This window comes from Arachis ipaensis, chromosome B2, assembly GCF_059453495.1.
Source record: "Arachis ipaensis isolate K30076 ecotype BB chromosome B2, ASM5945349v1, whole genome shotgun sequence".
NCBI classification, from domain to species: Eukaryota; Viridiplantae; Streptophyta; class Magnoliopsida; order Fabales; family Fabaceae; genus Arachis; species Arachis ipaensis.
The window spans coordinates 6,548,581-6,692,759 of NC_142437.1; the positions used below are offsets into that span (position 1 = coordinate 6,548,581).

The window sequence follows — 144,179 nt, forward strand, 5'->3', positions numbered from 1 at the left end:
AGAAGTTCTTCTCCTTCAACGTGTTTCATTTTGTATTTTCTTTAAGTTTCGTCTGTCTGAGTCTCATGGTGAAAAAGGCAAACTGTGTGAGGTTTGTAAGAAAAAGCCAGTGAGTGAAAAAAGGCAGAGGGTACAAAATTAAAGAAAAAGCCATAGATTTTTTAGAGGTCCTTTGTACATCTGTGTTGTGTATCATGATTCTGTGGGAATCCCCTTACAAGTTGGATTAGCACTTAGCAGTTGAAAGCTTGGTAGGTGACCAAGTCAAGTTCAGGATTGGGGATAGATTCTAGACTTGTCCCAGATAGGAAGGGTAGTTCCTAAGGAGAATTGGTGTTTGTAATCAAAGATGATTATAGTGAAATTCCATCATTGTTGTGATGGAGACTGGATGTAGGCTGCATTGCACTTAGCAGCTGAACCAAGATACTTCTTGGTGTGATTCTCTCTCACTCTTCTACTTCATTTCTATTTTTGTTGCGTAGGAGACAAAATTGAAAAATATCTCCTAACTGGTTACGAGACAAAAAGAAAATGTCTCTTGACTAGTTACGAGACAAAAATAAGAAAAATCTCCTGAAGCTATTTCAAAAGGCAGAAAGTAATACTCAGCAAAAAGGGGCTAAGATTCAACTCTTCCTTTTCTTAGCCACTGATTACCATCAGAATAGATTCATTACAATAATAATTCAGATTCAGAACCCCTATAACGAAATTTTGCTACAAATGCACAAAAATGTTTCTCTTAATGAATTTTTTCCTTCTTCTTTTTTTCTTTATTTCTTTCTTTCTTTTAGTTGAATGAATGTAAGTTTATACGGCCTCTTCTAAGTAATTTTGCAGTGTTATGTGTTTCTTCTTCTTCTTTGTTTTATTTTTTTTGTTTTTATTCTTATTAAAAGAGTAAAACAAGAAAAAATTGAGAAGGTAAAATAAGAAGGAAAAGATAAATAAGAAAAAAAAGAAGATGATAATGATGATGATAATGAAAAAGAAGAATTGAAGAAGTAGCGGTAAAAGATAAGGAGGAGAAAGAGGAAGAGTTTTGAATTATGCAGAATTTATCGAAATAAAAATACACTGAAATTTCTTAACAATAACATATAAATTTCTTAGTTTTTATACCGAAATTTTGCTACAAATATACAGAAATATTTTTTTTGAATGATCACGACATACAAACTGAGTTTGAAAACAACACACAAAAATGATTGAATTATCAACAAAAACACATTCAAATTAATTTTGGATCAGGCATCGTCATCAATATGGTAAAAATTCTACGATAACGATAACAATAATAACGATAACAATAACGACGATACGTATAAGAAAAAGATGATGATGACTATAACGATGATGATCATGATGAAGAAGATGATGGAGGAGAATGAAGAAAAGGAAGGAGAAAAAAAATTCTAATGAAAAAAGAAAGAAGAAGAAGATAAGAAAGAGGAGGTGGTATTGGTAAAGATGATAACGAAAGAGAAAATAATAAAAAAGAAAGTAAAGAAGAAGAAGACACGAAATATCAGAGATAAGAACGACGACAATTAAAAAAAAAAGAAAAAAATAAAAAAAAAAAGCTTACAGTAAAAAAAGGAAGAACGTGTACAATAGAGGCGCGAAAAAAAAAACATGGGCACATAACTGTAAGTGACCTGTTTGATTGATTAACTTGTATATAGAGATTTATTTTTAAAATATTAGGCTCTTATATGTATTATTGTATTACCAACACATATTGCACGGTTGATTGGCCTTGTCCAATAGCTATATCATTTGCATTTGCATGTCAGTCCAACATAATTGTACTTGTGAGTTGTGATGCCAATCATATCATATTCATACTTAAATACAGTAAAAAAAATTCCAGGATTCATAAGTAAAATAAATTAGTTTGACTTAATTAATATGGAACTCACACCAACACCTCAATAGCAGGAATTATAATATTTTCAGAGTCTTTTTTCTTAATAATATAATGTTCTTTCATTCCAGAATTCAAAATTTAATCTAATTTCAATTTTAAAATTAGCCAATTCTATTAATTGTGAATTTGTCTTTAGTGATATTTGTTGTAAGATTTAAGATTGCTCTTTTCAAAAGATGATTGGTCAAGCTGAATAAAAAAGAGGAGAATCTAATCCCAATTGACTACACTAGCAAGGTACCAGTAATAACACAAATCACACACAACGGCAACTCACAAAATGCTTCTACACTAATCCAACCGTTTCTCACTTTGCTGCATGTTTTAAATAGTATAAAAATTTGTTAGTTTGTTAAAATTAGTTATGTTATCATATTTATGATTAGCTAGTTAATTACTCTTTGAAGCTATGTATAAATAGACTAACTTGTATCAGAAAAAGTTAGTTCAATCACATTTTATTTCTGTATTTTTTTCTCATATTAAGAATTAACAAAAAATTTTCTCTCTAAATCCAAATTCTTGAGTCTCTTCCTGCAATTCGAACCTCACCTTTCACAATTTCTAATATAGATATATAGATATATATAGAATATGATTAAATTAATTAACATATTTGAATAAACAATAAGAGTATAATCAATAAACCAATGTATACATATATAGGCTGTTAAATTTTGTCGTTTTCTCTGAAGTCTAGAGCACACATTGCTGTCAATGGTGTTTTGTGGTGGAGACGGGTGACAGATACATCTAATGGAGACAAATAATAAATTAAATGATAATAGACTTTGGAAATTTAATCTTGTATCTTCTTCTTCCCTATGAAAACTAAGTTTCTTGCTACTGGTTCATTATCAAAAGAAGAAAGTTACACATTTTGTACGTAAAATTAAAGAATAGTAGTGCTATAACATGGTAAAATATATTTTCTTCTTTTCAACAAATTTGAGTCTATTTCTGATTTGGAAGATTTTTGTTTTGGAGAACAGGAGAAAGACAACACACTAAGAATAAAATACAAAAAAATTTACAAATTATAAAAATTTAATTTATTCTCATTTTTTTCCATTCAAAAATTTTGACAAAAAAATATAATAATAAAAATGTAATTATGAAAAATTAACAAGAATAATAAAAAAAAAATAAAAAATAAGTTGTGTCTCTTGTTAATGTCGCTGTGTTATTTCTGTCAAGATAGATACAAAATACACTAATTAAATGTCTTTGAACATAATATGCTTGTCTATATGACCATTTTATATGTGTTCTTATCTCAATACCTTGTCACTATAAACAAATTTTAGCCTATAAATGATTACCATCCTTTAATGTATTTTTCAAAATCTTCAAAATCCAACATATTACAAGATAGGCAAACCATCTTAAAATAAAATAAAAAATCACAAAAAAAATCTATAACACCATAAAAGAATTGAAACTTAAAAAATGAAAAGAATAGAAGGGTGACAAAAAAAAAAGAGAGAGACCGCTATTTTAAGAAATTAAAAATGAGATTACAAAGAAAATAAGAAAAGGTCACTGCTGTCTTCAGAAAATGGAAACAACAGTGACACTCTAAGAAGAGAAATAAAAAATCCATGGTCATCATGGAATTTCTTTTTCTCTAAAAAGAAACATGCAAATGTTCCGAGCAATATGAAGAATTATATTTTATTATTTATATAAATTAAATAATCATTGAGTAAGAATTGGTTTATAGGAACAAAGAAATTTAAACCCAACCCCCCCCCCCCCTTCCAATTTCATCCAGTACCAAAGGAATATTATTTAATTCTCTTGAAAAAAAAAAGGTTGATTTTACCAAAAGAAAACCTCTTAAAAATACTTTAATTCTTACCGAGTGGATTAATTTTCGTTTTGAGGAAGAAGATTTCCCTAGTTCTATTTTCCTTTCATATATCGGCGTTTATAATATTCAGAGTAACAGTAAAAAATTAATTAGTTCTTAATTTAGTTTCATAAAGTCCCTAAATACCTTTCATAGTAATAGACCATGCCATTAACCACTTCTGTTCCAATAGAGGCATGGCATGGTAATCAGATTTTAGAAAGCTGCTATGCTACAATTTTTTTAAGGGGAGTTTTGTTTTTGTTTTTTTTTTTTTTTTTTTTGTCTAAATTGTCTAAAAATAAAAATAGAAAAAGATGGAATCCACTCTTTTATTTTTGAATTTTATATCTAAAATTTAGGTACTATAGAAAGTACATTTTTTAAATTTTTCTGTTGTTGAGCTAAGTTTGATTTTGGACTCATATATGATGACAAACATTATTTGGGATAAAAGTCCAAGTTAGTTTAATGTGTGTGCTAAGTGATGCAAGTCCATTTATATGTTACTTCAGCCCAAGTTAATACTGCTTTAACAACTTAAAGTATTACAACTCCAACACTTTAAGCCCATTACTTGCAAATAAGCAACAGATCAGCACATAAGCCAAGATAGAGATCCGAAAGTTCTTAGATTGAACACATGTAAAAAAGGTAACATCTGTCAATACTGGGACACCTGTAACACCAAGACAAAATCAAGGATAGTTGGGGACACTTTCACTACAAGGACGTCAGTAAAGCAACATTTAGAATATGGGAGAGCAAAACACAAACTTGCACAAGAGTAGAAGCAGTAGAGCTGCTCCTCGGATAGCAGAGATAACAGAGTAGAGGGAGAAAGAAATGTATGCCAAGGAAGAAAGCAAATTCAAGGACAGCAGAGGTGGTAGAATGGCTCCTCAACTAGCAGAGTTAGTGGAGCAAGATGGAAAAAAGACTGCATGTCCTCAGAGACAGTTCCAACGGGTTGATGGTACGAGGAATTAGAAGAGGCATTGAAGAACAATTTGGAAGAGCAAGATGATATAAAACAGGCCTCACTTCACCATTGGAAGACAAGAAAAAGAGAGCACATTCAAGAGTATCATCTCAACACTTGAGCTGATTTTTTTTTTCTTCTATTAGAGCTTCATTTCTGATTTTATTTGTTATGGCGATCTTATGTCATTTTTTGTATTGAGAAAATGCTGATTATGTGAGTGAAAAAGTTATGAGAGAAAAGGCAAGAAAGATGCATGAAAGAGCCACTGAAAATCTGTGTAATTGAGTTGTTGAACTAGGACTAGTTCTCCTTGTCATGTTGGGATAGCACTTGGTGAATTTGAATCTGTTTAGGCTTCCTTTCCAAGTTGGGACAACACTTGGAAAGCTGAGCTTTGGTGAAGAAAGCTTAGTGGTAGATACTAGTTGAATTAAGTTGTGATTCAATAGTATTGGTGAATGTAATCAGTTGATTATAGTGAAAATTCTACCATGGTTGTGGTAGAGACTGGATGTAAGTTTCATGGCACCTAGAAATCGAACCAAGATACATGCTGGCCTCTTTCTCTTCTTTCCTTCTCTGTTTCTTTTCTACATATGAGACAAAACAAAAAAATCTCCTGCATATTTAGCTTCCTCTAAAACAGAGAAAAAGAAGCTCAATTTTGAGATAACTTGATTCAACCCCTTCCCCTTCTCAAGTTCTAACAGTTCCTTCAATTGGTATCATAAGCAAGGTCTTAAGGAGTCAAGCTTCACAACTTAGAGCAAAGATCCATGGCCAACAATATGGGTCCTAACATCATGGCCTACACACTCACTGAAGGGCAGTCAAATAATAGTCAATGGCAGCAACAACTCTTACTGGAAAGAAAGAATGAGAATTTTCGTGCAATCAATTGACTACAACATTTGAAAGATTATTCTCAATGGACTAAACGTTCCAACCAAGCAAAATTCTGATGGAGAAGTTGTGACAAAAGAAGACAATGAGTGGATAGAGGAAGAAAAGAAGAAGGTTGAACTCAATGCAAAGTCAATCAATCTAATGCACTGCACAATCAGTTTTGAAGAATACAGAAAAGTTTCAAGGTGCAAGACGGCTAAAGAAATCTCGGACAAGCTCAGAGTCACCCATGAAGATACTAAACAAGTGAGGGAGACCAGAATTGATACGCTGATGAAGGAGTATGAAATGTTCAGTATGAAGGAGAACGAGAGCATCGATCAAATATTTGAAAGGTTCTCAATAATCATCAACAATCTGAATGCCATGAGAAAGAGCTATTCGGAAAAAACCTTGGTTAGGAAGATCTTGAGGAGTCTTACTAAGAAGTGAGAAGTAAAAGGCACAGCCATCTCTGAAAGAAATGATTTGATAAAGATCACCTATGATGAGTTAAGAAGCAAGCTGCTGGCCTATGAAACTACTCACATGTCTCAAGACAAAGATGACAAAAAGAAAAGTATAACACTAAAATCAAGAATGACAGTCAAAGAAGAGGAATCTGATGACAGTTTCTCAGATGAAGAAATGGTACTCTTTGCAAGACAAATGAAGAGATTACTGAGATTCAAAAACAAAGGTAAAGGAAGTTCTTCATCTAAAGAATTCAAAAAGGATCAAACCAAGTTCACCTGTCACTACTGCAAGAAACCGGGTCACTTCAAGTCAGATTATCCTCAACTAAGGAAAGGCAAAAAATCAAAGAAGGACAAAAAGAAAGTGATAATGGCAAGATGGGAAGACTTGGAAAATGACACTAGTTCTGAAGATTCAGATCAAGAGGCTCAACTATGCTTGATGGCCAATCACGCTAATGAAGATGAGGTAGATCTTTTTGACCTATCTATTGATGAATTGCACTTCATTATCAAAGACTTTATTGTGAACTCTAAGAAACTCTTAGATAAATATGTTAAATGTAAAAAAGATAATGAAGCATTGAGAGCTGAAAATAAAATTTTATTAGAAAAAGTAAAGGCAACCGAAGCTTGTGATGAAATTTCTTTAAAAGAAGAAAACAATGCTTTAAGAGATGAATTAAACAAATTCAAACTCAAGCATTCAGGTCTCCACTGATTTAATTGCTGAAAATGAAAGGGTGAATAAAAAAAATTAAAAGCCTTAATGAAGACTTAGCAAAATTTGTTCAAGGTTCACAAAATCTTGACAAATTACTTGCTGGTCAAAGATTTGGTTGTGAAAAATCTGGACTTGGATTCAAAGAGAAAAGCAAGGCTGTTTTCAAACAAATTGTTAAAAAATTTGAAGCTTCCTCTTCTAAGATTGTCAAACCAAAAACTTTCAGTAAACCATAAAAATCAGTGAGCAAGAACCATTACTATAAGTGTAATAGAAAAGGTCATGATTCTGAACAATGCTTCATCTTTCTAAGGTCTTTTGGTAATGATAGTAAACTATATAAAATTGTTCATGATTATAATGCTCTTGGGCAACCAAGAAGATTTCACATAAGAGGATCCAAATGAATTTGGATACCTAAGGTCAGTTGAAGAACATGCAGGTTTGCCTTACATCCAAGAAGAAATTGGACATGTAGTATCTTGATAGTGGATGTTCAAGGCATATGATCAGAAATGATACTTTCTTCATCAAACTCAACAAGTATGATGGAGGATTTGTCACTTTCGGAGATAATGATAAAGGTAAAATAATTGCCATTAATTGTGTGACCTTGGATATGCTGTAACTTTTAGGAAATTAGATTGTAGGGTCATTAATGAGAAAACAGGAGCTGTTTTATTTGTTGCAAAAAGAAGTGATAATGTTTATGGTCTCACACTAGATGATCTTAAAGTTCAACATGTGACTTGTTTCTCTTCAATAGAATCTGAAAAATAGATGTGGCATAAGAGATTAAGACATGCTAGCATGTTCTAAATCTCTAAGCTTGTTAAAAAAGGTTTAGTAAAAGGTCTTCCTAACATTAAATTTGATAAAGATATCACTTGTGATGCTTGTCAAATGGGTAAACAAACAAAAACCTCTTTTAAACCTAAGGAAGATGTCTCAACTAAGAAATTATTGGAGCTGTTGCATCTAGATCTATTCGGACCAACTAGGACTCAAAGTCTTAGAGGAAAAAAGTTATGGAATGGTTATTGTGGATGACTACACTAGGTTTGGTTGGGTGTTCTTTCTAGCTCATAAACATGAATCATTTTCTGTTTTCGAAAAATTCAACAAGAAGATCCAAAATGAAAAGAGTTTAAAAATTATTTCAATTAGAAGTGATCATGGCAAAGAATTTGAAAATCAACACTTTGAATTTTTTTGTGATGAACTAGGCATATCACACAATTTTTCATGTCCTAGAACACCATAACAAAATGGTATTGTGGAAAGAAGAAATAGAAGTTTACAAGAAATGGCTAGAGTTATGTTGTGTGAATATGAAGTTCCAAAATTCTTATGGGCTAAAGCTGTGAATACAGCTTGTTATGTTTTAAATCGAACCCTCATAAGAAAATTTTTGAAAAAAACTCTATATGAACTTTGGAAAGGACATCCACCTAATCTTAACTACTTTCGTGTGTTTGGTTGCAAGTGTTTTATACTGAATATCAAAGAAAATTTAGAAAAATTTGATCCTAAAATACATGAAGGTATCTTTCTTGGTTATTCCACAAATAGCAAAGCTTATAGAGTATATAACAAGAACTCTAAAACTATTGAGGAGACCATGCATGTCACATTCTGTGAGTCTAACTTTATTCCTAGTGTTTGTATTGATGATAGTCCAGGTTTTGAGTTGAATTGACCAAGAATATTGAGACAGTTCAACAAAATTCAAGTCCTCAAGAAACTGTATCTGCAAGCAATGAAAACACTAATTCTACAGGAAACAATTTGGAATTATCTCTTGTCGCAGCAGAAAATCCTGATGCTGAGGCAATTGTTGATCAAGAGGAACTTAAATCTTCAACCCAAACCAGAAGGCCTAGAGAATGAAAATTTCTGAGAAATTATCCTGAAGAATTCATAATAGGTGATCCCTCCAAAGGAACGACTACTAGATCATCTTTGAAAAGAGCCGAATCCAACAAAATAGCTCTTATATTAAAGATTGAACCTCAAAATATCCAAGAAGCACTTGCTGATCCATATTGGGTATTAGCCATGGAGGAGGAATTGCAGCAGTTTGAGAAGAATCAAGTCTAAACCTTAGTGCCTCACTCAAATGGAAAGAAAGTCATTGGCACAAAATGAATTTTCAAAAATAAATTGGGTGAAGATGGAACCATTGTCCAAAACAAATCAAGATTAGTGGCTCAAGGCTATGATCAAGAGGAAGGGATTGATTTTGATGAATCATTCGTACCTGTAGCACGAATGAAAGCCATCAGATTGCTCTCAGCCTATGCGGCTCATTTTGGCTTCAAGCTATTCCAAATAGACGTAAAGTGTGCATTTCTAAATGGTATAATAGATAGAGAGGTCTATGTGGCTCAACCTCTTGGATTTGAAAACAAAGTCTTTCCTAACTATGTTTTCAAACTAGCTAAAGCCTTATATGGTTTAAGACAAGATCCCAGAGCTTGGTATGAAAGGCTTAGCTCATTTTTAATGAAAAATAATTTTCAAAGAGGAGCCACTGACACCACTCTATTTATTAAAAATTACAATGATCATTTTATTCTGTGCAAGTTTATGTTGATGATATCATTTTTGGTTCTGCTGATGAAGCTTTGTGTGCAGATTTTGCTAAGCTCATGACAAGTAAATTTGATATGAGCATGATGGGAGAACTAACTTTCTTCCTAGGCTTACAAATCAAGCAAACTGCAGAAGACATTTTTTGTTCATCAAGAAAAATATGCCAAGGAACTTGTCAAAAAATTTGGGCTGGAATGTGCTAAGCCAATGGGAATCCCATGCATCTAAATATCAAGCTTGATAAAGATGAACATGCTAGAGATGTTGATGAGACTCGATACAGAGGGATGATTAGTTCTTTAATGTATCTAACCTCCTCAAGGCCTGATGTCATACAAAGTGTTGGTGTGTGCTTAAGATTCCAATTAAAACTAAAGGAATCTCATCTCTCAGCTGTTAAGAGGATCATTCAATATGTGTTTGGTATCACTAATTATGGTATCCCAAAACTGATTTCTTACAATTAGTGGATTATTGTGATGCAGATTTTACTGGGAACAGAACTGATAGAAGAAGCACAAGTGGCATGTGTTGCTTCTTTGGAAAATCACTCAATGTATGGTCAAGTAAGAAACAAGCCACAATGGCACTCTCCACTGCCAAAGCTAAGTATATTGCAGCCTCTTCTTGTTGCTCTCAATTACTATGGTTGAAAACTCATTTAACTGATTATAAACTGAAAATATCTAATATTGTATTATTTTGTGACAATATGAGTACTATAAATGTTTCAAAGAACTGTGTGTTGCACTCAAGAACAAAGCACATTGAAGTTAGATTTCATTCTATAAAAGAACATGTACAAAATAGAAATTTAGATATTTAGTTTATTAAATTTGAAGATCAATTAGCTTATATTTTCACCAAACCATTAATTGAAGAGAGATTCTACAAATTGCGCACTACATTGGGCATTCTTGATTCATCTAATTTTTCTAATATTTTGGTTTAAGCGTTTTGTCTCATAGTTCGATGTGAGATTATTTTGGACAGATGATGAGTAGGCTTCACTAACTCATTGTGAAGCTACATGAACTTGTTGATGGCATGTTAGACTTACTGGATCTGGTGTGTTTGCTCATTTATTATCAAATGGGCAGCCTATGTTGAAGCACCTTGGGCCCAATCTGGACTTGGACCTCATAATTCGTTTTTGGTCCCAAAACTTAACATTATTTTTTAAGTTGAGATTTCTTTCAAATTGCTTTTCATTTACACTCCAATCATTTTAAATTAAATTTTCAAATTACAATGGTTACAGCGGTGAAATTCAAAGGTATTTAAAGTTTTTATTTTTATCCTTTTTTCAAGATGAAACCTTTGCACTATCCAAGGCCTATATTAATGTTCCACTACATGCACTCTTTCACACTCAATTCCTCCACTGCTTCACTCCACTCTTCATATCCTGAGTCTAACCAGTGTTCTATAAGTATGGCTCGCAAGAAAAGAGCAGTTCGCAGAGGCTCTCATAGTGGTGCTCATTCCTCCTGTTCTCAACCCTCCACTCCTGTGTCACTAAACTCTCAATCATCTCCTTCTCCATCTCCTACCAACTCTCCTTCTACCTCTCCTCCAAATACCGCTCCTGAAATGGCACGCACCAAGACCACTGCTTGCTGCCCTGGCATTGCTCCTCGACCAACCTCCACTCCGTCTAATGTTTCACAGCCCAGTTCATCTCAACCCAGTTCTTCCCGGGGTAAGAGACCAATTTGCGAAGAAGACGAAGAGCTTCTATCATCCTCTGCTCGCCATAATTGCGATACAGTCATCGACTTTCATTTTTGCTCTATTTATGAACCAAAACTTTCCAATTTCATTACCTACAAATCCTTCTATGCTGACTTCCCAACAGAGTCATTTGATCGTCGTCGTTATAATTCCTTCATGAACTACATATTTTTCTGCAAGGACATTTACAAGCGTACTCTCTATCCTTCTAAGCTTGTCAATCTAGACAAACTTCGTAGAAAAGGTTTAAACTTTGCACCCCTATTTGCATGTCAAGGATGGATTCCCATCCTATCCATTCGTGAAAATGTTTATCCTGATCTAGTGAAGCAGTTCTATAGCAACATGTCCTACAAGGAAGGGAGAATCACTTCCTTTGTTAAAGGTCACATAATCATTCTCGACAAGTACCACATCAGCAAAGCCCTAGATTACCAGGACAGGGGACTTGATGTGTTCACCTCTAGCAAGTGGGATGAATCTCTCAATGTGTCATATTTTGAAGCCCTAAGTACTGTGTGTGTCAAAATTTCTCTCCTTGAAGGTACCACTCTCACTCATAAATCTCTTGGTCCAGTCCGTGCCCAGTTGCACAGGATTGTGAACCATATCATTTTGCCTCAGAGGGGCTCTTTTCAGCGAGTCTCCTGTGACATACTAGTTATGTTCGCTCTTCTCTCTAAAATTTCAATTTCTTTTGCTTACTTGTTAGTGAGACACATGCATGCTTGTGTTAGTTCTAAAAATACTTTACCTTATGCAATGCTGCTCACTAAAATTTTTCAATATTATAATGTTAATTTTAGGATTGAGATTTCTAGAGACTGTAACTCTTACATCAAAGGGGGTGGTGCAGTAAAAAGAACAGCAACCAAGCGCCACAACACTGATGAAGGCACTAAAGTTCCATCCATGATGAGAATCCACTAATTCCCACGTCCAATTCCTCTAATATCTGAGTCTTGACAGGTATCATGAAAAATGTGCTCCAAGAGTTCATCAATCTGATCGATCTTCTCATCAACTATGGAGCCGAGCGCAAGAGGAATGAAGTTATGGAAGAAAATGCGCTCAAGAAAGCTAAAGGGAGGATTCAGATTCTCTGGGATTATGTGGAGGACATTGAGGCTAGCCTTACAACCACTGATAATGAGGATGATGATGAAGCCTCCGATGATTCGAACTCTGATGCCTAGATTCTTTCATCTCTTCTGTGATTTGGATTGTTTTACCAGGACTCTTTTTCTTTTATTTGGATGGTTGTAACCCGTAACTACTTTACTGCTTGATAACTCTTTTATTTGGTCACTAATAGTTTTTGCAGGGTCTTTTTCTTCCTTGATAACAAAAGGGGGAGAAAGAAAAAAGAAAATTTAGCATGTTACCATTGGCTGCTTAGGTTATGGACAATGATGCTTAATATTTATTACTGTTCTTAACTTTAGTTACTCTATGTTTGGTGTTAATTGCTCTATGCTTTGTGTTATTGTTATGTAAATTGCTTTGTGCTTGTTGTTATTGTTACGGTGATATATTGCTTTGAAAATTGTTCTTGGCTGTTCTAAGTTTTATCCGGTTGAAGAGAAAAGCCATGATTAAGGGGGAGAAATGATAACTGTGAGGGGGAGTACTACACACTTCGGATGGTCATCAAAGGGAAGTGCTCTCAACTCATTTAAATTAATATTTCAAATTTAATTATCCACTTTTATCATGTTTATCATCAAGGAAGAGATTGTTGAGCTAAGTTTGATTTTGGACTCATATATGATGACAAATATTATTTGGGATAAAAGCCTAAGTTGGTTTAATGTGTGTGCTAAGTGATACAGACCCATTTATATATTGCTTCATCCCAAGTTAGTATTGCTTCAACAACTTAAAGTGTTACAGCTCCAACACTTTAAGCCTATTACTTGCAAATGAACAATAAATCAGTACATGAGCCAAGAGAGAGATCCGAAAGTTCTTGGATTGAACACATGTAGAAAAAGGTAACATCCGTTAATACTGGAACAGTTGGGGGCACTCTCACTCAGGGACGTCAGTAAAGCAACATTCAGAATATGGAAGATCAAAACACAAACTTGCACAAAAGCAAAAGTAGTAGAGCAGCTCCTCGGATAACAGAGGTAATGGAGCAGAGGGAGAAAGAAATGCATGCCAAGAAAAAAAAAAAGCAAATCCAAGGACAGCAGAGGTGGTGGAATAGCTCTTCAACCAACAGAGTTAGTGGACAAGATGAAAAAAGGACTTCATGCCCTCAGAGACAACTCCAACGGGTTGATGGTACGAGAAATTAGAAGAGGCATTGAAAAATAATTTGGAAGAACAAGATGATATAAAACAGGCCTCGCTTCACCATTAGAAGACAAGAAAAAGAGAGCACATTCAAGAGTATCATCTCAACACTTGAGCTGAATTATTTTCTTTTAGTAAGGCTTCATTTGTATTTGTTATGGCTATCTTATGTCATCTTTTGTATTGAGAAAAGACTGATTATGTGAGTGAAAAAGTCATAAGAGAAAAGGCAAGAAAGATATATGAAAGAGTCACTGAAAATCTGTGTAACTGAGTTGTTGAACTAGGACTAGTTTTTCTTGTCAAGTTGGGATAGCACTTAGTGAATTTGAATCTGTTTAGGTTCCCCTCCCAAGTTGGGACAACACTTGGGAAGCTGAGTTTTGGTGAAGAAAGCTTAGTGGTAGATACTAGTTGAATTAAGTTGTGATTTAATAGTATTAGTGAATGTAATCAGTTGATTATAGTAAAAATTTCACCATAGTTGTGGTGGAGACTGGATATAGATTTCATGACACTTAGAAACCGAATTAGGATACATGCTAGCCTTTTTCTCTTCTTTCATTTTTTGTTTCTTTTCTGCGTATGAGATAAAATGAAAAAATCTCCTGCATATTTAACTTCTGTTAAAACAAAACAAAAGAAGCTTAATTTTGAGCTAATTTGATTTGACCCACCTTCTCTAGTTCTAGCGGTTTCTAATTATTTGTTGAGATTTTATTGAAATAAAGATTAAAGTCTTAGAGACAAAATCAATCTATTTGTTTTATTGTCTACCTTTATTTTTAGTATTGTCAATTTTTTATGACTAAGATACTCTAAATAATTCCCTCCTACTTTAATTATTGATATTGTATTCTCTCAAAAAATGCAGTTTGCTTTTTATATATATATATATATATATATATATATATAATTAAATATTATAAATAATATAGTCAAACTAGAATTATGTTTATTGTCAAAATACGAATAAAAATACAAAAATATCGTGGTACTTAATTTTTGATGTTCCGATTATTTTGTTACAAAAAATTTAATTATTTTATTGGTTGATTATTCTGTTGGAATAATATACAAAACACTTATAAATATACTAATATATTAAAAATATGTGTAATGGTTAATTTAATTGGTGGATAATATTTTATTTTTATAAGATATTTTTAAAAAATTAACTTTAATTTATTGATAATGTAAAAAACTTTATATAATGGTTTAATCACATTTAATTTTTTTATGATTATTTTTATTGAAATAGTGATATGTAATTAGATGCAATTAAATTTATTTTTTACTAATAACATATTAAAATTAAAACTAATTAATATTTCATTCACATAATACTAAAAAAAGTTATCTATCTGGAAATTAATTTTGACATTTAAAAATTATTCAAGTTGAGATAATGATTTATGGCATTGGGGACAAAAATGTTCAGATAACCTTATTACGAAGTTCAAAAGTTTAATACAAGTATGTTTTTATTTTTTTGGTATGTATTATATATGTAATATATGTATATTTTAAAAATAGACAAGTTACCTAAATAAATTGAAATACAACTAAAATGATTCAATTATAACTTTTTGCAATTCATTATCTAAATAAATTTTCTTACAATTATATGTAAATAAGCATAAACAGCCTAGAGGCTTGTAAAATCTGTGGGAGGGAACCGCGCTGATTATACATAGCTAAACTTTTTATATATTAAGACAAATGTAAAGTAGTTGAGTGTCATTTTTTACAATAAAAAATGAGGAGAGTTACTGTAGTTACATATTTAAGTATTTAACTTTATCTTAAATAAGTTTTAAATTAAAGAATTAACATATTTTATTTTATTAAGTATTATATTTTTTTATATCTTAATAAAAAATAAAAAATAAAAAAACATTAATTTGATTGCTATATCAAAATAAAATTATTTAAAAATTTTATACGATTTGTTTATTAAAATAAAACTATTTATAATAATTTTTTTTTATATTTTATCACGTTATTTTTATTATTAAATTTATATTTAACATTATGTGTGGTATAAAATGTCAGTTATAATTTTTTTTTTCACATATGGTTTTTTTTGTGAACTTTCACATATGATTTTGTTTTTATATAGTTTGTTTTTTATAGTACAGTAAGTTCTAGATTCTAATAAAATATACATTACACATATTTTGTGTTTATTTTTTATTTTCACCTACCATATCATACACAATAAAACACTAAATATTAAACAATAACTATACAATAATTTTTTTACCTATTATATTCTACACAACAAAATATTTTTATTTTATATTAATTTTTACGCTACTAATCTATGTGAAATGAATCCTTAATCATCATTTAAATAAGATAATTGAGTTTAAAATATAATTTTATTGTTCTCTCCCTCTGATACAGTATAATAATTACTTTATATTTGAAGTGTAATTATTGTACTGTATCAAAGAGAGAACAAAAAAATTGTATTTTAAACTTAATTATCTTATTTAAATGATGATTAAGGATTCGTTTTACATATATTGGTAGTGTAAAAGATTAATATAAAGTAAAAATATTTTGTTGTGTATGATATGGTAGGTGAAAAAAATTATTGTATAGTAAGTGTTTAGTATTTTATTATGTATGATATGATAGATGAAAATAGAAAATAAATGTGAAATGTGTGTCATGTATATTTTATTGGGGTCTAGAACTTCCTATACTATAAAAAAAATAGCAAACTATATCAAAACAAAATCATATGTGAAAAAAATAGAATTAAAAATGAGATTTTATACCACACACAATGTTAAATACAAATTTAATAATAGAAATAGAGTGGTAAAATATAAAAAAAATTTTTTATTATAAATGATTTTATTTTAATTAAAAAAATGGTATAAACTCTTTAAATGGTTTTATTTTGATATAGCAATCAAATTAATTTTTTTTTTGTATAAGATATAAAAAAATATAATACTTCACAAAATAAAATAAGTTAATTCTTTAATTTAGAGTTTATTTAGGATAAAGTTAAATATGTAACTACTTTAAAAATAAAAAATTCTCTCCACTTCTTGTTATGAAAAATGACACTCAACTATTTTATATTTGTTCTCCATTATTATATGTATAATTGATAATTTTTTTCTTACAAATTCTATAAATTTTCGTTTTTCTCCAACAATTTATATATGATTATTTTTTTTAGAGATTGATATCAGATATTTAATATATTTAAATTTTAAATTTTATTTTAAAAACACTTACAAATTTTTTCTTTGCAAAACAATTTTTGACTGCTAAACCTAAATGGTTGATCTAGCAATCCCATTAAGAGAAACTTGCTAATTAGTAATCTATATATATGGCGATATTTTATTAGAATATACCATAGAGCACAGATCATAGACCATGGACTATTGCTCAAAGCCATAATATTTATTGATTTATTTATTATTATTATTTTCCAAAACACACGTATCTTAGTACGAGAGATATTGAAAGGATGGGTTTATACCACACTAATCAGATTATGTAGAAGTTTTGGAACAATGATTTTTTTTTTTTTGAATTTAAAGTAAGCATTTGTTATTTTAAGGTATTGAAATCGAAATTGGAGAACTGAAATTTAATATTATATTTATTGATGCAAAAATTAATATTAAAATTTTTATTTTTATTTTAAAATATCAATGTTTCAGTATCTCTAAAAAATAGAAGACACGTAAGATTAAAATTTTTATGAATAAAAATTAGAATTTTAATAATTTTTTTTTCTCAAATGTCCTCGTTCAAAATTTTATATTTTAAATTTATTTTTCACTTCTAACTTCACCACTCAATTTAACAATAACAAAATAATTTTATAAATCAGATTCTTCAGTAACAATAATATAAAAAACAAGAGCAGTTTCATAAAAAATAATAATCTCAGAATAAAATAAAAAAAAAGAATGATAAGACAAAGAAGTGACACCGTAACGTAAAATTAGAACAGAGACAACACAGCAAGCACAAAAGACAAAGATGGCACAGAGATAGAGAACAGAAGTGCAATAGATTTGACCCTAAGTGCAAGATCGGTTATAGTAGGTTTGACTCTATCTACTTCGCAGACAGTGAAGATGACCATGACAAGAGAAAGAAAAAGAGAAAGAAAAACGGAAATAGATAGATCAATTTAGAGTTTTTTTTTTTTAATTAATAAGATTATTTTAATAATTTCAAATATTTTGATATCTATTTTTATCTAAAATCAAATAAGATGTATATTTTGTTGGGGTTTAGAACTTGCTATACTATAAAAAAAAATAGCAAATTATATCAAAATAAAATCATATGTGAAAAAAATAGAATTAAAAATGAGATTTTATACCACATATAAGATTAAATATAAATTTAATAATAAAAATAGAATGATAAAATATAAAAAAATTTTCTATTATAAATGATTTTATTTTAATTAAAAAAATGGTATAAACTCTTTAAATGGTTTTATTTTGATATAACAATCAAATTAATTTTTTTATTTTTTATTTTTTTGTATAAAATATAAAAAAATATAATACTTGACAAAATAAAATAGGTTAATTCTTTAATTTGGAGTTTATTTAGGATGAAGTTAAATATGTAACTACTTTAAAAATATAAAATTTTCTCCACTTTTTGTTATGAGGAATGACACTCAACTATTTTACATTTGTCCTCCACTATTATATATAAGAAGTTTAGCTATGTATAATTGATGGTTTGTTTCTTACAAATTCTATAAATTTTCGTTTTTCTCCAACAATTTATATATGATTATTCTCTTTTAGAGATTGATATCAGATATTTAATATATTTAATTATTAATCTATATATGGCGATATTTTATGAGAATATACCATAGAGCACAGATCATAGACCATGGACTATTGCTCAAAGCCATAATATTTCTTTATTTATTTATTATTATTATTTTCCAAAACACACGTATCTTAGTATGAGAGATATTGAAAGGATGGGTTTATACCACACTAATCAAATTATGTAGAAGTTTTGGAACAATGATTTTTTTTTTTTTGAATTTAAAGTAAGCATTTGTTATTTTAAGGTATTGAAATTTCTATTATGTAGAAGTTTTGGAACAATGATTTTTTTTTTTTTTGAATTTAGAGTAAGCATTTGTTATTTTAAGGTATTGAAATCGAAATTAAAGAACTGAAATTTAATATTATATTTATTGATGCAGAAATTAATACTAAAATTTTAATCTTTATTTTAAAATATCAATGTTTCAGTATCTCTAAAAAATAGAAGACGCATAAGATTAAAAATTTTGAGAATAAAAATTGGAATCTTAATAATTTTTTTTTCTCAAATGTCCTCGTTCAAAATTTTATATTTTAAATTTATTTTTCACCTCTAACTTCACCACTCAATCTAACAATAACAAAATAATTTTATAAATCAGATTCTTCAATAACAATAATATAAAAAACAAGAGCAGTTTCATAAAAAAATAATAATCTCAGAATAGAATAAAAAAAAGAATGGTAAGACAAAGAAGTGACAACGTAACGTAAAATTAGAACAGAGACAACACAGCAAGCACAAAGAACAAAGATGACACGGTAGACTATCGGCAAAAACAAAGATAGAGAAGAGAAGTGCAATAGATTTGACCCTAAATACAAGATCGGTTATAGCAAGTTTGGCTCTATCTACTTCGCAGACGGTGAAAATGACCATGATAAGAGAGAGAAAAAGAGAAAGAAAAACGGAAATAGATAGATGGATTTAGAGTTTTTGGTTTTTTAATTAATAAGATTATTTTAATAATTTCAAATATTTTGATATCTATTTTTATCTAAAATCAAATAAGATGTATATTTTGTTGGAGTTTAGAACTTGCTATACTATAAAAAAAATTAGCAAATTATATCAAAACAAAATCATATGCGAAAAAAATAAAATTAAAAATGAGATTTTATACCACACACAAAGTTAAATATAAATTTAATAATAAAAATAGAATGGTAAAATATAAAAAAAAATTTTATTTTAATTAAAAAAATGGTATAAACTCTTTAAATGGTTTTATTTTGATATAGCAATCAAATTACTTTTTTATTTTTTATTTTTTTGTATAAAATATAAAAAAAATATAATACTTGACAAAATAAAATAGATTAATTCTTTAATTTGGAGTTTATTTAGGATGAAGTTAAATATGTAACTACTTTAAAAATAAAAAAATTCTCTCCACTTTTTGTTATGAAGAGTGATACTCAACTATTCTACATTTGTCCTCTACTATTATATATAAGAAGTTTAACTATATATAATTATTGATGGTTTCTTTCTTATAAATTCCATAAATTTTCGTTTTTCTCCAACAATTTATATATGATTATTCTCTTTCAGAAATTGATATCAGATATTTAATATATTTAAATTTTAATTTTTAAATTTTATTTTAGAAACACTTGAAGGTTATATTTACATTTTAAATTTTATTTTAGAAACACTTGAAAGTTACCGTAACAACTTTTTCTTTTTTAAACAATTTTTGACTGCTAAACCTAAATGGCTGATCTAGCAATCCCATAAAAAAAAAACATGCTAATTATTAATCTATATGACGATATTTTATGAGAATATACCATAGACCGTGGACCATGGACTATTGCTGAAAGCCATAATATTTCTTTCTTTATTTATTTACTATTATTATTTTCCAAAACACACGTATCTTAGTATGGATTAAAAGGGTGGGATAAATTCATTTATTATTATTATTTTCCAAAACACACGTATCTTGAAGTTTTGGAACAATGATTTTTTTTTTTTTAAATTTAAAGTAAGTATTTGTTTTAAGGTATTGAAATCGAAATTGAAAAATTGGAATTTAATATTATATTTATTGATGCAGAAATTGATACTAAAATTTTTATTTTTATTTTAAAATATCAATATTTTAATACCTCTAAAAAATAAAAGACACATGAAATTAAAAATTTTGGAAATAAAAATTAGAATTTTAATAAATTTTTTTTTCAAATGCTCTCGTTTAAAATTTCATATTTTAAATTTATCTTTCACCTCTAACTTCACCACTCAATTTAACAGCAACAAAATATTTTATAAATCAGATTCTACAGTAACAATAATATCAAAAACAAGAACAGTTTCATAAAAAAACAACAATTTTAGAATAGAATAAAAAAAATAGTAAGACATAAAAGTGACACCGCAACGTAGTTAGAACAGAGACAACACAGCAAATACAAAAGATAAAGATGACACGATAGACTATCGACGAGCATAGAGATAGAGAACAGAGCTGCAATAGATTTGACCCTAACTGCAAGATCGGCTATAGTAGGTTTGGCTCTATCTATCTCGCAGACGGTGAATATAACAATGACAGAAAAGAGAAAGAAAAAGAAAAATAGAAATCGGTGGATGGATTTAGAGTTTGTTTTTTTAATTAATAAGATTATTTTAGTAATTTCAAATATTTTGATATTTATTTTTATTTAAAATCAAATAAAATATTGAGATGTAATTTAATTTTGTATATTTTATATTAAATATAATATTAAAATTATTTTAATTTTAATTTTTTAATTTTTGTCTTTTAATTTCAGTCTTAATATCTCTTTCAAACGTTATATATTAAAGTTTAAAAAAAAATAAAATAAAATAATAAAAAAATATCTTACATGTCTTCTAGAGTTTGGATGAATCAATAATGTATGTGTTGGGCTGAGTCAGTTTTTTTTTGGTGACTTGATGGAATTGTTTTTGGGCTGAGTCAGTTTAAAACAATTATGGTGCCTTTATACGATAGTCATATTATATAATGCCATGTTATAACCATATGAGGACCTTATCTCTTTACTGTTAAGAATTTGATTTTAGTTTTGGGTATGAAAAACACTTAAAATTTTACACTAATTATTTTATTATTTATTGAAGTGTTTATAAATTAATTAAAAAATTAGTTATTAATTTATTGTATACGATAAAAATAAAAAATAAAAAAATTAGTTCACACTAAAAATTAATAATTAAATTAATTATGTATTTATATATAAATATATATATTATTTAATTTATTTTTAATATATATTTTATATTTTAATATATACTTTATAATTATAATTGATTTTTAGTATTCAGGTAATATAATTAAAAAAATATGACAATTTTATAGAATTTTATTAATTTGTATCTTAAGCATATAAGTTAAATATAGTATAAAAAATATTATAAAAATTAATTTTTTTATTTTTTTATTTTTTTGTATAAGATATAAAAAAATATAATACTTGACAAAATAAAATATGTTAATTCTTTAATTTGGAGTTTATTTAGGATGAAGTTAAATATGTAACTATTTTAAAAATAGAAAATTTTTTCCACTTTTCATTATGAAGAATGCCACTCAACTATTTTATATTTGTCTTCCACTACTATGTATAAAGAATTTAGCTATGTATAATTAATGGTTTCTTTCCTACAAATTCCATAATTTTTTATTTTTCTCCAACAATTTATATATGATTATTCTCTTTGAAATTGACATCAGATATTTAATATATTTAAATTTTAAATTTTATTTTAGAAACACTTGAAGGTTACCATAACAATTTTTTCTTTGTAAAACAATTTTTGACTGCTAAACCTAAATGGTTGATCTAGGGTTCAAAATTTCATATTTTAAATTTATTTTTCACTTCTAATTTCACCACTCAATTTAACAACAACAAAATAATTTTATAAATCAGATTCTACAGTAACAATAATATAAAAAACAAGAGACAACACAGTAACGTAAAATAATAATCTCAGAATAGAATAAAGAAAAGAATGGTAAGAGATAGAGGTGACACCACAAAGGACAAAGATGGCACGGTGGACTATCGACGAGCACAGAGATAGAGAACGAGAACAGAAGTGCAATAGATTTGACTCTAAGTGCAAGATCGGCTAGAACAGGTTTGGCTCTATCTATCTTGTAAACGGTGAAAATGACCATGACATGAGAGAGAAAAAGAAAAAAAAAAACGGAAATTGGTAGACGGTGAAGATGACCACGACAGGAAAGAGATAGATCGATTTAGAGTTTTTGTTTTTGAATTAATAAGATTATTTTAATAATTTCAAATATTTTGATATTTATTTTTATCTAAAATCAAATAAGATATTGAGATGTAATTTAATTTTATATATTTTATATTAAATATAATATTAACATTATTTTAATTTCAATTTTTTAATTTTTGTCTCTCAATTTTAGTGTTAATATCTCTTTCAAACGTTATATATTAAAGTTTAAAAAAAATAAAATAAAATAATAATAAAATACCTTACATATTTTCTAGAGTTTGGATGAATCAATAATTTATGTGTTCGGCTGAGTCAGTTTAAAACAATTATGGTGCCTTTATTCGATAGTCATATTATATAATGTCATGTTATAACCATATGAGGACCTTATCTCTTTACTGTTAAGAATTTGATTTTAGTTTTGGGTATGAAAAACACTTAAAATTTTACACTAATTATTTTATTATTTATTGAAGTGTTTATAAATTAATAAAAGTTTAATTATTAATTTATTGTATACGATAAAAATAAAAAATAAAAAATTAGTTCACACTAAAAACTAATAGTTAAATTAATTATTTATTTATATATAAATATATATTATTTAATTTATTTTTAATATATATTTTATATTTTAATATATATTTTATTATTATAATTGATTTTTAGTATTCAGGTAATATAATTAAAAAAATATGACACAATTTTATAGAATTTTATTAATTTGTATCTTAAGCATATAAGTTAAATATAGCATAAAAAAATAAAAATATTATAAAAATTAATTTTTTTTATATTTTTAATATATAAAAAAAATTAAATGACAAAATAATTTTATAAATCAGATTCTACAGTAACAATAATATAAAAAAGAAGAGGAATTTCATAAAAAATAATAATCTCAGAATAAAATAAAAAAAAAAATAATAAGACATAAAAGTGACACCGCAACATAAAATTAGAATAGAGACAATACAGTAAGCACAAAGAACAAAGATAGCACGGTGGACTATCGGCAGCACAGAGATAGAGAACAGGTGGACTATCGGCGGCACAAAGATAGAGAACAGGTGGACTATCGGCGAGCACAGAAATAGAGAACAGAAGTGCAATAGATTTAACCCTAAGTGCAAGATCGGCTATAGTAGGTTTGGTTCTATCTACCTCGTAGACGGTGAAGATGACCATGACAAGAGAGAGATAAAGAAAAAGAAAAACGGAAACTCGGGTAGATCAATTTAGAGTTTTTGCTTTTTTAATTAATAAGATTATTTTAATAATTTCAAATATTTTGATATCTATTTTTATCTAAAATCAAATAAAATATCGAGACAGTCACAAAAACATAAGATATTGAGACGTAATTTAATTTTATATACTTTATATTAAATGTAATATTAATATTATTTTAATTTCAATTTTTTAATTTTTGTTTCTCAATTTTAGTTTTAATATCTCTTTCAAATGTTATATATTAAAGTTTAAAAAAAATAAAATAAAATAATAATAAAATATCTTACATGTCTTCTAGAATTTGGATGAATCAATAATGTATGTGTTGGGCTGAGTCCGTTTAAAACAATTATGGTGCCTTTATACGATAGTCATATTATATAATGTCATGTTATAACCATATGAGGACCTTATCTCTTTACTATTAAGAATTTGATTTTAGTTTTGGGTATGAAAAACACTTAAAATTTTACACTAATTATTTTATTATTTATTGAAGTGTTTATAAATTAAGAAAAAAATTAGTTATTAATTTATTGTATACGATAAAAATAAAAAATAAAAAAATTAATTCACACTAAAAATTAATAATTAAATTAATTATGTATTTATATATAAATATATATTATTTAATTTATTTTTAATATATATTTTATATTTTAATATATACTTTATAATTATAATTGATTTTTAGTATTCAGGTAATATAATTAAAAAAATATGACACAATTTTATAGAATTTTATTAATTTGTATCTTAAGCATATAAGTTAAATATAGTATAAAAAAATAAAAAATATTATAAAAATTAATTTTTTTATATTTTTAATATATTAAAAAAAATTAAATAACAAAATAATTTTATAAATCAAATTCTACAGTACAGTTTCATAAAAAATAATAATTTCAGAATAGAATAAAAAAAAGAATGATAAGACATAGAAGTGACACCGCAACGTAAAATTACAATAGAAATAACACAGCAAGCACAAAGGATAAAGATGGCACGGTGGACTATCGGCTAGCACAGAGATAGAAAACAGGTGGACTATCGGCGAGCACAAAGATAGAGAACAAAAGTGCAATAGATTTAACCCTAAGTGCAAGATCGACTATAACAGGTTTGGCTCTATCTATCTCGCAAACGGTGAAGATGACCATGACAAGAGAGAGAAAAAGAAAAAGAAAAACGGAAACGGTAGATCAATTTGAGTTTTTGTTTTTTTAATTAATAAAATTATTTTAATAATTTCAAATATTTTGATATCTATTTTTATCTAAAATCAAATAAGATATCGAGATAGTCACAGAAAAATAAGATATTGAGACGTAATTTAATTTTATATACTTTATATTAAATGTAATATTAACATTATTTCAATTTCAATTTTTTAATTTTTGTTTCTCAATTTTAGTCTTAATATTTCTTTCAAATGTTATATATTAAAGTTAAAAAAAATAAAATAAAATAATAATAAAATATCTTACATGTCTTCTAAAATTTGGATGAATCAATAATGTATGTGTTGGGCTGAGTCCGTTTAAAACAATTATGGTGCCTTTATACGATAGTCATATTATATAATGTCATGTTATAACCATATGAGGACCTTATCTCTTTACTGTCAAGAATTTGATTTTAGTTTTGGGTATGAAAAACACTTAAAATTTTATACTAATTATTTTATTATTTATTGAAGTGTTTATAAATTAATAAAAAATTAGTTATTAATTTATTGTATACAATAAAAATAAAAAATAAAAAAATTAGTTCACACTAAAAATTAATAATTAAATTAATTATGTATTTATATATTAATATATATATGATTTAATTTATTTTTAATATATATTGTATATTTTAGTATATACTTTATAATTATAATTGATTTTTAGTATTCAGGTAATATAATTAAAAAAATATGACACAATTTTATAGAATTTTATTAATTTGTATCTTAAGCATATAAGTTAAATATAGTATAAAAAAATAAAAAATATTATAAAAATTAATTTTTTATATTTTTAATATATTAAAAAAAATTAAATAACAAAATAATTTTATAAATCAGATTCTACAGTAACAATAATATAAAAAACAAGAGCAATTTTATAAAAAATAATAATCTCAGAATAGAATAAAAAAAAAATGGTAAGACATAGAAGTGACACCGCAACGTAAAATTAGAACAGAGATAACACAGCAAACACAAAAAACAAAGATGACACAGTAGATTATCGGCAAGCACAGAGATAGAGAACAGGTGGACTATCGACGAGCACAGAGATAGAGAACAAAAGTGCAAGATCGGCTATAGCAAATTTGGCTTTATCTACCTCAGATGGTGAAGATGACCATGACAAGAGAGAGAAAAAGAAAAAGAAAAACGGAAACGAATAGATCAATTTAGAGTTTTTGTTTTTTTAATTAATAAAATTATTTTAATAATTTCAAATATTTTGATATCTATTTTTATCTAAAATTAAATAAGATATCGAAACAGTCACAAAAAAAAATAAGATAGTGAGACGTAATTTAATTTTGTATACTTTATATTAAATGTAATATTAACATTATTTCAATTTCAATTTTTTAATTTTTGTTTCTCAATTTTAGTCTTAATATTTCTTTCAAACCTTATATATTAAAGTAAAAAAAAAAATAAAATAAAATAATAATAAAATATCTTACATGTCTTCTAGATTTTTTTTTTTTTTGGTCAGGATGTCTTCTAGAGTTTGGATGAATCCATAATGTATGTGTTGGGCTGAGTCGGTTTAAAACAATTATGGTGCCTTTATACGATAGTCATATTATATAATGTCATGTTATAACCATATAAGTTAAATATAGTATAAAAAATATTATAAAAATTAATTTTTTTTTATATTTTTAATATATTAAAAAAATTATTATTATATTTTTAAAATGTGTCTTTAGTCTTTACAACAAAAATTACGTAAATCCGTAGTATTATTATAAATTCAAAGATAACTAAGACTACATACACCACAAAGAAATCTCAGAACCTCCACACTCAAATCCTGGTGAGTACTAATTATTCTATTTCCATCTCAATTTTTTAACCCTTTCCTTTCCTTTTTTTTTTTTAATTTTCAATAAAGATTCTGTCTTTAATTTCTTTTAAAAATTGCCTTTAATCTTTCTTTCCCCCAGTGATGTTGGTTTGGTTTGGGTATCGTGTATATATATAGTATATACGATATACACAGTATATTCTTCAATCTCGCGAAGGAGATAACACTCATAAACGAAATCTTTGTTTTTTTTTCCTTCCAAAAAAGGGTTTTTCTCTTACTTTGCATGGAAGAGAGGTGGATTGCCAAAGCCTGAGCTAGAAAGAAGAAAGAAAAGTCGCTTTTTGAATCCAAGGTGAGTAGTACTACTATTAGAATCTTTCTTTTGTCTTTTCAATGCGATTTGTGATTGAATATCAATGTTCATATCTTGTTTCATCAATTGCGTTTGTGCTGTTTGTGTTAATGCTTCTGATGAATTGGTTTTGGTTCTGCTTGGTTTTTTTGGAATTCATGTTTATGCAGCTCTTGATTTTGAACTTTTGATGCTCCTTTTGCATAATTTACGTCTGTTAATGTGAATTGTGTAATTGTTTTGTAAATGTATGTTTGTTGTAGCTATAACCAGCTCATTCACAGTGATTTCAATGTGAATTTTGTTAATTGATTAACGACACCCACCACCTGTTTGTTCTTGGTCTCAGCTCGGTTATGTCTTTTTCTTATTTTATCTTTTGCGGAAGTGAAATTAATTAGTGAATCAATTATTATCTTGCTCTTAACAACCACATGACTGATTAAACTGTTCAATGGTTGGTAGATTTTGGGTTAACTATTTTATTTGATAATTCATATCCTTGCTCTTATATTTGGATTCAAGATTAGGGGGTTGTTAGATCATAAAGCAGTTACTTGTATATGATGTTCTTGAGCTAAGGTTGCAATTGGAGGCTTTGCAAGGCCTTTTAGTTTGATGAGTTTAGTCACAATAACGATACATGCTCCTGAACAATTCTGAAAATGTATCGTGATCTTCCTTTAGTAGGAATTTAAATTCATATTGGTACTCATTTGATCACTTGTAATTCCACGATTCAAAGGGATTTTTATCAGGCGCAGAGCTAGGTTAGTTTTGTAAGGGGGGCCAAAATTAAAAAATCATGGGGAACTAAACTGAAAAATACAGATAATCTGCATGAGACATTTGAAGGTTGGGGGTCATCATCCCCCTTTGCTTATATGAGGCTCTGACTCTGATTTTTATGTCTCTAATGATGGCATTGGTGTTTTATTGTTTAATATCTGTCATTTATGTTCCCTTTCTTTGTCTATTCAACTGCTCAGCACAGTCTTAAATAAATAGTAGTGGTAGTTGAAAATGAAATATCAAACGGTAGCCTATGGATTGTAGTAATTGTTTAATGAAGTCTGAAAATCACTTTTTTGTGCCGGTAGTGACTTGTTATGTACATCAAAGGGTAGTATCAAATTCAGTCATTAATTGAATTGTGTCATTTAATTGAACCACAAGAGTGGAAATTCTATTGAAATTTCATCTACATTCAATTTGTTTGAGGATTGGTTTAGAAAACTTTATTAGCCAAATATATAATACAAATTCTCTTAAGGGTATCTGATGCCTTTTAATATGATGTATATAATGGCTATGACTAATAGTGGATTATCGATGAAACAGCAGCTACTCATAGTGGTTTCATCAAGCCTTTTCATCATATTGTCCATACTCCCTAAATTGTTGATGCCTGCTGTTATTGGTGTTGCTTCTTTAATGATAGGAGGAGTGTATGCTTTTGTTATATTTTCTTTCCAACTCTAAAGATTGTATTTTCGGTAATATATTGTAGATGGAAGCACATAGCTCTAAGGATGCACAAGTCATTCAAATAAGTGAAGATCATGATGAAACAAGGAATCCAGGAGGGAGTAAGATCTGTAGTGAAGCGCCATGTGGTTTTGCAGATGCAGGATCCATCTCTAAAGATTCTGAGGAACGATCAACTTCCATGCGAAAGCTTTTGATAGCAGTGGGCCTTTGTTTTGTTTTCATGACTGTTGAAGTAATTGGAGGGATCAAAGCCAACAGTCTTGCAATATTAACTGATGCGGCACATTTGCTTTCAGATGTTGCAGCCTTTGCCATCTCCTTATTTTCGTTATGGGCTGCTGGATGGGAAGCTACCCCCCGCCAATCGTATGGATTTTTTAGAATAGAGATTCTTGGAGCTTTGGTTTCCATCCAAATGATATGGTTGCTTGCTGGAATTCTGGTATACGAAGCAATCGACAGAATGGTAGCTGGTCCTCGTGAGGTGGATGGCTTTCTAATGTTTTTAGTTTCTGCATTTGGTCTAGTGGTCAACATCATCATGGCTGTGCTATTGGGCCACGATCATGGACATGGACATGGGCATGGGCATGGGCATGGCCACGGCCACGAACACGGACACGGGCATGAACACGGGCAAGAGCATGGCCATGATGATCATGGCCATGGCCATGGATTCACCTTGTCTACACATGATCATCATCCTCATCATCATCATCATACAAGTGACGTGCACCATCTTGCTCATGATGATCACACACACCATGGTGATGAAAACTCTCCAAAAGAGGGACATCATGGGCATAATCATGCTCACCAGGATGTTACTAAACCACTTCTTGGTGAACCTGAACCAGAGAAGAAGAAGCGATTTAACATAAATGTACAGGGTGCTTATCTCCATGTCCTCGGGGACTCTATCCAAAGTGTTGGTGTAATGATCGGTGGAGCAATCATATGGTATAAGCCTGAGTGGCAGATAGTTGATTTGATCTGTACTCTAATCTTTTCGGTAATTGTTCTGGGGACGACTATCAATATGCTTCGAAACATATTGGAGGTACTGATGGAGAGCACACCGCGAGAGATCGATGCTACTAAGCTGGAAAGTGGGCTGCTGGAGATGGAAGAAGTAGTGGCTGTTCATGAGCTGCATATATGGGCCATAACCGTCGGTAAAATCTTGCTAGCTTGCCATGTTAAAATCAGACCCGACGCCGATGCAGACATGGTCCTAGACAAGGTTATTGACTACATCAAAAGGGTCCATAACATCAGCCATGTTACAATACAGATAGAGCGTTAGTTCTTTTTTCCGTCAGGTGTTGAGATTATGAGGGAAGGATTTAGTTTAGACTTGGGGCATTATCATGTTTCTAGAACTCAAATTTCTCTATGACAATAATGCTAGCAGATTTTCTTTAGCAGTAGCAGTTTTTAAGATTGTTGATATTGAGAATTAGATATTTTGCATGCCAAATTTTCAAGCTACTAGACATTGTAAGCCAAATTTTCGCCATATTCCATAGTTCTTAGCATTGTATTGGATATTTTGAGTTGAATTGTTACCTGGTAGTTGAATCTAAACCATTGAAATGATCCTAAATGGTTAAGATCCAAGAATTTCTGTACTCACAAAATTACAAGGTTCACTGAAGAATTGGCCAGTTTGAAAGTTTGAATCTTTGTTTGTTGCATCACAAGAGTGCCTTGGTCATATAAAAAATCCATTGTTACTTCTAAGAATCAAAAGGGTCCCCATCACACAGATTGGCACCTGCAAACTGTGTTTTAGAGTGTGTATTTTACTGACAAATTCAATGTCACAAGCACGTGAGACTGTAACTGTTTCTCAGAAATTTGTTTTGGTGATGGTGGCTATGACAAAATTTTACACCTCACTCTACCTAATGTAACTTTTTAGTGTCTATATGGATGGATAGTCACATCACCTGAATATATATATCTCTTAAGGTAGATTCCGTTTGAAATTTTCTCTCTTTGTTGTAAAGGGGTGTTTGTATTTAGGTATTTGAGTGGGATATGATTAAATTTAATTAGTACACGTTCATTTTCTGGGTGTTTGTTTCATTTTTGCTTTTACAAATGAGTATTCGTGGGGATATAAAATTTTACCTATTCGGTGGTATGGTAAGAGAGAAACTCAGAAAATTCAAATAAACAATAAAAATTTATTTAAAATGTAAACAGATCAAATAGTAGATAATCGACTTTATTTTGTGAAATAAGGCTAAATTGTTATTAATGGATATGAAGTTAAGGATGATAATACTACTTGAATCTGCGAGTATTCACCTACAGGACGAATTGTCTCTGTTTTCGTGGCAAATTTTGTCATGGGACGAGTGAGTCGGAGTTAGTATGTACCTACTCAGATAAATATATAATTATTATAATATATAAAAAATAATGAAAAAAATAAATTTATAAAGTTATAAAGTAGGATTTTAGTTAAGCATATAATATATATATTGTCGTTCATTTATATATATATTTTAATGTTAGAACCTAAATTTTATCAATTTAAATAAAAACAATGACTAAAAAAAATTTAAAATGGACATAACAAATAGACAAGAGTGGAACGAGTTCTAAATAAAATATGATATAGAAACTGGTTGGATAGCGCTAAAATCTACTCCTATCCGTCCCATTGTCATCCCTATGTATGGTTGGAGTTTGTGTGTTTAATAATTTTTATCAAAAAATGAGTTCTTGCTAATGCTACTTATGTTTGAAATTTATGTTATATGACTGAGTCAGTTGCTTTCACCGGGACAAAGATTTCTAACATAGTAAGGTGTGTGCTTGGTTTATAGTTGTTCAACCACAACTTAACTAATTAACTACAAAGCAATGCAACCTTCTTTTTTTTGTAAATTCTGTTCAAACAATGATATATCAAATTAAAATTTACTTTGTTTACTTCAAACAATGATTTGGAATAATCATCCATTGTTAAAACAAACAAACACACTAGTTTCGGTGAATCAACAAAGTTAGAACCTGCTCCTTTTCTCTCCTACACATGAAGTCCTTTGTAAAATTCGAGAAGATTCTTTGGTCAATGTCTGATGAGCAAAGAGTTGAGTAACAGAGATTTTTGTATATTATGTAAATATTTATTTCAAAATTTTTCTATAGTTTTAGAAAACCTTTTTAATAATTTTGTCCAACTAACGTAACTTTGATGGATATATAATTAATTTCTATATTTTATTATTAGAATTGTCAATACTTGAATATTTTACAGTATAGTTAAAAAAAAGTAAATACTAAATACTAACATATTCTGAAAAAAAAATAAGAAATGCAATATTTTTCTAAAAATCAATTTGTTATTAAACGTAAAAAATATAAAATATAAAATATAAAATAAAATATTTTAAATTTTAAATCTTAAATTTGAATAAAGAATTAAGATTTATCTAATTAATAAAAAAAAGTACTCTTCACTTATTAGAAAACGTTTAAAAATAAACCTTAAAAGTAATATTTATTGATAAATAGTGCTATTTTGTTACGGGACAAAAATTAGTGTTGCCTAGAATTCACAAATATAATATATATTGTGTGTGTGTGTGTTTTAAAGGGTATAGACAAATCCAAGTTTTGCAGTGTCCTAAGATAGAGAGAAAGCTAAGAATGCTTCCTATTATTGTGATTGATGTCGTACAAATGATCATATAGGAGTTCCGATACTGCATTGCTTATGAATCCACAGTAACAAGGCAACAATGTAGCACCAAGATAGTATTCAAGTGATTTTTTGGTGGTGTTTCCAAGTTTTTTTGTTTATTTAATTTGTCCAAGGTAAAGTGTTTTCAATTTTTCATAGCAATCATGAAAATTGGTGACATGACATTTGCAGACAAAGGAAAAACATCCTAAAATTGCTCCTACCCCAATATAGACGGCATCTACAGTTATACATTATTATTATTATTATTATTATTATTATTATTATTATTATTATTATTATTTGTGTATTGTATAAGAAGAATATTGAATTTATTTATCACTTGTTTTTTGTGAGTTTATTTGACAGATTTAATGTGCATAAATGACATTATTCGATAAAAGCATGGATCATTCTAGAGATGTTCATGGATCAGATTCGATCAGCATATCCGCAGTGTTTATCTGAATTCAATCCGAAAGTTGCGGATATAGATCCGATTTGCAAAGTTATCAGATCGGATCGGATTTGATTCGCATACTAATAGGATTGGATTGCGAATTTTGTATAGATATTCGTATATCCAATCCGCATATCTGCGTATCCACAAAAATAAAGAAATAAATAATTAAGTAAATATTTTTTTATGTTTTATTTTAACTAATAATTATCATATGTATTATATTATTTTAATTTATTATTTAAAAAAAGTATGTTTAATACTTTTTAAGAGTAAACATATTTAAAAGAATAGAAAAAATAAATTTTATTGCTATTTTTTAATAAAAATAAGCTTTTTAAAAATATTTTTGTATTTTGTGGATATATCCGATATCCGATCCAATCTGATCCGCAACTGTGCGGATCGGATCTAAGTTTAAAAACTGCGAATATTGGATCTGATCTGATTCGATGATTTTAGTGCAGATCGGATCGAAATTTTGGCCATATACGATCCAATCTGATCTGCATTCACCCCTATATCATTTTAGAGAGCATTAGACAACACTTTAAGAGTTGGATAGAGAAGATTAATAGAAAAGAAGAGCGAAAAAAGTAGTTGACTAGGTTCTTGGCGGTAACTTAGAATATTTAAAAAGAAAGAAATGAAAGAATTTTTAAGAATAAAGAGATAAGTGTGTCCTTGTCAACAGACTCTTCTTGAGCTATAAAGAGTGATATGGTACTAACTTATTTGGTTATTGATGACAATATCAAAAATGATAATAAATTGTTTGTAAGCTGATTTTGTTATAGTCATTTTTTTTGGGTATTTTTTTTTGGTGTCTAAAGAACAAAAAAAAACACAAAACAATAAGACATAATGATTTGCTAAAAAGTTTCATAAGATTCAGACCAGATAATATGATTAGGATTACTTCTAAATTTATATCTAGCTATCCAATCTGCAACTTTATTTGTTTTCCTATATATCCAATCAAATTGCACGTACTAGGATTTTGATAATAACTCCTGAATTTCATTAATTAAATCAACAATTTCATATTTACACCCACCAGGAGAGTCATGCAAAAGATGAAAACTGTCCAGACAATCTGTTTCACACACTATGTCTCTCAATCTGCAATCCCAAGTTAAAACAAGGCCTCTCTAAACTGCAAAAAATTCACATCGGATGATCAACATGAAGAAGAGCTACCAGAACAACCCACAGTCCAACCCTCATTAGAATTTTTAATAAGACAACCAAATCCAGCCAAGCTCAAATCACTAAATAAACTAGCATTACAATTAACTTTAAAGCTATTACCTATAGGAAGTTTTCAAGACAAACGGTTCCTGAAGGTACTAAAAGAAGTACCCCTGTTCATATATAACTTTAGATCCATGACTGTGCTTCTGATGAGAGCAACCACCTTGTGATATGTCCAATCATTTTCAACATTCAAAATGTCATTACACCTATGCCTCCACAATCACCACACTCTGGCCCTTAAAAGAGTCTCCTTACCAGACAAGACCTTCCGAAACCAGGCTTCTATAAAGAAGCCTTCAACCGAATCAATAACCCGAGGATCTAGAATGTAGCATGTGCCAAATAACTCTGCAATATACACAACTTCTAAGGCATTGTTCCATTGCCTCCGCAGGCACATTACATCTCTGGCACATAACCAAACTAGCTAGATGTCACCTGAAACGAAAGACTTCCATTGGGAGAGCGTTATGAACCCCAAACCACACAGTCAATTTGATCTTTTTCAAAAGTTTCAAGTGCCAAAACTAATTTCAATTGCTATTTTTATTCCAATTCAATTTATTTTTTAACAACCAACGATAACCCTCTCTTGCACTATAAGCTTTTGTCTCTGCAGGTCACCAACTCCGCCCTGATTCTATGTCAAACAAAGTCAAATAGTGCAGGCAGTGAATGAAATGCTTGACCTTAAGAGGAATTGTCGATGTAAGTCTCACCACCTTCCAAGATCCATCATGCCACAAATCCGTCACTATAAAATCAGACTCAGGTATATGAACATAGAGAACAAGATCACAAAATCTTCTAAAAGGAGTCTACTCATTATATCACACAAATTGTTGCACATCCTCAACATTTCATCTAAATCAATCCTTGAGAGCATCAAATGCTTTGAGAATGTTCTTTCAAATGGCTGAAGCATTTTGACTGTTGTTGTTACCAAAAGAAAGTTGATTTCCAAAAATATTTATGCATCATAATCTGAATCCACAACTTGTCTCTATCATTGAAGCAATCCCAAACCAATTTGCCAAGAAGCGCTATATTAGCTGAATAGGTATCCCTAACACCCAAAGCCACCTGTCTTTTTAGGAGTTATAGCAACATCTCACTTAACTAACGGCAACCCCCTCCCATTAGTTTGGCATCTCCATAAAAATTGTTTCATAAAAAAATCTATCTTTTCACAAGCATACTTTAGAAGAAGAGTAATCTGCATATTGTAAACCGGAATAGAAGTCAATACCGATTTAACCAAACAAAGTCTTTTTGCCTTTTTCAATAAACACCCCTTCCAACTAGTAAACTTCTTCTGAATCCTTTCAATAACATCCTGAGCCATCTTTTTGGAAGACTTTTCATGTCCAATATTCACTCCTAGATATTTTCCTAAAATGCTGACAAAGTAGATAGTAGAAACTCCTCTTTTCTTCTCTCAAAAATATTCTTTGAGCATTGAACCTTAGATTTATTAAAGTTCACCTTCAATCCTGATGCTTTGAAAAATAACTTCATAGTCCGCATAATCTCCCCTACCTGAGCTTTCGAAGCTTTACAGGAAAACAGGAGATTATTAGCAAACATCAAATAGAAGATTTTAGGGCCATGCTTGGAGACCGACACAGGTATCTACAATCTTTGAGAAATTCGATGAGTAATAAAACAAGCAAGAGCCTCCATACGAAGCACAAAAAGATATGGAGACATGGGATTCTCTTGCCTTAAATCCCTCTTTGGGTTGAAATTCTGAAGTCTCTCACCATTTCACAAAATAACCAAGGAAGATGACATCATATAGGTCATAATAATATTAATAGTAGCACTCGAAAAACCAAATCTGACTAACAAAATTTCAAGAAATCTCCAATTCACCCTGTCATAAGTTTTCTCTAAATCAATCTTAAAAGCCATAGTCCCCTTTCTAGACTTAGTGTTCCTCATAAAATGCATAATTTTTTGTGCAATAATGATGTTCTCCGTAGTTTCTCTTTCTGGGATACCATCCTGGAGCACGTCAATGATCTCCGAAAAAAATGGTCTGATCCTGTTCACCAGCACTTTTGTAATAATTTTGTAAAGAACATTATATAAACTAATGGGACATAAATCTCTTAATAAATAAGGAGCTTTCACTTTAGAAATCAGAACAATGAAGGTCTCAAAAATAGCGAGATTTAAAATCTCGCCCTCAAAGGCTCTCTTGACTAACTCCCACACATCATAACTAAGAGAGTCCAAAAATTCTTTATAAACAGAGCTTGAAAACCATCCAGCTTCGAAACTTTGGAAGAATTCATGGTCATTACAGCTCTTTTCACCTCTTCTAACGCCATCGGTTTAACAAATTTTTGACAGGCCTCATTGCTAAGAGAGGGGTAGAAAAAATCTCCCATAACATTCAGATCAATATTCTTCTTTGTAAAAAATAGTTTTTGAAAGAAAGAATTTTTTCCTGCTCAGGTACCTACGTCTGAGTGGTCTAAATTCCATCATCTAATAACAATCCATAGATTTTATTCCTCTTTTGTCTAATAACTATTTGCAAGTAAAAAAATTTAGTATTTCAGTCACCACGTCGAACTCATTGTTCTCTAGATTTTTAATATTACAGAAATTCTTCTTGAAGAAGGATAGAATTTAGCTCCTCATAAATATCTTGCTCTTTCACCTTCAACTCTGAGTCTTTTTTATTTTTGAAAAAAATCTGAACATCATTTAGCTACCTCTCCAATTTTCTTTTTTTAACAAAAAGATTTTTAAAAATTTTTTTTATTAAAAGTAAGTGTATCCTTCTAAATTTCTAGTAAACTCCTGATAACATCAATAACTTTTTTATTTTTCAGAAAAAAGATACCACCAAGACCTTAATAATTTATTTGGTATTATAAAAACAATAATGCTAATATATTTATAGAAGATGAACATAATTTTAGATTAAAATAACATTATTGGTATTGTTAAAAGTTCAAAATGATATATATATATATATATTTTGTGCTACCAAGTTGTTAAATAATAAATACAGTGGCCTGAGTGTTAACCTAGTAGTACAGACATAAAGTACATCACTTACCCTTGGAGGCAAGAAAGGCATCTATGCACAGTGTCTAGTTTATACATGTTATTCAGTAATTGACCTACTAAGCGTCTTTTCAACTTTGAGTGTTTTTAAAGATATAAATATTTATATTTTTTATTAATTAAATTTTTTAGATAAATAATTTTATATTATATATAATATTAAAATTTTTATAAATTAAATATTTAAAACCAATTTTTATTATCTGAAAAAAATCAACATAAAAAAAAGTTATACATAATTATTACGCTTCAAATTTAAAAGAAGTTTTTGAATAAAAAAATATATTAAAAATATAACATTTTATATATTTTTCTCTGTTAATTTGATTTTTTTTTTGGCATAAATTACTTTTAAGACATGTATCATGTATGTACAAAAATTGAGTTATTTATTTATTGATGACTTTGTAATCTGTAATCAACTAATCATTTAAATCTCTTCCTTCAACCTACTTGCGTAGCTTATGAGTTGAATAATCAAAGCAAAGCTAATGAAAAATGTCTTTTAATTTTCTGTTAATTCCTCTGTTAGACCATTTTGGCACGGAAAAGAATACAAGGTAAATTTGATTTTAAATTCAAAACATACGAACATTATTTTTAAAACATCATATGTGAGGAATAATCATTATTCCAAAACCGGAAAATAGGAAATTACACTCCCAAAATTATTTATTTGTTGTGATAAATATAAATGTCCATTCTTTTAATCAAATCATTTTGGGCGGTTCAAAAATTTAATAGTGAAAGGTGTAAATTTTTTAAGACTAGACTGTATATTTATGAAACCATAAAAATATAATGTTTGTACATGTATAAATAAGAAAAGTGTTACTCGAGAATAATACACACAACAATAACAATAATCTTTTTTTTTATATACTGCTAATATTCTTTTTTTTTTCTCTCTTTACGTTATTATATATATTAAATAAATATATGAATCATCTCTATTATATTGAATTAATTATATTGATGAATATTAACATTAGAGTCTTCTATTTATACGTCTTTATTTTATATTTAGTACATCTTCCTTATTTATTTATTTTACAACATGTTATTAGCACGAGACTCTGGTCAAATTTTAGGAAGACTTAGATAATAAAATTTCATTATGTCGAAGCTCTCTCATCTTGAATTTAATTATCTTGATATATCTGGAAACAACTACTTATCATGGATACTAGATGTCGAAATCCATCTTGATTCAATGGATCTAGGAGATACCATTAGGGCTAAAAATAATGCATCCCAAAAGGATAAAGTCAAAGTCATGATCTTCCTCCGTCGTCATCTTAACAAAAGATTGAAAAATGAATATCTCACACTAAAAGATTCAGCAGATGTGTGAAAAAATCTTGAAGAAAGGTATAATCATCAAAAGACAGTGATACTTTCTCAAACCCGATATGAGTGGACGCACTTACGTCTACAGGATTTTAAATCCATAAATGAATACAATTCAGCAATCTTGCGAATTACCTCACAAATAAAATTATGTGGGAAAAAGATAACTGATAATGACATGTTAGAGAAAACTTTCTCGACCTTCCATGTCTTGAATGTGCTCCTACAGCAGCAATATCGAGAAAAAGAATTTAAAAAATATTTTGAGTTAATTTCTTGCCTTCTTGTTGATGAGCGTAACAATGAATTGCTTTTAAGAAATCATGAAGCGCACCCAGCTGACGCCCCCCTATTTCTTGAAGTAAATGCGACAAATCATAACCCCAAAAGAGGTAAATGACAAGGTTTTGGTGACAATAAAATTTATGAAAGGAATAAAAATTATATTCACATATGGTGATATAGCTATACCATAGAGGTCTGCAAAACAGATGATTACAGCAACATCCTCTAATCACGCTAAAATACTAGCGATACATGAAGCAAGTCGTGAGTGTTTTTGGTTCAGGAGTTTGATCCAATATATTCTGTCATCATGTGGACTGATTGATCATAAGATAGCTCCAATTATTCTGTTTGAAGATAATACAGCATGCATTGCATAACTTAAAGGGGGATACATCAAAGGTGATAGAACAAAGCATATTTCTCTCAAATTTTTCTTCACTCATAATCTCCAAAATCAAGGAAAAATTGATGTCCAATAGATCCGTTCAAGCGATAATCTGGCATATTTATTTACAAAGTCACATCTAAAATCCTCCTTTGAAAGATTGAGACATCAAATTGAGATGCGCCGATTTCGAGATATTAAATAATGGTGACAAGAGGGGGAGATTGTACTCTTTTTTTCTTAGTCAGACTTTTTTCTATTATGTTTTTCTAGACAAGGTTTTTAATGAGACATTCCCCATCACGAAAGATATTGTATTCTTTTTCTTTCACTATTTTTTTTTCAATTGGGTTTTGTAACACCCTAACTTTTAGCACCTCATGATCGCACTAAAAGTCCAGGAGTCACCTACCTCTACTCCTTTAATTTCATACTATATTTATTTAATATTGAGCCTTCGCGAATACGAACCGAAATCTTTAATTAAGAAAACGGAAAATTTTTACTTTTAAATCACTTAACCATAAAAGTATATATTCACATAGCTTTATATACATAGACTTATGTCAAAAAACCTCAATTACAAATCCTACCCCTCTAAAACTAAAAACAATAAACGACGAGAGGGAAGAATAAGACTAAACCAAATACAGAAAATATGGATACATATATACATGATGTTCAATCGCAGCTCCGCGCCAAGGATTCCTGAACCTGTTACTGAAAGAAAAATCTATAGGGGATTTTATTTTTAAATTAACCGTTTTCAATTTAAGAATGCCCAAAAGTATAGTAAATAATTACAAATATATTAGTAATTATAACGTTATTGAGTTTTGATTTTTTTGCTCTGGATGATTGGCTGTGATTGTGATTGAGTTTCTGGTTGAGAAAGTGAATGGTAATTGATTTTGATGTTACTAAATAAATGATTTTACTAGGATTGGAATCATATGTCGATTATTGAGAACCTTGTGTTTGAAAAGCGCTGATGGAATGTTGGTAAACTGTCGAGAAGTTATGAAAGTGAGGGAGCCCATAAGGGTGGTGAAGTAGAGTTTTGAGGAGGGGTTCCGCCTGTTTTCTTGTAAAAACAAACAAAAAAGTGATTTTATTTTGAAAACTTAATTTTTACATATATTTATATTAAGAAATGCTCTTTTTATTGTAAATCCAATTTATAAACCTATTTTAAGAAAATGATCTTATGTTGAAAAAGATCTGGTTGCATATTTACTCATATTGAGGAAAGGATTTTGTATTCAAAGTCTGAGTTATAAAATTTATACTAAGGAGTGACTTGGATTTGAAACCGTTGAAAAGAGTTTGGAAAAATATTGGTTTGATTCATTAGTAATTATTGGTTTCATTCAAGAGCAAAGGATTTGAAAGAAAGCTAAATTTTATTGAAATAGAACGTGGCTTAGTTTTAAAGGAAACAATTTGATTATTGAGAATTATTTGATATTTGAAAATGGTTTGATTATTGAAAAGGATTTGATATTCGAAATGATTGAGAGATTGTTTAGTTGAGACTTTGAAAGGGTGGCATAGCCCGAATTTTAGAGAAAATGCTGCCAAATTTTTATAAAACTCTGAGACTTTATTTAAAATGTTATTTAAAAGCAAATCTTATTTAAGAATATTATTTGATCTCGATTTATTACCAAAAGAATTTTGTTTTCAATTCGATTTATTAAGAAAATGTAACACTATCTGGGTAAGAGGCAGGGTGAAGATGTCCCCTACTCCGGGTACGCGGGTAAGATGCAAGGGTTGAGGCGAGGTCCCACTTGCTCTGTGTTTGATGTTTTGTCCAATGGTTAGCTACCAGGATATGTTGGGTTGGCTGTATAACCGACAGATGAGCTCATTAGCCATAGGGCAGACATGCATCATATGCATTTGCATGCTTTATTTGGGTTTGAATTTATTTTGGTTTGCCTAACTGCTTAACTGTCTCTAACTGCTATATGAGCTACTTGCTGTAACTGCTACCTATACCTATATTTTTCTTGTCTGTTTTGCCTGTATTTGTTCTGGTGTGGTACTTTTGAGATTGAATTTTGGTGCTGAATTGATGATAGTGTTGGTTGATTGCGTAATTGGTTTCTGATTAAGGTTTAGTAAAGTATGAAATATCAAACTGGTTTAGCATAGGTTTAATGAACCTCTGTTTGGAACAAGTTGGTCATTCATACAGTTAGGAAACTTTTAAGATTCTTTTATAAGAAAAGTGAGTTTTGGATTTCTGGATACTTAACTTATTTCTCTTTAAATATCTTCTTATGACTATTCTGAAACTCAGTGGTGAGACCGTGTGTTTAGGTTCTCACTCCCCTACAGTTTTTATATTTTCAGGACGGACGAAGAAGTTTGCAGAATTTTTGTTAAGTTTTTAATTATATATGTTGTTTTTGTTTGTATACATATGTTATAAATTTTCCCTCGCCTTTATTATTATATTTTTGTAAGAGGGATAGGAGTTGTGACTGTAATAATATGTAGGTATATAATGCTTGTAAGTTGTCTAAGTAAGAAGTTTTGCATATATGTATAAGCTTGTTTATTTTCAGTTAAAAAGTATTTCTGTTTTTATTAAAAAGAAAACAACGATACGATTTCGAGTCAAAGGCTCCTATTTTATTATTAAGTATATGAAGTTGTCATAATACTTCTTGCTATTAGAATGGTGCAGCGGGAAGCGTAACATTCTAATAGTGAGGGTGTTACAGGTTTTTCTTTAGTAAGGTTTTAACGAGACATAATATTAAATGGACATCCAATGAAAGTGTTGTGATAAATATGAATGTCCATTCGTCCAATTAAATCATTTTCGAGGTCCAAAAACTTAATAGTGGACGGTGCAAAAGTTTCAAGGTTGGACTCCACATTTATGAAACCATGAAAAGAGAATCTTCTATATGTATAAATAGAAAAAGTGTGGCCCGAGAATAACACACAAAGCAATAACAATAATCCTTTTTTCTTTATATACTGCTAATATTCTTCTTTCTCTCTTTACGTTACTATATATATTAAATAAATATATGAATCATCTATATTATATTGAGTTAATTATATTGGTGGATATTAATACTAGAGTCTAGGGGTGAACGCAGATAGGATCGGATCAGATCGAATATGGCCAAAATTTCGAATCGATCCGTACTAAAATCATCGGATCATATCTCATATCCGCAGTTTTTAAGCTTAGATCCTATTCGTGTGAATTTGATCGGATCGGATATTGGATATATCCGTAAAACACAAAAATATTTTGAAAAGCTTATTTTTATTAAAAAATATCAATAAAATTTATTTTTTCTATTCTTTTAAATATGTTTACTGTTAAAATAATATCAAACATATTTTTCTTAAATAATAAATTAAAATAATACAACATATATGATAATTATTAGTTGAAATAAAATATAAAAAGAATATTTACTTATTTATTTCTTTATTTTTGTGGATACGCGGATATGCGGATACCTACACAAAATCCACAATCCGATCCGATAGTCTTGCAGATCGGATCCATATCCGCAATTTTTGGATCGAATTCGGATAAACACCGTTGATATGCGGATCGGATCCGATCCATAAACACTCCTACTAGAGTCTTCTATTTACACATCTTTATTTTATATTTAATACATCTTATTTATTTATTTATTTTACAATATTATTATTATTATTTTAGTTTTTCACGGTATCTCTTACCCCAACAAGTTAAAAACTAATCCGTTGCGGATTAAAGCTCTATTTAAGAGTTTGTCGTTGGCCAATGGGTTACTGCATGCACAAGACAGAATTCAAAACCTCAACATTTGTTTAAATGATCTGATGAGTTAACTATTAGACTAATCCAACTTTTTTAAAATTATTTATTATTAAGAGATAAATATTCACTTTAAGATTTTGGTTCTTAAATGGGGTAAGTATAATTTTAGTTCTTATGATTTTGACCAAAAATTAAAATCATTCCCAAAAAATTTTTTACGTAATTATCCTAATATTAAATTTAATTTTAAAATCATTCTTCCCACAAAAAATATCCTTATGTTCCTTATTCTCTTTCCTTCGTATTCACTCTGCTCCAAAAAGCTTTCTTTTTCCCTCTCCATCACCTCCTCCATCACCCTTAATTAAATATAACATCAAGTTTATATATCTCGTATAACTAATTAAAGTCCCTAAAGAAATCCACCGATAAAATACAAACATATATATGAAGCATTTTACAAATTTAGTTAACATGTAATTATTTAAAGGCTATCAAAATGCCTCTCGATTTTTGAATTTGCCGATAAAATATTCTTTATTTTTAAGATATTAAATATATATTTTTAAAAAATATTTTAGATATTAAATTTTAATGTGATTTTTAATAAATATAAATTTAAAAATGAGACATTTTTATTTTTAGAAATTTATAATTTTATGTTAAGTATATTCTTTTATTTTTCCAACAAAAATGTTATTTGTACACTAAAATTAACCACTAAAATCAGCCACTAATATATTTGTGTATAAATATATGTGTGGTTTAATTTATTTTCAATATATATTTACATTTTAGCATGTATTTTATACTAATAGTTGATTTTAGTAACTAATTTTAGTGTACACGTAAAATAACTCTTTTTTCAATCATCAAAAATACTTTTAAAAAATAAAAAATTTTAAAGATTAAATATTGATTTAATTTTTTATATATATTTTTAAATAATTATCCAAATATTACTACAGAATTTTGAATCAAATGCATAAATATTTTGCTGAATACAAAAGTCGAAGATATTTTTGTTTGCATTTTCAAAAATTACAGGTTATTTTGGTAGTTTATTCTTGTTTAAAATTAGGTGGATATAACTTAATTGATGCTACTTTTATTATGTACGTGAGTGAGATAATAAAATGTCGTCCTTCATATAGGGTTTTAAAAAAGTGATGTTGAAATAGCATCATTGAGAATATTACCGTGGGAAAGGGAAATATTATGACACTAAAATTCGCCTTATACGACAGAATATTTGCTGTGGTATGATAACTATCAAAGTAAAAAACAATATTTATATATCACATTGGTCCAGCATGCATAAGAAATTGTCCGTATTAGGCCTTAACGAAATTTGAATGTGTAAATTGTATATCTCATAGGGGATTATCATTGTACCAATTGACTCGGCAGAAAAATATAAATAGTGGATAATGTTTGTAGAATTTTGAGACCAACCATTGGTTCGTGACATTTTCTTGATATATATATATATATAATATAAAAAAATTATATAATTATTTAATTAAATTTATATATTTAAATAATTGTTTAGTATAATAAATTTTAAATTTAATTATTTGTATTTGATATAATAATATACAATTAGTTATATATGTAAATAAAATTCTTTTATATTAATATATATATATATATATATATATATATATATATATATATATATATATATATTATATCTGTGTGTGTGTGATTTATGATATTATTTTTTTAAAGTTTAAATTAATAGTAAAATACACGTGACTAATTGTATTTTTAATACGTTTTTTTATGCAAGAATTTTTTTTGAATTTTTATATAATTTTTTTTATTTGTCTTATGATAAAATTTTTTATTTTTTATTAGAATCACTAAAAATCAAATTTTTTACTTTTAGGCTATAAAAAATTTGATATTATGTTATAATATTATTTTTTTTAATTTTAAACTAATAAAAAGAGGTATATATATGTTACTTTTATAATATCTATTATTTGGTATTTAATTTTTTTTAATTTATTTTTTATAATAAATTTTAAAAATTATTTATTTTTATACTTTTAAATTGAATATTAATTTATAATTTTTATTTTGGCAAGTTACACTTTATCGTTAAGACATATAGCAAAATTTTATATATACGAGCTATGAAGCACAGACATTTTACTGAGTTGTCGTGTCTGCCTGTCGGACACATTTTAGACACGACACTCAACGACACTCGTCCGACATGCGTGTCAGTTGTGTCCAACCGTGTCTTAATAAAAACTAAAAAAAATTTTCGGATACGCCTAGACACATCTAAATACCATCATGTGCAGTATGTCCAGTTTTATTCTTAACATATATTCTTAAAATAAGTTTAGATATAGTATATATTATTATTTATTAAAACAAAAAATATTTTAAATACTTGATATAATTAAAATAAGACATTAAAAATAATTAAAAAAATTTAATTTATATTTTAATATCAATAAAATATCAAAATATCATTACGATTTATCTAAAAAATACTTTATATTTCATATGCATGCGTGTTCCCGTATCATGTAAGATTTTAAAATTTACGTGTCACGTGTTTCATATGGTGTCGTGTCTCGTGTCCGTACCAGTGTTCGTGCATGATAGTATATGAGATACGTGGTTAAGATACTAGGTTATTCATTGCCTACTAAGCTATCCAGATTAAATTATAGTAGCCACCGTCCACACTTTCTCTTTTTAACTTACAAGAGTGTCAAGTCTAAAGCTACTTAAACATTTGAGAACCAAATTTGTGATTCATCAGTTAGTGTGGATTTTCAAGATATAAATGATGATAAGCGACGACCAAACACTAAAATTGGAGGTATCTGAACGTGACCTTGTTTTGGTTTAACTAATATTCAAGTTGCCCGACATATAACATGTTTCAAAATATAATATTCAATTTGCATAATTTAAGCCACATATATATAGTTATTTTTAAATGATAATGTAAATTGAGTTTCAGTTTATTATACATAATTTACACGTTTAAACATTCATGAATAACAAAGCTAGCAACTGTTAAAAACTAAGATTAAGAGCACTTTATAGTACTATAAGTTTAAAGTACCATGTATTGCATTATATTATACATAATTTTTTAATTTAAATTTAAAAAAATTTGAAACATTTTGGGATTAAGTGAACTAAAATTAATTTTAAAACCTAAAAATCCACCTATTTAGCTCCAAGATGGGACAAATTGGCGCTTTAATCAAATTGATTGACATTCTAAGAACTTCTTTTCTATTTAAACCAATAAACAATTACAATATATATATTGGATAATGCTTCTAGAATTTTGAGGCCAACCATTGGTTCATGACATTTCCTAGACATATATATATATAATTATTTAATTAAATTTATATATTTAAATACTTGTTTAGTAGTAGATTTTAAAATTAATTATTTTTATTTGATATAATAATATACAATAATTAGTTATATATATAAAACCCTTTTATAGTAATAGTATATATATATATATATATATATATATATATATATATATGCGTTATGATATATTTTTTTAAAAGTTAAAATTGATAGTAGAATGTACATGAACAATTATATTTTTAATACGTCTCTTCATGCAAGGATTTTCTTTTTAATTTTTGTATAATTTTTTTTCATTTTTATTTGTCTTATGATAATTTTTTTTATTAAAATCATAAAAATTTGAATTCTAAATTTTAGAAATCTTTTACAGTACTAGATTAAGAGCACTTATAGTACTGTAAGTTTAAAGTATCATATATTGCATTACATTATACATAATTTTTTAATTTAAATTGGAAAAAAATTGAAACATTTTGGGACTAAGTGGACTAAAATTAATTTTAAAATCTAAAAATCCATCTATTTTGCTCCAAGATGGAACAAATTAGGGCTTTAATCAAATTGATTGACATTTTAGGAACTTCTTTTCTAATTAAACCAATAAACAATTACAAAAAATATTTATACAAAATTACTACATGTGTATACATGTGTATGTATAAAAAATCAGTTATCAAATTAATCACAATATAATTATATATTATTTAATTTATTTTTAATATATATTCTTTATATGTGACTAATTTAATAGCTATTTTTTAATGTAAATATAATGTGGTTGATACTATATAAATTATCAGATAATATTAGAAAAATAAAAAATAATTAGTTCAAATAATTTAAATTTGTCTTATTTAATATTTATTTGTGGTAAAAATATTAAATAAAACCAAAATAATAAGTTTTAACCATTTTTTACTAATATTTTTGATAAATTATATATAAAAAAAAGGGAAACATGGAATAAAACCAATCTATCCTTCGCTCACTAATTGGCATCACGCTTAGAATAATAATTTATGTCAATAAATTTTTTTTGGTGATATTAAATACTATAGATATAAAAATAATAAATAAGTCTAAAAGACTCCTTTAAATGTGGCCAAGGTATAGGACAATAGGATTATATTAAAACAAAAAAGATATAATCGGAGACACAATTAATACGAAAAATAGAACCTTAGCTAATGTCATGAGGCCAAAGTCCAAAATTTAATCAATTTCTTAGCAACAAATTCCACAGCTAGCTACATACATATGTTCCTGACAACATATAAACGAGACAAACAAGGACGAAAGGTGGATTTTAACTAACAGTTTTTGAACTTCTTTTCATGCAACAAAATCCCGAAATTCTTGATAGAATTGTGAATCTGAAATTTGTTAGAGTTCAACGGAAAAAGTAAAAGTTTAGGCACAATCATAGCTAATGTTTATGTTTACGTGTCATGTTCATGTTTCACATACATGATGAATTTTTAGATTTTTTTTTATATTAATTTGTTTGTTGTTACTGTCATTTAACTGAATTAATATAAATATCTAATGAAAATGAAGGATGAATTTTTGGTTAGAAAGATAATACAATTGAATATTCTTAAAAATTTTAAAGTTGTGAGTAAATAAGTGATATAATAGAAAAATACTTTTGAATATATATTTTTTTTATATTAATATATACGCATGCATGTCATCTCATTTTTACGTAAATAAAAAACAACGTTTACTCATTAAATTTGTTAGCTGCTCAACCGATTTATCTTATTTACCATGATTCATGAATAATCATAAAAGATTTTTCCCTTATTTTTAGTAAAGAAATTTATGATAAAATAAAATAAAATAAAGTCAGTATTTATTTGTTACATCACTCAATTTTTATTAAGTGTAATAGTAAACAATAAAAATCAATAAATAATTACTTGTTAGATCACTCAATTTTTGCTTAAGCAGGTTTGGAGGCTTAGTGTATATAACTATTCTTGCTAAACGACTTATTCATCACATTCAGATGTGTACTTAAGGTGGAGTTTGGATTTTTTTTTTTTTTTTGGTGACTAAGATCGAGTTTGGATTAATAGGGGATAAAATGACAGATACTAAGTAAGTAACAAAAAAATTAATAAAATCCAAAAAAGACGATGTTAAAATGCAGTCGTGGAGCAATCTGTTAAATTTGCCAAAAAAATAGATCGATCTAAAATTTTGAACTGGTCAAACCACAAATTTTAGTGAGCCGGCCGGTCAACTCAAAATTTTCTTTTTTTTTTTTTTTTAAGAAAAAAGAGAAGTGGTGATTACTGTAAGAATATATGTACAAAAATTTAAAATTATAATTTTCAAACACATTTCGTTTACTTTCTATTCTCTTTTTTTTTCTTTATTTATTTTATTTTGTCCTCTCATATATCTCATATATATATATATATATGTACGAAGGTAAATAACTTGTTTCTATCACAAATTTATGTTTTTATAATTGATTTTATTTAAAAATTAAATTAAAAATATTATTTTTTAATTTTTATAGTAATTTAAAAATAGATATTATTATAGACAATTATTGGCATTGAGAACTTAAAAATAAAAGATTTATAAAAAAAAAATATGTTATAATTTAATTAATTTTTTATTTGAATATGAATTATAATTAAATTTTTATTAAATTATTTTTTTTAAATAAAGTGGGCTGACCAACCGCTCGATCAGTCTATCATAAAATGGGAGCAAATTAGCATTTTATGATTGTTTTATTTTTATGGGCTGACAGGTCTCGCCTTGGTTTTTAGCGAGTTTTGGATTTGGATACATAAATATAAGTTAAAAAATTTCGAACACATTCAGCGTATATAATTTTATTCTTAATATATATTTTTAAAATAAATTTAAAAATAATATACGTTATTATTTATTAAGACAAAAAATATTTTAAATATTTTATATAATTAAAAAAATTATTAAAAATAATTAAAAAATTATTTTATATTTTAATATTAATAAAATATCAAATTATTATTATAATTTATTTAAAAATATTTTATATGTTATATATACTATATTTCTGTATTTTATAAGATTTTAAATTTTATGTATCTACATATTTTTATCATGTCATATTTCGTATCTGTATCAATATTTATGCATTATAGCAGGATAACCCGCTTACACTTATATACAAATGATATAACATTGAACAATGAACACTATACTATATATCGTCATGTATAACATTTTGTTACGTTGTACATTATTGCATTTAGACAAACATTAAACCCGAAGTAAGGCATACTTTTTTCGTTTTACCGCAAGAAATTAAATAACCCGTAAAAATAAATTTGAGGGGTAGAAACTAAATTTACACTATTTATAAAATAGCGAAGTTTATAACTTAAAGCCAAAATAAATAGAAAAAAGACAAAAATTTAAAAGGGTCAAAATATTAGATATATAATTATTCTTGTTCCTTTCTCTATATCAGCTTAGGTTTAAAAAAATAATTTTATAATAGAAAAGAAAAAAAAAAAAAAAGAAAAGATATAAAATGAATAAACTTACTAAATTTATTTATAGTTGCGGTGACAGAGGCCATGAATATGATAGCAGTAGTGGTGACCACAACATTAGTATTGGAGTTTTAACGATGGTAAAAAACTGATTTATTGATACTGAGGTTAAGACTTAAAGAGAGAAGAATAATTTTAGAAAAAAAAAATGCTATTAAAAGGTTTTAAAATATTAAAAATGACTTTAATATTAGTAAGCAAAGCAATTCTTTATACTCAATTTAATGTTTGTATCTGTTAAAAAATTTCTTAAAGTTTGCGTAAATTTTTATATGATTTTTTTATGTTATTTTTTTTTTGAAATTTTTAAATAGTAAATTTATAAAATTTTTAATCCAATAAAAAAAGAGATATAAATGATTATGTGTTTGCAAATGCAATTTCAAGTGTTATTTATTTTATTTGAAGAATTATATTAAAAAGCTGCTATATAGTTTTTTGAAGGCGTACGTGGCATGGTCCCATACCATGTGCTGTATAAATTGACAATTAGTGGCACTTTAGCCTGGATAAAATTGAACGTTCAGTTTTGACTCTTTAGAGCAGAGACAATGTTAGAAAAAAACAATTTTGTAAAATTCTAGTTTGACAACTACTAGTCAAGTAATATTAAATGTAGTTTTCAACAAAAAATATTAAAATTAAAAATATTATATTTTAAAATGTTGCTAAGATTTATTCTAATTTCCTTCATCTTATAATTAATTTATAATTATATTATATACATACTAAAAATTCACTATTGTGTATTTGTATATAAATACATATATAATTTAACTTATTTTTAACTTTATTTTTTGTATATATATATCTTATGAAATGCGGACACTTTGCTGAGTTGTCGTATCCACGTGTTAAACACATTTTAAACACGATATTTATCAATATTCGTCCGACACACGTGTTTATTATGTTTAACCATATCTTAATAAAAGATAAAAAATTCTTTTCGAAACACACTTAGACATACTTAAATACCGTCGATTATCAGCGTATTTAGCGTTATTCTTCCCAATATGCTTAAAATAAATATGTTAACCTAATGAAACGTATGGTTTAAATAAATATTTTAAAATAGAAAAATTAAAATAATACTTAAAATTTCTTACAATACAATCAAGTACAAATAAGTAAGGCACTATAAATGAATATGTTAACCTAATGAAACGTCAATGCTATAGACATAGATAATAAGAAAGTAAGAGGATAAGCTCTAAACATGGACACTAACAAATTTAGTGTATTGTCTAACAAAATGCCAATGCTAGAAGAGAGCATCCAATGTGAAAAATGACAACCAACAATTAGAATTTCATAAATAAAATTGCTAAAACATAAGGCACTAACTGTAATTCTGAACCTTGGTAGTAAATGATTTTGATACAAAATTATATTATTAAGTTATAATATTTACAGGGTGAATTTGTTGAAGATTTAAATGAATCCATCCGGGATATATGTCAGGATTTACAAGATACCATCCGAATATTTTTCTTTTACAGGCTAGAGTTCTTTCAAGTGGGGCGTTTCTGGGCTAGTCTCACCACCAAGTCTAATTATAATTGTTCCAAGAACTGGACCCAATTAATTGTTAGTATTGTAAGTGTGAGGAGTGTATGAAATTAGTCCCACATTAAAAAATAATAAAAAATTTATAAGATGAAAGACCCATTATTTTAATACTTTAAGATTTTGAGTTAGATGTGATGTCTTCTCATCTTTTCAATGGTTGAGAATTCTCCACAATTGACCCAACAAAAATGTAATGTATTAAATAAGTTCAATTTAAAATAATAAAATATAAAAAATTATTTTTTTAAATATATATTTTATATATAAATATATTATTTTATTATATTCAATTCAATTTCAGTAAAATTTCGATTAAGTTTTTTAATTTTTAGAATCTTAATAATTACATGGTTGGACCATACAGAGTTTACAGGGCAAGTTACTTAAATAAATAGATTTGAGAAAACCTTTACTCAAATGTGCAAAACTGGATCTGGTTACCCGTATGTGCAAAAACTCATTTCTATATAAACCGTGGCAACCCACCACGGTTTCAAAGTGTGCATAAACCGTGGTGAGTCAGGGCGGATTATGAGTGAGAAAGTTTGAGTGTAAACCGTGGTAGGTCACCACGGTTTACTAAGGAGGGCTGGCATGCATAAACCGTGGTGAGTCACCACAGTTTATGAAGAAATGGCATTACACATAAAACCCTTAGTATATATAATATTAATTATCTAAAATATAGTTGGTACGAGTATATATATTATCAAAAAATTAATTTTAAGATGAAATTATTTGGTAGTATAATGTATAATGAGACTCGGAAGTGATTTAACTATTTAAGCAAGTATAAATCAGCTACTTCTTAGTTCTCACCATAGCTACTTTTGGCAGGGTGTTTATTTTTTCAATTTTTTAACATACTAATAAAAGACAACTTCTCACAAATTATAAAATACCATAAAAACTTTTTGCAGATTAACAAAAAAGAAAAAATTAAAATATAAATAAATTTTTTTCATAAATTGCAAAAAGCCTAAATTTCATATTTTATCTAATTTTAAAATATTATACCAAATTTAAATTCATATCTATAAATTTGTAGTCTCATATTTTATCCTATAAATATAATATTATTTTTTGAAAGTTATTTATATGTACTATTTGTATTTCTTTGTTTCATTTATCAAACTTTAGGGCACAATAAAATTTAAAGATATAAAATATCCTATTTGTTAGATTTTATTGTGTACTCCTTTTACAGACACAATTTTTTTATGTATTATTATTCATTAGATTCTGTTTACCATAAATCCACACTGAATTCTTATAAAAAATTTATTGCTAAAAAATACCTTCTTATCATCAATTGGCAAATCCAATTGGTAAGTTATTCTTTGCAGCATAACAGTACTATAACAGTACTGTACTCACTACATAACATATAAAAGGTATATTTTTTCCGTTATCACCTTTTAATAAATATGCTAATAAGAGGTTCATTCAATTTAAACTAATATTATTTAAATTAGCTAAATGGTATAAATTGGTGACCTTTATATACAAAATAATACTATAACGCAAAGATATATTCTATCTATTATTTCCTAATACTAGTAATACAGTGAGCGGATTACATCACAAAAGAAAAGAGTTAATGCATTTAATGTGTAATGCCATTTCTTCATAAACCGTGGTGATTCACCACGGTTTATGCACGCCAGCCCTCCTTAGTAAACCGTGGTGACCTACCACAGTTTACACTCAAACTTTCTCACTCATAATCCGTCCTGACTCACCACGGTTTATGCACATTTTGAAACCGTGGTGGGTTGCCACGGTTTACATAGAAATGAGATTTTGCACATACAGGTAACAAAACCCAGTTTTGCACATTTGAATAAAGGTTTTCTCAAATCTATTTATTTAAGTAACTTACCCGAGTTTACATGTCTCTTATATTATATATCCTTCATTTTTTTTCTATTTTTTTTATAGGACTAATTTCTTTTCTTCCCTGTACTTACGGATAAATACATTCGACACGTATCTTCCGTCTGTCAATTTTTTATATTATCAATTATAAACTTATAGATCTAATTTCTTAAAGGCTTATATATATATATATATTAAAAAACGTATATATATTTATCACAAAATTTTATCAAAATATTATTATTCAATACTTATTTTGTTAAAAAACCTACAAATAAATTGATCGCAAAATTTCTGAAGAATGTATTATCTTAATACTCATATTTTATATGGTTGACAAATTGGAAAATTAGTATACAGTTTAAAGACCAAAATACTATGCATGGCGGAATAAAGTCAAACCCAAAACAATAAATGAAAATATACAAAATCCATAAGAAGTAATAAAGTTTTTTTTGAAGGTGTTTCTGGCATGAAAACAGCTAGCTAAACGTTATTTTGAGTATTTTTGTGATAGATAAATGATCCATCCATCATATCTATCCGACCACACAATCCATGGAAGCCCTTTCCAAAGCTCTGCTTAGCCTGCCTTGCCGTACACTCTCTCCTTCTCACTAGTCAATATACATGAGAGAGAGAGAGAAATCAACAATAATACAATTTTCTTTTATTCTTTCTTGTTTATGGATATATAGATTTTTTTTTGTTGCTTATTAAATCTCTTATCATCTCACTTTAATAAGTCAATAACTAATTTATCGTAAATTTGAATTTATTTAAAGATTTGTCATTAACCAATGAATTATTGTATTTTAAAAAAAAAAAATTCGAACTTCCGATACTAAATTAAATAAATAAGTGAATTGACCATTTAACTCATCTAAATTGGTATGTGTATATAGGTCTTACGTATATATAGATCTTATTTAAGCATTTTCATACTTAAAGTAATAATTGAATTATTGACACTTTCTTTTTTCAAAGTTAAAAATGAGATTCAAATTCAAAATCTCTAAATAAAAATAAAAAGATTATATCATTTGAATTATAGCTTGTTGATAATTAAATTATTGACACTTAATTAAAAAAATAATCACTTCAATTCAATTACACACTCTAAACTAGCAATAGTAATATATAAATTTACTTAATTAAAACAAAAATAATCACTTGAATTCAATTACACACTTTAAATTAGCAATAGTAATATATAAATTTACAGATTTGATCTTAAGATTAACTACTTATAAATCTTAATTATTACCCACTTTTATATATATATATATATATATATATATATATGTTTCAAACTCAAACTAAATGAATAAATTTATTAAAAATATAATAATTCAATTTAGCGTCTGCATAGTACGTCAAATTTGTTTTAAGAACCTTTTTTTTGTTAAAAATTTAATTTTTAATAAATTTTGATTATTAAATTAATTTTTTATTTTATTAAACAGATTAGTTTTCACATCAAATTTAAAAATTAGATAAAATCAGTTCTTATAATAAAAGTATACAAATCTCTAAAAAATTTAAAATTCTCTAATTAATTCTTTTATATAAAAAAATAACAATTAATTTGTTGAACAGAATAAAAAACTAAAACACAAGTTCAAATAATTAAAATTTATTAAAAATAAAAATATCATATAAAATATTTTCTGAAAACTAATTCCGAATATTACTTCTAATATTTAGACCTTATTATAGCAAAGAGAGAAGGGGAGAAGAGAGTCCCACAACCTTGTGTCCCCCCTGCTGGACAAAAAACTGCCACCGCCAATAATGCCTCTTTGGGACCTTATTAGTTATTGGAAGATTTTCAAGTATACCGTTATATCGATGTATCAGTGAAATTTTTAATCGTTGATCTTAATTATATATATTATATATATCTTTTATAATTAAGATCAACAGTTAAAAATAACTGAAATACCGATATAATAGTACACTTGAAAATTTTCCTTAGTTATTTAGTCCCTCTCTTTTTTTTCTTATTTTTTGCGTATCTTACAAATTAAAGACTAATTTTGTATGAATGAAAATTTTATTTAAAAATTTATTGTTGACTAATAAATTATTATATATATAAAATATAATTTAAAATTTCAATACTTAATTAAGCGGACGAGTGAATTGACCGTCGGCTGGAGTAACACAAATTGATTTCTTGTAACCTCTTTATGTATTCACAACTTCAAATGCATCATCTTCTACTACTATATACCAGCATACTACTATATTAGTAGTGTTATTATCTATTCCTAAAACCTCAAACCCCATTTCTCAATTTCCCACCTTTCATTTCTTACCACCTTCCCTTCCTTTCCTTCTTAGCTTCCACTACTGTTCCATGTTTCAACTCTTCTCTATCTATCTAGGCCCCAATCAACAACCACCGTTGTTTAATTTCTTTCTCTCTCTCTCTCATCTTCCTTTCTTTCTCTTTCTCTTTCTCATTCTCAAAGTGCATAGTAGTAACAAGCATTTATTACATTCCTCTATTGATATATAAAGGGGGAGAGGGAGAGTGTAATAGGGTATATATGAAAGTGCACAAGAAGAAGAAAGGAATATAGTGATGATACTCAAATGGGGTCCTATACTCCTGCTTCTGCTTCTGCATTACATTAATTACCATTCTTTTCATAGTATTCATAAGAAGGAAACACTATATATACTATTCTAAGGAATGTTGGTCACTCTTCTCATCTACTAGAAACAAAGAAACAATTCAAAACCATTTCTACTATTCATTATTCTTCTTCAGCCTTCAATATGGAGAGCCTCCAAGGACCCCTCAATTCATGTGTATGTTTTTTAATTTTAATTATTTTCTACAATCTCCATTTTCTTTTTCTATAGACTCAAGGAATTGAGGAAAAGGTACCACTGCCATTTTGCTCATTTCAAAACACTTTTGCATTAAATGCAACATTGCATTGCCATTATTACTTTTTTTTTTTCTTCTGAGAAAAACAAAAGGAGAAAAAGATGTATCTTCTGTGCTCCCTCTCTGCTGAAAAGGTTCCCTTCTCTGTTGACATTCTACTTCTGCTCCCCTATTTTATTTATGTTTTTTTGACTTTTTTTTTTCTCTCTTCAATTCTGCATATATAGCTAGATAGACTTATAGACTTGACCCTTTTCTAGCTCCATCCCTCCATTAATGGTAGCATAATATATATTCCTTACTTCTTTTTGAAAGGTTTACTTTATTTGGTGTGTGAGAACTGAAAAATAAAAAGATCCCAATTTTATTTTATTTATTTTTTTTATAATTATTATTATTATTATTATTATTATTATTATTATTATTATCAAGGCTTAAATAAATAAACCTAGTAGTGTAGACAAACAAAGACAAAAAAAAAAAAATTAATTATCTTTATTTCTTTTTTCTTGTAGTTCTTTGGTGAGTCACATTTGGAATTGAACTATTTAGAGCAACAAGGTTTGGTTTTGGATTCAGAATCAGCATTGAGGCTTGAAGAAGAAGAAGAACAAGTCTTAATGATATCAAGCTTAGAAGATAACATGCCATTCCTTCAAATGCTTCAGAGTGTGGAATATTCTCCAAACTACTCATCACAACAACAATGCTTCTTCCCTTTCAAAGATCCAACAAACTTTCAAACTCTTCTAAGGCTTCAACACTTGAAAAACCATAACAACAACAACAACAATAATAATAATGTTCAAGAACTTGATCAAAAGAGTTGTGTCACACATGATGTCATGGTAGAGATGCAACAACAACAACAACAACAACAATCACATTCACCAGTGAAATCTGAGAGCTATGAGCTTCATCAACAACACCACCAAGCTTCAGCCTCAGCTTCATGTTGTGTTGAGAATAATAATAACAACACCACACCAACAAAAGCTATTACTGCTGCTACTGAGAAGTGTGGTGGAAGAGGAAATAGCAACACTCAAGAAGTGTGCCAGAAATCCCAACAGGTGGGAAGTGTTGCCACAACAACAAGGGAGAGGAAGAAGAGGAAGAGAACAAGGCCTGCCAAGAACAAAGAAGATGTGGAGAATCAAAGAATGACTCACATTGCTGTTGAAAGAAATAGAAGGCGCCAAATGAATGATCATCTCAGTGTTCTAAGGTCCCTCATGCCCCCTTCCTATATTCAAAGGGTATGTTCTAAGTTTATATTTATGAATTATGAATGTATGTCAGATTTTGAGTGTTCTTTTTTTTGGCATGAGTTTCTGAATGCTTCAAAATAATTTTTTAACTTACTTTAATGTACAAAATTTCAAGGACAAATTACAATGGAATTATTATTTTATATTCATTACATACTCATTACTTAGTATATTATTATTATTATTATTATTATTATTATCAAATAATAGGTACAAAAAATAACAGGTTACACTGATTTTTCTCTTTGAATAAAACAACCCCATTTCTAAAAAATAGATTCTTTTACTTGGTTCATCATAAAAATTCAATCTTTATACAGTCCCACATGCTAAAGTGTAAGAAAATTTTCTGCATTCTGTAAATAAACAAACCCCATTTCTTCAAAATAGTTTCTTTTGCTTTGTTAATGTTAAAAATCCAATCTTTTTCAGTTTCACATGTTAAAACACAGTAAATTTTTCTTTTTTTTAAAAAAAATATATTTTAATGCTTTATTTATATTTTGATGATGATGAAGTGTTAAATGGGGTGTGGTAGGGTGACCAAGCTTCAATCATTGGAGGTGCAATTGATTTTGTGAAGGAATTAGAGCAATTGCTTCAATCCCTTGAAGCACAAAAAAGGATGAGAAGAAAGAACAATAATAATAATAGTAGTAACAAAAATGAAGATGCTATTGGTTTTGGTTCTTCCTCTAATTCTTCTTCAACAACAAATGGTGGTTATGATGGAATAATGAGATCATCAACAACATCATTATCATTATTATCCACTGAAGAAGGAAACTTTGGTGGTGGTGGTGGTAATGGTGATGAATTAAAAGCTGAGAACAAATCAGAATCAGCAGAGATAGAAGTGACATTGATTCAAACACATGTGAACTTGAAGATTCAATGCAAAAGGAGGCATGGTCAATTGGTAAAAGCTATAGTTGCTTTGGAAGATCTTAGGCTATCAATTTTGCACCTCAACATTACTTCATCTTCTGATGATTCTGTACTCTACTCCCTCAATCTCAAGGTATTACATTGTCTTTTCTTTCATCACTTCATATACATTTCTTTTTCTTTTTTAAATTTTTGGTCAAACTCAAGAAAGTGGAATCAAGTCAGTGTGTACTGTTCTCTTCTGACTTGCAAGCTCAGCAAAAATTAAAAAATTAAAAAAAAAAAAGAATGGCTTCCCTATTTCCAACATTGTTGTTAGTTAATATCTTGATAAATTGAAATTATCAGCTAGTTCATGTTTAGGTTATTTGAAATTCAAAATTTCAGTGCAAAATTTTTTTTATTTCTTCATCTTCCTAATTTCTATAATTCAAAATAATATATAAACAAAAGTTTATTTCAAAAAAGAAGAAAACTATTATTATACAAAAAGTAAAATTTAATGGTATTGGTATTTATAAATTTTTTCTTGTTAATTTGGTTTAAACATTTAAAAAAAATAAATAAAGCCATCCCCTATTTTCATTCTGTGGTTCAAGTTCATTCAAGATGATGATAGAGACAAATTTTACTTTCATTTAAAAAAAAATCTTAAATTAAACCAAAACTACTAAAAAAAGAAAAAAAAATTATGTGTCAATACAACAATAAATAGTATTTTTTTCTAAAAAAAATAAAACACTTTTTTTTTACAGTAATCATTATATCTATCTTAATCTAATTATTATAGAGTAGACAAGCCTTTAATATATTCTTTTTGTTGTAGCACCATTAAATAGATATATATGTACATTCTTTAATTTTTGTGTAATAAATATAAATAAAGTTGGCATGTTGTGTGGTGAAGCAGATTGAAGAAGGGTGTAGGCTAAGATCAGCAAATGAGATAGCTGAAGCAGTTCATCACATATTCAACTTCATTAATGGTTAGCTTCATTATTCTATTATGAAAGAAGAAGCTTAAGGAATAAAAGGACCAAAGCAAAAATGGCAGAAATGGCTGGGAAACGGGGAACACATGGCACTCATTATCTTGTCTACATGTATCAATGTCCATGTTAGGTGATTATATTATTATAGAGGGGGGTTACTACTCCAACTATATACATGTGATCATATATCTATTTTGATATTTGTTTTTGAATCTATGTGTCATGTGTGTGTGTGTGTGTGTGTGGGTGTTAATTTTTCTTTTTAATTAGAAGTCTAATATTGTATGATATGTTTTTCATATTGTAATTTTTAATTGTTTGAGAAATGCTCTTTTTTTTTTAATAATATATAGCTAGTTAGTTATCATTAATTCATGATTATATATTATACTCTTACCCAATATATTTTTTGTTTGCCATTGGATAAGGTCTAAATTTAATATATTATTTAATAAAAATGTAATAGCATTCATTAGCCAAAATCTATCTAAGTTAATATTTTTTTTTATTTTTTGGTTGAAAAGAATAATAAATAAAATTTATTTACATTGATCAGTATATTAATTAAAGAGAAATGTTTGTTAAATCTACTTTATACATAGAAGGATGTTATTATCTTTTTGCAAATTTTGGTTAATGAGATGAAGAACACCAAAAGCTCAATGCATTAATAGAAGTTAAACAAAGAGGATTGCTGAATTTCATCATTTGAATGATCTAGGAAGATGAAATTACCTAGTGTTAGTTATAAGAAATAGAAGCAATAATTATAACGTATTTGGTTTTGAGAATAAGACAAGATAATATATTAAAAATAAAATATAAGATAAAGATACAAAAATTAATATTTTGTATTTTATTTAATAATAAATTAGAATAAAATATAAAATCCAATATATCAAAAATAAAAGAGAACTAGCTAAAACGGAAAATAATAATAATAATAATAATAATAATAATAATAATAATAATAATAATAATAATAATAATAATAATAATTTGGCAAAGCGCTTAATTCAATAGTTTATATTATCAAGAACTTCATGGATTTAATTTAACTTATAAAATATATAGAGTCGTATTAGATCTCCTAATAATAAGAATTGTTTCTATTTTTAAAATTTTAATCTAAATTTTTAATTAAAAGACTAAAATATTTATCACCTTAACTAGATTAATATCATCCATTTCATTATTATATTTTATATATTAATGTTTTGTGAATAAAAATCAGATATATATATATATATATATATATATATATATATTTTCATCTATTATCACTTTCAACAATTTTAAAATTGTTTTGAGTAAGATTCTCATTTTTATTAATAAAATACAAAAAAATATAATAATGAAACAAGTGGTGATGGTGATCTTATTCCATTGAAGTGATTATTAATGATGAACATGAATAGGTGATAGTTTAAAATATGATTGAAGTATTTGAGAGATTTGGAAGGATGGATTGTGGTATGGGAATAGGAGTGGGTGGTATGGGGCCAAAGATGTTTCACTTTGAAAATGTTGGAACTCTCATCATTGCAAAGGAAGGGGAATGATGCTTCTCTTTCTACATTGACTTTGGGGTGTCATGTCCCTTAATACTATAAAAATATAAAAAAGTTTCATGATTACAAAATTGGCATGCACCCTTTCTGCTTCTTTCTTTTTGGCCTTCACTTCACGGCACCGTGATTCAGTTTATTGCCAAAATCTTGCAAAATTTACAGAAGAATAAAAAAAAGTAATAATTTTGCAAATAAAGAAAATATGAGGCTAAATTTTTTACTTATAGGACTCAAATGGGTAAAGTCCCTAAAATTTAGGCTTTTTGGGAATTTCTCCAAATATATATGGAGAGTTGGAGACCATTCAAAAAATTGTCAAATCTTAGTGACTAATTTAAAAAATATATATATTTTTTAAAATTTAATTATTCTATTGATTTTTATAATTTTATCAAATTTTTAATTAGATTATATATATATATATATATATATATATTCTTTTATTGGGTTTCTATACTATTTTTAATTTTGTAATTAGGTTCTTTTCATATAAAAAACGTTTAAATTAATCTAATATTTCTTCTAAAATACATGTGATAAAAAATTTAATTAAATTTTTAATTATGAATATATTCAATTTGCAAAGAAATATTAAGTTAATTCTAATATTTTTTACACTAAGAATGACTTAATTATAAAATTAAAAATAGTGTAAAGATTTAATTAAAAAAATATAGAAAATTAATTATAAATTTAATAAAATTATAAGAATTAACAGAATAATTAATTTTTTTATTTATTACCAAAATAAAATCACACAGTGCAATTACATGAATCAATTTTTAAAAATTTTTCTATTACACAAATTAGATGATTCAATTTATACCAGATAAAATTTTTAATTTATTAAAATACAAATCAAACGGTACAAATTGATCCTTAGAAATTAGACTATCCTATATTTTTGATTCACCTAATTAACATCGTCCATAATCTTAGATTACTCCACATTTGCCAATCATGGTGTATTTTGAAAATTAAAGTCTGAAATTATGAGGGCCCTCAAAGAAATTAAATAGTATAATAAATTCTATATTATATATTAACCCTTATTACAATCATAGATAACCCAAAATTAGATAAGCTAAACTAGTTAACGAAATCATTTGCTATGCCAAATCAAGTTACAATGTAAAAATCAATAATTAGTTCGTTGAGCATTTGCTATGCCTAAACTTTACCCCTATGATTTGAAAATTAGTAGACTAGAGGTAATAGATTATGTAAAAGTAGTACAATTTTTATGTAAAAAAGTTTCACACGACACTAACACTAACTAAATAGGACAAATCAAAGTGCAAGCAAAATTCTTTGTTTATGTACAGACTCTAATTTTAATATTTTATACACAGTTCAGTCTCCAGTTATAGATGTACTATATAGTCTTAATTATTCTATTTATTTTTTTATAATTTTACTAAATTTTTAATTAAATATTTATAATTTAAAATTTTATAACTAAACTTCTACGTTAGATAAAATTTTTTAATTTAGTCCTTGCTGATTTTTTTTTTGGTTAAAAATACAATAATATAATTAAAATATTTATTTTTGTATTTGATGTAAGATGAATTGTATAATACCATAAAAATAAATTAATATAAAATTGTTGTATTTTTTTTCTAAAAGATAACCATTAGTAAGAATTAGATTAAATTTTTTATTTACCAGATGAACTAATTATCAACTTTTAAACTATAAATATCTAATAAAAATTTAACAAATACTATATAAATTAACAAAATAATTAAATTTAATATATATTTTTTTCATAAAAAACATATACAGTAAAAAATTATTAATATTAACAATATTTTAATTAATATATTTTTTCTCTAAATTAGTTGCTTCACGCACATATAAATATAGTACAATTAATAAATAAGATTATAAATAAATATTTTAAAATATGTTTTAATTAATGAAACGAGAACAATGATTCCAATTTATTGAATATATAGAGGAAGCAGTTACAATTTTTTATTTTTTATTTTATTTTATTTTTTTATTACCAGTTGTAAGCCATGATGTAAACGTTACCCTAAGGATTCCCCTTTTTTTTTTTTTGGTCAAGGTAAGAATTCACCTTTGATAAGACAGAAATGTAAACTAGGAGCTAGATCCTCTGATGATATAATATCATATTTTTATCCTACCTATGATTAAGACACATGTAGCTGATAACGACCTATATTACAAACATTCGATCTCTTAATATTTAACTTTTTCCCCCCTCAAATTCAATCTTTATACTTTTCTATTTGAATAATAATAATAATAATAATAATAATAATAATAAAATTTAATTACAATATTGCTGGTCTTATTAATTTTATCAAATTTACAATTAAATTTTTATATTATTTTTAATTTTATAATTACATCTTTTTTAATATAAAAAATATTAGAATTAATTAAATATTAATTTCTTCACGAATTAAATGTACTCACAATTAAAATTTTAATTAAATTTTTGATAACATATTTTTTAAGAAAAGTATTTTATTAATTTTAATATTTTTGACATAAAAATAATTTAATTATAAAATTAAAAGTAGTATAGCGATTCAATTTTAAAAAAAATATAACTAATTCTAAATTTAATAAAATTATACGGATCAATAAAATAATTAAACCTAAAAATTATAATAATAAACTCTCTCTATAATCTATATGGATAGTTAAAATTGTTTCTTTTATTTAATTATTGTTTGAAGTTATAAAAATGAAATTAAGATTTTCACAATTGGATCATATCTCAACATACACACTTCATCATTATTTCTTGCCTTTTTTTTTTTTAACTCTTGGAAATTTGATGGAAATAATTTTATGAAGGGCATAGAAATTAAGGTGGGACAGAAAATAGCACCATCCGCTGGCAATGCCATGTTTGAACCATTCGTGTGTTATTTCACATTGCCATCATTCCAAACACCAATTACATAAAATGGCAAAGTTATTATAATCACAGATACGTGTCGGAAATTCCATTGTGAAAGGTGTTTGACAATAATAAAGTGATCAAGGTGGTGAAGTCAAACTCAAAATAATCATGAAACTATGCAATCCCAATTCCAATTTCAATTCTATATGAATAGCCCCACACCACAGTAGGTATAATAAGACATTTTTCACAAAATGGCATTTCATAACCAATAATTTTATAAATTAATATGTAGTTATTATTAATATATACGAGAAAAAATAAAAAATACTTAACCAGGTTTTTTTTTTTAATCAAAGATAAGAGTGAAATTCAAATCTGTAAGTAAGTATAAAAAAATTATACTATTTGAACTATAAAAAAATAAATAAAAGTAAAATTATTAATTATATATATTGAAAAAACATTATTTTTTAATTAGTAAAAAGATTATCATGGTAGAATTTTCTATAAGATTGAAAGAGAACTGTTTTTATTTATTATATATATTTTAAGACATTGATTTGAGATTATATATATATTATTCTCTTAATAATGAATTATTTATGTCGTCTATTTCTATTAGTTTTTAAATTTAAAAAAATAGTATTATTATAATATAATATTAAAGTTTTATATCCGAAAAATTTAATAAATTTAAAAAAAAATAGCATAAAGTGAATAAAAAAAGAAAAAAAAGACTTATATAAAAAATTAAGTAAATTTTTTGCTTGAAAAAAATATTAAAATTATAACCATTTATATTATATTCTTCTATCTACTTAAATTTAAAAAAAATTAGTATTACAATATTGTATAATCTTTCGATTTCAATTTCAATTCCACATGAATAGTTGACACCATAAATATAATAATATATAAGATATTTTTAACAAAATTTTATTTTATAACCAATAATTTTTATATTATATGTAGTTATTGTTAATATAAGAAAAAATAAAAATAATTAATTAATTTTTTATTTTAAAATAAAATGAGTAAAAAAAATTATAATGATATATATTAAAAAAAAACATTTTAGTCACTAGACTTTTTAAAGACATTGATTTGAGCTTATTTATAATTAGATAACATATATGTATAATAATTACTCTTAAAAATGTGAGAATAAAATAAGAATTTAATATATAACATGAGTGAGAAAAAAACAAAAGGAAAAGAAACACACATCCCCATGTGCAAGTGTAGTGTGTGTGTCAGAAGGACAAAACAACCCCTCTCCTTTTCAGCACAGCTCGAACCCCAAAGCTTATTTATAGGTAAAAAAAATTATTAAAACATTTTAACTAAAACTCTTTTAGAATATTTATTAATTAAATTCTTCTTTTAATAAATAAATAATAAAACTATCATAATTTTCTTAAAAATATTTTTTATATTAAATATCTTTATAATACACGTAAGTCCGAGGGATGGCAACAGGTACCTATGGGGACGGGGACATGCCCCCAGCCCCGCCCCCACCTCCAAAAACACTCCCCGTCCCTGCTCCGTCTCCGCGACGGGTAACGGGGACCTGGTACTGCCGAATATTCCGATATCCGCGGATATCCACGGGTTTGAAAAAAGAAAAAACAGAATCAATAAAAATTTAAAAAATAGTTCAAAATAAACACAGTAGATATCCCAATTTTACAAATTCAAATCCTAAATCAAATTTTACAGCAATAGAATCTAACTTTAAACTCAAATTTATCAACTAACAGAATCAAAACCATAATTCTAAACTCAGAAATCAAATCCTAAATCCAATTTCATCAATAAAAAATCAAAATAAACATAATATATGTCCCAATTTTACAAATTTAAACCGTAAATTAAATTTTACAGCAATAAAATTATCAGAATAAAAACCATAATCCCAATCCTATAAATCAATTAAATATGATAAAATAATATATTTAATTAAGTCTTTTTTATAAATGTACCTGAAATTGTTTATAAATAATATATTTAATTAAGTCCTCTTTATAAAATAAAATAATATATTTTCCAGGCAATTTTACTGTAAGTCCTCTTTATAAATGTACCTGAAATTGTAATCATTCACGAAAATTAATTAAATATGTATGATAAAATAATATATTTATTTATAAAATATATAATTTTTAAAAAATAATCATTTTAATTAATTGTTTTAAATTATTTAACCATTAAAAATTGTATTAGTTTAATTACTTAACTGATTTTTAATTTATTTTTTTATTTTATATCACATCGATCTGATAAATCAATTTCTATAAATTGAGTCGAACCAATTGATTCATTTTGGTTCTCATAAGGTTTAATTATTCTGTTGATTTTTATAGTTTCGTCAAATTTTTAATTAGGTTCCTATATATATTTTTTTAAATTGTATCCTTGAACCAATATTTTTTTAAATAGATTTCTCATGATAGTAAACATTACAAAAAATGTTAATAAAAATAAATTTGCCATTATACCCATGATTTACTCTTTACAAATTACTCATATTCAGTAAGATTCTAACTCTCCTTGCCTCTTTCTAACCTTTCTCCTCCTCTGTTTGACCATATGTGAAAATACAAACATTATATTTATCCATCACATATCTAATTAACGGCCGAGTGTCTTTAACAATCTCATTTGTATACAAAGTTAGAATAAATTTTAATAAAATGATGTAAAAGAGAGGAAAAAGGAGAAAATTTTCTGTAATCAACATGTGAAACTCTACCTTAGCAAGTTTTTGGACTAAAAACCCGATTGATTGAACTGAAAAAGTTTTCTTTTCATCTTTCCATGTTTAGATGGATCTAAAATAAATAGAAAACCATCCTCCCCAATGAACAATAACATTCTTGGATTCGGTCTGAAATGAGGGTCTAATTTTGTAATAAATTCGAATATTACCTGTGATTTGAATTTGAAAAATTGGACAAAATTAACTTTGGTTAATAATATAAAAAGAGAAAGTGACCATTAATTAAATAAGCAATTAAAACGTTCGACCTTTTAGATCCTGAACCATGTTAAATAATTTTCTATTCTCTTCTATTACTTTGTTATATTCACTAGCTTTAGTTGCCATATCCTCTGCTGGACTCCCTGAATTTATACCAAGTTCATTAAAAAAACTTTGAATTTGTGATTAGATGTCCTTAAAATCATTCTTGGTTTTCAACTTTAAAGCTTTGAGATCTTAAAAAAAAATACAAGATGTTATAAGTATTATCATAGTGAATGCAAAGAAGGAGAGGAGAATGATCCGACTTGAATATGTTAACAATATGGTTTATGATTGTAAACCCTTTAGGTTTATGTCCAAATTTCTCCTCCTAACCATGTGAATGATGGCCGTAGACCCTTTAGGTTTATGGCTGCCTGGCTGACTCACCCGGACTTCTCGAATATGGTTAACAATAATTGGAACCTTGCTGGTTCTTGGTCTGCTTGCATTTGTCATTTTCAGAATGCTGTTAAATCATGGAATTTCAATGTGTTTGGAAATATTCATAAAAGAAAAAACAGAATTATGAGGCAGTTACAGGGTATTACTGCTAATATGAACTTCCATAATAATCGGTTTCTCCAAGATTTGCAGGTTTCTCTTTGGAAGGACTATGAGAAAATTCTTATTCAAGAAGAGGTGATGTGGTTTCAAAAATCCAGTTGTAAGTGGATTGAATTTGGGAACCGTAATACCAAGTTTTTTCATGGTACTACTTTAGCAAGAAGGAGAAGGAATAAGGTGGAAAGTCTACAAGACTCTGATGGTAATTGGGTTAGTGATAAAACTGTCCTGGAAAATATGGCTTCTAATTTCTACATCAATCTTTATTCGAATAATACCCCTGATTTTGAGTTTATTCTGAAGGGTTCTTTTCCAGTTCTTCCGCAAGAAGATCTGGACATCATTGGCAACATGTTTTCTTTTTCTGAAATTAAGGATTCGGTGTTCAAGATGGGAAGCCTTAAAGCACCTGATATTGACGGTATTTGGGCTGTTTTCTATCAGAACCAATGGGAGAGAGTGGGCTTTGATTTGTTTAGGCTTATTGAGGGAATCTTTATGAACCCGGCAAAAGTAGGAGAAGTAAATGAAACCCTTATCACGCTTATTCCTAAAGTGGAACCAGTCATCAATCTGAAGCAAATGCGACCCATTAGCTTATGTAATGTCTCCTACAAGGTGATTACAAAGACCCTGATTAACAGGTTGAGAAAAATTATGGATAAGATTGTCAGCCCCACCCAATGTAGCTTTGTTCCGGGGAGACAAAGTTCAGACAACATAATCATTACTCAGAAAATTATTCACTCTATGAGAAACAAGAAAGGCTCTAAAGGATGGATGACAATTAAAATTGATCTAGAAAAAGCATATGACAGGTTGAAGTGGAGTTTCATTCGGGAGACTTTGAATGACATAGGCCTCCCCTTAAACATTATTAAGCTCATATGTACTTGAATTCCTACTACTAGGATGAGAATTTTTTGGAATGGCGATGCCTTAAATGAATTTCAGCCTTCGAGAGGTATCCGTCAAGGTGATCCGTTATCCCCTTACATTTTTGTCCTCTGCATGGAGAGACTGTCTCATCTTATTAATGATGCGGTCAGTATGGGGTTTTGGAAGCCTATTCGACTTAGTCGGGAGGCTCCTGAATTATCTCACCTCTATTTTGCGGATGATTTGATCCTTTTTTCTGAAGCTAGTGTGGAACAGGCTGACATCATCAAGAGAGTTTTGGAAGCTTTCTGTATGAGCTCAGGTCAGAAAATTAGCAGTAAAAAAACTAGAATTTTCTTTTCGAAGAATGTGGGGGCACCAAGTAAGAAATGATATAGGAAATCTCTTGAATTTTTATAGAACAGACGACATGGGTAAATATCTAGGAGTTCCGATCATCCATTCGGAGTAACTAAGGATACATACAAGGAAATTGAAGCTAAGATCAATAGGAGACTTAACAATTGTAAGGCTTCCTCCCTCTCCTTAGCAGAAAGAATCACTTTGGTAAGATCTGTCCTTTCTACCATTCCCTCTTATACTATGCAGACTGCCTTATTGCCTATTGCTACTTGTAACTTTATTCACCGTAAATGCAGGAGTTTTATTTGAGGAGAAACTGAGCAAACTAGGAAAGTCCATTTGTTGGACTGGCGAACAGTGAGCAATCCGAAATCCTCTGGTGGGCTTAGGATTAGACACGCTAGTGAGTTAAACCGTGCATTCATGATGAAAGCAGGTTGGAGATTGATCGAGAAGAAAGATTCTCTCTGGTCAAAAGTTCTGAGGGCCAAGTATAGATGCGGAAATGACACTATTCCTCTTATCAATAGGAGGAAGAATGAGTCTAATTTGTGGAAAGGAATCTGCTCGTCCTGGAATGATGTCCAGGCTAATTCTATTTGGCGTATAGGAGACGGGTCACAAATCAGTTTTTGGGACCATAATTGGTTCCTAAATTAGGAAGCTTAAATAATCTTCACACTCAGGTAAGGGCTGCTTCTGATTCAGGTACCTTACTTACGGATTTCCTCTCCGTTTCAGGTGACTGGGATGTGGCTAAGCTTAAAAGCTGGCTTCCGGACTTGGTGGTTCAAAAGATCTTGGCTATGTCTCCTCCCTCTACTTGGAAGGAAGGCGATCATATTGCGTGGGCAAACTCTGCTGATGGAGTTTTTTCCTTGAAGTCTGCCTATAACTCCTTACAAAATGACCCAGGAATCCAGAATCATATTTTTAAACTCATTTGGAGATGGAAAGGTCCGGAAAGGATTAGGTATTTTTTGTGGCTTGTGGCTCATGACGCCATCCTCACAAATGCCGAAAGGATTAGAAGACACATGTCACAAAATGCAGCTTGTCCAATTTGTCAACACAGAGATGAGACAACTATGCATGTGCTTCATGATTGCTATTTTGCTAGAGCTACTTGGAATTTGTTACAGCCAGGTAACCACATTGCTGATTTTTTCAATCTGAATCACATGGATTGGCTCATCAAGAACTTGTCTATATCTGGAGATTGGGCAGTGAGATTTGGTGCGATGTTATCTTCACTGTGGTACGCTAGAAACAAGCAAGTGTTCGAAGGAAAGAGTTCTAATCCTACAGGGGTTGCTGAGGCTGTTAAGAGTAGGACTTATGATTTCAGCATGGTAATGAAGGCGAGTATTACACCGAAGAAGGTCGATACTAATTGGGAGTTAATTCGCTGGTTCCCCCCAAACGAAGATGCCATTAAAATGAATGTTGATGGATCCTTCTTCAGCCATACGGGGAATGCGAGTTGTGGAGGCCTCTTCCGCAATCATCTGGAAAAGTTTGTTATAGGGTTCTCTTGTAATTTAGGGGCTGTTCAATTATGCAAGCCGAGTTGTGGGGAATTATCAAAGGTCTCCAAATCACAATAGCTAATGAATTTCGGTGGGTGGTTGTTGAGTCGGCCTCTGTGATGGCCATTAAGTTTGCTAATAATGGTTGTTCAGCCCATCATCCTTGTGCACCTCTCCTTGAGGACATTGCTATTCTTGTAAGAAGAATTTCTCTGGTGAGTTGAAACCATATTCTTCGAGAAGTGAATTCGGCGGCTGACATTTTGGCTAAGATGGGTCAGGATCTTCCGTACGAGATTCATGTTTTCGATGCTCCCCTCCTGACACCATTCATGCGCTTTCTTCAGATGCTGCTAGCTCTTTCAGATTGAGAGGATGTAATTAGTTTGCTTGGTTGCTTGCTTTTTCTGTTTGGGATCCTTGACCCCCCAACTCTACCAAAAAAAATCATAGTGAATACAGAAAATCAAATCTCTAATTTTTTTAACACCAACTTGTAATTAATAAATCTCCATAAGTTTTCATTAATGCTGTCACAAATCGAAGAAAGAATTTATAGTTAGGTTAATAATATAAACCATTAGATATGGTGTTATTGGTGGTGCTGATAATAGAATCAACAACAAATAGAAGAAGAAAAAGAATTCCAAGTGCATAACAATGACAATAGAACCAACAATAATTAAAAGGAAAAAAATACAACTAACAGAGAGAAGGATCTCCACATAACTTAAAATTCTGAGCAGAGAAAACTGTTGTGTTGCAAGTAGCAATGATGAAAACCAAAACGGCTTGTAATGGCATGTTTCGTGAAGAAGAGGATGAGGAAGTATGATTTCAGTGAAAAATTTTTAGCAGACACACCTTCAACGGTGGGGATAACAACGGTGAAGCGACACTCTCTAGCAATGTTTTAGTGGTGGAGTTGAGCTCGAGAGATGATTGTGTGCACCAACAAAGAGACGGAGGAGGGAGTGAAGGAAAAGGGTTTTCGTTGTTCTTGAGATGACTAATTTTGTCCTTCTTAAAATTCAAGAGAAAAGACAATTAGGGTTTCAAAAAAGTTAAGGTATCTTTAATTTGGGAACGAAAAATTCTGTTAAATTAAATATTTTCGTCATAACAGGAACTTAATTAAAAAAAAATAAATGGTTCAGTGACCCAATTGAAATGAAAAAAAAAAGTATAGAGACCTAATTGAAAATTTGGCAAAACTATAAAGACCAATAAAGTAATTAAACCTTCTCATAACTAATACTACTAAGAAAATGCAAGCAAATACAAATTTTTAAAGGGTTAACTATTAATTCGGTACTCGAAAGATTCAGAGGTCTCCAGAAGATGTTATCGAGAAGACAACCCCTGAATAATTTGAAAATACGACAAAAAAATTAATAAATATTATAATTTTTGTAAGTAATAAAATTTTTTGTATTTAGCAAACGTTTTATCTATTAGATCTAAATTTTTGTGGCAACATTTAAATAAATATTTAGAAAGTATAAAAAAAATTGAAAAAAATTTAATCTTTAGATTTTTCTTTTTATTTTTTAGAAAAATAGGGTCATATGCAATAAAAATATTTTTAAAAAAATTTATTTGACAAAAAATTATCAAATTTTAAAAATAAATTTTTTTTATTTTTTAATAATAATATAAAAATTTATATCAAAATTTAATGTCTAAAATCGTTTTTTAGAATATATATCTCTGGCGAAGACTTATCCATCATTAATTAGTGATACGATTTTTCAGATGAGGCAACTTGCTTCCCTTCTCTACTTCTCCATAATAATCCCAACAAAAAAAATTGGATACATAATATTGGAGCTAGAAGTGTGCACAACAATACAACGCGAACAAGTTCTTAGTAGGTCCAGCATTTTCAAAATAGTATTGCAAATTAGTTAAAATTCTGTTTAATTAACCACATGCATTACCAATTACAGCATGTGATTTTTCTCAAACCCGTGGATTATTCTACATTGAGCATTTCAAATTTATAGTATGTAGCAATCAACGATTTAAATTTTAATAAAGAGTAAAGTATTGTTTTTGTCTTTAATATTTGGAATAAATTTTAAAATTGTCTCTAACGTTTAAATCATCCTATTTAAATTCCTAATATTTTAAAATTGATTCTGTGTTGTCCTACTATTAGGAATTTGTAAACAGAATTGACGGTAGAACAAAATTAAGACGATTTTGAAATGTTAGGAACTTAAATAGGATGAAAACGTTAAGGATAAAAACGATACATAGAAATAAATTTTAATTTTATCCTTCAATAATATCAATTTTTTTTACAGTATATAGTTATTCAATTATTTTTTAATTACATCTAAGTAAATTACACTTAATCACATTACTTTTATTCTAAATTATTTTATTTTTTTATAATTTTACTCTTAAAAATTTTTATTCATCGTAAAATATTTGTAGAATGATTAGTATATAAACTTGTAGAAAAAAATTATACATATACAATAAAATAATGTGATTCTAGTTATTCTACAAATATTTCATTATGAGTAAAAATCTTTAAGAATAAAATTATAAAAAAATAAATTTATTTAAAATGAAAGTAACGTGATTAAATGTAATTTACTTAGATGTGATTAAAAAATAATTGAAGAACTATGTATCGTAAAAGATTGATATCATTGAAGAATAACATTAAAATTTATTTCAGGGTATCATTTTTGTTCCTAATGTTTTCGTCCTATTTAAATCCTTAACATTTTAAAATCGTCTCAATTTTATCTCGCCGTCAATTTTGTTAACAGATCTTTAATGACAAAACAATATTGAGTTAATTTTAAAATGTTAAAGAGTTAAACATGATGATTTAAATGTTAATAACGAAACATGTAAATGAACCAAATATATATATATTCGTTTCATGGCAAAATCACAGCATTGACTTGAATGAACAGTACCTAAAAGGAACACTGGTCAGAACTTTCTGAACTATAAGTGACTCCTTTATTGGAAAAGAAGAGACACACCCTTCGATCCTCTCTCTTATTATTCTTGCATTTCCATTTAGTTAAGACGCAAAATAGTTTGACATTCACGTCGTAGATTAAAATTGTTCATTAGATTTTAGTTATATTAATTATATTTTTAAGATCGATAAAAATGTATTATGTTAATTTTTGATCAATTTTTTGTTAATAATTTATTAATATAATTTGATGACGTAATTTATTAGTAACACGTATTACTTTAAAGTTTGATCATATGTAATAATATGAGCCGTGATATATTAATGTAGACGGTTGTATTACATATTATAATACTATTTGTTTAGGTGCCAGCTTGTACCCACGTGTCGTTGTAATATTATTCGTTTAAGTATCATCCGTTATGTTATCATTATAAATGCACGAAAGGGGATGCTCTCATAAAGACGCGTAAAACGTGTTTTTGTAAAGATGCTTATGTGTCGCATTATTATTGGACGTATTAATGAACTGATTATTTTTTAATTTCTTAATAAATTAGAATAAAACCGATTTTTTATAACAATAACAATAAATCTAATTTTTTTTAGAAATTTAATTGTATTTTTTAATTTTTAGGAATTTAAATGTTCGCAAAACAAAAAGTTAGAGATATATTTGTCTTTTTATCAAAAAATTTAAAGATATTTGATTTATATTGTGTAATTCGATTGGATCAAATCGGATCTAATAATTATAATGCAGACAATTGGGTTTATTATTGTTACTATAATAAACCGATTTTGTTCTAATTTATTAAAAAATAAATTATTAACCAGTTTAATAAAGATATCTAATAATAACATGATACATGTAAACATTTTAAAAAAAAGACATTTTTAGTGTCTTTATTAAAGTGGTCTCCTGCACGAAATTAGTTCTTAACTTTGTTTTAAGTGACTTATGACTTCCTAAAATTGAATGTCGTGCACCAAATTAGTCTCTTCACTAGTTTTTTCTATTTTATTTTTGTAAATTCAAAATTATCAAAATTTTTGGATACACTAATTTCAATTATATTTTTTCACATGTCATTTAAATACAAGTACTTTTATAAAATATTTTTAAAATTGTAGTTTTAATTATACAATTTTTTTACAATAATTTAACATTAATAAATTTGTAATATATAAGTACATTATTATAAAAAAGATTATATTCTTGATTAAACACACTTTTTTCGTAAAAAAATATGCATGTCTCTAAACAAATATGTATTTTTTTTATTCCTATGAAATATACCATTTTTGGACTTAAAACTATTTTTTTAATTAATCATATAATTCTTTTGTTAAATAATATAACCATTATTACGAGACGTACCTGAAACCGATTGTGTGTAAATGGACTAGACGAAAGAGGTCGACGATGGTAATAAGAATGCTTGAAGCTCCTTCACATCAACTCCAACACGACAGCGAGGATACCTGTAATGGACTCCAATACCTATGTGAGCACGAGTTTAAGTTGGTTTATTGGAAATACCTAAATTTATTGGATATTTATATGGGTTTTGCTAGGTAGATAATGATTTTTATAAATAATGTGAACAATGGGCTCTAAAATTGGTCCAATAAAGTAAAAATACACTACACCCCAAATTATCCATCTTAATCTTAATATTAGGATAACTATCCGCACACCTAGTAAATTGAATATTCGATATATCTATTATTATTCATATTGTTTGGTATTTTCATTGTCTACCTATACTTTATTTCCTATTTATATAGGCTTGGAAAAGATGATGACTTAATCATCTGAGTTGATAATTTGATCCAAAGTGAGTGTGTAGTTTCTTCCTCTATTGCATGGAAAGTTAGTCAATGTCGCGTAGTTATCAGTATTAAATTACTATAAAAAAATTTTGTATGATTAACACTAAAATTTTAATTTTTTTTTATCAAAAACACTTGTATTTAAATAACATGTAAAAAAATATAATTAAAATTATTGCATTTAAAGATATTGAAAATTTTAAATTTATAAAAAAATAAAAAAATTAGTGAAGAGACTAATTTGGTAAACGACATTCAAATTAAAGACTAAAATGAGTTACTTAATGCAAGTTTTAGGGACCAATAATTTGATACATCTACTATCATGACATAACAGATGATACGTGAACGAATAATATTGTCATACGTAGTCAAACAATATTGTAACACGTGACACAACTGTCTATGTCAGCATGTCATATGTCACTGATTAATTTGTCATCATATTATTATACGTGGTGAAACTAAGAAGTGACACATATAACTAACGGTCCATATCATCATGTTAATAGAAAATAAGTCAAGAATTAATGTGGTGCATTTTTGTTAATTTCAAAAATATAATTTATGCAATTAAAATCTCAAAATTAATTTTAGTACAGAGTATCATTCTAAAAAATTATTTTAAGATTTAACTCTATTTCCATTGTTAGCATTTTTACAATTTTTTAAGGATTTTTTTCTAAGAGTAATCATTAACATTTTTGGCTTTGATGTTATTAATAAATATTTAAAGTTATACACGTTTTGTAAGAAAAGAATTACACTTATATATGACTTTTACATCATATTATGATGTTAGATATAATCGATTATTTATGTATTTTTAATACTTGATCATTTAAATTTTTAAAAGATATAATTTTATGATGTGATATTAAAATTTTTATAAGCAAACAACTAGAATTCTATCTTTATTACCTAAATTCTTTTAAATAAAGATAGAATATCAACATAACATAAAAATTAAAAAAAAAATCTTAATATGAAAATGTATTAAATATACAAGTTAATCATTACAAATTAGGTGTTATAACAAAATTTTAAAGTGCTGAAAATCAAACTTGTTATCAAATTAGCTAAATGTTTAAAGGTTGAACTAAAGTTTAATTATAATTGAATCGAATATAATAAATTAAAAAAAAGGACCAATTCAACTTGTTTACAAGAATTTTAATCTGTTAGAATATAACTATTCATATTGTTTTATACTTATCAGTTTAAATTTTTAGGAGAAGTGATTTCATAACATAGTATCTTGATGTTCGAAAGATCTAGAATTCGATCCTTAGTGAACTTTAGAAATGGAAAAAATAGCATACAACATATAAAAAAGAAAAGAAAAGAATACCTATGCAAAAATTAAGCAAATTCAAAAGAGACTTTTAATTGAAACAGAATATTAAAAATATAACCATTCATATTGTCTCTTCCTATCCGTTTAAACTCTTGAAAAAAATAATTTCATGATATAACTATTTTTCTAGTTTTTTATCAGTTTACTCATCACAATCAATTTTCAGTTAATCTGATTGAACCCATGGGTATGGTCCAATTCTGATACCCATACAAATTTCTGAAACTCGATTATGGTGTATGTTTACCATGGTTATTATATTAGAAAGCGCCAATACGTATTGCTAATGGACCAAAATCAGAAGACGAAAGGTATGTATTTCATTTTCAGCCTAAGGGGACCGCTCTATATGATATGGTATATATATGCATGGTACCCTTTTATCAGAATGAAAAGAGAATCTTAGCATTATTGACCTATATATATTTATGCTATGTTGCTTGGCTTACGTGACTATGCAAAATGCATGTTTAAGACTACGTCCTTCAATGGTGATGGGGATGGGACACAATGTATTATTAATTAACATCATAAACTCACAATATCATATTCCAATTTTTTCACTTTAAAGAGAAAGCAAATTATTCGTTTTAAATATTCCTTTGCTTCTCATCGTTTATACACCAACATATATACCTTAATTAATTAAAGTGTGACTATATTATCTGATACGTCATCTCTTACAAAACTCTCTTTTATACTTAAAATGTGATTATACATAGAAAAATCTAATCTAAAATTTGCTCAAATATTAAAAAGTGGTTTTCCAAAAGAGGTATGATAGATAAATGATTGTAGCTTTTAGAACAAAAAATTTAGAATTAAATTTTTATTGACTCTTAAAAAAAATTAGCATAAAAAAAAAAAAAATTTCTACGCAAAATAGCGGTAAACGCAAAAAAAAAAAATTATTGTCTATCATGTTGCACACTATTGTTGGGATTTTCATGATTTACATGCAATAACTTGAGTTGGTAGTAAGGACCAATTGTATAAGGGTACACCTCTTTGCCAGAGAGAGGGTCTTCCTATTCCAACCTGACACAAGGTAGAAAAAATCGAGATGTTATGTGAAATTGAAAAAATAAATTAAGTACGTAAAAACGTAAAATTTTAACAAGATTTAAATTATAAAATCGTCAGACCTTTTACAAATTTTATAAAATTGATTGACTCATTTAAAATCGTAATATCAAAAAATTTTAAGAATTAAATCGAGATTCTAGCTACTATGAACTTGAGAGCTTGGCTTGCATTTTGTTAATAGCAAATTAGAAGTGATGCTAGTTACATCTCTCATAGAGGAGGGGAACACCAATAAAGTTTTTTAAATTTGCTGTAAGAGTTATTCTTAGTTTCCGGCTAAATTATATCCTGATATTGTGGTTCACAATAGAGATGTTCGCAGTGCGGTTTAATTCGGATATTTAAAAAAAAAGTCAATAATAAAATCATAAAACACAACAAAATAACTTAATAGAAAATGTAAAACAGAATCAAAGCAAAAGCACAAAAAAATAAAATTACTAACAGAATTATAAAACAGAATTAAAAAAACATAGAATCATAAAAAATAGAAGTAGAAGCACAAAAAAAATAAAATCATTAACAGAATCATAAAAACAGAAATTGAATACCTGATTCGTAGGCTCCATTCTTGAGGACAACGACATGGATGATGACGGCACCTGCTGGTGCGTGGAGGAGAAGGCGACTGCTGTGCGTGGAGGAGCAGCGGCGACTGTACGTGGAGGACGACGACAAAGGGAAGGAGAGAAAGAAAGGACCACACCGGAAAGAGGGAAGCGCGATGAGGAAGGACTGCTGCGAAGGTGATGTCTGGCGACGTCAGGAGCTGAGAGGATGACGACTTTGTGGAGGGCGAGAAGAGGAGTTTTCAGCACTGTTGTAGATTGTGGGGTGGTCGAGTGTGGAGAGTGGAGAGAGTTATCGAGTGATTTAGGGGTTCAAGTGCGGTTGGCTTGGTCAGCTACTTGGGGTTGGGCGGGGTTGGTTTTATTTAGGAATTTTTAGTAAACCGATCCAGTTTGGTTCGATTAGAGTTTTCACTAGCAGAATCAAAACCGAACCGAATCACAGAAACAAACACCAAAATATCATTTTTTTTATTTTTTGGTTTTTAGTTTGTTCGGTTTACGATTTTTCGGTTCGGTTAGTCCGTTTTATTGGGTTTGAATCGATTTTGAACACCCCTAATTCACATTGCTGGAAAAAACACACACGACTTTTCGAAGTTTTTTTTTTCCAGAGTAGTTAGAAAAGTGTTGGAGAGCTTCCTTAAACCTGCTTCAGGTCTGTCTTTGCAAACAAAATCAAGCCATCTGCAAAACAAATATGTGAAATCTTAGGTCCTCCTTTTGAGAGTGTGACTCTGTGATAGGTTCTCATTTATTATTTTTAAGAATAAAGTACCCCAACTGACCATAAAATATTATAATACTGATAAATCTGATTATAAAAGAACTAAAACTAATTTGTAACTATGAAAGATGGAATTTCATAGATAAAACTACCAAAACTCTAATAATCTATCAAAAATTTTTAAATTGCCTCTTTATTCTAACCTAATCCCTCTCAAACTCTAATCCCACCTCATCTCTAACGATAATGGTGTCACTTCACACTACCAGTACAATCTCACTTCCTTCAATCCAAACCCCAAATCCCTCCTCACCCACCCAAAACCCATCTTCAACCTTTCCCTCTCCACCACCACCTTTTCCTCCCTCTCCCTCAAACTCACTCGTCCCCGTCGCTCTGCCTCACCATTGCGTGGCCTCCACCGTTACGTTGTCCCACAATCATTCGCTTAGAAAACTTGCTAATAATAACAAAAGGATTAACAACCGAATCGAAACAACAAAAAAATTTAAAAAATTTCATCCCCAATCTCTAAAAGTAATCGCATCTTCAATCTATTCTCTATTTCCATTCTTTAATGTTGTAATCTTATTCCTTCTCTTCTTCTATTTTTTTCTGATGGAAGTATTTAGAATTTTTGTTATCAGAATTAATATAATTACATCTTGATATTTGTTGCTAATAGCTCTCCTCTTAGATGGCTATAACTTCGTAATCTTTTGATAAGTCTTTTTGAAGCATGTCCAAGCTAAGAAAGGGTTAGTAATAAAGGACTGTCTATTATTGATACCCTCAAGCTTTGATAAGATATGTTGTTTCTTCTTAAAAATGTGGCCGAAACCCTCCCTATTTCACACTTTAGCTTTATCCATAAAGTTGGCTAAATTCAGCAGCAAATCTTCTAGGTTCGTACAACTTTCCTTGACCATATTATTATGATCTTCATGTAACACTCAAGGAGCTAGGAATCTAAATGGTCTATTACTTTCATCCATATGATTCATCTGAAAGTCTAGTAAGATGGGAAGATCGTCAGATTTGAGTTACGATAAGTGTCTAACACTAATGTCAGAGAAAAGATTAGAAAATTCTAGATTTTGATAAGTGCTTTCTTTTAACATTACCCTTGCTCCAAGTAAAGGGAGACCCTTCTTTGTACTTCTTGCCTCCAAATCTTTCTCTTCTAGAGTTCTAGTGACTGTTTTTCAAAGTCGATAATAGTTATTTCCGGGTTCATACAGAAAGGGCGAAAGAAAAAACAATAATAACCTTTTTTCTCAACTACCACAGCCACGATATAAAGGCATGCGTTAATGAAATTCATAACATATATTAATTAAGATAGTAAGATACTAAAATAAGCAAGAATACAATCAAATTATGTGAACTCAGCAGAATATTCCTTTTAGGTACCATGATCCAATGACGGAAAATGGAAATTCATTTAAGAAGAGCTAAAAGCCTAAAACATGTAGGAAAAGTATAAGTATCAATAGATTATCAGGTTAATACTTAAATTTGTCCCCGAAAGATTACGCGATCTTCATTTTTGTCCCCGAATGATTTTTTAATCAAATTAGTCCCTAAAAGATAAAAAATAAGTCAAATTAGTCCTTCTGTCAGTTGGACGATGACGTGGCACATTAAGTGCCACGTGGCATGATGACGTGGTGCCACGTGGCAGGTCAACGCCACGTGTTACTTGACATGTAAAAAATATTTTTATAGTCAAAATAGTTTTTGAAAGTCCAGACGTAAATCATTTTCATCCTTCAAATTTTAAAAATTAGTCAAACTAGTCCTTATATAATTTTTTTTTTGTTTTTCTTCATAATATTAAATTTGAAATTTTTTTGATACTACTAATTTTAATAGAAATGTAATTGACAAACAAAACATTAGTAATTGTATCTTTTCTTCTTAAAAATTTTTTTCAATAAAATTATCTCTCTCCTTTAATTCTTCTCAAAATCTCTCTTATTCTTTTCTATTCTAAAACATTTTTCTTACATACATTTTGCTAGAATATATATATATTCTCAAAATTGAAATGTATGTATTTATTAACCTAAACAAAATTATATGCTCGAAATCAAAATTTATGTATGTTAAGCTAAACAAAGTTATACCACTATTTTTTTCTACTACATCTTTTTTTTGTCCATTACGGTATTACTTACGTATAGAATGCATTGATAGTAATACTTAGAGTCAAAATTTGTGGATCTTCTTGAATTTTGAATCTAAATATCACTACCATTACATCCTATATGTAAGTAATACCGTAATGGAAAAAAAATATGTAGTAGAAAAAAAATAGTGGTATAACTTTGTTTAGGTTAATAAATACATACATTTTAATTTTGAGTATATATTCCATCAAAATGTATGTAAGAAAAATGTTTTAGAATAGAAAATAATAAGAGAGATTTTGAGAAGAATTAAAGGAGAGAGATAATTTTATTGAAAAAATTTTTAAGAAGAAAAGATACAATTACTAATGTTTTGTTTGTCAATTACATTTCTATTAAAATTAGTAGTATCAAAAAATATTTCAAATTTAATATTATGAAGAAAAAATAAAAAAAATTATATAAGGACTAGTTTAACTAATTTTTAAAATTTGAGGGATGAAAATGACTTACGTCTAGACTTTCAAAGATTATTTTGACTATAAAAATCATTTTTACATGTCAAATGACACGTGGCGTTGACCTGGGTATGCCACATGTCACTGACCTGCCACGTGGCACTGACCTGCCACGTGTCGCTGACCGTGACGTTGACCTGCCAAGTGGCGTTGACCATGGCGTTGACCTGCCACGAGGCGTGTCACGTCATCGTCCAACTGACAGAAGGACTAATTTGACTAATTTTTTATCTTTCAGGGACTAATTTGATTAAAATCATTTAGGGACGAAAATGAAGATTGCGTAATCTTTCGGAGACGAATTTAAGTATTAACCCATAGATTATCTATTAACTTATGTCAACAATAATTAATTATTATATTTTAAATATATGTATAAAGAGATATATTTAAAAAATATATTTGTAAAAATATTTTTATTAGATACACTTATAAAAAAAGATTTTTATTAGATATGTCTACAAAGACACTTTAATTAAATACAATTATAAATAAAAATTAGTAGAAGTTGACAGAAATATTATTGATAACGTAACGAGATTGAAACATGTATTGGGTCAATCTTAATCAAACTACTGATTATATGTCTTGAAAAAATCTTTTGTCCACGACTTGTCTCCGAGGAATCTTGACTTCTATAATGTCTTTAGTGGGTTTCGTAGTTCGAGCCTTTTACTTTGGTTGAAAATGTGTTTTCTAATCTAGGAAGTGTAGAATTATTCTCACATTTATATAATATTTATTAGACGTTTAAATGGTATACTAATTAAAACTTTTTGTAAATTTTCCTACTTTTATAATATAAAATATATACATAATTTTTATGAGATTTGGTCATTTTGGTCGGTCTTTTGATTATATTACATTATTACTATTAATTTATAGTATGTTTTGGAACCATAAAAAAAAAGACTTTTTCGATTCAAAATAGTCTTTTGAAAAATAAAATCATGTTTGAGTAATAATATGAAAATAAATTATAATCAAAACTAATAATTTTCAGAAAAAAAAGTTTTTAGCAAAAAAAAATATTTTAAAATAATATTTCAAAAACTAATGTATTATTCTTAAATTGTAATGATTTTACTAATTTAATCTCAAGTATCAAATATTAAATTATATAAATAATATTTTTATTTTTATTTTTATAAATATACTACTTAAAAATACATTCTAAAATTTAAACACAAGTTATTTTAAAACCAATTTTCTAATAAAGTAAAGAAAATAAACATTATTAACCAAAATTTTTTTTTTCGACGAGACAAAATAAGTGGAATAATCGTATCTTTGTGAAATAACTGGTTGAATCACCGCAAATTATGAATCTATGAATTAGTTTACTTATACAAAATATTTGATCCAACCAACCCAATTTGCCACCCTATCTAAAAAAATGGATTTTGGTTAATAATGTTTGATTTGTTTAATTTAAGAAATAAAGATTTTATTTAATTTATTTAAGGAAAAATCATTCTTATACACACCTCATCAACCAATAAATGCTCAATAAATTTAAAGACATATCTTTTTTACGGAAAAGCTCTGCATACAAGCCCTAATGGCTTGTATGCCATACAAGTTCATTAAACAATAAGATCAAAATACGCGCTGCTTCAGGTACGTTGATTACACGCGCTATATAATATCGCGCGTATATCTAACTACCAGATTTAAAATATTTCTTTCCCTTTTCGTTTTCGTTATTTTGAGATTTCGTTCTTCTTCTTCTCCCGCGTTTACCCTCCTTCTTCTCCATTGTTCTTTTCTTCTCCTTTTCTCACTAGCATCTTCTTCGTTTAGGTTACCTTTGTCTCTCTCTGCAACTCCATCTTCGTTTTCTATTTTTGATTTGTTGTTTTTCGAAATCAAAGTTTGATCTCGTTTTGAAGATAATGGATCATACAACCTCAGATTGTCATCTGAATGCAGGCGAAGTGGATTATGAGTCAGAATCTAACGAAGTCCCTGAGGTTTGATTTACATAGGATTAGTATGAAATTTCTTTCAGTAATTTGTATAGCATTGTGTAGTTGAAAAATTGCTGAACATTACTGTGAAAGTAACACGTTTACGTGAATCTGTCGATTCAATGTATTAGTTGTGATTAATTACTTGGAATTTGTAGCAGACGCTCGGGTGTAGATCAATTCTTGTTTGGGTGTACTTTAGCTAGAAGTGTGGGTGTATCTACACTTTACTGGTTTTTTGTTATTTTAATTTACTTGTTGTTGTTCAGCTGTATTATAACAGACATGATTAGGTGTGTTTTTAGAACTGTATTATATCTGCATGCTGTGTATTTACAGTTTATTGCTTTAAAAGTCATTCTGTAGTTGAGTTGTTGCGGTTAGGGTGTATCGTATTAGACATGATTGGGTGTATTTGAATCATATCTATGGGTGTATTTACAGTTCTGACACGGTGTCTTTTGCAGCCTGTCTCAGTTGTTGATGACGAGCTTGTTCCAAAGGTTGGAATGACCTTTACTACCCTTGAAGATGCTGGAAAATTTTACAGGAACTACGCCAAGGCTGCAGGTTTCTCTACAAGAGTTCGGTGCACAAATAGGAAGGGAAACGAGATTAAGAACCAACTGATTACATGTAGCAGAGAGGGAAAATGGAAATCTAAAATATCTCCGGCCGAGAAGACCAATCCGACAGCCGGTCTAAACTGTCCTGCAAGAATTTATATACACACATTGAAGGATGTCGGTGCTTGGATCATTTCAAAGGTTGTGCTGGATCATTCACACCCCTGCTGTCCAAGCAAAGCAGAGATGCTCAAACAGCACAGGGAACTAAGCATGTCCATTCGTCGTACGATAGAGAATAACGAGGAGGCCGGTATCAGACCAAGCAAAACCTACCAATCATTTGTTGCGGCTGCCGGGGGTCACCGCGAGTTAAATTTTATCGAAAAGGACGTGAGGAATTACATTACCAGGGAAGTGCGGAATGTTTCCGAACAAGAAGATGCAAAGGAATTCGGGAAATATTTGTTAAGAATGAAAGAGAAGAATCCGAATTTCTTTTTTGAGCTCCAACTCGAAGAGGATCAATCGATTAAGCTGGCTTTTTGGGCCGATGCAAGAAGCAGAGCCGCCTTTGAGTATTTCGGAGACGTCATTTCATTCGACACCACCTACAACACAAACAGGTAACAAACTGTCCCTGTTTATGATGCCAAATTAATTTATTTTTACGAATCCGCAGTAGAGGTGTATATTGGCTGTTTCATTGGGTGTATGCGAAGCATTTGTTAGGGTGTAGCTAATGATTTTGCATTCTGGACCATGGTAATTTGTTTCAGGTATAATTTGGTCTGTGGTTCTTTTGTCGGGGTGAATCACCACGGTCAATCAACACTTCTCGGATGCTCTTTGATGAAGAACGAAGAAATTGAATCATTCAAATGGTTATTTCAAAGCTGGATTCGTTGCATGGGAGGAAACGCTCCGAAAGGGTTTCTCACCGATCAGTGCGCATCCATGAAAAGGGCTTTAGAGGCCTGTATGCCAACAACAGTTCACCGCTGGTGCATTTGGCACATCATGAAGAAGATTCCAAGCAAATTAAACGGGTACAAGGGACATGCCGATATCGAACAAGAAATGAGCCAAGTTGTTTGGAACTCTCAAAGCAAAGACTCATTCGATAGGAATTGGAACGATTTTCTGCTGAATTTTGGTCTTGGGGACAACAAGTGGCTTTCAGGTAATGTCTTTTTAAAATCTGCATCAGAGGTGTAAGTTACATATTTTCTCGGGTGTATTTATAGACTGTCTTTGGGTGTATTATGCAGATCTGTACGAAGACCGTCACATATGGGTTCCTATCTATCTGGATCACCATTTCTGGGCAGGGATGAGAAGCACACAAAGGAGCGAGAGCATGCATTCATTTTTTAACAAGTATATCACCCGGAACAGCTCGCTTATTCAGTTCGTCAAACAATACGATAATTGCCTCGGAAGCAGGGAGCAAGCAGAGAGAGAATCAGATGCTGCAGATTTTCATACGGTCATACCGTGTGCAACGAAATCCTGCATTGAAGCTCAGTTTCAAGATGCATACACTCACGCAAAGTTTAGGGAAGTCCAAGCGCAATTCAGAGGAAAGGCGAATTGCATCACCAGACTGAAGAATTCCGCTCTAGGCTATTCAGTATACGAAGTCGGAGAACAAGTTTCCAGCTCAATATTCAACAAGTTCGTGGTTACTTACGACTCGGTTGCAGCCGAGGTAAAATGCCATTGCTTATTATTCGAGTCGAGAGGGATACTGTGCCGTCACGCACTAAGCGTGTTAAGCTTCGAACAAGTAAGCCAAGTGTCACCGAGATACATACTGGAACGATGGAGCAAGAAGGTAAAGAGGCGACACACACACATCAAGAGCAGCCACGACGAGCCACTAATGGAGCCAAGAAGCAAGAGGTTCGACCAATTGGTTTTTCGTTCGCAAAATATATGCGAATTTGCCTCCGAATCGGAGGAGCTGACTGCAATTCTGCACCGCGCGTACGATAACGTCATGGCCGAGATGGAAGCATTAAAAGCCAAAAGGAAGGGGACATCTTCTTTATCCCACGAAGACGCCAACTTGGAATCCGTTAACGAGCTTCAAAGCCCGCCAAGGATTCGAACAAGAGGACGTCCAAAAAACAGGCTAGGTTCAAAGCTGGAGAAACAGATCGCAAATGCCACAAAGAAGAAGAAGACGAAAGTTTTAAGCGAGGTAAAAGTAATGTTCTTTAAATTTGTGGCGATTGAGTTTATTTTTCTCGTTAATAGTTTAGGTAATGTGTGTGTGTTATATTTCAGATAAACCTGTTTGATGCTGCATCAGCGGCGCATTCAAATTGCAGCCAATATCAAGGACACGTTATGAGTTATCAGTTCAGGGTACCAGCAGCAGGGGATAACTGGTTGGGTGTATAGTTTTTCAGAATATGGGTGTAAAAGCACCGTTATTTTGGGTGTATTTTCGTTAATTCACAATTTAGATATAGACACATATATAGATATATATAAAACAAAAGCTGTAAAAATTCTCAGGTTATGGGTTTATATTTGATTTGATTTTTTTCTTCATATTTTAGTACATGTAATTCATACATTTTGAATACGGTGCAGACAGTTTGGGTGTATATTTTTATACAACCTTGGGTGTATTATTAGACTTGCGTTGGGTGTAGCAGTTTATAGTTTGTGTTTATATATGCCTTGATTTTTTCCTTCATATTTTACCACCTGTAATACAGCTTTTGAATACATCACAGACAGTTTACCAGCACAGATAATTTAACATGGAATAGAAGTTGTTGATAAATGGGAAAAAATATACATGGAATAGAAGTTGTTGATAAATGGCAAATATTTACATCATTTGTTCAATTTACAAACTACCCACTTTCTATATCAGTAGAATTAATCTGACAAAATGGACTTAATAATATAGAGGATGGCTTCGACAGCCTTATAGCACTACTCTCTCTAATTGCCTGATCTCTCTGTGTATTCATCTCACTGAATAGTATACGGGATGCGTATTCCACTCTATAGTGGTCCACCTCCTCCTACAATAAAAAAGTATATTCTGTTTAAACAGCAATATTAATTCAGTAAAGTAATACAGAGTTATATGGTTTTAAAGACAGTTACCTGTGGCCAATTATCCCATTGATACTTCCCCTTTTTGATGTTTTCTGGCTCAATTATCTCCATCCATTTCATAACGTACACAGCGCAGTCATAGCTGAAAACAAAGAATATAAATTACAAATCTCATTTACAAAAGTTTAATGTTCAGACTCACAAATTTATACCTTGTTTTTTGGCCTGATATTTTAACATATGGTGATTTAATTTCCTTCTCCCTCTCCCCTTTCTGAAGAGGTTTCCCGCCGGCATATGTTATCAATCTTGAAAATACGTATCCCTTAAATACGAAAACAAATCAGTAATACACCCGAATGAATGGACAAGATACACCCAACTGAATGGACAATATACACCCATCACAACTAACGAAATAGACCTATCTATTAAAGTAAAGAAGACAGAGGCAACTTACAGTGAATTTATTAATGGTCTTTCTCTCATCAGTGGGAGCTATTTTGTGTAGCGGGTCAAGTATTTGACATTTCCGCTTTCTTGTATTTATCAGCCATAACCACCAATGCCCGGCGTAGCAGACAGGGGCAAAAATCTGAAGGATTCCCACACATGAACAGTGTGTTATTTTATTTTGCAAATAAGTAAATAAGCGTAGTAACAAATTTAGCAAACGAAAACTTACATATGGGTGCGAAGTCAATTTTTTTCTATCTATGAAGGGAATGAAACTCGGGTAGGCTTCCACCCTGAATTCCTTTTTCGTTTTTGGTGATACGAATTCCCCGTTTGGGTGATCCGAAAGCGCCATGCACTGCAAGAATGGGAAACGAGAAATGAAACACTAAACTTACACCCAATGGAACGTGACAAATACACCCAAATCAATACAGAAAATACACCCGAAGATCGTAGAAGTAAGACTTACCACAATATCGGGGGGGAGACAGTATATTTGTTCTTGAAATCTCTTTTCATTTTTGTTGTTGAGGATGAGGCAGACGGCAGATACAATCTAGAAATATATGCCGAAATCAATTTTACATTAATAAGCATTGTAATTGACTTTGGTGTAAAAACAGTAATCTTATTCTAATATTACCTGAGATTCTATATCACTTTTTGCCTGGAGGGAAGCAAGGTGCATTCTCATCAAAATGTATTCTCCTTGGCCAATCAGAGTGCACATCTCCTCATACTCGTTAGTATTGCCATCTGCATCTTCCTTCAGTCTCGTCCCCCAGATGTAGCACTTTTGTTTCATATCATCCGTAATCTGATATAATCCCCGAGGAGTTTCAAACTTTGCAGAACTTTCTCCCCCAGTCTCCCTCTGAATTTGTGGACTTGTGTTTTTTCCCTTCGTCGCGCTGCTTGCTATTCTTTGGACCAAACTGTCCAATTGTTCTATCAAATTCGCAGCTTCTGGAGATTTTTCCATTTCTGTCTCCTGCGTTGACGCCCCCTCCTGGCTTGAATCAGTCAATCCAAGGCTGAATGATGGCACCCCTGGATCTGTTTTCGGAACATAGGAAGCTGTCCGTGCCATCATCAACAGGGCAGCAGCGTCTTCTGCGTCTGGATGACTGCGTCATCATGTATAAGAATAAGAATAAGAATAAGAATATACAGATGATAAGCAAAGATTGATTTTAGTCTGATGAACTTACACTTTAGTTGGAGCTGGGGGAACCGTGGGTGTGGTCTCTTGAAGTTGTTTGGGGGTTTCAGGAGTGCTGCACAGTTACAAAAAATTAATCACGGCGTAAAAGAAACTAATCAGGAACAATATACACCCAAACTGTTAGCTAATATACACCCAAACTCCAAACAAATATACACTCAATACTATTTCTTACGTTTCTGTAGTCCCTTCAATCTGTAGCATAGGGGTTGGTTCAAAATCTGTCTCTGTGGTTGTTTGGGATGCCGGCACAAAAACCTGAATCGGGACTCTAAACAAGAAGAAAAATGAAAGGTTAACAACGCCTTTGAAAATAATAAGGTTATAAGGTTGAATATTATTGTAAAACTCACATTGCAAGCGCTTCGGACGGTGTCTGTTCCCTCACAACCATCATATTCGAATCAGACGGACTCAACCTAAAATACACCCAAAGAAATTCAAGAAATACACCCGAACAATTCAAAAATAAGACAGGCTTTGTTTTTTTGAGAACTTACATACTTGCAGTTTTTGCTTTTTTTTCCTGCCTTTTTTTTCTTGAATAAAATAATAAAGGGCTTTTTTTTCTAAAAAAAAATATATACAGAATTAGAAGTAGAAGGGTAATAGAAGAACAAAAGTAACGGTGATTTGAAAGAGAAATTACATGCTCTGTGACGGCTGGTTTACACTACTCTGTTCTGTGTTTCCTTGAGAGGAAGGAGCATCAGTTCCCAAGTTCACAGCCGGTATTCTAAGACAGATTTGATCCAAGCAACACAACAAAGTTAATATTCCAACTTATTAGACAACATACACCCAACTTGATCCACTCAATACACCCAAATGGTACCACAAGACACACCCAATTCATGATAACAAGATTTTATTAAATAATAAAGCTTCTTACGTTTCAGACGACACATAGCGACCTTCTGTCGATCGCAGGTCAGGTTGGTTCTCCCTGCAAAACAAGAAACAATTATTAGCATGCAAAACACAAAAAAATATGAAATAGACAGCCCATCAAGACATACCCCTCTGCAGCAGATTTATCAACGTTTTGCCCTAGCCATTCATCCAGTTCATCACTTGATATTTCATATGTCTCACTACATTCATAAAGGAAGATGTTAACAAAAATAATTACGACGATAGACGGTAATATAGCTTACGAGGTACTGTACCCGTCAAAGTATTGGTCTTCTTTAGGAGGTGAATCCTCCACGAGAACTTTTTTCTTTTTTGGTTGTGTTCTGGGTGGAAAAAAAAGAGTACCAATCAGAAATAAAAAATTAATTTTATCACAGAATATTATGCAAAGAAGTGCTTACTTTTTTGGTGTTGTTTTTGTTTTTTTCTTTTCCTTCTCCTTCTCTGCAGGTGATGATTCTTCACTCCTATAAGTTAATAACAGACACTTCAGTTAATACACGAAATCTTTATAATGAAGCCAAAAGAAAGGAGTAATAATTTCAGGACATTACTCATCACTTTGTTCAGATTCAGATTCTGAATCAGAATCTGGCTCCTCTTGCCTCTGCTTTCTTTTTCTGGAGTCCATTCTGGAAGGCAAACAGTGATTATTTAGAACATAATAAAATACACCCAACGTGATCAACAAGATACACCCAACTCGAAAAAGAAATTACACCCAAGTATGGTACTTACTTTTTCCCCTTTTTGATGGGGTGTTTTCTTGCTGAATCCTCCGAGTCTTGTTGACTCTCAGACTCAGAGGTAGTAGTGTCACTGTCAGTAGCTGTTTCTGTCTCCGAAGACGATGTTGGACTCGCCTTCCTTTTTTTTGTTTTTTTGATTTCTTGTGTTTTTTCTTTTTTTTCTTTTTCTTTCATTTTTTCTCTTGCTCTTGTCTCCGCCATCTTCACAATCCCCTGAAACATGAGATATTTTAGCTAGCAGCATTCAGGTAAATAAAATACAAGCAACATATTATGTTTACTTACCAAAGTTTCTTCTTTTTCTGCAGTCATTCTTTCCACCAACTTCTCCTTAGTCCAGTTGGCAATCCAAGGCTTTGGTGGTCTTTCGGCCCTCTTCTTGCCTTTGTTTTCAGAAAGATGAAAGTATATTATCATGAGGGCAAAGAGGCAGCCATCAATTGCCTTCTTCTTCTTATCCTGGTAGTCTGTGATGCCTTTGATCAAGAAGGTCAAAACATGCGCCCCCCAGTTTCTCTCCGATATGCCGTCCATCTTAAAAATTGGGGCGAGGTGCACGGGCGATATTTTGTTTATCGTCGTTGGCAAAAGGAACGCCATCTGTATGTAGAGGATGAATATCCTCTTGAACATCAGGCGTTCCTCTTCGCTGCCAACGCCGATTTCCATCATTTCATCGGTAAGACTTTTGAGGGTCTTACCCTGGAATCTTCTATAAATTATTTTGTCATCATCAGAAAGTTGCTTATAAAGTTGCTTATACTCAACTTTCTCAGGAAACAGATTTCCTACAAAAAAGAAAACAACAAAGTATCAAAATCGGTTCAAAAACACCCAAGCATCAACCTTAAATACACCCAAGCATGAACTTAATATACACCTATAATTTTGAGCTAGTTACCTGTTGCATTGATGCCAAGCGCATCACCTATTGTCTTTGGTGTTATTTGGAAAGAACCATATCCTGTCTTCAGTTTGTTCTCCCCAAGTTTGAAGTTGTTTGCCAGTTCCCTTAAGAGTTGGTGATCCACCCTTAGAGGTGGGACGTGCATCAACCCACCAAATCCGAGATCCCTGACAATTGCCTTCTTCTCCTCAGCCATGTTTCTGAACTTATCACTCAGGAGATGTGTGGCACACTTAAGGTCTTTCGTTTGGTTTCTTGCTGCCATTTTGTCTGAAACAAAAAATACACACAAATATACTCCCATTAGTAACAGTAAGATACACCCATATGTAAGAATCAGATACACCCATTGATAACAGTGAGATACACCCATTGAAATTATTCAGATACATTCATATATATCAGTCAGATATCAGTCAAACATGTTTCAATATCAAGCAACATTACAAGGTCTAATAACAGTAAGATACACCCATATGTAAGAATCCGATACACTCATTGTTAACAGGGAGATACACCCATAGATATTATTCATATAAATCCATATATATCAGTCAGTTATCACTCAAACATGCTTCAATATCAAATTAATTCAGATATCAGTAAGATACACGCATATATGAGTCAGATACACCCATTGATAAGAGTAAGATACACCCATATGTAAGAATCAGATACACCCATTGATAACAGTGAGATACACCCATTGAAATTATTCAGATACATTCATATATATCAGTGAGATATCACTCAAACATGCATCAATATCAAGTCACATTACAAGTTCAAACAGTATACAACCCCCAATCTACGGAATAAAGCCCCAAAAATCAACAACAGTAGCAAGAGAACTTAGAACAAGAATGTAGAACGACGTAAAACTTAGAAGAATGACGTAGAACTTAGAACAGTGTGACAAAGAAGCAAGAATAATAGCACAGTAAACCCTAGAGAAGAACGACGTAGAAGAAAACTAAAATTGGGAGGTTTTCTTGATGAACTTACGTTGAGTGTATTTGCTTCGTTTTCTCTTCAGATTCTTCACGTAGAGTTTGATGTTGTTTTGATGGAGGTTTCGAACAACGATTTCTATTTTTTGAACTTTGATTTTTGCTCGAAATTGGGAGCGTTTCCTTGGTTTCGAAGCGTTTTGAGAAGTGGAAGAAGTGGAGGAAGTGGAAGAGTCTGCCATACGAACCGTTTGTGTTGAGCGCGTGATTTTGACGCGCCATGTTATGCTTCCTTATGCGCGTGTCTTCGATTTGGGCTGGGCCAACTTGGAAGCTTGGATACTTGTATGTGTAGCTGGGCCCTCTTTTTTATTGGTGATATCTAATCTTAGCTTGTCTCCCGAGCATGACAAAAATTTCTAACAATTTTAATTTTATTTATGAAAAAATATTCAGTTTGGTCTTTAAAATTATATTCGAACTTGAATTTAGTCTTTAAAATTTTAATTGTTTCAATTTAGTCTCTAAACTTTTCAAATTTTAATCACGTTAGTTCTTATAGTTGTTTCAGTCAATTGAAAAATTTAAGACTAAATTGAGATAATTAAAATTTCAAGTATAATTTCAGATACCAAATTGAATATTATCTCTTTATTTATTTATTTATTTTTAGTAAAGTATAAATGAAGTAAAGGAGAAAATGAGAAGGTTTGGGTGGAAAAGAAGAAAAGGTAGATAGACAAACACAGCGGCTATTGTTGTTGACGACTCAAACGTGTTTTGACAGAGTTACCAAAATCTTGTTAAGTTCCAAAGCTATAAAAATGGATGCAAAATCGGGAAAACATTGGTTGTATATATATACCACTACCCTACAACAACAACAACCACCACCACCACCAAACTTAGCTTTTTTTTTTTTTAGATGATTCAAATTCCAAAGAGATCCATTCTGGCTCTTATGTCAAACCTTTCAATCAACCTTTCCCATGACTCTTAGCTTCAACCTTATAAAATCACTGTTTCTAAAAAAAGGAAAAAGCAATTATAAAAATAAGATAAATAACCAAAAATACACTCGAATTTTATTATTGAAAAAATACCTTCAAATAATTTAAAAACACCACAAAAATATTTAAAAAGAATATTATTTTTTTGTAAATAGCAAACAACTTTTGTATTTGACAAATTAATTATGGATTTGATACAAAATTTTATAAAAATGTTTAGATGACTGTTTCAAAAATACACACAAAAAATAGAACAAAAATTTGATCTCTATATTTTTATTTTATTTTTTAAAAAATTATTATTGATTGTTGACAAAAAAAATCACAAATTAAAAAAAGTATATATTTAGCAAAAAATTACCAAATTTTAAGGATAAAAAATATCTCATTTTTCTATCATGCTTTCAAAAAATCGTATCAAAATTCAATCTTTAAAGTATTTTTTGAGAATACATATTTAATGTTGTACATTTTTGTTGCGTTTTAAAATTTAAGAACATTGTTGTCGGTGACAAAATTATTTGAGTATATTTTTGGTAGTTTATACATAAAAACAAATACAAATAGAAAAGATAAATTAAATATGTTAAAAAATTTGAGGTTTTATTTATGATCATTGCTTGTCAATGGATCACCTTCAAAGCCTTTCAAAATGGAACGGGGTCTACGGCAAGGTGACCCGTTGTCCCCATTTCTGTTCGTGTTAGTTGTGGATGTTTTGCATCGAATGATTGGAGAGGCGGTGAGGAATGGCCATATAACTCCGTTACTGCTTGGTAGAGATAATATTGAGTTGTCTCACTTGCAGTTTGCAGATGATACTATTCTTTTCTGTCCGCCGGATGAGGGGACCATCAGGAATTATCATCGGCTACTCAGATGCTTCGAGCTCATGTCGGGATTGGCCATTAATTTTGAAAAGTCCAGCCTTATACCGGTCAGCTGTGAGAGGATGTGGGTCCGGAGGATGTGTCGGTTACTGGGTTGTAAAGAGGCTTCATTACCAGTCAGATATCTGGGCATTCCCCTGGGAGCAAATCCGAGACTGGTTAAGACATGGAAACCAGTGATTGATAAGGTGGAAGACAAACTGAGTTTGTGGAAAGCAAAAACTCTTAACAAAGCAGGTAAGCTGGTCCTAATTAAGGCGGTTCTTAGTAGCTTGCCGATTTACTACCTCAGTTTATATAAGATGCCAAAGACAGTGGCAGAGAAGCTGATTTCCCTGCAACGACGGTTCCTGTGGAGTAATGAGGATGGGAGATACGGGGTACCGCTCGTGAAGTGGGAAGTGGTTATGGCTCCAAAGAAGGCAGGTGGGTTGGGAGTTGGGGATGCGGTGATTCGAAATACTGCATTGCTGTTTAAGTGGTGGTGGAGGTTCTCGAAAGAAGACTGTCCCTTATGGAAGAAAGTGGTGTGCTCTTGTAATAATATGCATCCTGCAAGAATGGTGGGAGGACAGCCTACTCCCACGCGAGGGGGTCCTTGGAAGGATATATGCCAGCTACAAGTTAGTAAGCCGGGGCTGAGAGATCAGATGATCAGTGGGTTGTCGATGGAGTTAGGGAATGGCAGAACAATCCGATTCTGGGAGGATAGATGGCTACCGGCTGGAGTATTGAAAGATATGTTTCCTAGGCTTTTCTCGATCTCAACTCTTCATGAATCTGTGATAGCAGACTGTGGCTTTTGGGATGGGCTAGTGTGGATTTGGAGTTTCCAGTGGAGGAGAGAGTTGTTCCAGTGGGAGTTGGACTTAGTACACCAGCTTCATGAGATCTTACAGTCATTCAAGCTTACAAATGGGAGGGAAGATAGTGTGGTATGGAAATTTGATAAAACAGGAGACTACTCAACAAAATCCTTTGTGCGAGTGATGCAGGAGGAAGTCCTATCGGAGGAGGTTACCAGCTATAGCTTCACTAGTGCTGTTTGGAAAGGATTTGTCCCCCCGAGGGTTGAACTCCTTTCTTGGTTTGCGTTAGTCGGAAGGGTCAACACAAAGGATCGACTGTGCAGATTACGGATTATTGACCAGCAGGACAATAGGTGTCTTCTCTGTGGTAAGCCCGTGGAAACCGCGTATCATCTGTTTCTTAGTTGTGAGATTACATGGCAGGTGTGGTGTGCTTGGCTAATGGCCTTTCAACAAAGGTGGAGCTTTCCGGGTACTTTGAAGGAACATTTTGAGAGTTGGACGAGCTTTCTAGGAAGGAAGGTAGATAGGAAGAGATGGTTCACTGGATTCTTTGCTGTTATCTGGACAATTTGGCTAGAAAGGAATGACAGGCTCTTCCAAAATAAGAGTTCAAGAGTAGGGGACATTATTAACAGATCGTTTACGTTCTACGAAGAATGGAGTGGTGCTGAGCCCTTTGGGTGTTGATGGCCGGGTCACAGTGTCTAGGAGTTGTATGTTATCTTGTTTTATTCTTACTATAGCTTTGCTATCTGCTCCACTCTGCTGTGTTGAGCTCCATTTGATTAAAAAAAAATAAATAAATGCAGAAGATAACTATTTAAAAATAAATTTTGTTTTCGTCAATATATTTAATGAATTAAGAACAATTTACCTTCAAATTTTATATATTCACATAAATAATCATGTTTAAACTACTATAAACCCTAATATTTTGTTTTTTTTCTTTCTTTAAATTGGGTGTTGTTTGTGTGCGTGTGTCTTTTGCATCGTTAGGAGGTTCGGTTAATTGGGAATTGGCTGTTAACTCAATTTAGTTAAAAATAAAAATCGATCAATAATAAGTTAATTAAAAAATAAAAAATCAGTTAAATAATCGATTAAATAGTAAAATCGATTCTGTTTTTAGCAATTAATCAATTAAAATAATAAAATACAAAATATTTATTTTTAAAAATTATATATATTATTTTATTTATCCGATTCAATTATGATTGAACATTGATTGAATTTTTAAATCTTTAAATTTTTAGTTTTACCAATTCGATCAACCACTCTATTTTCATCAAAACGTATTAGATATGTGAATGTGAGTGACTGTAAGAACACTAAAAATCGTGCTCAGAGATTCGAATTCTGTGAAGTATGCAAAGATCTTCACTTAGACTTAATAATAATAATAATAATAATAATAATAATAATAATAATAATAATAATAATAATAATAATAATAATAATAATTTAGGTGAATTTTATTTGTGGAGTTAACTAGATTATTTTATACATCACAACTAAGGGCTAGCAGTTATAAGTATTTATTTAATTTAAGAAGTGGATGATAAAAAATTACATTTTTTAATTTTTATTAGTTATGAATATTCTAAACATATAATGATGGGAAAAAAGTAGTATGTGTTGAAAAAATAAAATAAAATTGGTTAGGATATATACATATATATGAGAAAAATATATTAAGGTTTTGTGGCTTATATGTGAATATAATAAAATAGTCTCAATATTCTTTTTTATAAAGTGGAACTAATTAATAGTTAGACTAATTTTTTTTATTAAAATAAAAAAATTCGAACCTACAATTTTTTAGATAAATATAAAAAATTGTGCTATTTAAATTATAACTTATTGACAAATCAATTTTCTTTACAAGAGTTATAAAAAAATTTTCTTAACATTCCCGTGCATTGCACAGGCACTACGACACGTATTATAAATTTCACTCAACATTTAATAATAACAAAATTGAATTAGTTTTGGTATTTTAAAATTTAAATTAAAAGGAAAACTACATATAAGTGTGATGAGTGATGACAACTCATCTTTTCAGTAAGTCCAAGAATTATTTGTTCTAAGAACATATCCGACAAAAAAAAGGACATATTAGTCCATCCAAAAAATTTAGCCTATCTTAATTTAAGATGAATCTCCACTGATCTTAAATAGAAAGATCATAACAAGATTCTCTCTCGAAATTTTTATCATATGATATAACGTTTAAACAGCCTTGTTATGCTTTTAAATATTTTTGTTAATTAAATTTAATTAAATTAATTTAAATTTAATAAAATTATTCACACAATATGTATGTAAATTATATATTTTTTATATTTTTTTGTGTGTTTTCTTTTTGTTATCTTTTTTATATTTTTTTATTCCTCTTCTTTTTTTTTTGTTATTACATTATTTTTATTTTTTTATTTGATTTTTTTTTTATTCTTTCTAAGACAATAAAACAAAAATTATGAATAGGCGAGATAAGAAGAAGAAGATAAAAGAAAAAAAAAAGATAATGATAATGAAGAAGAGAAAAACGATGAAAAATTTTGAATGGTGTAAAATTTATCTAAAAAAGTAGTACCAAAAATTTTTAACAGTAATACATAAAATTTTTTATTTTTGACACCAAAATTTTTTAATTATAGTGACTAATATTCTTAGTAAGAGGATGAAATAAAAAAAGTATAAAAATATAAAACAAGAAAAAAATTTAAAAATATTTTAACTCATTACAAAAATATTTAATTCAATTTTATATATATATATATATATATATATATATATATATATATTTCATAATTGATGTAATAAATTTTATTTATTTTAATATTTTATTATTAATCATAAAATATATAAAAAATTTAAATCAATATTTTTATAATGACTTAAAATATTTTATATTATATGATAAAATATTAAAATTAAATAAATTTACTACATTAATAATAAATATATATTTCAAATTATATATTATTATTATTTAAATAAACCAAATAACCATTACAACACACACATGTATATATAAAATTATAATGGTTATTAATATATAGGTATATTTTTATAGTAAAATAAATGGAAGTATATGTTATTTTTATCCTTAAGAAAAAGAGAATATATATTTTTTAGATAGACGAAAGGGAGTGTTATTTAGTTGGAGAAAAGTGACGCAATTTATTTTAATATATTATTTTTTTTCTTTTTGTTATATTTACTTTATATTTTAAAATTTTGCATATATACCATTATTATAAGAGATAATGCACTGCATGTAGCACATAAAGACTAATGGAGACCTTTCAAAGATGTATTTTTTGTTTTGTCTTTTCTTCGGGTGATGCATATGTTAAGATTTTCTCTAGTAAAGAGTTAGAGATCACTACTACATTTTGAGCATTTGGTAACATTTATTGCTTAACATTTGTTAAAGTATTAGTGATTATTATAAAATTATATATAAAAAGTAACATTTATAATGAAATGTTAGTAAATATATATAATTTTTTAAAAAAATTTCAAAAGTGTTACCTATTTCAATCCTGGAAATCAAAATCGGAGGCTACCCTAACTATTAGAACAGAAGAAAGATCAGGAACCTGCTCCAAATCTCATTCTCCTTCACTCTCACTCTCAATCTCACCCCAAATCTCGTTCTCCTTCACACTCTCGCTCTCAATCTCTGCTTCGCACTCTCGCTCTCAATCTCACTGGCGCTCTCGATCGTGCTCCTTCTCTGCTTCGCACTCTCGCTCTCAATTTCACTGGCGCTCTCGATCGTGCTCCTCCGCTCCTTGAATCTCTCTCTCGTTTCAACAAATTCTAGGGTTGGGTTTGTTATTCTCTGTTTTGAGGTGAGTCTAATGGAGGAGGAGAAGAACCTCCTTTCGTGTTCTTTCTTCTCTAATTTTCACTGCTTCATTATTATTCTTTGCAATCTTCTTAAATGTTTTTGTATATATTTGTTAAGATTTGTTGGTCGTGAATTGATTGAATTCCTAATGCTAAGATCTGCTTAATTCAATCCCGAGAATCCCGAAGAGGACACTGGTGATTTCAGAATTGCATCTCCAGCTGCTAAGGCGCTCCTTTTTCTTTCCTCGCTTCATTTCCGAAATTCATTTAGTTATCCTAGCAATATTTTGCACTAGAAAGCAAAGTGTTAGTAGTTAGTAACTAGAACGAGAGAAACAAGACTTGGATATGATGTGACATGTTACAATTATTGTGATATGATATTGTCATGCCTGTTCTGTTTCTGTTTCTGTTTGTGTTTGTAAACTTAACTAGTTAACTAACCAGTTTTGAGTTTTTGCTATGGAGACAGCAATGACATGAATAATGTTCAGCTAAATGATGATGTTCTTGGCCTGATTGTGTTCAAATCAGACCTCCATGACCCTTCTTCATCTCTTGCTTCATGGAAAGATGATTCAAGTGCTTGTTCATGGAACCGGGTTCAATGCAATCCAGCAACAGGAAGAGTGACTGAGATCAATCTTGTTGGGTTGGGATTATCTGGAAGAATTGGAAAAGGCCTTGAGAAGTTTCAGCATCTAATGGTATTGTCTCTTTCTCATAACAATTTCAATGGTAGCATTACTCCTTCACTTGCACTTTCCAGCACCATTCAGAATCTTAATCTAAGTCACAATGGCTTCTCTGGTCAAATGCCAACTTCATTTTTCAACATGAGTTCAATTAGGTCTCTTGATCTTTCTCACAACTCATTCTCAGGACATATCCCTCAAAGTTTCTTTGACAGTTACAATTTTCTTCACTACTTTTCTTTGTCCAATAACCTGTTTGAAGGACAAAATCCTAGTAGAATCTCTAGATGTTCTTCATTGAATAGCATTGATCTTTTGAATAACCGTTTCGCCAGTTATATTGATTTTGCTGTTGTTTGGTCATTGAGTAGGCTTAGGCAATTGGATTTTTCCAGCAATGCCTTATCAGGTTCTTTGCCTAATGGAATTTCTAAATTGCAGCTGCATCTGACTCATTTTGATCCTCGGGTTAACTAGAAAAGGCCATAGGGGATCTTAAGGGGCTTATCACTTAAATTGCTAGTGTTGATCATTTTTCATGTCAACTTAAACATTATTTTTGTCTGTAGGCAGTTAGAGCACATTGTTCTTGTACATTATGTGATATTAAAGATGTATGTTTTTTATCTATTGTTTTGCATTTTTATCTTAAAATTATTTGGATAAGATGTTATATTGAAACCAGAATCAAGTAAATCTGGTGTAGGTTAAAAACAACTGTGGCGATTTTCTCACTCTAATGTGATCCATTGTTCTATTATGCCATGCTGCATAATTTACAGTGTTACAAGTCTGGCATCTCACATTATCCTGCAGCTCCAATATCCTTGGTTGGTAGCTCTCAAACAAGTTCAGTGCCTTCCTCTGTCAAAATATAGAGTCACCTATAACTGAAATTCAAACATCTATTTCATCAACTGAAAATGAAGTTGAGTCATATTTATTTTATTTTTAAATCTTATTGTTGTTAATTTGGTGATATTTAAGTGGAAAATGAACAATAATCGAGTCAATTGAGTATTTTTTTCTTCATGCATTTTTGTTTATTCAATTCATTTCAGGTGCTTAAATGATAATGGGGGATGAAGATTATGGATAAAGTTTCTAATTTTGTGCTAATGGGTAATTGAGTCAATTGCAGATTTGAAGAAATGTGGGCTGAAAAGTGAAGAAGATAGAAGTAAAGGAGACTACTTTCAGCTTCAGGTTCTAATTTTTTCTTTATATATGTGTGTGTTAGTTGTTTCAGATACAATTAGCATAGAAATTAAACTGTCATTTCTTACAATAATAGTAATTTTGAAGCTGAAAATGGTGCTGGGGCATGCAGGTTAAGATCTGCAATGGAAAGGTTAAAATCTGCAATGATTTTATAACTAAAATGCAGTTTCACAAAGAGTCTATTGGAGTTGAAGCTTAAGCAATGCATATGTTCAATTTACCTTCTTTGAAGTTTAATTTATATTTAATCTTTTTTCAAGAAATGTCAGTAAAATTTTATTCAACTTATCTTCTTTTTCAAATAGTCCACTTAATATAAGTGATGTTGAAAGATCACTTGACTTTATGTATGGATGGTAAGTACTAATATTAATATTAATATCCTGCTTTTAAATTATTGATTGGTTCTTAAAATCTAAGTAAAACAATTATTTGTTATTTTATATAGGTTTATGGAACCTTTGACAACAGGAGATTTTCCAGAAAGCATGAAATCTATAGTTGGAAGTAGATTGCTTAAGTTCTCTAAAGAGCAATCTAAGCAACTCATACATTCATATGATTTCATTGGATTGAACTATTATACCACCAACTATGCTTCTAATGCACCTAAGTTATTGTCTGCAAAACCAAATTATGCCACTAATTCTAATGTTAATTTTGCAAGTAAAGACATTTTTCTTTATCTTTCAATTAATCTCAATATATATATATACCTGTCATAACAAAAAATTCTACCTGAACTGTAGGAAGTGCTGTGCAGCTAGGCTGATATGTCTTAATGGGTTCAGGTAGGTAAAATGATCTACAATCTTCTCGGTGCAGTAATAATCCTTGTATTGAGTTTATTTTCAATATTAAATTCTGATGGCAATTTGTGCCTGCAAATGTATTGCAGAATAAAGATGGTTTGGTATTTTATAGTAAGACTCTCGTTCATGTGTAATCAATCTTCCTGGCCTATGAATATTCAAGATTACTTGATGCCAAAACTTGATTAAGATTTATTTTAGAATATAATGAGTTCTTTAAAGGGTTATATAAACTTCTTTAACTCTGACCATTTATTTTTCGTCTGTTGGCTTGAATATTATCTTATGACCCCTTGATTGGAGTCACATTGGAGTTGCTAAATGCTAATATTTCTGATGGGTAGGCTTTTATTGGTGTTACTTATGCGTGATGATTTTTGGTATTCTAAATTAAGTACTAATAATAGGAGTTCTCCATAGGTCTTCATTTTAGATTTTGTTTACCTTGTTTCTAATTAAGTACTAATAATTTCACACTTATGTGTTTGAAATGTTTAGGGTCTTAAAGAGAAAGTGGCAACAACACCTAGTGCTCCACTTGCTACAACACCCCAGCCTGTCAGTGAGTATTACAGCTTATGATTATGCCATAGTTAAATTTTTGTAAATGGAGAATATTTGAATTTCTAGGAACAATTTCATTGGACGTGAACATTGGGAGTTTGATCCAAATGCAGGCATTGAAGAAGAACGTGCTGAGGTTGAAAGTTTGCGCCAAAAATTCAACAACAATCTATTCTCCATTAAACAAAGTTCTGACCTCTTAATGAGACTCCAGGTATGTACTTTTTGACCTACATTAATCAATTATGAAATTTTTTTAATTAAAAACTAATGATATAATTTTAAATAATATTTAATTGATTTTGATCCACCATTTACAATTTGTAACACCCTACCACACTAAGCTTTACGCTTAAGTCGTAAAACGAAGGTGGTGTGGTATTACGACCTCTAAAATAAAATGAGTACATATAATAGCAGAAGAATTATAATTTGCTAGGAGCCTTAAAGAATAGAGGGAATAAAAATCGCAAAAATAAAAGCGCAACGCTTAAGGAACGAGTTAACTTGCGTGCTAAGAAAACTATAACTAATAAACATAAGGTGACGGAAGTAGGAATAGAGTGCCAAAGATACAAAATAACAAGCTCCTGACTCAGCCTGCGAAGTCAAGACTGGCCGGAGAATATTTACATATATATACATACATATCCAAAACCAAAAAGTACATATACACAATCCTACCTCTCCATAAACCTCTAAGAGGATCAAAATAACAAGTTATGCGGAGAGAAAACCAAGTACATATATATATACATTATAGCATAACAAAATAACCCTGTAACCACTCCACTTCAAGAGTCCAGACGCCTAACGAGATGCCTCTCGACCTGCATCTGAAAAACAACAACATAGTATAGAATGAGAACCGGAGGTTCTCAGTATGGTAAAGGTGCCACACACATAATATATAAGGTCCTGGGAATGCCAGAGGCAATCCTAGAACGCCGACACTCAGATTATAGAGCTTAAAGTATTAAACAGAAGCCATAAAAGGTGGTTTTCTAAAAATATTTAATCCTAACTTAACTTAACCTTAAATCTAAGTCCTATACTGCCATTCCTCCCTACCTCCAACTCCATCATGCATTTTCACAGACAAATAGACAGATAAAGGCAAACACAAGAAGGTTACAACTATTGCAGGTAACAAATACACATTTAGCATGGCAAATACAGACAGGCACACCCAATTAAAGCACAAGCAAGTAATTCAAGTAATATGCATATGATGCATGCCTGTCCTATGGCTGATGAGGCTCATCTGTCGGTTATCCAGCCAACCCGACAAGTCTGAATTGTCCTTAGACTGTCCCCCGACGTGCATCCCCAAGAGTCTATGCATAGATTTTTCTCAAATAATCAATATTGCTCAATGGGGGTAACATTTCCGGGAATTTATATAGTGCCCAGTCACACTTACGTCGTAGGGTCAACAGAGTATCGAGTTTTCAACCTGGTACACGTGGTGGCAAGTCACGGCACTTAATCCAGGGAATCTCGTATCTCAGATTATTCAAATTCATAAGCCATTTAAATAATTCAATTATAATTCATCAACATCCACATCATTCTCAATCGCATTTCATTCATCATTATACATCAATCATATTCAATCATTATCCTTCATTATCACACCTCCCATTCCGTCCATCAATAGTTCCAATTTAAAATATAATTCATTCTTTTCTAAATGAATCAAACTTCAAACATATTCATTTTATTAATAACTCAAAATCAAACCATACAACCTTTGAATCTAGATCTTTTTAAATAATCATCTAAACAAAATCTCTAATTTTTATAAAATTTCGCAGCACCTCCTCTAAAACTCGGACTTTGCCACCCTTTTCGGGTCCAAACCTGCATCCTTTTCAATTCAACATACCCTTCCTCATCATCATAACAATCACCACAATAAATCTACCTCAGATCAACAATTAAACTCATGCAATATTCAAATCCAACAACCAAAATTCAAATAAGGATCATAGTTCACAAATCCTAGGCTTTTAACACAAAATACCTCATTATCACAACAACCTCCACAATAGTTATACCTCAAATCAATAATTCACCAAATCATTAGTTAATCAACAAGCACCAAACTAACCATGTTCATCAACAATAACATTCAACCATAATTCTCTCCAAATTAACATAACAACATTCACCATCCAAAATTAAAAACTAATTATCCAATAAACTTCAACCAAATATATTCATTGACAAATTACTAAACATTAAACATACCCCTGCATTCCAACTTATCCTATGGTCGTCTAGCCTAAGTTTTCACAGAATATTATATATTAAATGCAAGAAACCTAAACCATACCTTGGCCGATTTCCACGTAACGACCAAAGCTATTTATTCAAAACCAAGGCAGCCCCTCAAAACTCAACTAATCCACTTCCTCCAAGTTCTAGTATTTACAATTTCAAGCTTCAATTATTTATTCACAACCTAATATACACTCATAACACACATATATCCAATTTAATACTCAAAGATCAAATTCAATGAAAATAAAATAGAATTATCATATCCTCACCTTACCCAAGCTTCACATAAGCAAGAGTGAATATTTTCCTCAAGCTAATTGGATCCTAAAACATCAAAAATCAAAGAAACTCAACCTTCCCATTCAAAAATCCGAAAATTAGGGGAAAAGAGGGATGAGAGTGATTAAACAAGTTACTAGTGAAATTGTTCCGGTAGAAATGTAGAGCTTAACGCGGTGGACGCGTGGCTGCAAACGGTGCAGCGATCGGAGCTCGGACGGAGAAGTTACGGGGATCGGAAGGTTACTGTAAGGGTTTCGGGAGCTTTCGTTCTCCTTGGAGCTTTCACGTTGTTCATACGTGAAAATGAGAAAGAAAGGGATTTTGGCTCATTTAAAGTGTTGGTCCGGTTGGACCGATGGCCTGGTTTGGGTCCGGTTCAACCGGTTCGGCCCGTTTGGTCCAATCTTGGACCGTTTTTTCGAAATTAGTGTCAAAATTCTCGTTTCAATGAGCTCTATCCTAATTTAATATAATATTTACGTTTCTAATTTTCCTTATTAAAAACTAATTTATTGACTAATTATCTACTAATTTAACCGGGGTTTACATCCTACCCACCTAATAAAGAATTTTGCCCTCAAAATTCAAATCTAGTTACCTGAAAAGAGATGTGGATAGTCCTTTTGCATATCTGATTCGAGCTCCCAGGTATGTTCCTCGATACCAGCTCGACTCCAAGCTACTTTTACTAATGATACTTCCTTTCCGCATAATCGTTTAATATTAGTATCATCAATTCTCACTAGAATTACTGGAAGTGTTAGATCTTCTCTTACTTGGATTGGTTCTGATTCCAGAACATGACTTGCATCAGGAGTATACTTCCGAAGCTGGGACACATGGAACACATCGTGCAAATTCGAAAGATACGGCGGTAAGGCAATTCTATAAGCCACTGGCCCAATTCTCTTTAGGATCTCAAATGGTCCAATATATCGGGGATTCAGTTTCTTAGTCTTAATAGCTCTTCCCACTCCAGTGGTTGGTGTAACTTTCAAAAAAACATGTTCCCCTTCCTCAAATTCTAAAGGCTTTCGCCTCTGATCAGCATAACTCTTATGGCGGCTTTGAGCTATAAGCATTCGACTATGAATCTTCTTTATCTGTTCAGTCATTTCAGCTATCATCACAAGCCCTAATAAACTCCTTTCTCCAGTTTCATACCAACACAACGGAGATTGACATTTCCTGCCATACAGAGCCTCATATGGAGCCATTCCGATGCTCGCATGATAGCTATTATTATAAGCAAACTCTACCAATGGCATATACCGATCCCAGCTCACTGGCTGGTCTAAAACACAAGCCCTTAGCATATCCTCCAAGGTCTGAATAGTTCTGTCTGACTGACCATCTGTCTGAGGGTGATACGCAGTACTCAAACTTAACTGAGTCCCAAATGCACGCTGAAAAGCTCCCCAGAATCTTGATGTAAAGCGAGGATCCCTGTCAGATATAATGGTAGAAGGCACGTCATGCAACCTGACAATCTCTTTAATATACATTCGAGCTAATTCTTCCATTGTGCAACTTATTCGGATAGGAAGAAAGTGAGCTGATTTCGTCAGTCGATCTACAACCACCCAAATAGCGTCACAACCTGATCGGGTTCTAGGCAACCTTATCACAAAATCCATTGCGATACTCTCCCATTTCCATTGTGGAATCTCCAAAGGCTAAAGGGTCCCTGATGGTCTCTGATGCTCAATCTTAACTTTCTAACACGTTAAACATTTAGATACATGCAATGCCACATCATTCTTCATACCTGGCCACCAGAACATTGCTTTCAGATCTTGGTACATTTTAGTGCTCCCTGGGTGAATTGAAAACCCGCTCTTATGAGCTTCCTTCAAGATTCTCTATCGCAGGTCTCCAATATCTGGCACAACAATCCGGTTCTTGAACCTCCACAAACCATCCTGTCCTTCTGATACTCTCCACTGTTTCCCCTGTTCGACTGCTGGTAATACCTTACGTAACGCTTCACTGTCTCGATGAGCCCTCAGAAGTTCTAATTTAAAATCACTTGAAATCTGCAACTGACTCAAACATAGGATTCCAGATTCTTCTCTAATTCCCAAATTCAAACCTTGGAATGCCTTCAGTAATTTTTCTTCCCGTAGCATCATCCAAGCTGCATATAAAGACTTCCGACTCAAAGCGTCCGCCACAACGTTCGCTTTTCTTGGGTGATAATTCAATTCAAAATCATAATCTTTCAGAAGCTCCATCCACCTCCTCTGACGCATATTCAACTCTTTCTACTAAAAAATATACTTCAAACTCTTATGGTCTGAGAAAACATAAAACTTAACGCCATAGAGGTAGTGCCTCCAAATCTTTAAAGCAAACACAACAGCAGCAAGTTCTAAATCATGTGTCGGGTAGTTTATCTCATGCGGCCTTAACTGCCGTGAGGCGTATGCTACAACATTTTGGTGCTGCATCAGAACGCACCCTAAACCCTTCAGTGATGCATCACAGTACACTTCAAACGTTTCACTTGATTCGGGCAATACCAATACGGGTGCAATAGTCAATCTGTGCTTCAATGCTTGGAAACTCTCTTCACACTCCGGAGTCCAGATAAAAGGCGTATCCTTCCTAGTCAACTTAGTTAAAGGTAAGGTGAGCTGTGAAAATCCTTTAATGAATCTACGATAATTTCCCGCCAAACCTAGGAAACTCCTGATCTCTGTCACTGAAGTCGGTCGCTCCCAATTCATCACTGCTTCCACCTTAGCAGAATCCACAGCTATCCCCTACTTACTCACCACGTGGCCGAGAAACTTTACTTCACTCTTCCAGAACTCACATTTAGATAACTTAGCATATAACTTCCTGTCTCTCAGAATCTGCAGCACAATTCGCAATTGTTCATCATGTTCCTCTTCAGACTTAGAATAAACAAGAATGTCATCAATGAAGACAATAACAAACTTGTCCAGATACGGTCAGAAAATCCTGTTCATATAATCCATAAATACTGTCGGGGCATTAGTTAACCCAAAAGACATCACTGTATACTCATAATGACCATAACGCGTCCTGAAAGCAGTTTTCGGAATATCCTCGTCTCTAACCCTTATCTGATGATAACCGGATCGCAAATCAATCTTAGAAAACACACTAGCACCCTGTAACTAATCCATTAGATGTAACACCCTACCACACAAAGCTTTACGCTTAAGTCGTAAAACAGAGGTGATGTGGTATTACGACCTCTAAAATAAAATAAGTACATATAATAGCAGAAGAGTTATAATATGCTAGGAGCCTTGAAGGATAGGGGAAATAAAAATCGCGAGATAAAAGCGCAATGCTCAAGGAACGAGTTAACTTGCATGCTAAGAAAACTGTAACTGTCAAACATAAGGTAACAGAAGTAGGAATAGAGTGCCAAAGATACAAAATAACAAGCTCCTAACTCAGCCTGCGAAGTCAAGACTGGCCGGAGAATATTTACACATATATACATACATATCCAAAACCCAAAAGTACATACACACAATCCTGCCTCTCCATAAACCTCTAAGAGGATCAAAAAGGACAAGTTAAGCGGAGAGAAAGCTAAGTACATATATATACATCAATGTACAACAAAACTATACAACAACACTATCCAGTAACCCCTCCGCTTTAAGAGTCCAGACGCCTAACGAGATGGCTCCCGACCTGCATCTGAAAAACAACAACATAGTATGGAATGAGAACCGGAGGTTCTCAGTATGGTAAAGGTGCCACACACATAATATATAAGGTCCTGGGAATGCCAGAGGCAATCCTAGAACGCCGACACTTAGATTGTAGAGCTTAAAGTATTAAACAGAAGCCATAAAAGACGGTTTCCTAAAAATATTTAATCCTAACTTAACTTAACCTTAAATCTAAGTCCTATACTGCCATTCCTCCATACCTCCAAATTCCATCATGCATTTTCACAGACAAATAAACAGGTAAAGGCAAACACAAGAAAGTTACAACTACTGCAGGTAACAAATACACATTTAGCATGGCAAATACAGATAGGCACACCCAATTAGAGCACAAGCAAGTAATTCAAGTAATATGCATATGATGCATGCCTGTCCTATGGCTGATGAGGCTCATCTGTCGGTTATCCAGCCAACCCGACAAGTCTGAATTGTCCTTAGACTGTCCCCCGACGTGCATCCCCAAGAGTCTATGCATAGATTTTTCTCAAATAATCAATATTGCTCAATGGGGGTAACATTCCCGGGAATTTATATAGTGCCCGGTCACACTTACGTCGTAGGGTCAACAGAGTATCGAGTTTTCAACCTGGTACACGTGGTGGCAAGCCACGGCACTTAATCCAGGGAATCTCGTATCTCAGATTATTCAAATTCATAAGCCATATAAATAATTCAATTATAATTCCTCAACATCCACATCATTCTCAATTGCATCTCATTCATCATCATACATTAAACATATTCAATCCTTATCCTTCATTATCACACCTCCCATTCCGTCCATCAATAGTTTCAATTCAAAACATAATTCATTCTTTTCTAAGAATCAAACTTCAAACTTAAAACATACTCACTTTCTTAATAACTCAAAATCAAACCATATAACATTTAAATCTAAATTTCTTTTAAATAATCATCTAAACAAAATCTCTAATTTTTATAAAATTTCGGCAGCACCTCCTCTAAAACTCGGACTTTGCCACCCTTTTCGGGTCCAAACCTGCTTTCTTTTCAATTCAACATACTCTTCCTCATCATCATAACAATCACCACAATAAATCTACTTCAAATCAACAATTAAACTCATACAATATTCAAATCCAACAACCAAAATTCAACTAAGAATCATAGTTCACAAATCCTAGGCTTTTAACACAAATACCTCAAATCAATAATTCACCAAATCGTTAGTTAATAACTAATTATCCAATAAACTTCAACCAAATATATATATTCATCGACAAATTACTAAACATTAAGCATACACCTGCATTCCAACTTATCCTATGGTCATCTAGCCTAAGTTTTCACAGAACATTATATATTAAATGCAAGAAACCTAAACCATACCTTGGCCGATTTCCACGTAACGACCAAAGCTATTTATTCAAAACCAAGACAACCCCTCAAAACTCAACTAATCCGCTTCCTCCAAGTTCCAGTATTCACAATTTCAAGCTCCAATTATTTATTTTCAACCTAATACATATTCATAATACATATATACCCAATTTAATACTCAAAGCTCAAATTTAATGAAAATAAAATAGAATTATCGTATCCTCACCTTACCCAAGCTTCACACAAGCAAGAGTGAACGTTTCTCTCAAGCTAATTGGATCCTAAAACATCAAAAATCAAAGAAATTCAATATTCCCACTTAAAATTCGAAAATTGGGGGAAGATGAAGCTGAGAGTGAAATAGCAAGTTACCTATGACATTGTTCCGGTAGAAATGTAGAGCTCGACGCGGTGAACGCGTGGCCGCAAACGGTGCGGCGATCGGAGCTCGAACGGAGGAGTTACGGGATTTGGAAAGTAACGTGAGGGTTACGGGATTTTTTTTTTCTCGTTCTTCCCTCCCCTGGAAGCTGAAAGCTTCGCTTCTGTTGGAATGAAGGGGATGAAGGGCTTGGGTTCATTTAATAGGGCTGGTCCGGTTGAACCGACAACCCGGTTCGGGTCCGGTTCAACCGGTTCGGTCCTTTCGGTCCATTTTTGGACCGTTTTCTTCAAAATTGGTGTCAAAATTCTCGTTTCGATGAGCTCTACCCTATTTTGATATAATATTCGCATTTCTAATCCTCCTTATTAAAAAATAATTTATTAACTAATTATCTACTAATTTAACCGGGGTTTACATTAGATCATCAATTCTAGGCAACAGATATTTATTCTTCACAGTGATCTTATTCAATTGCTGATAATCGATACACAACCGCATACTCTCATCCATCTTCTTTACTAGTAACACTGGCGCTCCCCACGGAGAAACACTTGGTCGGATAAAATGCTTACCCAACAAGTCTTCCAGCTGAGCTTTCAGTTCAGCCATTTCTAAAGGTGACATCCTGTAAGGAGTAATCGAAATCGAACTGGCTCCAGGCACCAACTCAATTGCGAATTCAACTTCCCGATTTGGTGGAAATTCATTAATATCATCCGGAAACACATCTAGAAATTCACACACAATGGGAATCTGCTCTAAAATTTGATCATCACTTGATACTCCTGCAGTTAATAACATAATACCCTGACACTCAGTTCCAGAACAGTTTACTATCATAGAATTCAAATAGTAACTATTCACCACAACCGGTGCTTCTGACCCTTCCGGCATAAACTGTACTGACTTCTCAGAACAATCAATCAAAACATGATTAAGACCAGTCATAGGCAAACATATCAAATCATGCACAAATTCACGCTGTTGTACTCGAAAGGGAACTTGTGGACATCCTATCCTAGTCACCATAGCTTCATGAGTAGCATTATATACTTTCAAATCATAACCTAAAACCACCATTCTCAATCCTAATTCATGGGCTTTTTCAAATGCAATAAATGAATGACTTGCTCCTGAATCAAATAAAGCGTTTAAGATTTTACCAGCCATTTCACAATTACTTCTAATCAGTGTCTCAGATCCCTCAGCACCTATGGTAGAAGTGGTGTATACTCTCCCCGGCTGCTGGACCCTACCAGTCTCATACTTCTTCTTCTCTGGGCAATTACTAGCTATATGCCCGGGCTGTCCACAGGAATAGCATACTCCAAGTCTAAATCTGCATGGAACTCTAGGATGATACTTTTCGCACTTCTGACAATTCTGATCCTGCTGTGGCTGCTTCCCAAACCTTTTTCCTTGACTAGCATTAGTATTCGGCCTTCTGTAATTACCTTGACCCTGAGTCTGCTGCGGAACAAAGCCTCCACGCTTGAAATTTCTACCTCTCGGAGCAAAGTTCCTCCCTGAAGGCCTCTGAAAAGGCACCCTCAAACTTCCTTTCTCTGCTGCCGCCTTCCTCACACAATCCTCAGCCACCCTACTCTTATTCACCAATTCAGAAAATACCCTGATCTCCATTGGGGCAACGAAACTCAGAATATCACTCCGAAGACCTCCCTCATATTTAATACACTTCCATTCAGCAAAATCTTCAGGCGCACCTTGACAGATACGAAAAAAGCGACATAACTCCTCAAATTTGCTACTATACTTAGCAACAGTCATCTGTCCCTGCTTTAACTGCATTAATTCAAGTTCCTTGGCATTTCTGGCTGAATTAGGAAAGTATTTCTTATAAAATTCTATTCGGAAAACCTCCCAAGGAATCGCAGCACCATCAGGCTGCAGGATACGTCGGGTTCCCTGCCACCAATACTGAGCTTCACCTTGCAACTGATAAGTTCCAAATTCAACCCATTGCTCTTTGGGAACCTGTTGTGCCTGTAACACCCTTTCCATAGCCTGAATCCAATTATCTACATCACTGGGATTTAACGTTCCCCTAAAAGTCGGAGGGCGAACTTTTAGAAATGTATCAAGTGTCATAGGACCGTCCTCATCATTATTGTTCCCATGATTACCCTGGTTTATCTGATTACCCAATGCCTCAGCTGTCGCCTGCATAGCTGCCGCCATATTTCCCAGGATAGCCATAAAGTCTACTGGATCAGTCCCTATGGGGGCAGGAGTAACGGTGCCTGTCCTACCTCTACCTCGCCCGTGACCGTGTCTGCGAGTCGACATCTGGTCCCTATACACACCAAACAAGTGATATTAAGTTGATCAGTCTCAATATCGCAGGTCTAATGCTTTAAGTTCCAAATGCATGCTCACAAACGTTTATGCCATATATATCAATAAGATATCCTAATAGCACATAAACACATATACAGAGAATGCACAGAAGTACAACCAGTCCGTCTTTCAGGCTCTATAGGAACGAACTACTCTGAAACCATAATGTAACACCCTACCACACTAAGCTTTACGCTTAAGTCGTAAAATGAAGGTGGTGTGGTATTACGACCTCTAAAATAAAATGAGTACATATAATAGCAGAAGAATTATAATTTGCTAGGAGCCTTGAAGAATAGAGGGAATAAAAATCGCAAAAATAAAAGCGCAACGTGATAATGAGAAAATTGTCGTGTCGGTCTAGATTTTCTTCTTATAGAAAAGAATTACTTCGTTGTAAGCATAGTTCTAAACCAACAAACAATTTCCACATCAAAAATTTTGGTTGTCACAAATAACAAACCCCAAATAAGAATTAACCGAAGTATTTAGACTCCGGGTCGTCTCACAAGGAATTGCAATGAAGTGGTCAATTATTGGCTATGAAGGGGTAAAGGGGGTTTTGATTGATAAGAGGACAAGAAGTTAAATGACAAGAAAAGTAAAGAGAGCAATTAAAGAAAGCAATTAATAAAGAGAGACATTCATGGCAAAGATTGAGATCATAGGCTTTCTATCCTAGTCATACAATGATTAATTCGCCTTATTTAGTCAACTCCAACAAACGGATGAAGGTATCATGTCATCTTCACATAGGGAGAATGTCAAACAAGACTAATTAATCATGTCACAATTATAAACAAGAATTTATCTCATTACGTCATCTCCAACATTGGAAGAAGGTATCATATTATCTTCCATGAGAGAAAGTCTAATAAGACTAGCTAATCTCAATCCAAAAGTCCTAATCAACTTACTAATTAAATTAGCAAAAGATTAGCATCAATGAAAACAATATTAGCTAACAACTCTAGATCACCAACATAAGTTGGGTTTTCATGACTCAAGATCACCTAATTACTCTTTCCAAGCCAAGAATGCTCAAAATCTACTCTAACATCCTTCCAAGCATTTTGTCAAACACTTGGAAGGCATACATGGAAAGCATAGTAAAAATGCAAGAATAATAAATCTACCAACTACCAATTACAAGAAAAGTAAATTCATAACCCAAATCAACAATTAAAAGAACATTAAACATTAAATTGCATTAAAAGTAAATCAAATCCAACAAGAGAATCCATGAACATAAAAGAGAAATTAACATGAAAACTAAGAGAATCAAGTAGTAGGAACAAGAAATCATAAAAGAAACAAGATGAAAACATGTAATTGAACCTAGATCTAGAAGAGATTAACCTAACCTAATTCTAGAAAGAAGAGGGAGCTTCTCTCTCTAGAAACTAACCTACATGATGCTAATGCTACAAAAAATTGCTCCCCCTTGCCCAAGCTTGAATTATGCATGAAATAGCTTCAGAAATGAGTTGGGTTGGGCCCAAAGTGCTTCAGAAATCGCTGGGGGCGATTTCACTTTAATAGGCCACGGACAGCATCGGCGCGCACGCGTACATGGCGCGTGCGCGCTCCTGAGCGCGAAGTAACATATGACGAATTTTATATCATTTCGAAGCCCCTGATGTTAGCTTTCCAACGCAACTAGAACCGCCTCATTTGGATCTCTGTAGCTCAAGTTATGGTCATTTGAGTGCGAAGAGGTCAGGCTTGACAGCTTTACGGTTCCTTCATTTCTTCATGAGTTCTCCCACTTTGCATGCTTTTCTCCTCACTTCTTCCATCCAATACTTGCCTTATGAACCTGAAATTACTTAACAAACATATCAAGGCATCGAATGGAATTAAAGTGAATTAAAATCACCAATTTTAGGGACTAAAAAGCATGTTTTCACATTTAAGCACAAATCAAGGGAGAATTGTAAAACCATGCTATTTCATTGAATAAATGTGAGAAAAATTGATAAAATCCCCCAAATTAAGCACAAGATAAACCACAAAATCGGAGTTTATCAAATCTCCCCACACTTAAACCAAGCATGTCCTCATGCTAAGAATAAAGAAGGACAAGAAAAGGGTATGAACATTTATTCAATGCAAATAAACTATATGCTCCTATCTACATGCATGCAACTAAATGCAAAATGACTCTATCTACTTGGTTAAAAGTAAGTCAATCTCCAAGAACACATATGAACAAGTAGCGCTAAGATCATATGATGATTCATGAATCCTACCAATTTGAATATCAAAATAAAGCACAAATAGACTTGCAAGAAGAAAAGCTCATGAAAGCTGGGAACAAGGAATTGAGCATCGAACCCTCACCGGAAGTGTATCCGCTCTAGTCGCTCTAGTGTATAGGGTCGATCACTCAATTCTCTTCTAATCATGCTTTTCATGATTTATTTTTCATCTAACAATCAACAATTATTCAATGCATGCATACACTCATCATGAGGTCTTATTCATAGGTTGTAATGGGGCTAGGGTAAAGGTAGGGATGCATATGGCCAAGTGAGCTTGAAATTTGTATCTTTGATTAGCCTAAGCTCTCACCTAACACATGTAACAACCTATACAATTCTAATACACAACCTAGCTACCCATGATTTCCACTTTTTTCACATACTCATGCATTCTCTTTAATTAACATTCCATATGCATTGATTTTTATTGAACTTTACTTTGGGGCATTTTTGTCCCCTTTTTATTGTATTCTTTTTCTATATATTTTTCTTTTTCTTTTTCTATATATTTTTTTCTTTATATATATATATATATATATATATATATATATATTTCTACATTTTTTTTGAAAAATATATACAAACATATCAATGCATATGGCTTTACATATAGTGCATGAATATGTACCTAATTCCCAATATTTTTATCAAAAATAAAAATTACACTTTTACCTCAACCAATGTCTCATGTTTCCCATACCCAAATGATACACTTCCTCACTAGCCTAAGCTAATCAAAGATCTAAATTAAGGGATATTTATTGTTTTTCACTTAGGGGTAGTGATGTGCTACAATTAAGAACAAAAGGATTAAATGGGCTCAAATTTGGCTAACAATGGTTGATGAAAGGTAGGCTATTTGGGTAAGTGAGCTAAATGAAGTGATGGCCTCAATCATATAAATGCATGTATACATGGAATAATGGACATAAAGAATCAAATAAATCAAAGATTACAATCATAGAAAGAGAATAATGCACACAAGAATGAAAATAAGTGGTTATATGATGTAACCACACAATTGGGCTCAAAACTCACATGCTTGTGTTCTTAGCTCAAAAACCATGATCCGAAATAAATTCTTCAAGCAAGTTTGTCACAAAAAAGTTTTTCAAATTGGTAGGGTGCCCTAAAAATAGTCTTCTTGGAAAAGAAATCATCACCCTAACCAAGTAGTCCTAACATAAAAAAAAATGGTCAAATATGTACAAATTTTAACTATCATGCAATCTATCATGCAATGCAACAACTAATCTAACAGCGACAAAAATTAAAAATTGGTGTTGAAAAAGGAAGTTGTTACCCATGGAGATCGGTCGGACGACCTCCCCACACTTAGAAATTTGCACCGTCCTCGGTGCATGCAAAGAAGAGCAAGGTGGACGGGTTTCTACAATTGATGAGCTCCTTCAAAAGGTTGTGTGGGTGAACTTGTTTGTTGCCCCATTTGAAGCTTCTCCATTCCTTTCCTTCTTGGTGGCCAACCCTAAAGGAAAGAAGAAGAAAGAGAATTAAGCCTACAACAAAGATAGCAAAGCAAATAGAACATAGGCGGGGGCTAATGCCAAATAATAGTAGGGTCCTCACTACATGGTAGCTACAACATATGTGTGAAAAAGTAATTCAAGCAAAGGCATATTAACTAATACTTGATGCAAGAACAAGTTAAAGCATGGGTACATGACATGAAGAGCATGTTGCATCAAACTTAATCAACAATTGACACAAACAAGATTAGTGATAAGCATGAGAGCATTTGGTCCCATCCTAACTCAATGATGATGAGGTACAAAAACAAGGGATCATGAGTCAAGACGGACTAAAGCACTAATCTTGTGTGTAGAGCAAATATTACAATAAATGCCAAACAAGTCACAAAGCACCAAGATTAACCAAGAAATTCTCAACAACTGAGTAAGAAAATTCAACACCATTATTAAAATAAGAAACTTAGAAAGGAAAATAAGAACAAGCTATGAAAACAAAATTAAAATGCGAGGAATGAAAATAAGCAAATGCAATAAAAGAGGATGGAAGAAGAGATAAATTTTTTTTTCCGGCGCAGACGCGTCATGCACGCTTATGCGCCGATGCGCAATTGGTCGAAGGGCGCGTACGCGCCAGGTGCGCGCATGCGCGGATGTGCATATGGCGACCAACGCGTACGCGTCATGCACGCTTGTGCGTGGATCGCTGACACAAAGTAGGCACAAACTGGGCATAACTCTCTGGTTTTTGGCTGGGGGTAGAATTTTTTTGCATTCACGCGTACGCGTACATGGCGCGTCCGCGTGGATGATCGAAAATGCTTGAGGCGCGCATACGCGCCAGGTGCGCGCACACGCGAGTTGCTGCTCTGTTTTTCAAAATTTTTCCAAGTTCTTGCACCAAACCAAGCATTCTAAACCTCCAAACAGCTACCAAAACACCATAAAACCTTATTTAACCTTCTAAACTACCAATTATACTCAACAACTCAACAAAACATGAAATTAAACTAATTACCAATATGTACAAAAGGAAAAAATGAAAAGAATTTACCATGGTGGGGTGTTTCCCACCTAGCACTTTTGTTTATTGTCCTTAAGTTGGACTTATGGGGAACTCCTCATCAAGGTGGCTTGTGCTTGTAACCATTTTGGAACATCCACAAATGCTTGAATCTCCAATAAGCTCCATTCTTCGATGTTAATATCTTCAAGCTTTGATGGAGTTCTTCACAAACCATGAGCTCCCAAAGTTGATTCTCCTTGTGCGATCTGGGATCCCACACTTTGTTTTGACACCCATCCTTAATTTGGTCATCATTATTCCATCCGGGTGGCATAACCTTAGAATTCTCAAAGAAGCTTCCAAACAACCTCCTAGACCCATGTCATTTGGTTTTACACCAACCATTGCCATTCAACTTTGAGCATGCAACCATCATGAACTTGGAATGATGTTTCCAACCACTACACAACTCTCTCTTACTCTTAACTCCACAAAGAGCTCTAAGTTGACCATCATTTTCAATCAAACCATATTCAAGTGAGAAAGTAAAGCTTAGGGATAAGAATTTTACCCACTTGAATATTGTGTTGGATGGTGACTTAGGAAGGGGTGGTCCCAATGATCTTGTAAGCTCCACTCCCTTGTGCTCTTCCTTGATTACCTCCACCTCTTTGCAAGCTTCTTCAATTTCAACCTCTTCCTCTTGGTGTCTCTCTTCCAATTCAATCCCTTCTTCATTGCTCACCAAGGGCATGAGAGGTTGTGCACCTTCCTCTTTGATCTCCATGTCAAGCCCCATGGGAGAGGATTCAATTGTAGATAGGAACTCCTCAATGATTGAATCCATCTCTTGATCAACCTCTTCAAAGTCTTCAATCAAGATATGCTTTGGAGGTTGTACACCCTCATCAACATCAATATCAAGCTTCTTGAAAGAGGGCTCTCTAATGCTACATTCCCATGGACTTCTAACATCTCCTATGTTTTCAACCATTTCTTCCGGCTCAATTATCTCATCTTTCTCCCCTTGTGGCAATCCTTGTTTCACCCCTTCTTCTACACCTTGAAGCTCTAAACTCGCTCCCTCACTATGCTCCTTGATTGCTTCTCCACATTCAGCAATGGGAGTTCCTTGATTGCATAGGCTTAGGCGGGAGGAGACCATATTGCTAACGGCTTCCGCTAGGATAGCCATCTTGGCTTCTAGCTCCTTAAACTCCTTTTGGTTCTCTTCTTGCCTTTGAATATAAGAACTAACACATTCTTGAAGAGAATCATCCATTGGAGGTGGTGTGGAAAAAGAAGGTTCATTATTTGGGAAGGAAATTTCATAATTAGAAGTTGGTTCATCTTGGTAAGGGTATGAAGATGGTGTATATTGAGGTGGTTCTTGAGAGTAATTATGTTGGAATGGCGGTGGTTCCATGTGTGGTTCATATGGTTCATAAGGTGGTTGGTATGGTGGATAAGAATTAGGGTCATAATGAGGTGTTTGGTGGTAGGGGGCTTGTAAGTAAGGTGGTTCAAAGCTATGTTGAGGGGGTGGTTCATAGGCATGTGGTGGTGGTTGTTGATAATTACGATAAGGGTCACCACATCCATTAGATTGATATGCATTAGGATGAGAGTTATATCCATAAGAATCCGGAGGTTGTTGTTGCCAAGAAGGTTGATCAATCCCTTGAGGCTCCTCCCATCTTTGATTGTTCCATCCTTGATGCACATCCTCATTGTAGCTCCCATTTCCTACAACATAATTTGAGCCAAACTCATAGCCAAAATGGTGAGAATTCATAATATCAAGTAAAAACAAAAGCTACAAAGAATAAGCAGCAAGGTCCTAAAACTAACAAAAACTAACAAATAAGCAAAAGGCAAACATATTCACAATAGCCAATAATATAACACCATTGCAACTCCCCGGCAACGGCGCCGTTTTGATAATGAGAAAATTGTCGTGTCGGTCTAGATTTTCTTCTTATAGAAAAGAATTACTTCGTTGTAAGCATAGTTCTAAACCAACAAACAATTCCCACATCAAAAATTTTGGTTGTCACAAATAACAAAACCCAAATAAGAATTAACCGAAGTATTTAGACTCCGGGTCGTCTCACAAGGAATTGCAATGAAGTGGTCAATTATTGGCTATGAAGGGGTAAAGGGGGTTTTGATTGATAAGAGGACAAGAAGTTAAATGACAAGAAAAGTAAAGAGAGCAATTAAAGAAAGCAATTAATAAAGAGAGACATTCATGGCAAAGATTGAGATCATAGGCTTTCTATCCTAGTCATACAATGATTAATTCGCCTTATTTAGTCAACTCCAACAAACGGATGAAGGTATCATGTCATCTTCACATAGGGAGAATGTCAAACAAGACTAATTAATCATGTCACAATTATAAACAAGAATTTATCTCATTACGTCATCTCCAACATTGGAAGAAGGTATCATATTATCTTCCATGAGAGAAAGTCTAATAAGACTAGCTAATCTCAATCCAAAAGTCCTAATCAACTTACTAATTAAATTAGCAAAAGATTAGCATCAATGAAAACAATATTAGCTAACAACTCTAGATCACCAACATAAGTTGGGTTTTCATGACTCAAGATCACCTAATTACTCTTTCCAAGCCAAGAATGCTCAAAATCTACTCTAACATCCTTCCAAGCATTTTGTCAAACACTTGGAAGGCATACATGGAAAGCATAGTAAAAATGCAAGAATAATAAATCTACCAACTACCAATTGCAAGTAAAGTAAATTCATAACCCAAATCAACAATTAAAAGAACATTAAACATTAAATTACATTAAAAGTAAATCAAATCCAACAAGAGAATCCATGAACATAAAAGAGAAATTAACATGAAAACTAAGAGAATCAAGTAGTAGGAACAAGAAATCATAAAAGAAACAAGATGAAAACATGTAATTGAACCTAGATCTAGAAGAGATTAACCTAACCTAATTCTAGAGAGAAGAGGGAGCTTCTCTCTCTAGAAACTAACCTACATGATGCTAATGCTACAAACAATTGCTCCTCCTTGCCCAAGCTTGAATTTTGCATGAAATAGCTTCAGAAATGAGTTGGGTTGGGCCCAAAGTGCTTCAGAAATCGCTGGGGCAATTTCACTTTAATGGGCCACGGACAGCATCGGCGCGCACGCGCACATGGCGCGTGCGCGCCCCTGAGCGCGAAGTAACATATGGCGAATTTTATATCATTTTAAATCCCCGGATGTTAGCTTTCCAACGCAACTAGAACCGCCTCATTTGGACCTCTGTAGCTCAAGTTATGGTCGTTTGAGTGCGAAGAGGTCAGGCTTGACAGCTTTACGGTTCCTTCATTTCTTCATGAGTTCTCCCACTTTGCATGATTTTCTCCTCACTTCTTCCATCCAATACTTGCCTTATGAACCTGAAATTACTTAACAAACATATCAAGGCATTGAATGGAATTAAAGTGAATTAAAATCACCAATTTTAGGGCCTAAAAAGCATGTTTTCACATTTAAGCACAAATCAAGGGAGAATTGCAAAACTATGCTATTTCATTGAATAAATGTGAGAAAAATTGATAAAATCCCCCAAATTAAGCACAAGATAAACCACATAATCAAGGTTTATCACAACGCTCAAGGAACGAGTTGACTTGCGTGCTAAGAAAACTATAACTACTAAACATAAGATGACGGAAGTAGGAATAGAGTGCCAAAGATACAAAATAACAAGCTCCTGACTCAGCCTGCGAAGTCAAGACTGGCCGGAGAATATTTACATATATATACATACATATCCAAAACCAAAAATTACATATACATAATCCTACCTCTCCATAAACCTCTAAGAGGATCAAAATAACAAGTTATGCGGAGAGAAAACCAAGTATATATATATATATATATATATATATATATATATATATATATATATATACACATACATTATAGCATAACAAAATAACCCTGTAACCACTCCGCTTCAAGAGTCCAGACGCCTAACGAGATGCCTCTCGACCTGCATCTGAAAAACAACAACATAGTATGGAATGAGAACCGGAGGTTCTCAGTATGGTAAAGGTGCCACATACATAATATATAAGGTCCTGAGAATGCCAGAGGCAATCCTAGAACGCTGACACTCATATTATAGAGCTTAAAGTATTAAACAGAAGCCATAAAAGGTGGTTTTCTAAAAATATTTAATCCTAACTTAACTTAACCTTAAATCTAAGTCCTATACTGCCATTCCTCCCTACCTCCAACTCCATCATGCATTTTCACAGACAAATAGACAGATAAAGGTAAACACAAGAAGGTTACAACTACTGCAGGTAACAAATACACATTTAGCATGGCAAATACAGATAGGCACACCCAATTAAAGCACAAGCAAGTAATTCAAGTAATATGCATATGATGCATGCTTGTCCTATGGCTGATGAGGCTCATCTGTCGGTTATCCAGCCAACCCGACAAGTCTGAATTATCCTTAGACTGTCCCCCGACGTGCATTCCCTAGAGTCTATGCATAGATTTTTCTCAAATAATCAATATTGCTCAATAGGGGTAACATTCCCGGGAATTTATATAGTGCCCGGTCACACTTACGTCGTAAGGTCAACACTTGTAAGAGTATTACAATGCAGTATTTATACATCAGACTAACTATGCTCAATTAACTATGGCTAATTCTAACTCACACTAATGGACATCTAACTATAGTAACTTAGTTACTTTCTAACTAACTATTCACTAGCTTACTTCCATAAATATTTAGGCTGGAGCGGCACCTATATCAGCTAGCAATTCTCCAAAATTATCAACTTTGAGAGTGTATATATATTTGTTTATTTTTACACGATATATTAATTATTTAATATATGCTACAATTTTTTACAGATTTGTTATATCAATTTTTAATATCATATTATACGACAAATTTAATTCAATAATTTGATATTTGACCTGATTAATGTCAAGACAAATTATTACTTCTATCTTTTTTACATTGCTTTTCATTGAGAATTTATAGAATTTTTAATATTTTTTAGAATTAAATGCATGTATACACTGCACAGACATAGTCCTACATCTTTATCTTTCTCTATGTTATTGTCATATAAACTTATTATCCAAATTCTCTTGAAGATAAAGTGAACAATACTCTTTTTAAAAAATTTCACAAAATCATATATTCAAACTATGATAAACTAGATCTCATCTATTTAGGTGATATCAAACTAAAACGACAATTTATTATATATTCTCAAAAATTATAGTTCTCGTGCTCTATTTTACAAGATTTTTTCAATTATGAAATTATCACTTATTTTATTTTGACTTTAGCTTTACGCAAAACTATAAAGTTCTTTCATTTGATTTATAATGTCACTAAACAATTTCATACAATAGAACATTATGATGATTTCAATTTTTTTGTTCCACTAGTTTGTTTGCTTTATTTTTGTTCTTTGTGCAGAAGAACGACACCACCATTCCTGTCATATCACTTTATCATTATCCAACTGAGTTTTTCGTAGATCAAATCACCATCATCATTCTTAGCGCCCTCCATTAAGTCTTATTTGACCCAAATCTACAAAATAAAGGGCCAACGGTTGTTAATTTATCTTTAATATTTTGTATTACTATTTAATTTTATATTCATGAAAATAAATTCAAACAATATAGAGATCAAAATTTGAGATCATCCTCTACTAATATCATAACGGCTCAAAGCCAAAATTATTATTTGTTATTATAAGTTCAAGCAGGTACCAAATATGAGGAGGGGTGAACTCTAAGAAAACCAACATTCATAACAAAGAGATCAACTTTGATATTTTTAACTAATATAGAATATCTATCCTTTGCTTCATTTGTAGTATTTGATTTTCTTTTTACGTCAAGAGTGATGATTAGATGACTAACATTTTTTTCTTGAATTTGAAAAGACATACAACTATAGATTCATTCAAACAGCGAAATAGCTCAAAGCAATTATACTAATTCTATGATTATTGTTTATTCTGATTTTTTTGTTTAACCATTACAGGTAATGAAGGCAAATGACCTCAATAGAACAAATTACCAAGTTATTTATACTTCGGTATAACCATGTCTAAACTAGTTTGCTTATATAATTTTTTTTTATCAAATTTTAATCTATCATAACTTTTTATAAAGTATGAACTTTATATATTCGAATTGCTTCACTTTTACATATCATAACATTTCACGTGTCATAATCGCTCAATGAATTAATCTGAGAAGAAATTCGGCTTTCAACCAATCCGCTAACGAATTCGACTTTCAATCGATCCGAGAAAAAACTCGCCTTTCAACCAATCCGAGAACAAACTCGACTTTCAAACAATCGAAAACAAATTCGACTTTCAATCAATCTAAGAAAAGACTCAATTTTTAATCAATCCGAGCATAAACTCAGCTATCAATGAATTCGAGAACAAACTCGATTTTCAACCAATACAACAACAAAGTCGACTACCTTATCAAGCACACCCTCTATATTATCTATACAAGGACAAACTCGACCTCAATTACTATCTATGGACTATTCTTGAGCTATATATGCTCTACCAATAATTCTTTTTATGCATTTTCTATCCTCCATATAAGACTATGATTAGTGATTTCTTTTTTGTTTACTATATCAATTCATAAGAGTTCCTATTTGAAATGAATTGAAGCAAAAGTCATTAAATATAGTAGTTTATAAACATTATATTTCAATGTCTTTTCATTGAATTATTATTTCATTTATGTGCTATAGCATTTGAAATTAAATGCAAACAAAATAAGATGGTAGATTAAAGTCATTCATCTACAATAACGCTTGCATTTATATAATGAATTTTATTATAAAAACTTTATACATTTTCATGCTAATTCATACTTCTTAATTTAAAATATTGCTACTTGGCATATGGTGCACAAAATTACAATTACACTTTTGCAATTCCGCACAACTAACTAGCAAGTGCACTGAGTCGTCCAAGTAATACCTTACGTGAGTAAGGGTCGATCCCACGGAGATTGTCGGCTTGAAGCAAGCTATGGTTATCTTGTAACTCTTAGTCAGGATATCAATAATTCTCAGATTTAATTGTAAAAAGTAAAAGAACATGAAATAAATACTTGTTATGCAGTAATGGAGAACATGTTGAGGTTTTGGAGATGCTCTGTCTTCAGAATCTCTGCTTTTCTACTGTCTTCTTCTTCACACGCGCAAGGCTCCTTTCATGGCAAGCTGTATGTTGGTGGATCACCGTTGTCAATGGATACCATCCGTCCTCTCAGTGAAAATGGTCCAAATGCGCTGTCACCGCACGGCTGTCAGTTCTCACTCATGTTGGAATAGGACCCATTGATCCTTTTGCGTCTGTCACTACACCCAGCACTCGTGAGTTTGAAGCTCGTCACAGTCATCCCTTCCCAGATCCTACTCGGAATACCACAGACAAGGTTTAGACTTTTCGGATCTCAGGAATGGCCGCCAATAATTCTAGCCTATACCACGAAGGTTCTAATCTTAGATTAGAAACCCAAGAGATATGCACTCAGTCTAAGGTAGAACGGAGGTGGTTGTCAGGTACGCGTTCATAGGTGAGAATGATGATGAGTGTCACGGATCATCACATTCATCAAGTTGAAGAACAAGTGTATATCTTAGAATAGAAACAAGCGTGATAGAATAGAAAATAGTAGTAATTGCATTAATTCATCGAGACACAGCAGAGCTCCTCACCCCCAACAATGGGGTTCAGAGACTCATGCCGTAGAAGATACAATATGAAATGTGTAGAGTGTCATGAGGTATAAGATGAATCACTAAAAGTAGTTTTTATAGTAAACTAGTGACCTAGGATTACAGAAAATGAGTAAGCTAGAATAGTTAGTGTAGAAATCCACTTCCGGGGCCCACTTGGTGTGTGCTTGGGCTGAGCATTGAAGTTTTCACGTGTAGAGACCTTTCTTGGAGTTAAACGCCAGCTTTTGTGCCAGTTTGGGCATTTAACTCTAGCTTTCATGCCAGTTCTGGCGTTTTGACGCTAGAATTTCTATGCTGACTTGGAACGCCAGTTTGGGCCATCAAATCTCGAGCAAAGTATAACTATTATATATTGATGAAAAGCCCAGGATGTCTACTTTCCAACGCAATTAAGATCACGCCAATTGGACTTCTGTAGCTCCAGAAAATCCACTTCGAGTGCATGGAGGTCAGAATCCAACAGCATCTGCAATCTTTTTTCAGCCTCTGAATCAGATTTTTGCTCAGGTCCCTCAATTTCAGCCAGAAAATACCTGAAATCACAGAAAAACACACAAAATCATAGTAAAGTCTAGAAATGTGATTTTTATTTAAAAAATAATAAAAACATAATAAAAACTAACTAAAATATACTAAAAACATACTAAAAATAATGCCAAAAAGCGTATAAATTATCTGCTCATCACAATACCAAACTTATATTGTTGCTTGTCCTCAAGCAACTGAAAATCAAATAGGATAAAAAGAATAGAATATACAATGAATTCAAAAAACATCTATGAAGATCAGTCTTAATTAGATGAGCGGGGCTATTAGCTTTTTGCCTCTGAACAGTTTTGGCATCTCACTTTTTCCTTTGAAGTTCAGAATGATTGGCATCTATAGGAACTCAGAATTCAGATAGTGTTATTGATTCTCCTAGTACAGTATGTTGATTCTTGAACACAGTTACTTTATGAGTCTTGGCCGTGACCCTAAGCATTTTGTTTTCCAGTATTACCACTGGATACATAAATCCCACAGACACATAACTGGGTGAACCTTTTCAGATTGTGACCCAGCTTTGCTAAAGTCCCCAATTAGAGGTGTCCAGAGCTCTTAAGCACACTCTTTTTTCTTTGGACCACGACTTTAACCGCTCAGTCTCAAGTTTTTACTTGACACCTTCACGCCATAAGCACATGGTTAGGGACAGCTTGGTTTAGCCGCTTAGGCCATGATTTTATTCCTTTAGGCCCTCCTATCCACTGATGCTCAAAGCCTTGGATCCTTTTTATTTTACCCTTGCCTTTTGGTTTAAAGGGCTATTGGCTTTTTCTGCTTGCTTTTTCTTTTTCTTCTCTCTTTTTTTTACAAGCTTTTCACTGCTTTTTCTTGCTTCAAAAATCATTTTTATGATTTTTCAGATTATCAATAACATTTCTCCTTTTCCATTATTCTTTAAAGAGCCAACAATTTTAACATTCATGAACAACAAATTCAAAAATATGCACTGTTCAAGCATTCATTCAGAAAAACATAAAGTATTGCCATCACATCAAGATAATTAATCTGTTTTAAAATTCGAAATTCATGTACTTCTTTTTCTTTTTCAATTAAAAATATTTTTCATTTAAGAAAGGTGATGGATTCATATTCATGGCTTTAAGGCATAGACACTTAGACACTAGTGATCATGTAATAAAGACACAAACATAGATAAACATAAAGCATACAAATTCGAAAAATAGAAAATAAAGAACAAGGAAATTAAAGAACGGGTCCACCTTAGTGAAAGATCTTATGGAGTGCTTGAGCTCCTCTATGTCTCTTCCTTGCCTTTGTTGCTTCTCTCTCATGGCCTTTTGGTCCTCTCTAATTTCATGGAGGATAGTGGAATGCTCTTGTTGAGGTCCATGAGTGGGCTCTCTTATTTGCTCCATTCTTTTCTTAGTGATGGGCTTTTGAGATGAATCTCTCCATCTTCCATGACTCGGAGGTGGAAGCTTTTGCCTTCCCTTTCCTCTTTCTAGAGGTTTCTCCGGCCTTAGGTGTCATAAATGGTTATGAAAACACAAAAAGCAATGCTTTTTCCACACCAAACTTAGAAGGTTTGCTCGTCCTCGAGCAAAAGAAGAAAGAAGGGAGGAGAAGAGGAAGAAAATGGAGGAGATGGAGATGTGTGAGTGGTGAAGAGGTGATGGGGAAGAATATTTGGGGAAGGGTGTTATGGGAAGGTGTGAAGTAGAGAGAGAGATGAGGTAGGTGGGGATTCTATGGGGCCACAGATCCTGAGGTGTCAAGGATTTCTCATCCCTGCACCAATTAGGCTTGCAAAACGCCCTTTGTTGCCAATCCTGGCGTTAAACGTCAGGTTGCTGCCCATTTCTGGCATTTAACGCCAGTTCTGTGCCCCCTTTCTGGCGTTAAACGCCAGCTCTATGCCCCTTTCTGGCGTTAAACACCCAGAATGGTGCCAGACTGGGCGTTTAACGCCCATTCTGCTACCCTTACTGGCGTTTAAACGCCAGTAAGCTTCTCCTTCAGGGTGTGCTATTTTTGATACTGTTTTCATTCTGTTTTTGCTTTTTCAGTTATTTTTGTGACTTCACATGATCATCAACTACAGAAAACATAAAATAACAATAGAAAATAAATAGATATAATAAAATTGGGTTGCCTCCCAACAAGTGCTTCTTTATTGTCTTTAGCTGGACCTTGACTGAGTTTTATTCTAGTCTCAGTTTTGAGCATTCTTACTCAAAATTGCTTTCAAGATAGTGTTTGATTCTCTGTCCATTAACAATGAACTTTTTGTCAGAGTCAACATCCTGAAGCTCAACATATCCATATGGTGACACACTTGTAATCACATATGATCCCCTCCACCGGGATTTCAATTTCCTGGGAAATAATCTGAGCCTAGAGTTAAACAGCAGAACCTTCTGTCCTGGTTCAAAGACCCTAGATGACAGTTTCTTGTCATGCCACCTTTTTGCCTTCTCCTTATAAATTTTTGCATTTTCAAAAGCATTGAGTCTGAATTCCTCTAGCTCATTCAGCTGGAGCAATCTTTTCTCTCCGGTTAACTTAGCATCCAGGTTTAGGAATCTGGTTGCCCAATAGGCTTTATGTTCCAGTTCCACGGGTAGATGACAGGCCTTGCCATACACAAGCTGGTATGGAGAGGTTCCTATAGGAGTCTTGAATGCTGTTCTGTATGCCCATAGAGCATCATCCAAGCTTTTTACCCAATCCTTTCTACAAGCAATCATAGTCCGTTCCAGGATTCTTTTTAGTTCTCTATTAGAGACTTCAGCCTGCCCATTTGTCTGTGGATGATATGGAGTTGCTACTTTGTGGCTAATTTCATATCAGACCATAGCAGAGTATAGCTGTTTATTGCAGAAATGAGTGCCCCCGTCACTGATTAGTACTCTGGGGACGCCAAATCTGCTGAAGATGTGTTTCTGGAGGAATTTCAGTACAGTCTTAGTATCATTAGTGGGTGTGGCAATTGCTTCTACCCATTTAGATACATAGTCTACTGCCACCAGAATGTAAGTGTTTGAGTATGATGGTGGGAAAGGGCCCATGAAGTCAATACCCCATACATCAAACAACTCAATCTCTAAGATCCCTTGTTGAGACATTGCATAACCATGAGGCAAGTTGCCAGCTCTTTGGCAACTATCACAGTTACGCACAAACTCTCGAGCATCTCTATAGAGAGTAGGCCAGTAGAAGCCACATTGGAGGACCTTAGTGGCTGTTCGCTCACCTCCGAAATGTCCTCTATACTATGATCCATGGCAGTGCCATAGGATTTTATGTGCCTCTTCTCTGGGTACGCATCTGCGGATCATTCCGTCTGTACATCTTTTAAAGAGATATGGTTCATCCCATAAGTAGTACTTTGTATCTGAAATTAGTTTTTTCGTCTGCACCCTGCTGTACTCTTTGGGTATGAACCTCACAACTTTATAATTCGCAATGTCTGCAAACCATGGTGCTTCCTGAATGGCGAAAAGTTGCTCATCCGAAAAGGTTTCAGAAATCTCAGTAGGAGGGAGGGACGCCCCTGCTACTGGTTCTATCCGGGACAGGTGATCAGCTACCTGGTTCTCTGTCCCTTTTCTGTCTCTTATTTCTATATCAAATTCTTGCAGAAGCAACACCCATCTTATGAGTCTGGGTTTTGAATCCTGCTTTGTGAGTAGGTATTTAAGAGCAGCATGGTCAGTATACATAATCACTTTTGAACCTACTAAATAGGATCTAAACTTGTCAATGGCATAAACCACTGCAAGTAACTCTTTTTCTGTGGTTGTGTAATTCTTCTGTGCATCATTTAAAACATGGCTAGCATAGTAAATGACGTGCAGAAGCTTGTTATGCCTCTGTTCCAACACTGCACCAATGGCATGGTCACTGGCATCACACATTAGTTCGAATGGTAATGTCCAGTTTGGTGCAGAGATGACTGGTGCTATGACCAGCTTAGCTTTCAGGGTCTCAAACGCCTGCAGACACTCTGTGTCAAACACAAATGGCGTGTCAGCAGCTAGCAGATTGCTCAGAGGTTTTGCTATTTTTGAAAAATCCTTTATAAACCTCCTGTAGAATCCTGCATGTCCCAGAAAGCTTCTGATTGCCTTTACATTGGCAGGTGGTGGTAATTTTTCAATTACCTCTACCTTAGCTTGATCCACTTCTATTCCCTTGTTTGAAATTTTATGCCCATGGACAATTCCTTCAGTCACCATAAAGTGACATTTTTCCCAGTTTAAAACTAGGTTGGTCTCTTGGCATCTTTTCAGAACAAGTGCTAAATGGTCAAGACAGGAGCTGAATGAGTCTCCGAATACTGAAAAGTCATCCATGAAGACTTCCAAAAATTTCTCTACCATATCAGAGAAGATAGAAAGCATGCACCTCTGAAAGGTTGCAGGTGCATTGCACAGACCAAAAGGCATCCTTTTGTAGGCAAATACTCCAGATGGACATGTGAATGCTGTTTTCTCTTGGTCTTGAGGATCTACTACAATTTGGTTGTAGCCTGAATAGCTATCCAAAAAGCAGTAATAGTCATGACCTGCTAGTCTCTCTAGCATCTGGTCTATGAATGGTAAAGGAAAATGATCCTTTCTGGTGGCTGTATTGAGCCTTCTGTAGTCAATACACATACGCCACCCTGTAACTGTTCTTGTAGGAACTAGTTCATTCTTTTCATTGTGAACCACTGTCATGCCTCCCTTTTTGGGTGCAACTTGGACAGGACTTACCCAGGGGCTATCAGAAATAGGATAAATAATCCTAGCCTCTAGTAACTTAGTGACCTCTTTCTGCACCACCTCCTTCATGGCTGGATTTAGCCGCCTCTGTGGTTGAACCACTGGCTTAGCATCATCCTCCAATAGGATCTTGTGCATGCATCTTGCTGGGCTAATGCCCTTAAGATCACTTATGGACCACCCAAGAACTGTCTTGTGTGTCCTTAGCACTTGAATTAGTGCTTTCTCTTCCTGTGGATTTAAAGCAGAGCTTATGATCACTGGAAAAGTGTCACCCTCTCCCAGAAATGCATATTTCAGGGATGGTGGTAGTGGTTTGAGCTCGGATTTAGGAGGCTTATCCTCTTCCTGAGGAATTTTCAGAGGTTCTTTTATTTCCTCTGATTCCTCCAGACCAGGCTGAACATCTTTAAAGATGTCCTCTAGCTCTGATTCAAGACTTTTAGTTATATTGATCTCTTCCACCAAAGAGTCAATAATATCAGTGCTTATGCAGTCATCTGATGTGTCTGGATGCTGCATAGCTTTGACAGCATTTAACTTGAACTCATCCTCATTGACTCTCAGGGTCACTTCCCCCTTTTGTACATCAATAAGAGTTCGTCCAGTTGCTAGGAAAGGTCTTCCTAAAATGAGAGTTGCACTCTTGTGCTCCTCCATTTTCAGCACTACAAAGTCAGTGGAAAAGGCAAATGGCCCAACCTTGACAATCATGTCCTCAATTATGCCTGATGGATATTTAATGGAGCCATCAGCAAGTTGAAGACATATCCGGGTTGGTTTGACTTCTTCAGTCAAGCCAAGCTTTCTGATAGTGGATGCAGGTATTAGGTTGATACTTGCTCCAAGGTCACATAGAGCTGTCTTGGTGCAAGCACCCTCTAATGTGCATGGTATCATAAAGCTTCCTAGATTTTGAAGCTTCTCTGGTAAGCTTTTCAGAATGACTGCACTGCATTCTTCAGTGAGAAACACCTTTTCAGTTTCTCTCCAATCCTTCTTATGACTTAAGATCTCTTTCATGAACTTAGCATAAGAGGGTATTTGCTCAAGTGCCTCTGCAAATGGGATCTTTATCTCAAGAGTCCTGAGATAGTCTGTAAAGCGGGCAAATTGTTTATCCTGCTCCGCTTGGCGGAGTTTCTGAGGATAAGGCATCTTGGCTTTATATTCTTCAACCTTAGTTGCTGCAGGTTTATTCCCTACAGAGGTGGTTGGAGAAGCCTTCTTAGAGGGGTCACTATCAGCACTTGCAGGTGTCTGATCCCTCATTGGCGTTTGAACGCCAGGATTGGATGCTGGATGGGCGTTTAACGCCAGCTTCCCACCCTTTTCTGGCGTTTGAACGCCAGAAGTGGGCATCCACTGGGCGTTTGACGCCAATTCTTCACCCTTTTCTGGCGTTTGAATGCCAGAATTATTCCTCTCTGGGCTCTTGCTGTCCTCAAAGGGATTTTGGACAGTGATTTGGTCATCCTCTGTCAGTTGTTCCTTTCTTGGCTTTCTGCTACTTTGAGCTGATTTATTCAATGTCTTCCCGCTCCTTAATTAAACAGCTTGGCATTCTTCTGTTATCTGTTTAGATAGCTGCTGTCTTATCTGATTCAATTGTGCTTCCATATTTTTGTTAGCATTTTTAGTGTGTTGAAGCATCTTTTTAAATTTTGCTAATTGTTTTGTCATAAGGAGTAATTGTTGATTAAGCTCAATAATTTGTTCTTGAGGATTAGGATCAGTAGTTACTGCCCTGGCCTCTTCCTTTATGGAGGACTCACTGCTAGAGTACAAGTGTTGATTTCTAGCAACCGTATCTATGAGTTCATGAGCCTCTTCAATCGTCTTTCTCATGTGTATAGATACACCAACTGAGTGGTCTAGAGATATCTGAGCTTTTTCTGTAAGCCCATAGTAAAAGATGTCTAACTGTACCCACTCTGAAAATATTTCAGAGGGGCATTTCCTTAGCATCCCTCTGTACCTCTCCCAGGCATTATAAAGGGATTCATGATCCTCTTGTTTAAAGCCTTGGATGTCCAGCCTTAGCTATGTCATCCTTTTTGGAGGGTAAAATTGATTCAGAAATTTGTCTGATAACTGTCTCCATGTTTTTATGCTTGCTGTGGGTTGGTTATTTAACCACCTCTTAGCTTGATCTTTTACAGCAAATGGAAACAGTAATAACCTGTAAACATCCTGATCCACTTCTTTATCACGTACTGTGTCAGCAATTTGTAAGAACTGTGCCAGAAACTCAGTAGGTTCTTCCTGTGGAAGACCAAAATACTGACAATTTTGTTGCACCATGATAATGAGCTGAGGATTTAGCTCAAAACTGCTTGCTTTGATGGGAGGTATACAGATGCTACTCCCATATGCAGCTGTAATAGGGTTAGCATATGACCCCAGAGTCCTTCTGGACTGTTCATTTTCACTTATGTCCATGATGGAGAAAAGGGAATTGATATGAATTGTAAATAAATTATATTTTTAAATTTTTTCTATTTAATTAAAAGTAACCAAAAATAAAACAAAATAAATGGGAGATAAAATAAAACTTTCGAAAATTAAAAGAAAATGAAATAAAAGTAAATTGAAAACTAAATTAATTAATTAATTAAAAAGATTTTAGAATTAGCAATCAGAAAGATATGATTGAAAATTATTTTGAAAAAGATATGATTGAGAAGATATGATTGCAATTTATAAAAAAAATGATTGAAAATTATTTTGAAAAAGATATGATTGAAAAGATATGATTGAAGAGATTAACAAGATTTGATTTTTGAAAAAGATTTGAAAAGATCAATTTTTGAAATTAAAATTTTGACTTGACTAAAAAAAGATATGATTTTGAAAATCTTTGACTAATTTAATGCAAAATTTCGAAATTTATGAGTAAAATAAGGAAAAGATATTTTTTTGATTTTTGAATTTTAATGAGGAAAGAGAAAAACAACAAAATAACACTAAACTTAGAAATTTTAGATCAAAACAAAGAGAACAAACAAGAAAACTTTGAATGTTAAGATGAACACCAAGAACACTTTGAAGATCAAGATGAACACCAAGAACAAATTTTTGAAAATTTTTTAAGTAAATAAAAGCACAAGGGACACCAAACTTAAAATTTTTAGAAAATCAAACACAAATTTTTGAAAATTTAAAGGAAAACACAAAGGAGACACCAAACTTAGAATTTTTAAAGATCAAGAAACAACTAAGAACATGCAAATTCGAAAAATTGAAAGAAAATAAAAGCATACAATTGACACCAAACTTAAAATATGAAACTAAACTCAAATAAAAGACTCAAATTTAGTGACTCTAAACCAACAAAAATAAATTATTCCTAATCTAAGCAACAAGATAAACCGTCAGTTGTCCAAACTCGAACAATCCCCGGCAACGGCGCCAAAAACTTGGTGCATGAAATTACAATCACACTTTTGCAATTCCGCACAACTAACCAGCAAGTGCACTGGGTCGTCCAAGTAATACCTTACGTGAGTAAGGGTCAATCCCACAGAGATTGTCGGCTTGAAGCAAGCTATGGTTATCTTATAACTCTTAGTCAGGATATCAATAATTCTCAGATTTAATTGTAAAAAGTAAAAGAACATGAAATAAATACTTGTTATGCAGTAATGGAGAACATGTTGAGGTTTTGGAGATGCTCTATCTTCAGAATCTCTGCTTTTCTACTGTCTTCTTCTTCACACGCGCAAGGCTCCTTCCATGGCAAGCTGTATGTTGGTAGATCACCGTTGTCAATGGCTACCATCCGTCCTCTCAGTGAAAATGGTCCAAATGCGCTGTCACCGCACGGCTAATCATCTGTCAGTTCTCACTCATGTTGGAATAGGACCCATTGATCCTTTTGCGTCTGTCACTACACCCAGCACTCGTGAGTTTGAAGCTCGTCACAGTCATCCCTTCCCAGATCCTACTCGGAATACCACAGACAAGGTTTAGACTTTTCGGATCTCAGGAATGGCCGCCAATAATTCTAGCCTATACCACGAAGGTTCTAATCTTAGATTAGAAACCCAAGAGATATGCACTCAGTCTAAGGTAGAACGGAGGTGGTTGTCAGGTACGCGTTCATAGGTGAGAATGATGATGAGTGTCACGGATCATCACATTCATCAAGTTGAAGAACAAGTGTATATCTTAGAATAGAAACAAGCGTGATAGAATAGAAAACAGTAGTAATTGCATTAATTCATCGAGACACAGCAGAGCTCCTCACCCCCAACAATGGGGTTCAGAGACTCATGCCGTAGAAGATACAATATGAAATGTGTAGAGTGTCATGAGGTATAAGATGAATCACTAAAAGTAGTTTTTATAGTAAACTAGTGTGACCTAGGATTACAGAAAATGAGTAAGCTAGAATAGTTAGTGTAGAAATCCACTTCCGGGGCCCACTTGGTGTGTGCTTGGGCTGAGCATTGAAGTTTTCACGTGTAGAGACCTTTTTTGGAGTTAAACGCCAGCTTTTGTGCCAGTTTGGGCATTTAACTCTAGCTTTCATGCCAGTTCTGGCGTTTTGACGCTAGAATTTCTATGCTGACTTGGAACGCCAGTTTGGGCCATCAAATCTCGAGCAAAGTATAAACTATTATATATTGATGAAAAGCCCAGGATGTCTACTTTCCAACGCAATTAAGATCACGCCAATTGGACTTCTGTAGCTCCAGAAAATCCACTTCGAGTGCATGGAGGTCAGAATCCAACAGCATCTGCAATCTTTTTTCAGCCTCTGAATCAGATTTTTGCTCAGGTCCCTCAATTTCAGCCAGAAAATACCTGAAATCACAGAAAAACACACAAAATCATAGTAAAGTCTAGAAATGTGATTTTTATTTAAAAAATAATAAAAACATAATAAAAACTAACTAAAATATACTAAAAACATACTAAAAATAATGCCAAAAAGCGTATAAATTATCTGCTCATCACAATACCAAACTTATATTGTTGCTTGTCCTCAAGCAACTGAAAATCAAATAGGATAAAAAGAATAGAATATACAATGAATTCAAAAAACATCTATGAAGATCAGTCTTAATTAGATGAGCGGGGCTATTAGCTTTTTGCCTCTGAACAGTTTTGGCATCTCACTTTTTCCTTTGAAGTTCAGAATGATTGGCATCTATAGGAACTCAGAATTCAGATAGTGTTATTGATTCTCCTAGTACAGTATGTTGATTCTTGAACACAGTTACTTTATGAGTCTTGGCCGTGACCCTAAGCATTTTGTTTTCCAGTATTACCACTGGATACATAAATCCCACAGACACATAACTGGGTGAACCTTTTCAGATTGTGACCCAGCTTTGCTAAAGTCCCCAATTAGAGGTGTCCAGAGCTCTTAAGCACACTCTTTTTTCTTTGGACCACGACTTTAACCGCTCAGTCTCAAGTTTTTACTTGACACCTTCACGCCATAAGCACATGGTTAGGGACAGCTTGGTTTAGCCGCTTAGGCCATGATTTTATTCCTTTAGGCCCTCCTATCCACTGATGCTCAAAGCCTTGGATCCTTTTTATTTTACCCTTGCCTTTTGGTTTAAAGGGCTATTGGCTTTTTCTGCTTGCTTTTTCTTTTTCTTCTCTCTTTTTTTTACAAGCTTTTCACTGCTTTTTCTTGCTTCAAAAATCATTTTTATGATTTTTCAGATTATCAATAACATTTCTCCTTTTCCATTATTCTTTAAAGAGCCAACAATTTTAACATTCATGAACAACAAATTCAAAAATATGCACTGTTCAAGCATTCATTCAGAAAAACATAAAGTATTGCCATCACATCAAGATAATTAATCTGTTTTAAAATTCGAAATTCATGTACTTCTTTTTCTTTTTCAATTAAAAATATTTTTCATTTAAGAAAGGTGATGGATTCATATTCATGGCTTTAAGGCATAGACACTTAGACACTAGTGATCATGTAATAAAGACACAAACATAGATAAACATAAAGCATACAAATTCGAAAAATAGAAAATAAAGAACAAGGAAATTAAAGAACGGGTCCACCTTAGTGAAAGATCTTATGGAGTGCTTGAGCTCCTCTATGTCTCTTCCTTGCCTTTGTTGCTTCTCTCTCATGGCCTTTTGGTCCTCTCTAATTTCATGGAGGATAGTGGAATGCTCTTGTTGAGGTCCATGAGTGGGCTCTCTTATTTGCTCCATTCTTTTCTTAGTGATGGGCTTTTGAGATGAATCTCTCCATCTTCCATGACTCGGAGGTGGAAGCTTTTGCCTTCCCTTTCCTCTTTCTAGAGGTTTCTCCGGCCTTAGGTGTCATAAATGGTTATGAAAACACAAAAAGCAATGCTTTTTCCACACCAAACTTAGAAGGTTTGCTCGTCCTCGAGCAAAAGAAGAAAGAAGGGAGGAGAAGAGGAAGAAAATGGAGGAGATGGAGATGTGTGAGTGGTGAAGAGGTGATGGGGAAGAATATTTGGGGAAGGGTGTTATGGGAAGGTGTGAAGTAGAGAGAGAGATGAGGTAGGTGGGGATTCTATGGGGCCACAGATCCTGAGGTGTCAAGGATTTCTCATCCCTGCACCAATTAGGCTTGCAAAACGCCCTTTGTTGCCAATCCTGGCGTTAAACGTCAGGTTGCTGCCCATTTCTGGCATTTAACACCAGTTCTGTGCCCCCTTTCTGGCGTTAAACGCCAGCTCTATGCCCCTTTCTGGCGTTAAACACCCAGAATGGTGCCAGACTGGGCGTTTAACGCCCATTCTGCTACCCTTACTGGCGTTTAAACGCCAGTAAGCTTCTCCTTCAGGGTGTGCTATTTTTGATACTGTTTTCATTCTGTTTTTGCTTTTTCAGTTATTTTTGTGACTTCACATGATCATCAACTACAGAAAACATAAAATAACAATAGAAAATAAATAGATATAATAAAATTGGGTTGCCTCCCAACAAGTGCTTCTTTATTGTCTTTAGCTGGACCTTGACTGAGTTTTATTCTAGTCTCAGTTTTGAGCATTCTTACTCAAAATTGCTTTCAAGATAGTGTTTGATTCTCTGTCCATTAACAATGAACTTTTTGTCAGAGTCAACATCCTGAAGCTCAACATATCCATATGGTGACACACTTGTAATCACATATGATCCCCTCCACCGGGATTTCAATTTCCCGGGAAATAATCTGAGCCTAGAGTTAAACAGCAGAACCTTCTGTCCTGGTTCAAAGACCCTAGATGACAGTTTCTTGTCATGCCACCTTTTTGCCTTCTCCTTATAAATTTTTGCATTTTCAAAAGCATTGAGTCTGAATTCCTCTAGCTCATTCAGCTGGAGCAATCTTTTCTCTCCGGTTAACTTAGCATCCAGGTTTAGGAATCTGGTTGCCCAATAGGCTTTATGTTCCAGTTCCACGGGCAGATGACAGGCCTTGCCATACACAAGCTGGTATGGAGAGGTTCCTATAGGAGTCTTGAATGCTGTTCTGTATGCCCATAGAGCATCATCCAAGCTTTTTACCCAATCCTTTCTACAAGCAATCATAGTCCGTTCCAGGATTCTTTTTAGTTCTCTATTAGAGACTTCAGCCTGCCCATTTGTCTGTGGATGATATGGAGTTGCTACTTTGTGGCTAATTTCATATCAGACCATAGCAGAGTATAGCTGTTTATTGCAGAAATGAGTGCCCCCGTCACTGATTAGTACTCTGGGGACGCCAAATCTGCTGAAGATGTGTTTCTGGAGGAATTTCAGTACAGTCTTAGTATCATTAGTGGGTGTGGCAATTGCTTCTACCCATTTAGATACATAGTCTACTGCCACCAGAATGTAAGTGTTTGAGTATGATGGTGGGAAAGGGCCCATGAAGTCAATACCCCATACATCAAACAACTCAATCTCTAAGATCCCTTGTTGAGACATTGCATAACCATGAGGCAAGTTGCCAGCTCTTTGGCAACTATCACAGTTACGCACAAACTCTCGAGCATCTCTATAGAGAGTAGGCCAGTAGAAGCCACATTGGAGGACCTTAGTGGCTGTTCGCTCACCTCCGAAATGTCCTCTATACTATGATCCATGGCAGTGCCATAGGATTTTATGTGCCTCTTCTCTGGGTACGCATCTGCGGATCATTCCGTCTGTACATCTTTTAAAGAGATATGGTTCATCCCATAAGTAGTACTTTGTATCTGAAATTAGTTTTTTCGTCTGCACCCTGCTGTACTCTTTGGGTATGAACCTCACAACTTTATAATTCGCAATGTCTGCAAACCATGGTGCTTCCTGAATGGCGAAAAGTTGCTCATCCGAAAAGGTTTCAGAAATCTCAGTAGGAGGGAGGGACGCCCCTGCTACTGGTTCTATCCGGGACAGGTGATCAGCTACCTGGTTCTCTGTCCCTTTTCTGTCTCTTATTTCTATATCAAATTCTTGCAGAAGCAACACCCATCTTATGAGTCTGGGTTTTGAATCCTGCTTTGTGAGTAGGTATTTAAGAGCAGCATGGTCAGTATACATAATCACTTTTGAACCTACTAAATAGGATCTAAACTTGTCAATGGCATAAACCACTGCAAGTAACTCTTTTTCTGTGGTTGTGTAATTCTTCTGTGCATCATTTAAAACATGGCTAGCATAGTAAATGACGTGCAGAAGCTTGTTATGCCTCTGTTCCAACACTGCACCAATGGCATGGTCACTGGCATCACACATTAGTTCGAATGGTAATGTCCAGTTTGGTGCAGAGATGACTGGTGCTATGACCAGCTTAGCTTTCAGGGTCTCAAACGCCTGCAGACACTCTGTGTCAAACACAAATGGCGTGTCAGCAGCTAGCAGATTGCTCAGAGGTTTTGCTATTTTTGAAAAATCCTTTATAAACCTCCTGTAGAATCCTGCATGTCCCAGAAAGCTTCTGATTGCCTTTACATTGGCAGGTGGTGGTAATTTTTCAATTACCTCTACCTTAGCTTGATCCACTTCTATTCCCTTGTTTGAAATTTTATGCCCATGGACAATTCCTTCAGTCACCATAAAGTGACATTTTTCCCAGTTTAAAACTAGGTTGGTCTCTTGGCATCTTTTCAGAACAAGTGCTAAATGGTCAAGACAGGAGCTGAATGAGTCTCCGAATACTGAAAAGTCATCCATGAAGACTTCCAAAAATTTCTCTACCATATCAGAGAAGATAGAAAGCATGCACCTCTGAAAGGTTGCAGGTGCATTGCACAGACCAAAAGGCATCCTTTTGTAGGCAAATACTCCAGATGGACATGTGAATGCTGTTTTCTCTTGGTCTTGAGGATCTACTACAATTTGATTGTAGCCTGAATAGCTATCCAAAAAGCAGTAATAGTCATGACCTGCTAGTCTCTCTAGCATCTGGTCTATGAATGGTAAAGGAAAATGATCCTTTCTGGTGGCTGTATTGAGCCTTCTGTAGTCAATACACATACGCCACCCTGTAACTGTTCTTGTAGGAACTAGTTCATTCTTTTCATTGTGAACCACTATCATGCCTCCCTTTTTGGGTGCAACTTGGACAGGACTTACCCAGGGGCTATCAGAAATAGGATAAATAATCCTAGCCTCTAGTAACTTAGTGACCTCTTTCTGCACCACCTCCTTCATGGCTGGATTTAGCCGCCTCTGTGGTTGAACCACTGGCTTAGCATCATCCTCCAATAGGATCTTGTGCATGCATCTTGCTGGGCTAATGCCCTTAAGATCACTTATGGACCACCCAAGAACTGTCTTGTGTGTCCTTAGCACTTGAATTAGTGCTTTCTCTTCCTGTGGATTTAAAGCAGAGCTTATGATCACTGGAAAAGTGTCACCCTCTCCCAGAAATGCATATTTCAGGGATGGTGGTAGTGGTTTGAGCTCGGATTTAGGAGGCTTATCCTCTTCCTGAGGAATTTTCAGAGGTTCTTTTATTTCCTCTGATTCCTCCAGACCAGGCTGAACATCTTTAAAGATGTCCTCTAGCTCTGATTCAAGACTTTTAGTTATATTGATCTCTTCCACCAAAGAGTCAATAATATCAGTGCTTATGCAGTCATCTGATGTGTCTGGATGCTGCATAGCTTTGACAGCATTTAACTTGAACTCATCCTCATTGACTCTCAGGGTCACTTCCCCCTTTTGTACATCAATAAGAGTTCGTCCAGTTGCTAGGAAAGGTCTTCCTAAAATGAGAGTTGCACTCTTGTGCTCCTCCATTTTCAGCACTACAAAGTCAGTGGAAAAGGCAAATGGCCCAACCTTGACAATCATGTCCTCAATTATGCCTGATGGATATTTAATGGAGCCATCAGCAAGTTGAAGACATATCCGGGTTGGTTTGACTTCTTCAGTCAAGCCAAGCTTTCTGATAGTGGATGCAGGTATTAGGTTGATACTTGCTCCAAGGTCACATAGAGCTGTCTTGGTGCAAGCACCCTCTAATGTGCATGGTATCATAAAGCTTCCTAGATTTTGAAGCTTCTCTGGTAAGCTTTTCAGAATGACTGCACTGCATTCTTCAGTGAGAAACACCTTTTCAGTTTCTCTCCAATCCTTCTTATGACTTAAGATATCTTTCATGAACTTAGCATAAAAGGGTATTTGCTCAAGTGCCTCTGCAAATGGGATCTTTATCTCAAGAGTCCTGAGATAGTCTGTAAAGCGGGCAAATTGTTTATCCTGCTCCGCTTGGCGGAGTTTCTGAGGATAAGGCATCTTGGCTTTATATTCTTCAACCTTAGTTGCTGCAGGTTTATTCCCTACAGAGGTGGTTGGAGAAGCCTTCTTAGAGGGGTCACTATCAGCACTTGCAGGTGTCTGATCCCTCATTGGCGTTTGAACGCCAGGATTGGATGCTGGATGGGCGTTTAACGCCAGCTTCCCACCCTTTTCTGGCGTTTGAATGCCAGAATTATTCCTCTCTGGGCTCTTGCTGTCCTCAAAGGGATTTTGGACAGTGATTTGGTCATCCTCTGTCAGTTGTTCCTTTCTTGGCTTTCTGCTACTTTGAGCTGATTTATTCAATGTCTTCCCGCTCCTTAATTAAACAGCTTGGCATTCTTCTGTTATCTGTTTAGATAGCTGCTGTCTTATCTGATTCAATTGTGCTTCCATATTTTTGTTAGCATTTTTAGTGTGTTGAAGCATCTTTTTAAATTTTGCTAATTGTTTTGTCATAAGGAGTAATTGTTGATTAAGCTCAATAATTTGTTCTTGAGGATTAGGATCAGTAGTTACTGCCCTGGCCTCTTCCTTTATGGAGGACTCACTGCTAGAGTACAAGTGTTGATTTCTAGCAACCGTATCTATGAGTTCATGAGCCTCTTCAATCGTCTTTCTCATGTGTATAGATACACCAACTGAGTGGTCTAGAGATATCTGAGCTTTTTCTGTAAGCCCATAGTAAAAGATGTCTAACTGTACCCACTCTGAAAATATTTCAGAGGGGCATTTCCTTAGCATCCCTCTGTACCTCTCCCAGGCATTATAAAGGGATTCATGATCCTCTTGTTTAAAGCCTTGGATGTCCAGCCTTAGCTATGTCATCCTTTTTGGAGGGTAAAATTGATTCAGAAATTTGTCTGATAACTGTCTCCATGTTTTTATGCTTGCTGTGGGTTGGTTATTTAACCACCTCTTAGCTTGATCTTTTACAGCAAATGGAAACAGTAATAACCTGTAAACATCCTGATCCACTTCTTTATCACGTACTGTGTCAGCAATTTGTAAGAACTGTGCCAGAAACTCAGTAGGTTCTTCCTGTGGAAGACCAAAATACTGACAATTTTGTTGCACCATGATAATGAGCTGAGGATTTAGCTCAAAACTGCTTGCTTTGATGGGAGGTATACAGATGCTACTCCCATATGCAGCTGTAATAGGGTTAGCATATGACCCCAGAGTCCTTCTGGACTGTTCATTTTCACTTATGTCCATGATGGAGAAAAGGGAATTGATATGAATTGTAAATAAATTATATTTTTAAATTTTTTCTATTTAATTAAAAGTAACCAAAAATAAAACAAAATAAATGGGAGATAAAATAAAACTTTCGAAAATTAAAAGAAAATGAAATAAAAGTAAATTGAAAACTAAATTAATTAATTAATTAAAAAGATTTTAGAATTAGCAATCAGAAAGATATGATTGAAAATTATTTTGAAAAAGATATGATTGAGAAGATATGATTGCAATTTATAAAAAAAATGATTGAAAATTATTTTGAAAAAGATATGATTGAAAAGATATGATTGAAGAGATTAACAAGATTTGATTTTTGAAAAAGATTTGAAAAGATCAATTTTTGAAATTAAAATTTTGACTTGACTAAAAAAAGATATGATTTTGAAAATCTTTGACTAATTTAATGCAAAATTTCGAAATTTATGAGTAAAATAAGGAAAAGATATTTTTTTGATTTTTGAATTTTAATGAGGAAAGAGAAAAACAACAAAATAACACTAAACTTAGAAATTTTAGATCAAAACAAAGAGAACAAACAAGAAAACTTTGAATGTTAAGATGAACACCAAGAACACTTTGAAGATCAAGATGAACACCAAGAACAAATTTTTGAAAATTTTTTAAGTAAATAAAAGCACAAGGGACACCAAACTTAAAATTTTTAGAAAATCAAACACAAATTTTTGAAAATTTAAAGGAAAACACAAAGGAGACACCAAACTTAGAATTTTTAAAGATCAAGAAACAACTAAGAACATGCAAATTCGAAAAATTGAAAGAAAATAAAAGCATACAATTGACACCAAACTTAAAATATGAAACTAAACTCAAATAAAAGACTCAAATTTAGTGACTCTAAACCAACAAAAATAAATTATTCCTAATCTAAGCAACAAGATAAACCGTCAGTTGTCCAAACTCGAACAATCCCCGGCAACGGCGCCAAAAACTTGGTGCATGAAATTACAATCACACTTTTGCAATTCCGCACAACTAACCAGCAAGTGCACTGGGTCGTCCAAGTAATACCTTACGTGAGTAAGGGTCAATCCCACAGAGATTGTCGGCTTGAAGCAAGCTATGGTTATCTTATAACTCTTAGTCAGGATATCAATAATTCTCAGATTTAATTGTAAAAAGTAAAAGAACATGAAATAAATACTTGTTATGCAGTAATGGAGAACAGGTTGAGGTTTTGGAGATGCTCTATCTTCAGAATCTCTGCTTTTCTACTGTCTTCTTCTTCACACGCGCAAGGCTCCTTCCATGGCAAGCTGTATGTTGGTAGATCACCGTTGTCAATGGCTACCATCCGTCCTCTCAGTGAAAATGGTCCAAATGCGCTGTCACCGCACGGCTAATCATCTGTCAGTTCTCACTCATGTTGGAATAGGACCCATTGATCCTTTTGCGTCTGTCACTACACCCAGCACTCGTGAGTTTGAAGCTCGTCACAGTCATCCCTTCCCAGATCCTACTCGGAATACCACAGACAAGGTTTAGACTTTTCGGATCTCAGGAATGGCCGCCAATAATTCTAGCCTATACCACGAAGGTTCTAATCTTAGATTAGAAACCCAAGAGATATGCACTCAGTCTAAGGTAGAACGGAGGTGGTTGTCAGGTACGCGTTCATAGGTGAGAATGATGATGAGTGTCATGGATCATCACATTCATCAAGTTGAAGAACAAGTGTATATCTTAGAATAGAAACAAGCGTGATAGAATAGAAAACAGTAGTAATTACATTAATTCATCGAGACACAGCAGAGCTCCTCACCCCAACAATGGGGTTCAGAGACTCATGCCGTAGAAGATACAATATGAAATGTGTAGAGTGTCATGAGGTACAAGATGAATCACTAAAAGTAATTTTTATAGTAAACTAGTGACCTAGGGT

General features: G+C 31.8%; 5 protein-coding genes and 1 long non-coding RNA gene across 8 annotated transcripts; 3 read left to right on the top strand and 3 right to left on the bottom strand.

Annotated features, from left to right (window-relative positions):
- The first annotated feature begins 26,732 nt into the window (after positions 1-26,732).
- LOC107624438 (metal tolerance protein A2) lies at positions 26,733-30,282 on the top strand. 2 transcript variants are annotated; one of them, XM_016326935.3, is made up of 3 exons: positions 26,733-26,858; positions 27,117-27,204; positions 28,715-30,282. In XM_016326935.3, exon 3 carries the CDS (start codon positions 28,715-28,717, stop codon positions 29,999-30,001), a length of 1,287 nt encoding a protein of 428 aa, XP_016182421.1. In that variant the 5' UTR covers positions 26,733-26,858; positions 27,117-27,204; the 3' UTR covers positions 30,002-30,282. The 2 variants fall into 2 exon arrangements, with proteins under 2 accessions (XP_016182421.1, XP_088360815.1); XM_088504689.1 differs by lacking the exon at positions 26,733-26,858 and having other exon boundaries at positions 27,064-27,204.
- Positions 30,283-55,661: 25,379 nt separating this feature from the next.
- Positions 55,662-59,819, top strand: LOC107624449 (transcription factor bHLH67). Its single transcript, XM_016326945.3, has 4 exons — positions 55,662-56,205; positions 56,803-57,546; positions 58,097-58,579; positions 59,357-59,819. Exons 1-4 carry the CDS (start codon positions 56,173-56,175, stop codon positions 59,435-59,437), a joined length of 1,341 nt encoding a protein of 446 aa, XP_016182431.1. The 5' UTR covers positions 55,662-56,172; the 3' UTR covers positions 59,438-59,819.
- A 5,549-nt stretch (positions 59,820-65,368) lies between these two features.
- Positions 65,369-70,340, top strand: LOC148572925 (uncharacterized). The gene is made up of 6 exons (XM_088505578.1): positions 65,369-65,461; positions 67,234-68,309; positions 68,403-68,692; positions 69,030-69,090; positions 69,170-69,224; positions 69,420-70,340. The coding sequence occupies exons 1-6, from the start codon at positions 65,369-65,371 to the stop codon at positions 70,338-70,340; spliced, it is 2,496 nt and encodes an 831-aa protein (XP_088361704.1).
- A 16,401-nt stretch (positions 70,341-86,741) lies between these two features.
- LOC148572926 (uncharacterized) lies at positions 86,742-92,616 on the bottom strand. 2 transcript variants are annotated; one of them, XM_088506303.1, is made up of 21 exons: positions 92,315-92,616; positions 91,304-91,579; positions 90,688-91,190; positions 90,392-90,615; positions 90,208-90,285; positions 90,055-90,120; positions 89,908-89,976; positions 89,758-89,832; positions 89,631-89,684; positions 89,388-89,474; positions 89,239-89,307; positions 89,092-89,157; positions 88,914-89,009; positions 88,725-88,790; positions 88,157-88,640; positions 87,983-88,069; positions 87,740-87,868; positions 87,515-87,649; positions 87,267-87,379; positions 87,103-87,196; positions 86,742-87,017 (listed from the first exon to the last, which is right to left on the bottom strand). In XM_088506303.1, exons 1-21 carry the CDS (start codon positions 92,499-92,501, stop codon positions 86,844-86,846), a joined length of 3,132 nt encoding a protein of 1,043 aa, XP_088362429.1. In that variant the 5' UTR covers positions 92,502-92,616; the 3' UTR covers positions 86,742-86,843. The 2 variants fall into 2 exon arrangements, with proteins under 2 accessions (XP_088362429.1, XP_088362430.1); XM_088506304.1 differs by lacking the exon at positions 89,239-89,307.
- A 15,456-nt stretch (positions 92,617-108,072) lies between these two features.
- LOC148572927 (uncharacterized) lies at positions 108,073-110,036 on the bottom strand. The gene is made up of 3 exons (XR_015905056.1): positions 109,984-110,036; positions 109,762-109,890; positions 108,073-108,376 (listed from the first exon to the last, which is right to left on the bottom strand). It is a non-coding gene; the product is annotated as an uncharacterized LOC148572927 (long non-coding RNA).
- Positions 110,037-110,909: 873 nt separating this feature from the next.
- Positions 110,910-112,444, bottom strand: LOC110269350 (uncharacterized). The gene is made up of 3 exons (XM_088505579.1): positions 111,912-112,444; positions 111,394-111,767; positions 110,910-110,944 (listed from the first exon to the last, which is right to left on the bottom strand). Exons 1-3 carry the CDS (start codon positions 112,442-112,444, stop codon positions 110,910-110,912), a joined length of 942 nt encoding a protein of 313 aa, XP_088361705.1.
- Between the last annotated feature and the right edge of the window lie 31,735 nt (positions 112,445-144,179).

What these genes read in the sequence shown, in the direction of transcription:
- LOC107624449 (XM_016326945.3), top strand. Translation starts at nt 56,173, where the DNA reads ATGGAGAGCCTCCAAGGACCCCTCAATTCATGT. An exon ending in AAGGACCCCTCAATTCATGT is followed by an intron (nt 56,206 to 56,802) that starts GTATGTTTTTTA and finishes TTTTTCTTGTAG; the next exon opens with TTCTTTGGTGAGTCACATTT. An exon ending in TCTACTCCCTCAATCTCAAG is followed by an intron (nt 58,580 to 59,356) that starts GTATTACATTGT and finishes GTGGTGAAGCAG; the next exon opens with ATTGAAGAAGGGTGTAGGCT.
- LOC110269350 (XM_088505579.1), bottom strand. Translation starts at nt 112,444, where the DNA reads ATGTCGACTCGCAGACACGGTCACGGGCGAGGTAGAGGTAGGACAGGC. An exon ending in GGACAGATGACTGTTGCTAA is followed by an intron (nt 111,768 to 111,911) that starts GTATAGTAGCAA and finishes AATGGAGATCAG; the next exon opens with GGTATTTTCTGAATTGGTGA. An exon ending in GAAGAAGAAGTATGAGACTG is followed by an intron (nt 110,945 to 111,393) that starts GTAGGGTCCAGC and finishes ACTGAGTGTCAG; the next exon opens with GGTATTATGTTATTAACTGC.
- LOC148572926 (XM_088506303.1), bottom strand. Translation starts at nt 92,501, where the DNA reads ATGGCAGACTCTTCCACTTCCTCCACTTCTTCCACTTCTCAAAACGCT. An exon ending in GCTTGGCATCAATGCAACAG is followed by an intron (nt 91,191 to 91,303) that starts GTAACTAGCTCA and finishes TCTTTTTTGTAG; the next exon opens with GAAATCTGTTTCCTGAGAAA. An exon ending in ATATCAGGCCAAAAAACAAG is followed by an intron (nt 87,197 to 87,266) that starts GTATAAATTTGT and finishes CTTTGTTTTCAG; the next exon opens with CTATGACTGCGCTGTGTACG.
- LOC107624438 (XM_016326935.3), top strand. Translation starts at nt 28,715, where the DNA reads ATGGAAGCACATAGCTCTAAGGATGCACAAGTCATTCAAATAAGTGAA.
- LOC148572925 (XM_088505578.1), top strand. Translation starts at nt 65,369, where the DNA reads ATGGCAACAGGTACCTATGGGGACGGGGACATGCCCCCAGCCCCGCCC. An exon ending in ATTTGTTGGACTGGCGAACA is followed by an intron (nt 69,091 to 69,169) that starts GTGAGCAATCCG and finishes TGATGAAAGCAG; the next exon opens with GTTGGAGATTGATCGAGAAG. An exon ending in TCAAAAGTTCTGAGGGCCAA is followed by an intron (nt 69,225 to 69,419) that starts GTATAGATGCGG and finishes CTTCACACTCAG; the next exon opens with GTAAGGGCTGCTTCTGATTC.